Genomic DNA, 144,179 nt, shown 5'->3' with positions numbered 1-144,179 from the left:
ATTCATTTAAGTCTCATAGAATGCACTTCAAGCTCATAATTCAAGAGATATCTTAGCCCTGTACCTTATTAATGAACCAACTTAGCTAACAAATACTAGCACAACACTAGGACTTTATTCTGCACATTGGATTTCACTCTTGTCTTTCACAGCAAATTCTCATAAACTCTTTTATTGAGCTCAAGGACACAGCATACAATTCAAGCAGGATGACAATGAAGTAGGCACTTAGACTAGCAGCCCAAAATGACAATAAACAAAGACAACAAAATGTATAGGTTCATGAAAACAGGATACAATCATACTTCCAATTTAAGCACTACAAATATCAGACAGTTAAGTACAATACAACCTCTTGGTGTCTTCTTGTTTCTTCCTTGTCATCATCATCCCTAGCTTTTGTATCCTTCTTTGTCTCCTTGGATGATGGTGTATAGCCATTACAAGAGATTGATTGAATTCCTGTAAAATGATTGAAAGTTGCTTGTTCCCCAAGCACTTGAAAAACAATTAGCATGCATGTATGCTTGTGAATTTCTAAACTGAATTTGGTGTGTGAACACCAAACTTAGTTCCTTTCCTAATGCAGCAGATTGAATACATGTAGAAACCTCATGTGCTTTTATTAAGAAAACAACTATAAACTAGAAAAACAAACTATGAACTAGAAATTACACTATTGTTAAGTAGTTCCCCTGATTGGTTGGAGCTAGTGACTATTAATACCAAGGGTTGAAATGTGCTTTTAATGAAATTTTTGGTGGAACACTAAACTTAGAAGCTTACATTCACCCTTTGAATTGTTTTAGTGTGGAACACCAAACTTAGCTCCTTGCAATACAGATAATCTACTTAACTCTTTTATTGAATTAACTAGGAAAAGAAAACTACCTTTGGTTGGGTTGCCTCCCAACAAGCGCTCTTTTAATGTCATTAGCTTGACATTTTGGTCATGAATTTCTTCCTCTTCTTCCAGTTTGTTAAGAGGAATGACCTCCAGTGGAAAAAGGAGCCAGTTAATGCCCCTTGCTTTGAGTGACTCTTCCCAGCAAGCTTTCTTTTGTGCTTGGCTTGAGTGAACTTGCTTGTTGGGTCAGTAGTTGGATTGTTCTTTGACCTTCTCCTCTTCATGGATATAGTTCTTTGTTTCTCGGTCACAATCCTCCTTTTTGTGCTTGTTTCTACTGCCTTCACTCCTTTGATCTCAAGACTTGGGTACTCTTGGATAGTTGGAGCTTCCTCTTCATCAAGAGCTTCTTGAATTGGTGGTTCACTGAACTCACCCTCTATGCAACTCTCTGTTTCATTGGAGTGTGAACTCCCTTGATTGACTTCCTCCCTTTCTTCTTCATGATGTTGCATTGAGTCTTTTGGGAGTGAGTTTGCATGTTCTTTTGTCACCCCTAGTAGCCTCTGTGGGTATGGAGCCTTAGGCTTATATACTCTCATAACCTCCTCCTTCTTCATAGGAATCTCACTTGGTATGAATCCCTCTTTTTCTTGTTCTTCTGATTCCTCCCTTGTACTCACCCTTTGGTCCTCATCCTCCTTGCTAGGCATCTCTTCAAAGTATTTTGCTCTATGATTTAAATTTACTTCTATGTTTCTGAAGGCAATGTCTTGTTCTTGCCTCCTTGCTCTGGACCATTGAATGAACTCCTCATTTGCTATTTTCTCCTCTTCAATCATCTTTGTCAGTTTTTCAAGGAGGAGTTCTATCCTAGTAAGTTGATCGTCTTCTCTCTTTCTTCTGAGTTCTTCAAGGATGAGTTCTGCCTCTGCAAGTCTATCTACAGGAGATTGTGATGGTTGGTTGTGGTGGGATTGTGAATGAAATTGGTTGTTTTGTGGTTGTGTATTCTGAAAGTGGTATGACTCTTGTGGGTAATCGAATGAGTTTTGTGGATTGTGAAATGAATTGTATGAATCTGGGGAGGAATTTTGTATTGAAGCATACTCAAATGATGAAGGATTTGGACATGTAAAACTAGGAGGTAAGGTTGGATAATTAAAAGGTGATGGCTCTTGATGAATGGGGTATGAATGAGTGAAATTCCTTTGATTTTGATCTTCTCATCCACAACTTGAGTAGTGATCAATTTCACCAAAATATGGACCATTTTGTGGCTGTGGGAAGTATCCCATTTCAGCTTCTTGATGTTCCCATCCACCATGAGCATAATAACATGAATCATTCTGTGGTGGTGGGAGGCTTCCCAGGAAATTTGATTGACCAGAATATGATGGATGCTTCCTTCTTTCTTGCAAGATGCTCTGTCTCAAACAATAATCACCAAAAGACATTGGAATTTCCATAGTGAGGCAATATCACAAACAGCTAGTGGTTATAGTGGTTAGTGTGCTGGAAAGTAAATGAACAAAGAAAAACAACTTTAAAGTGCAGAAGTTAGCAATAACAAACTGGAACAAAGACTAATTAACAAAAGAAAAGAAAAATTGCTCAATCTAGTTATCGTCCAATTTAATAATTGTCAATACAAAACCAATCCCTGGCAACGGCACCATAAACTTGATGCGCGAAAATTTGCCTCTCAACAAATTTCCTTCCGGCAAGTGCACCGGATTGTCGTCAAGTAAAAACTCACTGTAGAGTGAGGTCGAATCCCACAGGGATTGGTAGATTGAGCAATGTCAATTGGAGAATTATATTAGTTGAGCGAAATCAGATTTGGTTGAGAATTGCAGAAAGTAAATTGGCAGGAAACTTAAATTGCAAGAAACTAAATAAACAGAAATTAAATTGCTGGAAATTAAATGACAGAAGCTTAAATTGCATAAAATTAAATGGGAATGGGGAATTAGCATGAAATTAAAGAGCATAATGTAAATAGAATGGGTAGATCAGAGATGGGGGTTTCATTGGGTTTCAGGAGATATTGAATTCTCCGGATCAAATTATTTTCATCTCTTCCTCAATCAATGCATTCATTGACATTGCTTGGCAATCTTAGATGATTGGATCCCAATATCTTGGCTCACCAATTTCTCTAAGCATGAACAATTGCCCAATGTCTTGATTTAATTGCTCATGGGAAGAGTTGAAGTTCGGTCACTAACTATACCACACAAATTCATAGATCAAAGTATTGGTAAGATTACATGTTACTATATCCATCCAACCCCCAATCTAATCCAATGTGAGAAAGCAACTCTAGCATGAATTCTTCATCCCTCTCTCAAGGATCCGAAGAATTTCAATTATGGATAGCTTCTCTCTCAAGACAACTATCTAATTGAATTAAGACCGAAAGCTTTCTAACAAAAATCAAGAGAAAATAAAGAAGAAGAAGAATGAAACTAATATTGATCCATTGAATTACAATAGAGCTCCCTAACCCAATGAAATAGAGTTAGTTGTTCATAGCTCAATTCAACTTTACAAAAAAAGAAAAATGCAACAAACAGAAACTAAAGAAATGCAAAAAAAATGAAATTTGGAGTCTGAACTCCCAGAGCCCCTTCAGGGCCTCCCAAGAGCTCCTTCAATCTTCAACAATTCTTCTATTTATAACCCTCTTCTCATCTTCAATTGGATCAAGTATTTTGATGTGGGCCTTGGTTGAAGCAGTTAGGAGCAATTCTTCAGTGATGGACATTGGCAACTCACTTTCATATTGGGCATAGGTGCAATTTGGAATTGAATTGGCCTTAACGTTGGTGATCACGTTTGAGGGCAAACGTTGAATCAAACGCCGCTTTGAAAATTCAGTTCTACTTGCTGTCATTGGCGTTTGACTCAACGTTGGAGGGCCAACGTTCTGTTTTTCATGCGTTTAAGGCAACGTTGGCCTCCAACGTTCGCACATCCACGCGTGCGCGTCACCTACGCGTTCTGCTTGCTGTCATTGGCGTTTGACTCAACGTTGGAAGGCTAACGTTCTACTTTTCATGCGTACGCTTGAATGGTCAAATTTGCCATTTCACGCGTGCGCGTGGTTGGGCTGAAAAAGTATGTTGACGCGTACGCGTCATTGACGCGTACGCGTCAATGCAAAATTCCCAACTCCCATTTCTGAAATCTTATCGCGGACGTTGGAGGCTAGCGTTTGAGGCAGCGTTGGCCTCCAACGTTCGCACATCCACGCGTGCGCGTCACCTACGCATGCGTGTGGATGCTAAATTCTCAAAGTTCTATGGGATATCAAATATATGGGTTGCCATTTTAGAAAGTTGTTGATCTCATAGTCTAACCTTTCGATGTCAAGACATATTGTGAACCTGCTCATCCCATACCCAAATATAACATGCCATTTGAAAAAGTTGTGGATCTCCATTTAGACCTCCTTCATAGATAGCGAAGCCTCTTCCACACCTCCTTATGGTCTTATCCATCCTGTCACAACTCCTTCCTCACCCTCTAAGACCATGGCTCTCGATCATCGTCCTTTACTCTCTGTTGTTAAAGCTTCAACTTCGAAACTTGAGCCTCTCATGTCCTCATTTGCACTTGTCCTTCTTCTATCTGCCTCATTGCCACCTTAGAACATACCATCTTCCTTACCGTTCAAAGAGCAATCCTTTCTTGAAGTTGTCTCCACAGCAGACCACTAATGAGATGCCCCAGGAATTACCTTCTTAAAACCTTTGAAATATATGGAACCAAAACCTGAACCTCAGAGTCGAACTCCTAAGTTGCACCTTCTAATGAATAATCAACACAACTTAGCTGCAGAGTTTGACGGTTTCAGAAGCAACAATCTTGGTGAGACGAATTAGGAAAAATATCCTTCAACTATTTTCCATTTCGATCACGTGTTCCCATGCATTTATCGATCCCGCAGAAAAGGCGAATACCAAACACATAAAATTCTTCATGTATTGTTGTCAATTACACTTTTATGGTTGTATGACTCAAATCTCGTATTAACAAAACTAATAATAACTATAATTTTGGCTTTTTTTTTTATAAAGAAAATCAAGGGTTATATTATAATTTTTTATGTCATGAAGAGTTAATGGAGAACTTCTTTCCTGCTCTCTCGTTTATTCGTGGGACAGGTCCCCATCTTCATTCCCGTTTCAACAATTTTTTGTCATCCCTAATTAAAATCATATTTCAGCTTTAACTAAAATAGAAAAAATCATTCTTTTTGAAAATCAGAAATCAACAATGTATGAATTAGCTCAATAATGCCATTTAGTGATTAGTCGTGAAAGAATTTCTTTACCCGTATATTAGTTGAACCGTAGCCCAGATTATCTGGTTAAACATTGATTGCCAAAATTTTCTAAACTCGTTTAACTACAATAATGTGTTAGAAGGCATTGTAAACATCTTTGTTTTTTGGTGCCTAACGTAAACATATTCCTATTCAAAGATCTTTATTTATATTTTGTACAACAAACTTTCATGGTGAAAAACATGATGTTAGGTCCAATTTTTTTTTTTTTTGTCAAGTGGATTGGAATCCTAGGTATCACAACAATTGAATTAGTTTTAGACTAACTTGCTAAGCCTCTGAAAATTGGATTAGTTTGATATTTCGTTGGCTCGTAATACACAATAACCTTAGATCCACTGATAAATTTTAGGAAGACTTCATTTTCTTCAACTGTTCTTTTTATTGGAATCGTATTTTTGGTTCGATGTTAGGAATCCATATAAGCTTATCTACATAACGTGGCCCTATACCTTTTGGGTTTTTCTGGTTGCATTGAATCATATGACGCGAACAACTTGCGCGTATATAAAATTTATAAGAGTTATCAGCAACAATTCTGAACCCGAAAAAAGCTGGATATTGCCAAAAACTAATAAAAAAATTAAGAACATTAAAAATCTTCAGAAAAAAAAATAAAAAGATTGACAAAAAATAAATCACTTTTAACAATATGATTAGTCAGTTTATTTTACAATAAAGTAAGCTGAATGACTAATTAATTAAATCATAAATGCACTTTGTTGTTATAAACCTTGCTGTTGTTAATTAATTGATGGAATAAGACAATTTTTTCGATTAAACTATAGTCGAACCGATTGAACCAATAAATTATTGAATCAATGATTAGAACAGTTTGATGATTTGTTCGATTTTCAAAACCTTGGCTAAATATAATCTACTAATCTTAGGTCAGATTTTGTTTGGGACTTTCTTTGGCCCAAGATATAATGGGTAAATTTCAATTGGAAGAAATATTGACAATTATCTGCCAAAAGAAAATAAAAAATTAACACTTCTATAATATTTGGTTTAGTTTTTGGGACAAATAGTATTTAGTCAAATTCTTACAAAAAAAAAACATAAAATATTCAGCCAAATTTTTTTTGAAAAATAGTACTTAGATTAAATAGAAAAAGATTAACTTAAAAAAGTTTAGTCTATTAAAATTATTTTTAATCTATTTTTTTGGCAAATAAAAATCTTTAGTTTGTTACGACTTTAGTCCTTTTTCTATCTTGGTCTATATAAAAATAAGAAATTAGTTATAATTAACTGAGGTACATTCAAGGCCCAATTCGATGACAAAAATGTATTTGTAATGCACGAAAATTTGAAATCTTCTAACCCCAAAAAAATAGCTTTGGAATCTCAATGCTATTACTGATTCCTCTCCAAGTGGTTATAAACTTAAAAGCTGTACATACCTAACTACCTAAGCATGCTGCATGTTAAGTGCAAGTTTTGCAATAAAAGATACATACACCTCACAATCCGTCTAGTAGATTGAACTCTAATAAATAGTGAAAATATGGGTTAGTACAAGATTGGAGCAAATAGAGTTTATGGCATGCAGAAGCTAATGAAAGAATCTCTTGCGACATCTAACAGAACCAAGCTCCTCATACTCAGACTTAGTTACACACATTGCTTCAAAATCTGGACTTGACGCCAACAGAGATCCTCCACGCCAACCACCTAGTATGGGACTACAACACAAAAACGAGTTAGTTTATGGAAACTTCACTTCTCCCAACATCAATGAAACAGAACATTTAGGGAACGGGTTTTACTCTTCTTGAGTAGTTATCTTCACATGATAGTCATCAGGAACTAGTGGTCGGAGCTCCTTCTCTCTACATCGTCGATTGTCGATAATTGAAACACGGGGAAGCAAAGTGCACAAAAATTATGTTATCATGGAACAAGGTATAGTGGCTAAGACAAAGAACTTACAATCTCTCAGAAAACTGAGGAAACAGAGTGCTTCCGCCGGTTAAAATTATGCTGCCAAAAGGAAAATCGCATAGATAAATTGCAAGATGAAACAGAGAATCAAGATGTAAATAACCATAAACAGAACCATCAGAGTAAATGGTTTGAATTAGAAACCTTTCATAGAGTACATGGTGGAGATGTGGATGGCACGAATTGACAGCTCGAACAATACATTCTGCTAGCCCAGCTTCATTCATACCTGCAAAACTGTTTTTATTAGTATTTTCAGAGAACACAGAATGATAATAAGAAGCAAAGAGCCAAGTAGACTAATATCATTCTTTGTTTTTGTCATTGGTATCTAAACTATATTTCTAGGAACCGGACTATCCCCATTTAGATTAACTTGATAAACTCAATACTCAAACAAGGAGTGTTGTGTATGAATACAAACCCAAATTGGCAGGCTGGAAGATCATCTCAGGGACAAGAAACCGTTCTTTTGTCAAGTCGAATTCCTACAAATAATAAAATGAAAGCAGGAAAATCAAACAACTGGTATAAGCGTCTCATACTAAAAAAAACGCTCCTACAAATACATTTTTCGATAGATCAATTCCGTTTCGGTCTTGAGGCATCTCAGCAATTTCCGAGCGGTTCATATTCCCCTTTGTTTCCTCTGGAAGAGGAGGAAAGGCACAAGTGCCATCCTTCAAGGCAAGATAGTTGTGCATTCGCTCTGGATGCTTAACAAAACCCTTGGTGTATGTGATACCATCAGGAAGCACATATGTGCACCTGAAGAGATTTTCTTTTCCACTTTCCCTATTTAGAAAAAAAAAGTGAAGACAGAAAAAAGAAAAATGCACCACATAAAAGCATCTAGGCAAAAGGATTGTTATGAATACTAAACCTTACCACCTATTTGGTAAGTGGTAACTAAATTGAATGCATCCTAAAACTGATTTACCTTTTTACTTGAAACTAAATAATATCATAGAGAAACACCACACGGATTCAATTCCTTCAAACAACCCAATATCAAACCAGACTCATCTGGGTATGATTTGCAAATCAAGTATTCAAGGATTTCAATTCTTGATGGATTCAACGCAACACAGTGATTCAATCTATTTTCATACTCATTACAAACCACATATTGAATTCAAATATCTAAATTTTTTCCACCATACTATTAGTATCCAGACCCCATTACCAGCAATTGACTAGTCAAGCACATGAAATTGTGGCTACCTCTACCAGCAGTTCAGTTAGAAAAATATTAATACAATGTCATGAAGATTCAACAAGTTGATTCCAAACACACACCCCTTTGCACTAATGCATGCTAAATGCTAAAGAAAAAAAAGCATTTCGGGTACCTGGCAAGGCGGAGATCGCGTGGCACATCAAGGGAGACGAAACAGAGCTTCTCTTTGACATCGTCAATGAGGAAGGTCTCCTCCATCACATTAACAGACCGAAATGAAACAAGCTCCTTCAGGTAATTAGTAAGCGCCTTCCCACCCAAATCAATTCTCTTAACACCATAATTCAGCGTGAAATTCTGAAACACAGGCGAAGCATGAGTGAAAGAGAACCCGCAATCAACAACGAGGCTGCACTGGGCCCAAGACACAAGCCCGTTGGCCCTGCAGCTTGCTTCGTACAGGTGCACCAGCGAGGGGGAATCGGCACGTACAGTGCCCTAAAATTGAAATCTTCGAAAACGAGCTCGTCCAGTGAGCGCTGAATGGAGGGAAGAGTGAACAAGGGTTCGGTGACGAGAAGGGAGGACTGCGTTGGGTTTATGCGCAGGATTGACGAGAAGAGGTGCGACCAGATTTCTCGTTGCAGATCGGAGTTTATTAGGTATCCGCGGTCCAAGGGGCACCGGACGGCGGCGGAGGTGAGGTCCGGTTCGGCGGCGGCGGAATCGGTGGAAGTAGTTGTGGTGGGAAGAGGGTGTGGGTGAAGCCATTTTTTGGAGGAAGGGGAGCGGTAGAGGCAGTTAGGGAGAATGACGGCGGGGTCACATTCGCCGCCGAAGCCGGCTTTGATGAGGCCGCCGCCGTTGTCTAGAACAACGACGGTGGAGGACATGGTGGTGGTTATGGTGAAGTCACGTGCAGTGCCAGCTTGTGTGTCCTTTTCTCATGATTGTGCTTCGGTACGGCGTCGTTTCAAGGTTCACATGTTCAGTTCATACTTCATAAGTAGTTCTGTGGCGGAGCTTCTTGCCGAGGAGATGCCAGCGGAGAGACCTATTCCGCTATTCGGACCAGCTTAACCGCATCATGTCTGATTCCAGAAGGTACTACCGAGGTCAGGTAGTGGCAGCCATGGAAGCAAGCTTCTTGGTGCGATGTCTCCAAGGTTCTGAAAACCGGACCGGTCATCAAACCGTTTTAATCATTGGTTCATTGGTTTACTGGTCCAACCGGTCTAACCGTGGTTCAACCGGAAAAATCGTTCCATAATAAAATAATAAATAAATAAATTATGAATAAACATCCTAAATATCTTTCAAATTTAAAACCCTACGTAAAATATCACCAACTAAATGTAATTAATCATCAAAATATGCAATAACTTGCTGCAAATTTGTTGACAATTAACATAATTATACTTCCATTAAAAATAGCTGGATTGAATTACAATGCACAAGTTAAAGATAGAGAATATTGTCTTAATGTAGCTAAGTCAAAAAGTAAAACAAAAAATGATAGTGTTGCACAATAAACACACAACAGAGCCCGAAACAAACACACAACACAACAGAGAGTGAAACAAAAACACAACAAAGCCTGAAACAAAAAGAATCCAACACGGAGGAGGGGTAGCAAGTCGGCGGAGATCAAGAACAGGGACAGTGCAACCAAACAATGAAAACAGAATTTTGTTTATATAACAAAACAATCAAAACATGAATCATACAATCACTAATTGCAAATTTTTTCTTCATAAGAACAGAACAATGAAAACATGAAGCATATAATAAATCAAAAGATCACCAATTGCAAATCTTTTAATAAGAACAGAACTTAGAACAGTGAAAAATGAAGAAAGATTAGTAGTTTTCAACCCAATTTTAAAAAAGCTCATCACAATGATTAACAACAAAAAAAAAGCAATGAAGGAACAGTGAATCAATAACATAGGCAATGCAAATTCAAGAAACTAATAAAATTTAACTACAGAAACAGACAGTAAAGCAGTAATAGAGTTATCAATTTAAAATTTATCATCAAATACATTCAGTGACCAAAACCAATCAACCAAGTACTGACTGGGCATTCTGAAAAAAAAAAGAGTCAAAAGAACATTTAAATCACAGCAAAAACACAACAACAATAGGAACATTTAAAACAAAGCAACCCAAAAAAAAAATCTAAAAATCACCATTGCTGAAAACAATGATTTGATCCGTGTATGCTCATAATTAAAAGCTAAGCTTACAGGAAAGTGAAGAATACCAAAACCAAAGAACCTTCAATCACAGCTTAAATCAAGAACAGAAAATCACAACAAAAACAAAAAAAAATTAAAAATAACAGAAGAACAACAGAACAACAACACAAGAACAATTAGCAAATTAACAAATTCACAATAACAGTTAAAATTTACCAGAAGAACACTAATGCAAGTGGAATCATCATGCTAATATGTTTTCTGCAAAGATGCTATTTGTGCAGCTAAAATTTCCTAATTACTAAGATCCAATTATTCTAGTTTCACATGCAATCAACTTACTAAGTTTCTAAAAGCTAGAAATTATAAAACCAACCAGAATATGGTTAAACATTTCATCAAACATATGTTCGGTGCCGTAAAATTAAAACAAAATAAGAGAATTCAAAGCTTAATATCAATGTGATAGAGAAGAGAACATAACTATTATAACTTTAATTCAGTCTATGAAGTAATCCAAACCACTACCAAATCAAATAGTTACTTATTGTAATAGAAATCAGAAGTTGCAGAGTTTGAAGCAGAGTATTGGTGTTGTGTGAGTGTATTGTCTGGTGGCGGATTTAGGGAACTCACGTCGGCGACAAAAGAAAGCAGTTCGACGGCTAGGTGGAGCGCGCGGGTTGGTCGCAGTGTTTGAAGAAGAGCAACGTGGCTTCCAGACGAACACGAATGCGAACTCGAACGGTGAGCGGCGAGTGAACGCAAACAGTGAACGCCGAGCGAACGTGAACGGCAAACAAACGGCAACGGAAGCGCGGGTGAGCAGACAAAGACCACGGACGCCGAGCTCGAGGAAGCAGCCGCGATCGGTGACAGCGAACAGGGGTTGAAGACTTGGATCACGAGGGAAGCTAGATAGACGAACGGATGGCGAACTTTGAGTGCGACAGAGGCGGCAGTATGCCACTCATTGCGGCGGTGGTGTAGGCTTACAGTGCTAGGGTTTTTTGGCTGGGGTTGTGTGATCTGATTTCTTTCTGAATGAAAGAAAGAAAGGGGGAAAGGGAGAAAGAAACTATGGAACTTCCGTTTTCGTGTAAACCGGGCGGGTTCCGGTTCAACGGTTTTTTATCGGTTTTTAAAACGACGGTTTTACATGCCTGATTGGATTGTTAATGTTTTTGGTTTGCGGTTGAATCGATCCGACCGATCAATCCGGTCCAATTTTCAGAATTGCTAATTATATTACTAACTTTTTTCAAATGTTATGAAACTTTTCCATCTATAATTTGTATATTGACTTATTTTATAATCAAGTAGATAAAAAAAAATAACTTCATTAAAAAATACACTCAAAAAAAGACTCAATTAATATTCAAAGCCTAATTCGGACTAAGACAAAGTCAATTTCACCTTATTCATGTACACCCCTAATTATTTCATTGGACTTTTAGTTAGCACAATATTTATTGACTGAATTGTTGACTAAATGGTGTTGGTTCCTAGCATTGTTAGAATTTCAAAAGCAAAATATAAAATAATAAAAACAATTTCAAGTTGTTTGTCTCCTTCAAAACTTACTTTTGTCTCTTGAATCTTTAACTCGAAATTCAAAAGGTTAAACAGTAACCAAATGTTAGGTAAATGTAACCAACACTTAATCCAATAATCTGTTGTAAATGACTAAATTTGAGTATTAAATCTAGAATCAGAATCATTAGCCAGCATTTCGTTTTCCACACTGGAGATGATAGTTAGCCAGCATTCCAAACGTTGTTCCCATCCCATGTCATATACATCTATGCATGTTGCAGGTTGTATATACAGAACTAGACTAACTTGTAATGTTAGTGGCAGAACCAGAGCAGGAATCACAATTTATGGAAGCCTGAATCAGATTTCACAATTACTATCAAGCACTACTTGCTGAAACACACATTCTTTAATTACCTTTCAACTGAATATACATATTATAAAAAAGTTGCATAAATAACAAGCTTTCTGCTTTTCAATGTGGCTAACTTGCAGAAAATGTATCTTATACTAAGCTCAATTCATCTTTTATATTTGCAAATTTTATCTCATCTTTAAACTGGGTAGCAAGCACCTTCCGCAGATCCACCAATTCTTCGCCGGTGTCACAGATATATGCTGAAGCTTGTCGACCTGACAAGGTTGCACCTTCCATGCTGTCTATGTAGTCCTGAAAATACAAAATTCATTCAAGTCCGCAATATCGTGAAACTTCGAAACCACAAATTCCATGAAGGTGGCAAAAAGATGCTGCAATGGTCCAGAGGGAAAGGTACAAAAATAAAAAACAAAAAAATCTTGATATTGTGCAATTTAGAAGCATTATATTCTCGAAGCACAATTATAACTCTCCAGTAAAGACAGTGCATGGATTTTGAACTTACCTGCTTGGTGTAAGAGCCAGCGAGAAAGAAATTCTTCACCGGTGTCTTCTGATCAGGTCTGAATGGATCTTTACCAGGTCCCTCGCGGTATAGAGATTGCCCAATTTTAACAACAGATGACCAGGTTACTTCTAAGCCTTGAGCTGATGGAAACAGTGCTAGAACCTGCGAAAAGTTTACAAGATCAAATGTAATAACGAGTTATTATCGGTGTTTACCACTGGATCTTCCAAATAGGTAAAAACTAAAGCTTGAGGTGTGATCTAAGATGGAAATAATTGAAAATGCTATGCTTGATCTTCCAATTGACCAATGAATTAGCAGTATGAATAAATATGCAGCAAATGAACAAGTAGCTTTCCAAGCAGTTACTGCATTTTCGTGTTTCGGAGATATCATATGACAGTACATAATAGTGAAAAGCAAAATAGACTTGACAATAATCCATGCACTTATGCTCCTTGCTATTAAATCAACAATCACAATATCATAACATCATAAGAAAAGGCATGATATTTTGAATCTACCTGTTTTGCTACCCTCGAAATAATTTCATCATTCGGTAAGGGCATGTACGGATCACCTGGTGTCAGAACACATCTGAAATATGAAATAACATTACATATTTAGAACACATTGTAAAACCAAAGAGTGTATTAAAGCTTAAGACAAAATTCACCGACGTCAGATACTTACACAAGGATATATGTATAAAAGCAACTTATAACGAAGTGAGAGCACAGACACACTTACTGTAATAATGATCCTTGTCCTTCAATGTAATAATCTTCAGGAGATGTTAGTGCAAGGTCTGCAAAGCACGAAAAATCTGCATCCGGAGTATAGAGAAGGTTATCTAGCCCAAGAGCTTGCTTCAGTTGCCTGCCATCAACAAAGCGAAAGAATTCATAAGGTCAATAGCAATCATAGAAGGGAATGAAACCATTCCTTACTCTTCAAGCAAAAAGTATCAATCTGTGGCAACAATAGGGAATCCTAAAATTATGATAATCACCTTGATTTTTCAAGATCCTGCAACTCTGTAACCCAGCCGTTGTATCTGAGTTGCACTGTGACGACAGGAACTCCAACAAGCTCGTATATGTTACTGAAAAACTTCTGTTCCCTCCACTCCGAAGGAATTAATCTTTTAATTCCGGGAACATCACAAGCTGACATAAAGTAGTATTAGATATCTTTGAAATAATAAGGCAATCAGTACAAAACTAATGAATCACTACACTACTAACCAGCAACGTAAGCATCAGCATGCACGATTTGCTTGGCAGTAGCCTGAGAAAATGAAATTTAAAAGAAAAACAGAAAAGTGTTAACTATGAATTATGATGATTTTCAGAATGTGTCAGATTCTAAGGAAGCATGTAAACACATGAGAAGCAAAGATAAATAGAAAGAAAGAAAAAAGTATCACCTTTGACATGGCAAGTCCTGTAACATAAGTACTACCATCAGAAGACCTATTATAAAGTATTTCTCTGCAACCCCATCTAAGATGGAACCTGTTCCAGCAACGAATAGAATCAAATACTGACAAATTAGAATAGTCATCATTCCAAAATTCCAATATGTGAGGCTATACCTGCCCCCTCTATCTGTAATGTACTTTTGGATAGGGCCACTCAAATAAACATCCGGTGAACCCTTCAGCATTCGCAAAAGGGAGGCCTCGGTCTTTGTAGCAAACAAGGCAAATATGGTGAGCATGCAACGTGCACTGATATTATCACAGTCAATAAATCCAAGAGCATAGGCCACTGGATCCCACATCCTTTGAATACTCATTCGTGTGCCACCTTTGGATATAAACCAGTCTGAAAAGCTAATCTGTAACGAGTGCATACAAAAGTTAAGAGAGTATATAAAGCTGAGGAATAAATAAATCAGGCAACACCATTTTGAAAGGGGAACAATGAATTGACATATCCTCTTACACTATCCAAATTCCTTATGTCCCTCAATGCAGCATCTGGATTAATAAGAGCTTTGACAACTGGACTCAGTGCGAGAGCCACAGCATTTCTAGCCTTATCATAAGTCTGTTCATAAATAAAAAACAAAAAGTTAAATGCAGTGAGTCCTACTAAGGAATATGAAGAATGTTTTTTCTTTTTACTTTGAGTACAAATACCATATTGTGAGGAGGTTTCTGAATAATACTATAGTCATGCAATCTTAACACCAAATAAAATAAAATAGAATAAAATTTAAAATGGGATTACCTTAAGCTGATTTGTGGACAAAAAAGCGTTTATCCCATGCAATGGTGCTCCCACTGGGAAGCGAAAATCTAGTTCTGCACTGGAAAACTAAGTTATGAATAATGTGTCATGTAACTATTATCTTTTCGTAAAGTGTAGTGCAATTGGGGTAAGAGGGAAAGCAAGAAGAGAATAATCAACAAGAACAAAAATCAGTATTACAGCCCAAAATATACCTCCTATTTGACCCCCTTTGTTTACAAAAGTGTGAGTGTGATCCTTTACAAGTAGATTGTTATCTGCACCCACCTATTCCAGGTAAAGAAAAAGAAAAAGCAAGTGGAATGAATGGATACACAACGAAAATGAACACATCAAGTGAAGTCAATAATAGAGGTTCTTGTCCTTGATAGAAGTGACACTTGTAATACTTTCATAACTGGGAAAAGAGTTGAGGAATAATACAGCTGCTAAAGATGGTGAAGAACTTGCATTATGGCTACAAGCAAAAACCAACCTTTTTCATCAATCGGAAGAGATTGTTGTAGCAACCAAAAAAGACATGCAGTCCCATTTCAATGTGGTTTCCTTTCTTATCAACAAAAGAACCAACTTTCCCACCAATAAAAGTCCTCGACTCATATATATCCACCTGAACGAGAGCAATTAGAAGTAAACATACTAGAGAAAATGCATTATCTAGAATATCCTAATAAATTTAACACCATAATTGTGTTAAGAAACTGACCAAATCACTCCACTTTGCTTCAAAAATCAAGTTTACCATGTACACCATAACATCCAATTTCAAAATAACATTTTCTCCGTTCCATACTGATAAGTCACTTTGACTTTTCACATATATTCATAAATCAAAGTATCAAAATGACTTATAACATATGAAATGGAGGAAGTGTGATATTAAAGATTAAAGGAGCTGAACCTCGTGTCCTTGATCCAAGAGTTCCACTGCAGTTGACATGCCAGCAAGCCCAGCCCCAATGATGGCAACTTTCAGCTTTGGTCCTCGATAATGCCCCGGCTCCGGCGGAAACAGCCCTTTCGGCGCTGGCAGGAAACCATTTCATTTGTCAAACTTACAGCTCAGCTCAATTACTATAATAACTAAACCTGGTAACATGGGCCAACCAGATTCATTCATAAGCTCACACCACTCCCCTATGATAGACCCTAACTACCATCCTTCACAATCCAGTATTCACCCACAGGCACAGAAATTCACCAACAATTAATGTCAAAATTACACACTGTACACTACAAAGTTACATGCCCCATTGCCATGATGACCCAATTTTTTTGTTCAGATAGCAACATCATTATACTAAGCTTTTTTTTAATTATGTTTTTTTTCAAAAAAAAAAAAAAAAGCGCGTTAACTATGCGCCCAAAATTCCTGCTGCTAAGATAGTAATTTCTTTCCCAAAAATGCTCCATGAACACAAAAACTACGGCACCAAATCAGCTATCACGTAGTATTTGTGTATATTTATATGTGTAAAGTAATGTTTTTCTGTCTTCGTATATCATAGTTGTTCCTTCCTTATGGATAATATGATAATAATTCAAATACCAAAAAAAGAAAAACATTAAATGAAAGTAACAAACTGCTACGGAAACTGTATATCCAAAAATTTATCCGAAATTGAATACCTCGTAGTTTGCTTTAGAAAAATAAAAGAAAGAAGAAGATACTAACCGTTGACGCTCATGTCGGAGACATTAGAATCTAACGAGCAACGAACACGAGACTTGAGTGGCTTGTTGAAACGAGTTCCGGAGAGAGAAGTGGCCGGACACTGAATCAAAGAAGCCATACCTTTGTCTGAAGAAACAAGAAACTACTATGAAGGATGCGGTTGCGGTTCGTAGTGTACTAAGTATATGTATTATTATTATTATTATTATTATTATTATTATTATTATATGGGTCTGAAAAAGAGGGCGTAATAAATTGGAGGAGCATGGAACGCATTAGAGAGAGAGGTATCTGAGTAAGTTGGGTTGGGAAGAGATGCTGAAATTGATGAATTTGTCCGGTAGTTGAAGGGATTAGAATTTGCGTTGTAACCACTCGGAATTGTTTGAGGAGGATAATAAAATAAAATTATTTATTAAGAAAGGGGAAATGGAGGTGGCACTGAGTGAGTCACAAGTGACAATGGCAATTCCATTTTAGTGGTGGGTGGATAATGAACCAACAAAGCCTCGTTAGTTGTTGGCTTGGATTAGGGGTACTAGTTGTGGTAGTGGGGGTTGCGCAATGGACAGTGGAGAGTGGAAAGAAACACAATTCCCCAACGTTGACCTCTTTCTTTATTTCTTCTTTTTTCCTTCAATGATATTTACCTTTGTTAGTTGTCAACTACCAGGATAAATATTTAAAGGAAATACCTCAGATGAGTGTCTGAAATTTTTTAGTTCTAAACAAATTTTAAGTCGCAAATAAATTTTAACATTTACTGTTGGTGGTCAGAATAATCGTTGGTTAAGTGCTAAAACAAAATCCATCATCACCTATATATGCTGCATGTCATAGCTTTGATGCAAACACCTGTCCTGGTTAAGTGTTAGTGTTTTTCAATCAGCTACAATTGGTGGTAGGAGGCTTAGTATCGAGAATGAATCCTTTTAATTTTATTTTTAATTAAAAAAATAAAGTGTAATTTTTTATTTTTTATTTTTTTTAAATAAAAAAATTAAGAAAATCTATTTTCATTTAATAAAAGGTCTTACAATTCAAAAAATGTGTGTCATCAATTGTTATTAAAGAATGGATTAAGAAATAGTAATGATTTTAGTTTAAGAAAATAATTTTAATATATATTTATTCAAAATATTAGATATGTGGTGGACCTTAGTTTTCTTTGTTTGACTTTTTGATCGGATCGGACATACTTAAACACTATAGATGGACTAAAAATTATGTTAAACAATTTAAAAAGTATTGGCACCATCTTTGTCTAAAGTAAAAGAAAAAATTAATTTGTTAATGACCAAGACACAAATGAATCCAGTCCAAAAAACAAATGAAATTTTTTTTTTTAAATATGTGATAATAAAAAAAAATTTAAAGGAATAAAGTTTTTTTTTTTTTTTTTTTTTTTTGCAAAAAGGTTAACATAGGAGTTTATAGTAAATAGAGATTCATGTTTGAGGCAAACTGAGAGTGCTGTTGGTCTGGTAGCTTTTCTATATTGTTGAGGGAAGAGCTTGATGGCTGAAGGAGAAGAAATTCGTTCAGCGGCACCTGAAACTTTAAATAAAGTAAACTTCAAATCGTTGGGACTATTTATGTGTGAACTACATGCTTGGATTTCGGAATTAGGGCAAGTTCCAAATCCAAATTCTGAACGTCATTGTCATTTGATGAGTGATATTCTATTTAGTTTGTTGATTGGGTCTGTGATTTCATTTTTTTTGCCGTTATAGAAGGTTAAAAGAAATTTATTATTTTTCGTCGTTTGTGTTTCTGTAACAACTCAACTTTCAGTACGTCATGATCGTACCAAAAGTAAGGTGTTACTAACCTAATTCCTTTATTATTTATTTAATATTGAATCTTTACACGTTAATCTGTCGATGATTTTACTGAAAAGTTACAACTTTTTCATCAAGAACAAATAACACATATTCACATACTTAATATTATACATTATAGTATTACATACAAAACCAATTACAAAATCTACCCCTCTGAATAAAACTTCAACTACAAGGCAAGGAAAAAAATAAATTCTAACAACAACTCAACTTGCAAACATATTCTTCTATACTCCTACAACTTCGCAATAAGCCTTCACACCTGTAGCTGAAAATGGTGGAAATAGGGAGTAAGAATTGGAGAGTTCTTAGTAGGTCCGAAGTGGATAGTTATGTCTATTTTATTATTTGTTACATAGCAATTCCACAAATTTGTAATCTTCAATAGATAACCAACAACAACAAACCTCAGAATACAAACAACTTTAACAAATCAAAGATACAGAGAAAATCACAAGTCAAGAAGCACATACACACAATCATAGAAACACATATCACATAGAAGTATGTGCAAACAAGTATGATGCATGTCTGTCCTATGCAAGCTATGAGCTCATGTGTTGGTTGTGTAACACCCTAGTATTTAAATCCTTATGCTCAAGTCATAAGTCAATAATAATAAGATGGTACGACTCAAGGTGGATTTATAATACATATATAATTGAAAGGAATTATTAAACGAGAAGCCTGAAAATTAGTAAAATAAAATCGCGATCAGAAACTCACACTATCGATGAAAAAAACAAAGCGCATTCAGAAAGCGAAGCAAAATAAAACATTAAGGAATAATAGGATAAAGACAAGATATATACATAAACATGCATACAATAACCACTGGTCGCGACCTACGAAGTTTAGGCCGGCTAGGGTTACAATAATAAAATTCAATTGACAACAGCATTTGTTATCTCCCCCAAAATATATATCAAGGCCTCTATAGGCGAGTTTTCAAATAAAAATGCTTACATATAAGTTTCTCAAAATAAGTAAGTAGAGATCTAAACAAAAGTAAAACACGAGTCTAGTATACTTCGCCATCTCTCAGATGAATCACAGTTTACTGTTGAGCACCGGGACTGTAGAGCCTAATTAAAAAAAACAACAAACAACAACGATGGCCCAAGCCCATAACCTTTCCTTCTTTTCTTTCTACTCCAATGGCACACACAAACATTTCAATGTAGCAATACACATATTATTACATCATAGAAACCCCCCACTACCAATGCTACTCTCTGATCTCCTCTATTCATGTCACTTCTTTAACAATAATTTCATACAATTTTATTTCAATTAATTTTACTATTCTTCTTCTATTCCAACTCTATTATGCTCTATCCATTGTGTTCTCTTATGTTAGCTTTTATTCCAAAACTCTATTGAAGTAGTCTAAGCTTGAAAAAAAAAGGAAAATTACCTTTAATTCAAGCATTACCAATTATTAGACATTAAGGTGATTCTTTAGCTTGATAATTACCTATATCTTTAATTTTTGTCCCGTTTATAGTTATGGGTATTAATAAATTCGAAAATTTAGGGTTAGGGTAAGATAGAATTTTGGATTTTTTGGTATATAGGTTTTATTATATTAATTGATGTTAAGATTAACTTATTAGAGTTATTATTGTTATGTTTGTGGTATTAGATACTCAAAGGAACCACTCTCCTTGCTCGTTAGAACCTGTGGATTAGAAATTCCTCTCTTGGATTTTAGTCTCTAAATAAACTTTGTATCTATGGTTAAATTTTAGCATTTACTTTATTTTTATAATTATTGAAAATAATTTTATAATTTATTATTTAGTTATTTACTAACTTATTTTCCAATATGATGTTTATGTTAAATATTTTACAAAGAAAATCTCACTTGAGACATAATATTTTGTGTTGAAATGAATGAAGTGGTTATTTGAGAAATTAAACTACAATGTAAATATTATCTTGCATATACACTTTGAATGTAAATTTAGTATTGAATTTAGATAAAGTTGTTACATGAATTATTACTATTGAATTGATGACGTATTTATTGATTTGTTTGATAACTTTTAACTTGATAATAATTTGTATGACAAAATATTTTGGAAAGTTCTATGACAGAAACTATAGCTAGCGACAGCGAGCGCTATACTTGGTGCACCTTGTCAGTCTATAATTGCATTTTCAGGACCATATGAGATGAAATAGTTCCTGTCTGTTTTATGTCCACAAAACTAGTGGAACATGTCTGTTTCAGAACTCACACGAAGAAAAACAACCTAAGTGTGATTTTTGTCTATTATTTTGATTTTTCTGGATTAGATAACCTTCCGCGTATATTGTTATAAATAAAGAAGTTTGAATGTTCGATATTTATAATTAATTATCATTGTGTTTGAGTATAATTTTGTCACTATTATTAAGGTGGATTTATTTTAACTAAGAGTTTACTAATTATACAACTGTCTTTTGTGGGGCTATAGATGCTCTGCCTACTCACTGAGTTGCAAAACTCACTCTATTGTTCTTTTATTTTTTTTCAAATATGGGCCTTGATCCTAATCCAACTTCATTAGTTTCGCTCTAGTTTTATTTATGTTGGTGAGCCCTTTACTGTTTAAGGGCTTGATATTTCGTGTAAATAGCTTTAAAGCTCTTTAGACTTGTTAAACTGCTCCATGTGATACAGGCAGGATCTGATGTTGGTGACTTGAGTATGTTGCTTGTAAATATCCTAGTTGATGAAACTAATAGACTATGCTTTGCTGTAAATATTTAAGTCAAATTTTATATAGATATGCTGAGTACGTTTTAAATGTGAGGCTGAGAATGTGTTGATTTTTCATAAAATTGAAAATTCAATTTGTTCTGTTATCTGTAATATCGATTTCTGAGGCTTGCTTAGGAAGATTTTCCTAAGCGCCAGTCACGGCCAGATTAGGTCGTGACAAATTGGTACCAAAGCTCAGGATTCCCTGTGCAATATGAAGCAGTTGTCCTATAGTAAGATCATGATTGTGTAAATGGAAGCCGACCCATTTTTCACAAGTTGTGATGTTACAAATGACTTATAGGAGTGTTCGTAAAATAAGGTCTTTAAAGTGTGTTTTCATTGTTTTGTGTGTTTGAGCCTATCTGTATTTGATATAATCATTCATTCTTAGGTTGAAGATGCCACCTAAACATCGTATTCCTACTCCACGGGCAGAAGCGCGTAATGCTCCTAATGTTGAAGTTAATAGAACACCTTTTTCCCTATTCAGTCAATGAGGTGGTGGTCGTAGAAGATCGATAGGACAACGTGTAAAACCCAAAAAATTAGTAAATAATTAGCCAATTTAATTATTAATCCAAGAGAATTAGAACGTGAAATTTTATAGTTTAATAAGGTAGAATTAATTAAAACATGAATTTTGACGCTAATTTTAAAGAATTTGGCCCATGATGGGGCCAAACAGGCCGAACTGGGCGAACCGAGCCCATATTAGGCCCAAGGCCCAACCCAATTCCTTAATATAAATGAGCTTCAGCTCATCTCCTTCTTTCTTCATTTGAAGAACGCAGAAAATACTCAAGGAAGAAGAGAGAAATAGAAACAAACCCTAACCTCCATTCAAATCCATACATCTTTCAATTTTGAGCTTTCGATTGCCGCATCGTTTTCGGCCCGCGACCGCAGCGTCGAGCTCTACAAAGCCCATAACTTAATTAGGTAAGAAAGCCATGTTTTCCTTTTCAATTTTCTCTTCTCCAATTTCAAAACTCAATGTGAAATTATGTTGAATTTTGTTTGATTTCGGTGTTTAGGTTCAAATTAGCTTGTGAGTTTTATCGGGTTTAGCTCCCTTGGGGTGTGAGCAAGGTAAGCTTCTTCAATATCTGGGTGTAATGTTGAGTAAGTGAATTCAATGTTAATTATAGTGGTAATTATGTTGTTAGATTGGAAATTGGTTGAGAAGTGGAATGAATTTGAGGATTTCGAAGCTTGAGATCGATTTTGGAAGCTAGGTTCATTGGTGAGGGGCTGTGTTGATAAGCTTGTGGTGCGGGAACGCTTGAGGTGTTCCGGGTTTTATGAGGAATCGGCCAAGGTATGGTTTTAGTTTCTAGTATTTGATATATAATTTCTTGTGAAAACTTAGGCTAGATGACCATTGGATAGGTTGGAATGCATGATTGTGTTAAATGTTTAGTATCCTTGATGATGATTGTTGATTTGGGTTGAGTATGAATTTCGGCAATTGATGTTGTGGTGAGAATGTATTGACGCATGATGATTTTAATGATGAATGATGAGGATGATGTGAATGAATATATATGTAATGAGTTATTGATGATCCTGTTGGTTTAATTAAGAAGTTCATGTATGAGATTATTTAAAATTGAGGTATAATTGGTTATGGTAGGATGTGAGGCTGTGTTTCTATGATATGGTATGTTTTGGATGTTGATTATGAGCATAGAAAGTTGGTTTTGAATGGTTGATTGATGAAAATTGAAGTTAGAGCATTTTTGTGAAAATATGATTTTTGGCTGAAGTTTGACGAGTCATAACTCGACTTCCGGACCTCCAAATTCTTTCAAAATTATTTCATATGAAAATTTAGTCCGTGAAGTTTATGTCGTTTGAAGAACGGATGAAAAATATTTTAAAATGGGAAAGTTATGCGGGTCGGAAGTTCGGTATGCAAAATTGAAAATGTGCAACACTTAGCATTTTTACCTATTCTGCGGAACTTGCGTACGCGACCACCTACACGCGACACAACCAACCCTTTCGGATTGGGCATCTTGCATACGCGAGCAAGGTGGTTGTGTATGCGAGCAGGGCAAAACGAGCCACTGCGTACATGAGCAAGTTGCTTGTGTACACGACGCCCCTGTTTTTTGCAAAGTGAATTTTGTGTTTTAAAACCTAATTTTGAATCTCTAAACATCTACTTTTACTCTTTTAGCCCCTAGACCTTAGTGGTATGCTTAGTACTGAGATGAAGATAGGAAGAAAAAGTAACTTAAAAATGAAGAAAGATTTTTAAAAGATAATATGTGGTTGGAGAAGATGGTACTTGATTTGATAAAGATGATGAAAGTGGTATATGTGGCAATTAAGAGAGTAATATAATATTGAGAATGATGTAAGAGGCAATTGATGATGATGTATAATTAAGGATAGAGTTGAGAATGATAAGATTTGATTCGCGATATGACTGTATTGAGAGGTAAATGTTGAGTTTGGCAATGACCGAGTATGGCCGGAATGGCTGAGATATCAAGGTCTGGGTGTGATCCCGCTTGTGTGTTAACTTGAAAATCTTATCGGATGGCAAGTTGAGAACGGAGGATCCCCTCTCTTGTCATAATGTGGATGTGGGAAAGGTGGAAAGGTACTCTTCTTCGTATTATTTCCCCCACATTCTTCTCTGGTTGCAAGGTGGAAAGGCACACTCCTTCGATGTGGAAGGGCACTCTCATTCGTTTGTGTTCCTCCTGGGGATGCACAACCTAGAAATCATATCCGGGTTAGCTACCGGATGTGTCGAGTTCTGGCGATTTAACCGACACGTGGGCTCACTGCCAGTAGGAAAGGCATGCATCATATGCATTTGTATGTTTTGTTTGATTGTGCATTGTCTTGGCTCACTTAATTGTTTATTCATGTTAATTGCTAATTGCCTACTTGTTATATATGCTTTCTGTATGTGCTTGTCTTGTCTGTTTTGCTTGTCTGTGCATCGGAGTTCGAGGATTGGAGGAAAGGCGGAGGATTTGAGGGTTTTTGTACGGTTTTGGTAAGTTTAGAACCTTAAAGAACCACCCCGTTTATGGTTTTCTGTTTTAAATCATTAAGTTTTATAATCTAAGGCTGTGTTTGTTTCTGAGAATAGGACAGGACAAGACACGATAGACAGAGACACAAAATTTTGTGTTCTTGTATTCTATCTGATGATAAACTAGAACAAACTATGAAAATCTAATTTATTCTCATTTTTTTTCATTCAAAAAATTTTAGATAAAAAATATAATAATAAAAAATATAATTATGAAAAATTAACAAAAATAATGATAAAAAGAATGAAAAATAAGGTGTGTCCCTTGTTAGTGTCCCCGTGTCCTTCCTGTCAAGATGGACACAAAATACACTAACTCAGTGTCTCTAGACACACTGTCTCTGTCCATGTCTCCTCTGTCAAACATGATTTTGTGTCTCAATGTCCATGTCTCAATGTCCTGTCTCTGTAAACAAACGCAGCCTAAGTGTCGGAGTTCTAGGATTGTCTCTGGCTTTCCCAAGACCTTGTATCTTATGTATGCGGCACCACTACCATTCTGAGAACCTTCGGTTCTCATTCCATACGTGTTATTGTTTTTCTGATGCAGGTTGAGAAGCACCACACTGTGTATTCTGGAGACTCTAAGGAAGCGAAGAACTCTTAGGATTCAGAGTTGTATTTTATTTATATTTATATATGTATATAGATTCTCCACCTTGTATTTTATGTTTGTCACTCTTAGAGGTTGACTTGGAGAAACAGGTTGTCAATTTTTTGTTTCGGGTTACTTTGGGGTGTATATATATGTATATGTATACTCTGGTTGGTCTTTGCTTCGCCGGCCAAGCTTAGAGCTTGTTAATTTCATTTTTGGAACTCTGATCTTATGTATTTAAATTATCTTTTCCGTTCAATCTTATCCACCTTTCTACTTTTATCCGATCGTGAGTGTTGCGTTGTTTTGCTTGTATTTCGTTCAATAACTTTTCTTCAAAGGCTCCTAGATAAAACCTTTTCCATCTATATTATATATATAATTTTACTTTTAGAGGTAGTAATACCTCGCCACCCCAGTTTTATGACTTAAGCATAAGACTCTGTGAGGTAGGCTGTTACATTATGGTATCAGAGCAGTTTGTTCCCGTAAAGCCTGGGGAATGGACTGACTATGCTTCTGAGCATGCTCTGACTGTATGTACATGCTATTTAGGATAACTGCTTGACATATATAGCATAAATGTTCATGAGCATTACCTTTGGAAATTTGAAGCACTAGACTTTAGATATTAAGATTGATCACCTTAATATCAATTTTTTGGTGTGGACAAGACCCAAATGGCGTCTCATGGACGCGATTGAGGTAATTTGGTTGATTTTCTTACTTCTTATGTGCAAGCTTATGCGGAAGGGATGGATCGAACAAATTAGAAATGTTGATGGAGGCGGTAATGGACCTAGTGATGAATGAAACCAAGGGTTTAGAACTCATGCAGCTTGAGTAAAGGTCAATAGTGCTAGTTAGGGAGATAAAGAGACTCAAAGAATGTTCTAGCAGAGTAGACAAGTGATTTGATGAGGGAAAAACGATTCCACACAAACTCACCGGCTAGTGTACCGGGCCGCATCAAGTAGTAATAACTCACAAGAATGAGGTCGATCCCACAGGGATTGATGGATCAAACAACTTTAGTGAGTGATCAGTCTAGTCAAGCAGACAGTAGTGAATTGGGTGAAAAATGAACTAGCAGAAAGTAAATTGCAATGAATTTAAAGTGCAGAATCTAAATCAGCAGAAACTTAAAGAGCAAGAAATGTAAATTGCAGCAAATGTAAACGGAATTGGGTGCTGGAAAATTAAATGAAAGCAGTAAATCAGAACTCAAAATAATCGCAGAAGAATTAAATTGCATGAAAAGTAAATTCAGATCACAGCAAACTCAAATGTAAAGTTGTAGAAAGTAAAATTGCAGACGAGAATTGCAGAAATTGAGAATTTCATTGAAATAAAACTGAATTCTACTCCTACTCCTACTCCTACTGCTGCCTACTACTATTGCAGCCTACTGTCTGTGCTTACCTTTATGAAATGAAACTGATGCCTTTATATAGGCTTTAGAAAATGAAAATGAAATTGCAAACAAATTACAAATCAAATGAAATTCCTATTCTAACTATCTCTTGTGCCTTTGAGTGATGTCAATGGGCTCTGCTTGCTTTGAATTTTTAATTGGGCTTGGAATCAGATTAATTGAGCCAGAGTTGCAGCTTCCAGGAGAACGGAGCATTTTCAAATTGAGCGCAACGTTTATTCACCCACGCGTACGCGTCCCCTGCGCGTGCGTGTCCTTTGTGTTTTGGGCCTTCCACGCGTACGCGTGACCTTCAGGTTTTGGGCTTGTGGCGCGTACGCGTGCTATACGTGCGCGCGTCCATATCAGCGTTCATTTTGTGAGCGTAGCGCTTGCTTTGACAACGGTGTCCCACGTGTACGCATCATGCATGCGTACGCGTGGCCTTCCAAAGTTGCAATTTCGACACGTGAGCGTCATGTACGCCTGCGCGTCGATATCAATTCTTCAATCCCAAATTCAGATTTGCCCAAAAACGCTCCTTTAGTTAACTTAGCGTTCTCTTTGCAAATGAACGCTCTCTTTGTTTAAATCATGGGCCACGCTTTTGAAAGCGTGGCCTAAGGCTCCAAAGTGTGCCCAAACTCCAAAATGTTCCCCAGAATTTCTCTTTTCTATTTTTTAGCTTATTTTGTACTTTTTTATTTCTTTTTCCACTTATTTCCTACAAAGTTTATAAAATCAAAAGATCAAAGAAATATACCATTTAAGCACAAAAGCATTCAACATTTAAGCACTAATCATCAATTTCTTGTATGAAAAAGCATAGAAAATATGCACAAGATGACATGTCATCACAACACCAAACTTAAACCTTGCTTATCCCCAAGCAAGAAAAGAATCATGCAGTAAGTTTTGACAAACTAAGGTGAGAAGAGTAGTAAGTTGATGTTCATGGTTAGCTAGTTTTCTATGTATACTACAATCACAAAAGAAATGTAAATGATTGATGCTTTTATCTAGTTCATTTTATGAAATCTTTTCCTTATATTTTTTCCTTGAAACAAGCTTTTTCATTTTCTTATTAGCTTCTCCTTTTGGGTGCTTTGCCCCATGAGTTGATAACAAAGCTACGACTCTAAATGCTTTGTTTTCAAGTATTACCACTTGATACATAAGTACCACAAGCATTTAATTAGAGGGTTTCTTTAAGCATCATTTGTTTCTTTTCTTTGCTCTCTAATCATTGATGCTCAGAGCCTTGAGCTTTGAGGGAGTGCTTTTGCACTTGAGCCTAGCCTTGACTCTAAGTGTTTTATTTTCAAACTTTTTGTTTGATACATAAACACCACAAGTACTTAACAATTAAATTGTCATTGGTATTCAGAGCCTTCAGCTTTCTCATTCTTTTCCTTTTTCTTTTCTTGCCTTAATTTGCAATTGCTTCTTCAAGGTTTTCATGATTTCAAAAATTTCATAAAATGTCCTAGATGAAAACTTCAATTAAATAAACTCTAATGCAATTGAGTAACAATTAATCATACTAGCCTTCCAATACTTGTATGCACATGCCAAGTTCTTCTTTAATCCCTTGTTTGTTTATGATCATGATACTTTATTGCTTTTGAACTCACACAATTCAAGAGGGTAGTCATAATGTCACAGCAACATGTTACAATTTAGCAATCAAGCTATGCTTATTCACAACACACATGCATACAGAGAAGATAGAAGACAATCATGCACTTTAAAATGCTGGAAACAAATGAGAGGAAAAAAAACTTTACCACTTTGTAATTCATCTTCATTGTTGTTGTCCTTTTCCTCCTATTCTTCCCCTTCCCATACCAACTTAGAGTGTTTGCTCATCCTCAAGCAACAATTGGATCAGTAGTGATGGGGCTAAGATGGATCATGAGTGTCTTACATAATGAAATATCAGTAGCACATGTATTTAAGCAAGCAAGATGAAAAATAACAATGAAGGCACAGGAAACAGAGACATTGTGATTGCACAAATAAGAGGGTGTGCATGATTCATTGCATAACAGATAAGTGGCACACCAAACTTAGTGTGACACTTTCACTTGGAATTAATGCAAGTATCTAGTAAAGATTGGAAATCAATTGTGTTGTATAGCAACACCAATCTTAGAATGCAATCACATATCAATTTATTTAAAATAAAACTAAGCAAATGAAACTGTTATGTGTTAAATACAATCACCAAGCAAAGATTCTGTCACGAATAAGGATTTTTTAGTGAGGTATTAACAAAAATAGTTAAAGAGCAAAATAAAAGAAAGCATTAAAGACAAAGAAATGACTAAAATATAGATAATAATAAAAATGTCAAACCAAAAGAAAGCTAACACTGCTAAGGCATTATGATTATGCAGACAAGTGGTGTTGCTGGATTCATTGCATAGAAAATTAAGTGGCACACCAAACTTAGAAACTTAGTGTGACACTTCCATTTAGAATTAATGCAATCATCCAGATGGATTGAAAACAGATTGTTGTAGGGCAACACCAAACTTAGAATGTAACCATATGCCAATTATTAAAATTAAACAAAGAAGAGAAAGAAAATAAACAAAGCAGAGAAATGAAATGTTACCTATGGTTGGGTTGCCTCCCAACAAGCGCTCTTTTAGTGTCATTAGCTTGACATGTTGTTCTTCACTTTCTTTCTCTTCTTCTAGTTTGTTAAGAGGAATGACCTCAAGGGGAAAGATGAACCAGCTAGTGTCCCCTGTCTTGGCCTTTCCTCAGCAAGCTTCCTTTTGTTATTTGCTGAATTGAACTTGCTTGCTGGATCAGGGGTAGGATTGTTTGCAGTTGACCTTTTCTTGAATGTTGTCCTTGGTATCTTGGTCACAATCCTCTTCTCAGTGCTCTTGTTAGTTGACTTCACTACTTGGATATCAATACTTAGTGGTTGTGTGATGGTTGGAGCATTATCTTCATCAAAATCCTGTTGAATTGATGGTTCAATGAGCCCTTCTTCTATGCAAATTTCTGTCTCACTTGAGTATGGACTTCCTTGTTTGTCTTTCTCACTTTTTTGTTCCTCCACCTCCTCCTTTACACTCAATATTTGATTTAATAGCTCTTTCATGGAGGAGGTTTGTTGTTTTTCCCAAGATTTCTTCATATCCTCTTCATATCTTTCAATCACGGATTCAAGTGTTGAGAGTCTTTGGTTCAGGAAAGTTTGTGGGGGTTGTGAGTTTTCATGTTCCTTTGTCATCTCAAGTGGCTTCTGTGGATATGTAGTTTCAGGTTCAAATACCTCCACCACCTCATTCTTCATTGAAATTTTGCTTGGCACAGGGACCTCTTCATCTTGCTTCTCCACTTCATCCACCAATTAGTCTTCATCTTCTTTGATTAGCAATTCTTTATTTTTCCTTGCTTACTCTAAACATCCATCCATCTTATTGCAGAGGGTTTCTTGTTCTTTCCAAGATTCTATGTATGTTTGTAGGTATTGTTCAAATGCTAGCTCAAGGGATGAAGGCTGAGAATGAATTTCTGGATATGTGGGCATTGTGGTGAAGTTATTTTGAGAAGTATGAAAATAGTCTTGTGCTGAGTTATACTCAAGTGGTGAGGAGTTTTCAAATGAACAACTGGGAGGTGAGGTTGGACAATTTTGCATGAATGAATTGAAAGTATGCTCAAGTGATGATGGCTCTTGATAAGTGAAGTAGGAACTGTCAAATGCTTTCTGGTTTTGATCCTCCCATTCACAATGTGAATCATTGTTGAATTCATCAGAGTGTGGATCATGTTGTGGCATTGGGGAGCAATCTTGCATAAATTCGTTGAAAGCATATTCAAGAAATGATGTCTCTTGCTGAATAAAGTATGAATCATTAAGATCTCTTTGATTTTGACCTTCCCAGCCACAATATGAGTAGTTGTTAGACTCATCAAAATCTGGGTCATATTGTGTCTTTGGAAAGTGTCCCATTTCAACTGACTGTTCACACTCTTGCTGATATGCCCAGACACCATGAGGGTAATGACATAGATCATTTTGTGGCTCTAGATCATACCCCATGTGATTTGTTTGATCATTTTGTGGCTCTGGAAGGTGTTCATAGTCTATCATTTCTTATTGATATTCCCATCCACAATGAGGATAATGATATAAATCATTTTGTGGTGGTGGACAATATCTCATGAAATTGTCTTGCTCATCTTGTGGCTCTGAAGCATATCTCCATTGATTGAATTGCTCAGAATCTGTTAATTCTTGGTGATACTCCCAGCTACCATTAGGATAATGAATTGAATCATATTGTGATGGTGGACAGTATCCCATGAAATTTGTTTGATCAAAAGATGAGTTGAACTCCATTTGAATTTTGTAAAACACATCACCAATGAAAATTGAAATTCATGTCATAGGTGAGGATTTCTTAGTGATGCAATAACTCAAACACCTTGATATCAGCTTAAATCAGAAAATTAAAAGAACAAAAACAAAGAAAATGCTTAATCTATACTTCTCACCCACTTAATCATTGTTGATCTAAATCAATCCCCGGCAACGGCGCCAAAAACTTGATGAGGGAAAAACGATTCCACACAAACTCACCGGCAAGTGTACCGGGTCGCATCAAGTAGTAATAACTCACAAGAGTGAGGTCGATCCCATAGGGATTGATGGATCAAGTAGCTTTAGTGAGTGATCAGTCTAGTCAAGCAGACAGTAGTGAATTGGGTGAAATTGAACTAGCAGAAAGTAAATTGCAATGAATTTAAAGTGCAGAATCTAAATCAGCAGAAACTTAAAGAGTAAGAAATGTAAATTGCAGCAAATGTAAAGGGAATTGGGTGCTGGGAAATTAAATGAAAGCAGTAAATCAGAACTCAGAACAATCGCAGAAGAATTAAATTGCATGAAAAGTAAATTCAGATCACAGCAAACTCAAATGTAAAGTTGCAGAAAGTAAAATTGCAGACGAGAATTACAGAAATTGAGAATTTTATTAAAATAAATCTGAATTCTACTCCTACTCCTACTCCTACTGCTGCCTACTACTTTTGCAGCCTACTGTCCGTGCTTACCTTTATGAAATGAAACTGATACCTTTATATAGGCTTTACAAAATAAAAATGAACTTTTAAACAAATTACAAATCAAATGAAATTCCTAATCTAACTATCTCTTGTGCCTTTGAGTGATGTCTATGGGCTCTGCTTGCTTTGAATTTTTAATTGGGCTTAAAATCAGATTAATTGAGCCAGAGTTGCAGCTTCCAGGAGAACAGAGCGTTTTCAAATTGAGCGCAGCGCTCATTCACCCACGCATACGCGTCCCCTGCACGTGCGCGTCTTTTGTGTTTTGGGCCTTCCACGTGTACGCGTCACCTACGCGTACGCGTGACCTTCAGATTTTGGGCTTGTGGCGCGTACACGTGCTATACGCGCACGTGTCCATATCAGCGTTCATTTTGTGAGCGTAGTGCTCACTTTGACAACGCTGTCCCACGCATACACGTACGCATGGTCTTCTGAAATGCCACTTCCACGCGTACGCGTCATGCATGCGTACGCGTGGCCTTCCAAAGTTACAATTTTGACGCGTGCGCGTCATGTACGTGTGCGCGTCGATATCAATTCTTCAATCCCAAATTCAGATTTGCCCAAAAACGCTCCTTTAGTTAACTTAGCGTTCTCCTTGCAAATGAACGCTCTCCTTGTTTAAATCATGGGCCACACTTTTGAAAGTGTGCCCAAACTCCAAATTGTGCCCCAGAATTTCTCTTTTCTCCTTTTTAGCTTACTTTGTACTTTTTTGCTTCTTTTTCCACTTATTTCCTAAAGTTTATAAAATCAAAAGATCAAAAAAATATACCATTTAAGCACAAAAGCATTCAATATTTAAGCACTAATCATCAATTTCTTGTATGAAAAAGCATAGAAAACATACACAAGATGACATGTCATCATGATTACGTCCTTAATGGTTTAGAATCAGAGTGGCGCTACAGAAGCACAATAAATTTTGGTGACTCTAAAGTTGTAATGATGGGAGGAAGAAGTCTTGGGGTATGAGAATGATTCAAGGATTAACATAAGATCGAGGAATGGAGAGCGAGAATGTGTGGCTTAGGTTATAACAAATTGACTCAAAATAAGAGATTGAGGAATTGTTTAGTGAGTGAGATAGTTGAGAAAGAATTGAGATTGATTTCATTTAGGGAGAACCCTTGAAGCGTAAGGAAGTTTGTACTCGTTAAGAGGGTTAGACGAAGCAAAGAGTGAGACAAACAGGTTTAACTTAGGCTTGAATTGAGAATAGGATATTACATTAATGTCAGAGAATGGAAAAATGAATAGAGGTCGGTTGAATATGAGAGAACGTATATGAGGATTTGAAAGAGAATTTTCGAGGGCAAAAATTTCTGTTAGGGGGTAGGATGTAAAACCCGCAAAATTAGTAAATAATTAGCCAATAAATTAATTATTAATCCAAGAACTTAGAACATGAAATTTTATAGTTTAATGAGGTAGAATTAATTAAAACATGAATTTTGACACTAATTTTAAAGAATTTGGCCCAAGATTGGCCGAACAGGCCGAACCGGGCCCGTATTGGGCCAAAGGCCTAACCCAATTCCTTAATATAGATGAGCTTTAGCTCATCTTCTTCTTTCTTCATTTGAAGAACGCAGAAAACACTCAAGGAAGAGGAGAGAAATAGAAACAAACCCTAACCTCCATTCAAATCCATATATCCTTCAATCTGGAGCTCCAATTGCCGCACCGTTTGCGGCCACGCGACCGCATTGTCGAGCTCTACAAACCCCAGAAATTAATTAGGTAAGGAAGCCATGTTCTCCATTCCAATTTTCTCTTCCCCAATTTTAAAACTCAATGTGAAATTATGTTGAATTTTGTTTGATTTTGGTGTTTAGGTTCGAATTAGCTTGTGAGTTTTATCGGGTTTAGCTCCCTTGCGGTGTGAGCAAGGTAAGCTTCTTCAATATCTGGGTGTAATATTCAGTAAGTGAATTCAATGTTAATTATAGTGATAATTATATTGTTAGATTGGAAATTGGTTGAGAAGTGGAATGGATTTGAGGATTTCGAAGCTTGAGCTCGATTTTGGAAGCTAGGTTCGTTGGTGAGGGGCTGTGTTAATAAGCTTGTGGCGCGGGAACGCTTGAGGTGTTCCAGGTTTTACGAGGAATCGGTAAGGTATGGTTTTGGTTTCTCGTATTTAATATATAATGTCTTGTGAAAACTTTGGCTAGATGACCGTAGGATAGGTTGGAATGCATGATTGAGTTAAATGTTTAGTATCCTTGATGATGATTGTTGATTTGGGTTGAGTATAAATTTTGGCAATTGATGTTGTGGTGAGAATGTATTAATTCATGATGATTTTAATGATGAATGGTGAGGATGATGGGAATGAATATATATGTGATGAATTATTGATGATCTTGTTGGTTTAATTGAGAAATTTTGTGATATGGTATGTTTTGGGTGTTGATTATGAGCATAGAAAGTTAGTTTTGAATTGTGGATTGATGAAAATAGAGGTTATAGCATTTTTGTGAAAATCTGAACTTTGGCAATCTATAACTTGGATTCCGGACCCCCAAACTCTTTCAATCTTATTTATAAGAAAATTGGGTTCGTGAAGTTTATGTCATTCGAAGAACGGATGAAAAATATTTTAAAATGAGAAAGTTATGCGTGTCAGAAGTTTGGTATACAAAATTGAAATTCTACAGCAGTTAGAATTTTTACTTATTCTATAGAACTTGCGTACGCGACCACCGCAATGTGACCAACCCTTTCGGGTTGGGCATCTTGCATACGTGACGCCTCTGTTTTCAGCAAAGTGAATTTTGTTCGAAGACTTGCAAACCCTTACTGCACTACTCTTTCACCCATGGTTGGGGCATGACCTATTCAAAAATTGTAAATGCTGCTTACGGTATTGAAGCTGGATTGGAGGAAAGGAGAGTGAACAAAGAAATTGGTAAAAAAAGGATACAAGGAGCATTTTCTGAAGGATCAAGCTTCGGGGGCATATCAGGTCATCAGAATCACCCACAAACACAATCAGGTGGGGTTAACCATTCTGAAGTTGCCTCGAAGGGTACCTCAGCCTTGGGGAGTCCAGCAGAGATCTAAGCCTTCAGAAATTCTTAGGTCACCATGTTAGCATTATGGGAAATATCATTCTTGAGCATGCTTCAAGACTACTGGAGCATGTTATGGTTGTAGACAGACTGGTCACCTTCATAGAGATTTTCCTCATTCTCAGGGAAGTTCCATTCAAAGTTCAGCACTACCTGCCATATCCACACCATCTTTTTCATCTATGTCGCCTGTAAATTCTTCAGCTCCATTAGTTAAGGGCGCAGGTTGAGAATCTGGTGGTCAAGGGTCTAACAACAAAGGTGCAGCACAAGGTGGAAAAGGTCAGTCATAAATTCATGCTTTAACCCATCAGGATGCTCAGGCTTCAAATGCATTGATAGCAGGTACCTTACAAGTTTGCTCCTTAGATGCTTAAGTATTGTTTGATCCGGATTCTCATCACTCTTATATATCCCCACATTTTGCATCTCGTTTAGATAAGCAAGTTCAAGTATTAGACTATCCATTTTATGTTGGTACTCCACTTGGAGTTTCTGCAATGGTTCAATATATTTTTCGATCTTGTATTTTTAGAGTGAACACTGTTGATACCTAGTTGATTTGATCCTTCTTGAAATGATGGATGAACTTGATGTCATCTTGGGTATGGATTGGTTATCCTCTTATCATGTCGATGTAAGTTGCTACTACAAAATAGTGAAATTTGATATTCCACGCATTCCATCATTTGTTTTCTTTGGTGAAGGTTGTTCTACCCTGGCTAATCTTATCTCTTCTACTAGTGCTTTACACTTGATGGATAAAGGAAATCAAGGATTTCTTGTAGTAGTTAGGGACGTTGAAGCCAAAGTACCTAGTATAGATAAAGTTCCTGTTGTTAGAGAATTTTTAGATGTGTTTTCAGAGGAATTACCAGGCATACCACCGGATTGGGAGGTAGAGTTTTCCATAGACTTAGCCCCAGGGGTTTCTCCTGTGTCAACCCCTCCTTATCGCATAGCTCCCGTGGAATTACGGAAGTTGAAAATTCAGTTGCAAGAGCTATTAGACAAGGGATTTATCCATCCTAGTACTTCTCATTGGGAAGCTTCGGTCCTCTTTGTAAAGAAAAAGGATGCTTCAATACAATTGTGTGTCGATTATCGGCAACTTAACAAAGTAACTTTTCATTACAAGTATTCCTTGCCAAGGATTGATTATTTGTTTGACCAATTGATGTAGGATAAATGTCGGTTAGGAATTTTCACAAAATAATTCCATTGATAGTATAGTTCCAAACTAAGAAATAACCCTCAATCAAAGTTTAATTTGTTTGTCACAAGTAGAAACCCCAATAAAGATAACTGAAGTATTTAAACCTCGGGTCGTCTCTCAAGGAATTGCAGGGAAGTGTATTTGTTATTGGTTATGATGTACTTCTTTTTGGGGTTTTGGGTTTGTGAACAAGAAAATATAAATGACAAGAAAGTAAAACTAACAACTAAAATGGGTCTTGGCAAGGATCAAGAGTCAAGGTATCCTATTTTGGATCATTGACCACAATATGGTGATTACAAATGATTAATTCCACTTAGTTATCCTCTAACAATTGAAGGAAAGTCAAGTGGACATAATTGGTCCTAGAACCAATTAACAATCCTAAATCACCAATGGAATTGGACATCAATAATCTCAAGGGACCTAAGTCCTTAATCACAAGCCAAGAGTACCAAAATCTACTCTAAAAATCAACAAAGCATTTTATCAAATATTTGGAAGGCATAAAAGAAAAGCATGACAAAATAACAAGAAATATTAAATCTACAACTACCCAAGGCAAGAAAAGTAAGAATAACAACTCAATTAAACAATAAGAATCATGAAAACATAAATTGCATTAATTGAAATTAAAAGTAACAAAGTGTCATAAACATAAAGGCAACAAATAAAGAAAATGACAAATAAAACTAAAGAACAAAGATGTAAGAACAATAAACTACAAAGAAAAGTAGATGAAAATAAGAATTAAAAGCTAAACTTAGGAGAGATCTACCCTAATCTACCATAATTCCAGAGAGAAGAGAGAGCTTCTCTCTCTAGAATATGACATAAGACATGTTACTAATCTATCCTAATTTTTGTCCCCTTGTTTCCTCTTGAATTCTGCATCAAATAGCTTCAGAAATGAGTTGGATTTGGGCCTGAATGGCTCAGAAATCACCCCCAGCGTATTGCCTTTAAGTTGGTCACGTGCCGCTTGTCACGCATACGTGTGGGTGACATGTGCGCGTCGCTTGGAAAAATTTCCTCTCACGTGAACGCGTAGATGATGCATGCGCGTGGCCATGAATTTAACAAATCTTATTTCTTCATGAATTCTCCACTTTGCATGCTTTTCTCTTGACTTCTTCCATCCAATCCTTGCCTTATAAGCCCGAAATCACTCAACAAACATATCAAGGCACTGAATGAAATTAAAGTGAATTAAATTTAGCTATATTAAGGCCTAAACAGCATGTTTTCACTATGAAGCACAAATTAGGAGAAATTCATAAAATCATGCTATTTCATTGAATAAATGTAGGAAAAGTTAGTAAAATCTACCAAATTAGACACAAGATGAACCATAAAATTGTGGTTTATCACCAACTCCAGGGAGCTTCTTGTTTTTCCAAGATAGATCTTTGTTTTGGATACCATTAGTTAAAGATTAAGGGAGAAGACATTCAAAAAACGGCTTTTCGAACTCGATATGGGCATTATGAATTTTCGGTGATGCCCTTTGGTTTAACCAATGTCCCAGCTGCTTTTATAGACTTGATGAACCGTGTATTCAAGCCTTTTTTAGATCACTTTGTGATTGTCTTTATTGATGACATTCGAAGAGTGAGAAAAACATGAGTATCATTTAAGAGTTGTTTTGCAAACTCTAAGAAATCACAAACTGTATGTAAAATTTTCTAAGTGAGTTTTGGTTGGACTAAGTAGCATTCTTAGGTCATGTTGCATCAAAAGATGGAATCAAAGTGGATCAAAAGAAAGGGGAAGCCATCAAATAGTGGCCAAGACCTACATCAGTAGAAGAGATCCATAGCTTTTTAGGATTGGCAGGCTACTACAGATGTTTTGTCAAAGATTTCTCAAAGATATCAGCTCCTTTGACCAAGCTGACTTAGAAGAATGTAAAACTTCAATGGACTGATGAATGTGAACAAAGCTTTCAAAAGCTTAAGAAGTATTTGACTACTGCTGCAGTTCTAGTTTTACCTTCAGGATCCGGAGGATATTCAGTATATTGCAATGCATCTCGGGTAGGACTATGATGTGTTCTTATGCAACATGGTAGAGTCATCACCTATGCATCTAAACAACTTAAGAAGCACTAGCAGAATTACCCAACTCATGATTTAGAAATGGCAGTAGTGATTTTTGCCTTAAAGATTTGAAGACACTATCTTTATGGTGAAACATGTGAAGTTTATACAGATCACAAGAGCTTAAAGTATATCTTTCAACAAAAAGATCTTAACCTCAGATAAACGTAGATGGATGGAGTTGCTTAAGGATTACAATTGTACCATCTTATACCATCAAGGTAAGGCTAATGTAGTTACTGATGTATTGAGTAGAAAATCTATGTGTAGTTTGAATCACATTGCTTTATCAAGGAGACCTTTAGTGTAATAGATTCAACAAGTTGGAATCTGAGGGTGTATATTTTAAGCTCGAAGGGTCGGGACCACTCTTAGCTTATGTACGATCTCAGTCCTCTCTAATAGAACAAATCAAGTCTGTGCAAGGTGATAATCCAAAGTTAAGAAAGCTAATGGAAGATGTTCACAATGAGAAGAACTCAGATTTTTCTCTTGATCAAGGTATTTTACGTTGTGGTAATCGTTTATGTGTGCTAAATAATAATGACTTAAAGAAAGCTATTATGGAGGAGGCTCACAATTCTAAATATGTGATGAGCGGATATTCTATACACTTTTTAGTATTGTTTTCTTAGTGTTTTTGGTTATTTTTTTGTTAAGTTTTATCAAGTTTTCATATGTTTTTGTGCAAAAATCACTTTTTGGATACTACTTTGAGTTTTTGTGTTTTTTCTATGTTTTTAGGTATTTTTTGGGTGATTCTGGCAAGTTTTGAAAAAAGCCTGATTCAAGAGACAGAAAAAGGACTGCAGATGCTGTCAGATTCTGACCTCCGTGCATTCAAACAAAGATATCTAGAGCTACAGAGGTCCAAATGATGTGTTCTCAAGGACATTGGAAAGCTAACATCCAAGGCTTTTTAGAAATGTATAATAGTTCATACGTATCTTTGGAAATGATGGCCCAAAATGGGCATTGAACACCTATTTGACCCCATGCCTGGCGTTTCAACGCCTCGAAGGGACCAAGCTGGCATTTGGACGCCCCAAAGGGAGCAAGCCTGGCGTCCAACACCCCAAGAGGAGTTCCAGCACGTGGAGTCACCCCTAGCTCAGCCCAAACACTCACCAAGTGGGTCCAAGAAGTGGATTTTCGCACCAAGAGTCCAGTCTATCTCATTTCTATAATCTCTAGTTGTTAGATTAGTATTTAAATGAGAAGATCAACCCTGTTAGGATCTTCTACCACCCTATTTTTGAATTACATACCATTTTTCGGTAAGCTATGAGCAACTAAACCTCCTAAGTTAAGTTTAAGAGCTCTGCTGATTCTCATGGATTAATAATATTAGTGTTTCTATTTCAATATGTCTGATTCTATTCTCTTATGTGTTCTCATTCTTCAATCTCAATGAATTGAGGGTGAACCGTGATATTCATCCTTGTTCTACATGGGTTTCGTGCAAGTCGAGACCCGGATAGCATTAAACTAAAGCGAGAGAATGCATTGCGGATTCCAAGAGCGTGCTTGGGCAACTTTGGATATGTGACATGAAATCCTGTTGACCGTGGGTTACTGAGGTCTCTGTGGCGCTAAGGCTAGAGTTAGAGAAGCAGCACTCTCTGATTCGGAAGATCCGACCTTGTCTGTGGCGTTTTGAGTAGGATCGTGAAGGGGAGTGGATTACTTAGAGCTTCATCTTCGGCTACAGTGAGAAGCCATGAGTCAACTTGATGAGAGGACATGAGTTACTCGAATAAGGTGGACTGTTGTGGTTTAGAAGAGATTAACTTGATGAGAGGACATGAGTTAATCACTTACGGCTGCCATTGAATGAATCATTTGTTATTGAAGTAGACAGTAAGAAAAGTTAATCCGGAAAGAAAAAGCATCTCCGAAGTCTTAACTGAATCTTTATCACTCTTTTCATATCAATCTGGTATTTTGTTCTTTACTATTTTGTTTATGCTTTCAAACAAACAAATGTCTTTTCTAATCACCTGACTAAGATTTACAAGATAGCGATTGCTTGCTCAATCCGACAATCTTCGTGGGATTCGACCCTCACTCACCTTAGGTATTACTTGGATGACCCGGTGCACTTGCGGGTTCAGTTGTGCGGAGTTCAATTTCGCACATTAAGTTTTTGGCGCCATTGCCGGGGATTGTTTGAGTTTGAAAAATTACTGGACTATCTTGTTGTTTAGATTAGGTATTCTTTAAGCTTTATTTGCTCTTTTGTTTCTGTCTTTTGTTTTCTTTTTCAAAATTTTTTCAAAATCTTTTCTTTTCTTTAGTAATCTTTATTCTTTGTTTGAGTCTTTTGTCAGTTTTTAAGTTTGGTGTCCTATCCGTTTTCATATTTTTCTTTAGATTTTCGAAAGTGTTCTTATTTTTCCTTCTTGATATTCGAATTGTTCTTGGTAATTTTTCTTGTTTGATTTTAAAAATTTTAAGTTTGGTGTCTTATAGTTGTTTTTCCTTTAATTTTTGAAAATTACTGTCATTTGATCTTAAATTTCTAAGTTTGGTGTCTCTTAGTTGTTTTAACTTTTAATTTCTTTGTTATTTTCAAAAATTAATTAATTAAATAAAATAAAACAAAAAATAATTTTAATTTTAATTTTCTTTTTCTTCTAAAAATTCGAATTCTCCTACTCCCCTCACATTCGAATTCCATCTCTTCCTCTACCTTCATTCTTCTTATCTTCACCTCACTGAAAGTGCTCTATACTTTGACAAAGAGACACCTACCTTCCTGATGAGCGGATATTTTATACACCTTTTGGCATTATTTTCATATGGTTTTCATTATGTTTTGTTTAAGTTTTATTAAGTTTTTATAGATTTTAGTGCAAAATTCACATTTTTGGATTCTACTTTGAGTTTGTGTATTTTATGGTGATTTCAGGTATTTTCTGGCTGAAATTGAGGAGCTTGAGCAAAAGTCTGATTCAGAAGCAGAGAAAGGACTGCAGATGTGGTGCACGAAACTGGATCTGCAGAATTTACACAGATGGACCGGCAAGTATACCGGGTCATCCAAGTAATACCTAAGGTTAGCCAAGGTCGATCCCACGAGGATTGTTGGTTTGAGCAAGTAGTGGATACCTTGCAGATCTTAGTTAGGCAGATAGAAATTATAGTTTGTCACGAAAAGCATATAAAACAGATAAATAGAACGTTACTAGGTAGATAGGAATTCAATGGTGATAGAATGGTTGAGGCTTCGGAGATGCTTTGTCTTTCCGGATTAACTTTTTTTACTGTCTTCTTCAATAACCTTCTGATTCCTTCAATGGCAGCCGTAAGTGATTAACTCATGTCCTCTCATCAAGTTAACCTCCTCTACTGCAGCAATCCACCACGTTGAGATGACTCATGTCCTCTTATCAAGCCACCTCTAGGTTTGTCACTGTAGCAGAAGATGAAGCTCTAAGTAATCTACTTCCCTTCACGATCCTACTCAAGGTGCCACAGACAAGGGAGATCTTTCGGATCAGAAAGTGCTGCTTCTCTGACTCTATCTTTAACGCCACAGAAACTTCATGCACCCATAGTCAACGAGATTATATGTCACATATCCAAAGTTGCTCAAATGCTCTATTGGAATCTGCAATGCAATCTCTAGCTTTAGTTCAATGCTATTGGGGTCAGGATTTGCACAGAACCCATGTAGAACAAGGGTAATTGTCATGGGTCACCCTTAATTCATAAGATGAAGAACGAGGTTGCATAAGAGAATAGAATCAGACATATTGAATGAAAACTGTAAGATTATTCATCCATGAAACTCAACAGAGCTCCTAACCTTAATCTTAGGAGGTTAGTGACTCATGCTATTCGAAAATACAATGGAAAAAGTAAAAGTGGGCAAGAGTTTCTAACAAGGGTGAACTCTTGTATATATATACTAATCTGCTAACTCAGAATTACAGAAATTAGATAAACTAGTCTTGTAGTGCAAAAATCCACTTCTGAGGCCCACTTAGTGAGTGTTTGGACTGAGCTTGAGTATTTCCCACGAGCTAGTACCCCTTAGGGGCGTTGAACGCTAGCTTGGGACTTCCTTTTGGGCGTTGGATGCCAGCTGCTCCCCCATGGGTGTTAGACGCCAGGAATGGGGCTGGTGGCTGGCGTTGAATGCCAGTTTTGGGCCTTTATTTCCAAAGCAAAGTATAGACGATTATATATTTTTGGAAAGCCCTAGATGTTAGCTTTCTATAGCCGTTAAGAGTGCACTATTTGGACTTCTATAGCTCCAAAAAAGCTCCTTCGAGTGCATGGAGGTCAGATCTTGATAGCATCTGCAGTCCTTTCTTTGTCTCTGAATCAGACTTCTGCTCAAGCTCCTCAATTTCAGACAGAAAATACTTGAAATCACCATAAAATACACAAACTCAAAGTAGAATCCAAAAATTTTAATTTTTCACTAAAACCTATGAAAACTTAATACAACTTAAACAAAACATAATGAAAACTATATGAAAATGATGCCAAAAAGCGTATAAAATATCCGCTCATCAAGATGCTGTCAAGATCTGACCTCCGCGCACTCGAGGGAGCTTTTCTGGAGCTACAGAATTCTAAATGGCGTGCTCTCAATGGCTATAGAAAGCTAACATCCAGAGCTTTATTTTCGTACTACAAGACAAGTTTATCTTATTTTCCGTAAGTTCTATATATACTAGTTACTAGACTAGTATATATAGAACAAAGATCACCTTTATTAGAGATCTTTGCCCATTCTAACCTTTCCATTGTATTTTCATACAGTATGAGTCACTAACCTCCTAAGGTTAAGGTTAGGAGCTCTGCTAAGTTTCATGGATCAATAATATTACTGTTCTAATTCAATATATCTGATTCTATTCTTTTATGCAACCTCGTTCTTCATCTTATGAATTGAGGGTGACCCGTGACAATCACCCTTGTTCTACATGGGTTCCGTGCAGTTCCTGACCCGGATAGCGTTGAACTAAAGCTAGAGAATGCATTGCGGATTCCAATAGAGCATCTGAGCAATTTTGGATATGTGACATGAAATCCTGTTGACTATGGGTGTGTGAGGTCTCTGTGGCGCTAAGGCTAGAGTCAAAGAAGCAGCACTTTCTGATCCGGAAGATCTGCCTTGTCTGTGGTACCTTAACTAGGATTGTGAAGGGGAGTGGATTGTTTAGAGCTTCATCTTCTACTACAGTGAGAAACCTAGAGGTGGCTTGATGAGAGGACATGAGTCACTTCAACATGGTGGATTGCTGTAGTAGAGGAGGTTAACTTGATGATGAGAGGACAGAGTTAATCACTTACGGCTGCCATTGAAGGAATCAGAAAGTTATTGAAGAAGACAGTAAAAAAAGTTAATCCGGAAAGACAAAGCATCTCCGAAGCCTCAACCGTTCTCATACCATTGAATTCTCGTCTATCTAGTAACGTTCTATTTACTATTTTGTATGTTTTTCGTGACAAACTATAATTTTTATCTGCCTAACTAATATCTGCAAGGTATCCACTGCTTTCTCAGATCAACAATCTCCGTGGGATCGACCCTCACTCACCTGAGGTATTACTGACGACCCAGTATACTTGTCGGTGTATCTGTGCGAAACGTGCGGTGCCAGTTTCGTGCACTAAGTTTTTGGCGTCCTTGCCGGGGATTGTTCGGATTTGACAAACAATTAGATTATCTTGTTGCTTATATTAGGTACTTTTTGCTTTTGTTTTGAGTCTTTTGTCTTCTTTTCAAAAATTTTTCAAAACCTTTTCTTTTCTTTATTGATCTTTAACTTTTGTTTGAGTTTTTTGTTCTTATTCTTGTTAAGGTTTAGAACTTTCTTACTTTCTTTTCAAAAAAAAAAATTCAAAAATAGTATCTTTTGTTTGAATCTAGTGTCAATTTTATGTTTGGTGTCCTTTGTGTGTTCTTTGTTTCCTTTGAATTTTAGAAAATTGTCTTAGTGTTCTTTCTTGGTATTCAAGTTGTTCTTGTTTCTTTTCTTGTTTTGATCTTAAAATTTTTAAGTTCGGTGTCTTTTGGTGTTTGTTTTTCTTAATTTTCGAAATTTTGTGTCTTTTGATCTAAAAAATTTTAAGTTTGGTGTCTATTGGTTGTTTTTCTCTTTCTTCATTAATTCAAAAAAATCAAAAAAATATCTTTTCCATCTTTAATTAAAATTTTCGAAAATTTCAAAAAGATTTCAAATTTTAATTTTAAATCATCTTATCTTAATTTCAAATTTCGAATTTCAAATTTTATCTTTTTAAGATCTTTTCAAATTTTTTATTTTAATTTGATTCTTTCTTATCTTATTTTTCTTTTAAAATTTTAAAATTCAAAACTTTTTTAAATCTTTATCTTTTCTTATCTTGTCTTTTGATTAAATTTTAAATCATTATCTTATCTTATCTTAATTTTAAATTTCAAAATCAAATCTTTTCAAAAATTAAATCTTTTCAAATCTTATCTTTCCCTAATCCAAATTCAATTTTCAAAATTCAAATTTTAAAATTAAAAATTAAAAATTAAAAATTTAAAATTTCAAAATCAAATCTTTTTCAAATCTTCTATCTTATCTTATTTTCAAATATTTATTAATTAGTTACTTGTTTTCTTTTTCTTCTTTTTCAAACTTCTTAACTAATTCTTCTCTCTTCTTATTTTGAAAACTTTTCATCTCTTTCTCCCTCTTCTTTTTCGAAAATCATCATTTAATTTTCAAATATTTTTAGTTAATTAGCTTTTATTTTTGAATTTAATTAATAAATAAAATAAAAACAAAAAATATTTTAATTCTAGTTTCTCTTTTTTTTTCTTAATTTTTGAATTCCTTTACCCCTTTTATTGGAATTCTTCATCTCCTTCCTCTGTCTTCATTCTTCTTTCTTCTTCACATCTCACAGGGAGTTCTCTATCCGTTGACATAGAGCTCCCCCATTCTTCTTCTTTCTTGCTTTCTTTTTCTTGTTTACGAGCAGGAACAGAGATAAAGAACCTCTATTTGATCCTGATCCCGAACCTGAGAGGATTCTAAGGAGGCGTTTACAACAAGTTAAAGCACAAACCTCCAGAGAAAACCTCACAAAGCTATTCGAACAAGAAGCTGAAAACATAGATATGGCAGCTAAACAGAATAATAAAGGAGATGCAAGGAAGGTTCTTGGTGACTTCACTGCACCCACTTCTGACTTCTATGGAAGAAGTATCTCCATACTTGCCATTAGAGAAAATAACTTTGAGCTAAAGCCTCAGTTAGTTTCTCTTATCTGAATTCTTGCAAATATGTGATACTATTAAGACCAATGGAGTGGATCTTGAGGTCTACAGACTTATGCTTTTCCCTTTTGCTGTTAGAGATAAAGCTAGGATGTGGTTAGATTCTCAACCCAAAGAAAGCCTAGACTCTTGGGAAAAGCTGGTCAATGCTTTCTTGGCCATGTTTTTTCCACCTCAAAAACTGAGCAAGCTCAGCGTGGAAGTTGAAACCTTCAGACAAAGAGAGGGTGAATCGCTCTATGAAACTTGGAAAAAATACAAGCAACTGATCAGGAGGTGTGATAAACCACTATTTCATGGTTTATATTGTGTTTTATTTGTGTGGTTTTATCATGATCTTTGCCCACTTATTCATTAAATAAGCATGCATTTATATTTCCTTCCTAAAAATATTTTATGGTTGAAAACTTGCTTCCTAGAGACTTTTAATTATGTATTTTATTTCTCCCTTATTCCATTCGATGCCGTGATCTGTGTGTTAAGTGTTTCAGGCTTTATAGGGCATGAATGAGTTGGAGATTGGAAGGGAAGCCTGCAAAAATGGAAGGAACACAAGAAATTGAGAAGATGACCAGCGAGAAGCGACGCGGCCGCATGGATGACGCGACCGCGCGGAAGAGAGCAATTTGCAGCGACGCAGCCGCATGAACGACGCGTCCGCGTGGCAAAGCAGAAACGCGAATGATGCGTCTGCATGAGCGACGCGATCGCGTGACGTGCGCGATCTGCATAATCTGCAGAATTCGCTGGGGGCGATTTTGGGCCCTATTTTGACCCAGTTTTGGGTCCAGAACAGCAGACTAGAGCCAGAGAACATGCAGAAACCAGGGACGACATTCATTCCGCATAGTTTTAGTTTTTAGATCTAGTTTTACTCCTCCTCTAGGTTTTCTTTCTACACATTCATAGTTTTTAGGATAGGTTATTTTCATTGCTTTTGCATTGGGATATTGAGAAAAGTTATTTGCCTCATCAAGACTTCGACATTCTAGTTCGTTCTCTTCACTTGTCTCTTACTCTTCCATATTCCTTAATTTTATTTGATTTTATGATTGGATTATTTTAGCTTTTATTAATATAAGAATTACTTTTGCTTTTAATTAATATTTTCATCATTACTTGTCATGTCTTTCTTTAATTCCTACGTTAATGTTATGAATTTTACATTTACAATGAGTGAGTAGTTCCCTAACTTGATGGGGAGTTGATTGAAAGGAACCCTTGAGCGGAATGTTCAAGAGAAAGGTTGTAATTGAGTTTATTGTTGGCTTGCTCTCTAGTTCCTAACACCAATCCTCCCAAGAGTGGATTGGAAATTGTGGATAGAACAGCATTCCAACTTGTTTGACCTCCCCTTACTTAGTAAAGGATAACTAAACGTAACAACTCTCAATTGTCAATTAATCTTGAGAGTATTCCATCAAGAATAGGGCTTCCATGTAATCAACTCCCAGTCAAGGTTTTTATTTAAATTTATATAAATTCTCCAATTTAATTTTTTGCCATTCAATCAAACATTTTTGAAAACATTCTGATTAATAAAATAGCACCCTTTCCTGCAACTCGTTGGGAGACGACCTGGGACTCATATTCCCAGTATTTTAATTTTATTTTCTGTGACACCCTTCTAAATTGATAAGGCGGATTTTTGGCGAGTTAAGAACTATACTTGCAACGTATATATTTTAACAATTTTTAATTCGCTAATTTCTGCCCGCATCAAGGTGTCCTCCTGACATACTCTCAGAATGGTCTATCCTAGGAATATTCTATGATGGCCTATCTGAGATATCCAAGATGTCCTTGGATCATTCTGCCAGTAGATCACTCCACCTGAAGAAAACGCCTGAAGAGGTACAGAAACTCATTGAAATTGTTGCAAACAACCAATTCATGTACACTTCTGAGAAGAACCCTGTGAACAATGGGGTAGTTAAGAAGAAAGGAGTCCTGAAAGTTGATACTCTGAATGCCATATTAACTCAGAATAAGATATTGACTCAACAAGTCAATATGATCTCTCAGTACTTGACAGGAGTGTAAGCTGCAACTAGCAGCACTCAAGACACCTCCTATGATGGAGATGCCTATGATCCAGATCAAACTTCAATGGAGGAGGTAAATTACATGGGAGAACCTTATGAAAATACCTACAACCCTTCATGGAGGAATCATTCTAACCTCTCATGGAAGGATCAACAGAAGCCTCAGCAAGGCTTCAACAATAATCAAGGTGAAAGAACCTAGAATAGGTTCAACAATAGACTACCATTCCCATCTTCTTAGTAGTAGATGGAGACTTCTAAGCAGAGCCTTTCTGACTTAGCAACCATAGTCTCTGAGCTCTCTAAGACCAGTTACAGTTTCATAACAGAAATTAGGTCCTCCATCAGAAATCTGGAAGTACAAGTTGGTCAACTGAGCGAGAGAATCTCTGAGACCCCTCCTAACACTCTTCCTAGAACCACTAAAGTGAACCCAAGAGAAGAGTGCAAGGCCATCACTGTAGAAGTTGAGGCCGAACCCGAAGGGAGTAATCTAGCATTGAACAATAGTAAGGAAGTCCTTACTGGGCATTCAACGCCCATAGAAGCACGATTACTGGCGCTGAATGCCAATAAGGAAGACCTTACTGGGTGTTCAACCCCCAGGGAGGTACCATCACTGGCTTGAACGCCAGTAAGGAAGACCTTACTGAGCATTCAATGCCCAATAAGCCACCATCACTGGCGTTAAACGCGAGTAAGGAGCACCAAAGAAACACAAGTCCCTATTAAAGAATTGCTGGAACCAAAGGTTTATGAGGAGCCCATTTAAGTTTTCTTGAATGCTTGGTTGAAGATCATAGAATCTGCAGAGTACTCCTCCTCTGATGAGGAAGAGGAAACTAGGGAAGAGCAAGTTGTTTGGTACCTAAGAATTCTGATGAAGCTGAATGCCAAGTTGTTTGGCACAGAGACCTTGGAGGAAGAACCTTCAGTGCTTACCAAGGAACTTAATGCCTTGGTTCAGCATAAGTTACCCTAGAAGAAGCCGGATCCCGGACGCTTCCTGATTCCCTGCACCATAGGCACCATTACCTTTGATAAGGCTTTGTGTGACCTAGGGTCAAGCATAAACCTTATGCCACTCTCTGTAATGGAAAAGTTGGGAATCTTTGAGGTACAAGCTGTAAGAATCTCACTAGAGATGGCAAACAGGTCAATGAAAAAGGCTTATGGTCGTGTAGAGGATGTCTTAGTAAAGGTTGAGAACCTTTACATCCCTGCAGATTTCATAATCTTAGATACTAGGGAGGAAGAGGATGAATCCATCATCCTTGGAAGGCCCTTCCAAGCCACTGCCAATGGCATCATCGATGTAGCAAAGGGAGAGCTGATTCTACAGTTATGGGAGGACCACATCTTATTCACGATGCCTAGCCCTACTCTCCCTCTAACAAAAGAGAGATAGTTGTGAAACACCTAGTGTTCCAACCCTCTCTCTCAGTACAGAGTTATACAAAGCCCCCAGACACTAACTCTAAGTTTGGTGTGGGGCAACCATCATCAAGCTCTGAGTGGAATGGCAGTAAGAAAGTGCCCAAAGGCTGGAGAGATAAGAAAATCCCCACTGAAGGCCTCTCATCTGGCATGAGAGTCATCTTCACTGACAATTCAGCCATTCCACACACTGTGAATAGGATCCTGTCTCTAGAACATGTGGAACTTATCCATGAGAGCACAGGCAAGAAGTTCACTATAAGGGGCAAGATTCTGAGCCCCTATCCATCTTCGTAAGGAGCTAACCGTTAAGATAGTGACGTTAAAGAAGCACTTGTTGGGAGGTAACCCATCAATAATTAATGTTTTCTTGTTTTTCTTTGAGTTTATTTAAGTTATTTCAGTTTAATTTCCATATTTGTTTAAGTTTGTGATAATGTGCAGTAGTTAGAATAGAAACAAAAATAGTCAGAGATGGAAACAGAATACCCTGGAGCAGAATCCTTGCTGGCATTGAAAGCCAATCAGGGGGCAGAACCTGGGCATTCAACACCCCAACAGAGGAACAGACCTGGCGTTGAATTCTAGGAAGGAGGTTTGGTGAACAAAAATTAACTTCGCACAACTGAACCAGCAATTGCGTTGGATTGTCCAAGTAATACCTGAAGTGAGTTAGGGTCGATCCCACAGAGATTATTATTTTGAATCAAGCTATGGACCCCTTGTAGATCTTAGTCAGGTGATTAAAAAAGATAATTTGTTGAGATAAATGCATAAAACTGAAATAAGGATAAAATTACTTAATTTGAGTAAAACCAGTGATAAGAGAACGGTTGAGGCTTCAGAGATGCTTCATTCTTCTGGATCAACCTTTCCTACTGTCTTTCTCCAACTGTGAGTGATTCCTTCCATGGCAGGCTATAAGTGATCAACGCCGGTTTAATGGCCGCCAATATTCCTCCCGCAAGCTGAACGCCAGGTTAAGTGTGCACCCAACTTGAATGAGGGTGAAGCTCCTGCAATTCATCCCCTTGATGATCCTACTCAAAACGCCACAGACAAGGTCAAATCTTCCAGATCAGAGAATGCTGCACCGTTGGTTCTAGCCTCTATCATAAAGACCCTAATCTCCCCATACCTCGGCTGAACTGGTGTCTCGAGAAGTCCCCAACGAAGTCGTGGATTAGCCGTCTAAGAGATGTATAATCAAGCTGGTGGTTCAGTGATCTACTATTACAGACTCACACTGAATCCATGTAGAATGGAGATGAGTGTCACGGATCATCCTATTCATAAGGTTGAAGAGCGAAGATACATCTTAGAATATAGTCACACACGAATTGAATAGGACAGTTGTACTTTTATTAATCCATGAAAATCAGCAGAGCTCCTAACCTTAACCTTAAGAGGTTAGTGACTCATACTGTACATAATAGTGTTCGAAAATAATGGGGGAGGAAGAAGATCCTAAACATGGTTGATCTTCTCCTATATATACTAAGCTGCTAACTAAGGATTGCAGAAATAAGATAAACTAAGTTAACAATGCGAAAATCCTCTTCTGAGGCTCACTTGGTGAGTGTTTGGGATGAGCTTGAGTGTTTCCCATATGCTAATGTCCCTTAGGGGCGTTGAACGCTGGCTAGGGACCCCCTTTTGGGCGTTGAACTCTAGTTGCACCCTTGTGGGCGCTGGACGCCGGGACTGGGGCTGGTGGCTAGTGTTGAATGCCAGTTTTGGGCCTTCATTTTCGAAACAAAGTATATACTATTATATATTTCTGGAAAGCCCTGGATATTAGCTTTTCATAGCCGTTGAGAGCGCACCATTAAAATCTCTGTAGCGCCAGAAAATCTCCTTCGAGTGCAAAGAGGTCAGATCCTGACAACATCCGCAGTCCTTTCTCTTCTTCTGAATTAGACTTCTGCTCAAGCTCCTTAATTTCAGCCAGAAAATACCTGAAATCACCAAAAAATACACAAACTCAAAGTAGAATCCAAAAATATGAATTTTTCTCTAAAACCTATGAAAATATAATAAAACATAATAAAAACTATATGAAAGCAATGCCAAAAAGCGTATAAAAATTCGCTCATCAAAACACCAAACTTAAACTGTTGGTTGTCCCCAAGCAACTAAAAACGAAGTATGATAAAAAAATATAAGGATGCAATAAATTTCAGAGTTCTCAATGAAACTCAGTTTCAAATAGATTAGCGGGACTAGTAGCTTTTTGCCTCTGAATAGTTTTGGCATCTCAATTTCTATTGAGGCTTAGAATTATTGGCTTCTTTAAGAAATCAGAATCCAGATGATATTATTGATTTTCCTAGTTACGTTATTTTTAATTCTTGAACACAACTTCTTTAGAGTCTTTGCCATGCCCCTAAGCACTTTGTTTTCCAGTATTACCACTGGATACATAAATTCCACAGACACTTTAACTGGGTAAACCCCTTTGGATTGTGACTCAGATTTGCTAGAATCCCCAGTCAGTGGTGTCCAAAGTTCTTAAGCATACTTTTTTCTTTGGACCATGACTTTAACTGCTCAGTCTCAAGTTTTTAACTTGATACCTTCACACCACAAGCATATAGTTAGGGAACCAGCTCAATTGAACTATTTAGGCTAAGATATTTCTTCTTTTTGGCCCTCGTAACCATTGATGCTCAAAGCCTTGGATCCTTTTGCCCTTGCCTTTTGGTTTAAAGGGTTATTGGACTTTTTGCTCTTACCTTTTGGTATTAAGAGCTATTGGCTTTTTCTGCTTTTTATTTCTTTTTTGCTTGCTTTTTTTTTCGTGTAAGCATATATATAATTTTTTATTGATTTTTGTTGCTTTTTCTTGCTTCAAGAATAAATTTTTGGATTTTTCAGATCATCAATAATATTTCACTTTTGTCATCATTCTTTCAAGAGCCAACATTCTTTACTCCAATATAAAAAATACACTATTTATTCATACATTCAGAAAACAAAAGCAATGCCACCGCATCATATAATTGAACTAATCTTAATATATAACTTGAAATTCATGCATCTTACTTTTCTTTTTCAATTAAAAATTTTCTTTTAAGCAACGTGAGAGATTCATGGAATATTTCATAACTTTAAGACATAAAGACAGATGATCATACACTAGAAACAGACAATGGAACAAAATACATGAAAAACAGAAAAATAAAATAAACAACAGGGGAGTAAAGGAAACGAATCCACTTTAGTGATGGCGGCTACTACTCCTTCTGGAAGATCCAATGGAGTGCTTGATTTTCTCTATGTCACGTCCCTGCCTCTGTTGTTCTTCCCTCATAACTATTTGTTCTTCCCTTATATCATGGAGGATGGTGGAGTGTTCTTGATGTTCCATCCTTAGTTGACCCATGCTAGTGCTTAGTTCTCCAAAAGAAGTGTGCAAATGATCCCAATAGCCTTGGGGAGGAAAATGCATCCCTTAAGGCATCTTAGGAATTTCTTGTTGAGGCAGCTCCACATGCTCTTACTGTGGTCCATGTGCTGCCTCTCTAGTTTGCTCCATCCTCTTCTTGGTGATGGGCTTGTCTTCCTCAATAGGAATGTCTCCTTCTATGACAATTCCAGCGGAACTGCATAGATGACAGATAAGGTGAGGGAATGCCAACCTTGCTAAGGTGGAAGGCTTCTCAGCTATCTTGTACAACTCTTGAGGTATTACCTCATGTACCTCCACCTCACTTCCAATCATGATGTAGTGGATCATGATGGCTCTGTCAATGGTCACTTCTGACCGATTGCTAGTAGAGATGATAGAACGTTAGATAAATTCCAACCATCCTCTAGCTATAGGCTTGAGGTCAAGCCTCTCAGTTGGATAGGCTTGCCTTGAGCATCCCTCTTCCATTGGGCTCTTTCCACACAAATGTCTGTGAGGACTTGGTCCAACCTTTGGTCAAAGTTGACCTTCCTAGTATAAAAACGTGGGTCTCCTTGCATCATTGGCAGATTGAGCGCCAATCTTACACTCTCTGGGCCGAAATCCAAGAGACGCCCTCGGACTACAGTGTGCCAATTTTTGGGACTTGGGTTCACACTTATATCATGGTGTTTAGTGACCCATGCATTGGCATATAACTCTTGCACCATCAAGATCCCAACTTATGGGATTGAATTAGTTAGGACTTCCCAACCTCTCCTTTGGATTTCTCTTCGGATATCTGGGTACTCATTCTTTTTTAGCTTAAAGGGGACTTCAGGAATCACCTTTTTCTTTGCCACTACCTCATAGAAGTGGTCTTGATGGGTTTTGGTGATGAATCTCTCCATCTCCTAAGATTCAGAGAAGGAAGCAACTGCTTTCCCTTTCCTCTTCCTAGAGGATTCTCCAACCTTGGGTGCCATAAGTGTGAATGAAAAGCAAAAAGAAGGGCTTTTCCAACACTAAACTTAAAAGCTTTGCTCGTCCTCGAGCAAAATAAGAAGAAAATAGTAGAAGAAGAAGGGAATAGAGGAGATGGAGGGAGATAGTGGGTTCGGCCAAATGAGGCTAGTAGTGTATGAATGGTGTGTGTTGGAGAGGTGGTATCAGTGATAAATCCCATTTTTAGGATTTATCTTGTATTGAATTTAGAGCATTTTATTAACCTTTTCTCACATTCACTCAATGAAATAGCATGGTTTTGTGATTCTCCCTTAATTTGTGCTTAAGTGTGAAAACATGCTTTTAGACCTTTAATTTGATGATTTTAATTCACCTTTGATTCCACTAGATGACTTGATTTGTTTGTTGAGTGCTTTCAGGTTGAAAAGGCTAGGAATGGATCAAAGGAGTGAAGAGGAAAGCATGCAAAGTGGAGAACACATGGAAAAGCCAAAGATTTGAGGTGCAACCATCCACGCGCATGCGCAATGTACGCGCATGCGTGGATCGCGAAAACTTCAGGGATGCACACGCGTGCTGTACGCATACGCGTCGGTGGCCGCACGTGATTTTTAAGAGGAAAACGTGCCCAGCAAATTCTAAGAAGCTGTGGGGCCCAGTTTGTAACCAACTTTGGCTTTAAAATGCCTAAAAGACCAAGGATTAAAGAGCAAAAAGGGGGATTCCATCATTCTACACACATAGTTTAGTTTAGGAGGAGTTTTGGTTAGTTTTAGAGAGAGAAGCTCTCATTTCTCTTTAGGATTAAGATTAGGTTTAGTTCAATAATCTTAGATCTAGGTTTTAATTCATGCTCTCTTCTACTTTTACTCCTCAATTCTTTGTTGTTACATTCATCATTCTTCTATTCTTTTGTTGTAATTTCTTCTACTTCGTTTCCATACTTGTTATTGATCTACTCTTGTTCCTTTTATTTTCTTTCAATTTAATTTGAGGTAATTCATGTCAATAATGTTATTTTTTATTGTTGTTGTTAATTCTTTACAATAGTTATTGTTAGATTTCATTCTTGTTGCCAACTTACTATGCTTTTCTTTTATACCTTTCAAGTGTTTGTCAAAATACTTGAGAAGATATTAGAGTATAATTTTATGCTCTTGGCTTGGGAAGGTAACTTAGGAATTCTTGAGTTACTAATGTCCAAGTGATTGATAGTTGATAGCCATTGACTCTAGTTCTCATTGATTCAATTAGTGAATAGCTAGGACTTATGGACTTGGTTTGATATAGCTCATTTGACTTTCCTTTACTTGTTAGAGGATGACTTAGAGGGATTGATCCTTGCGATTATCATATTGTGGTTAGTGATAAGGGTAGAGATCCTTGACCATCAAACCTTGCCAAGACCTTTTTTCATTTGATTTCCTTTATCATTTACTTTTCTTGTTTGCTAATCAAAACTCCAAAATATACATGTCCATGACGAATAACAAGAATACTACCCTGCAATTCCTTTGAGAGATGACCCGATGTTTAAATACTTCGGTTTATAATTTTAGAGGTTTGTACTTGTGACAAACAAATGTTTGTATGAAAGGATTATTGTTGGTTTAGAAACTATACTTCGACGAGATTTCAATTGTGAAATTCTATACCATCAAAAATCCAATCATCAATGAGGGGTTATTTATAGGGGATGGGATGGGGTAGTGTTCGATTATGGGAAGGGTAATTTGAGAGGAAAAGTTTAAATTTGAAGTGGGTGGGGTTAGTAGGAGTTATGATGGTTTTAGAAGTGATATGGATGTGATTGGGTTATGGTTTATAGGGAAGAGTGTGTGGGGAAGAGAGAAAGTAAGAGAGAGAAGAAGTGGGGTAGGTGAGGAATCTGTGGGACTCACTGATCCTGAGAGGTTAGGGAATTCGAGTTCCCTGCCCTTTGTGGGCGTTGAACGCTCAGCTATATGCTCCTGCCTGGCATTTAACGCCAGCTATGTACCTCTAAGTGGGCGTTGAACGTCCTTGAGGATGCTCCTGCTTGGCGTTCAACGCCAGGTCTATGCCTCTGTTTGGGCGTTGAATGCCTAAGGTCTGCCCCTTGACTGGCGTTCAACGCCAGATTTCTGCCCTAATTAAGATAGGGTATTCTGGGCATTCAACACCCTAATCAAGATAGGGAGGTTTGACTTTTCTAAATCTTATCTTTTCAATCATCTCTCATCTTATTTCAAATTATCTTTTCTAAAGTCAACTACTCTTGATTCAATTCTTTTTAAACATCATCTTTTAAATTCAAATTCTTTTCAATTCTTTTCAATTCTAAAATCTTTTCAAATCTTTCTCAATTTTTTTTCAAATATTTTTCAAAATTTCAAATCTTTTTCAATTCTTTTTCAAATCTTTTATTAAACTTTTCAATCTTTTTCATATCTTTAATACTTTACATCTTATCTTTTTTTTTCTTTCTCATATCTTTAATAATTTTAAATCTTATCTTTCTTATCTTTTTAAAAGATTTTGCATCATATCTTTATTATCTTTTTTATTTTGATTTTCGAAATCCCTCCCCACCCTCCCTATATATAACCATTCGTACCACACACCCTCCCTCATCCCCCTCCATTCGCATTCTTCTCCTCTTCTCCCTCTTCTTCTCTTTGATCGGAATGAGAAAAACTTTTAAGTTTGGTGTTGAAAAAGTGTTGCTTTTCACTTGTTCACACCCATGGCTCCAAAAGGTGGAAGACCCACTTCAAGAAACAAGAAAGAAGCTGCCCTACCAATAGTTGTTTTCAAACCTTTTAGATTTTGTTCTAAGCAGCATGAGGAACATTACTATGAGGTGATGTGCAAGCGGACAGTAAGTCTGGAGGTCAAGTTTGACTTAAAAGAAGATGAATACCCGAAAATCTAAGAATAGATAAGAATGAAAGGTTGGAAAATTCTAGCCAACCTCAAAACCAACGTTGGTATAAGGATGATCCAGGAATTCTATACAAATTTGTGGATGATAGAAAAGCAAAGGCTAGATGGACAGGGATTCCATACTTAGCGCACTATGATCCGAGGAAAAGTGCTGCACTTTGATCTGGATAGGGTGAGGGTGATCTTCAAATTACCCCATAAAAAGATGATCCTAACTCCTTTAATAGGAGAGTGGTAGCCAATCCAAAGCTGGATCAAGTCCTTGAAGACATATGTCTGTCCGAATCTAAATGGATCCTGGATAAGAAGAACAAACCAAACCAGCTGAGAAGAATAAATCTCAAACCAGTTGCTAGGGGTTGGCTAGACTTCGTGGGACACTCCATACTTCCCACTAGCAACCATTCTGAAGTTACCATTAGGAAAGAGTAGTAATGATCCATTGCATTATGATGGGTAATGAGGTAGAGGTCTATCAAATAATTCCTTGTAAATTCTACAAATTCGCAAACAAGATCTCCATTCAGGCCAAGCTGGCCTTCCCAAATCTCATCTTTGTCCTTATTGACAGAGACACATGCATCCCCACAAAAAACCCAATTACTAAGGAGAGTATGGAGAATGCTAAGGGACCATCTCCAGACAAGATCCAACAGTCAGATGATCAGCCTAAGAGAAAGACACCTAACCCCCCAAGATCAGAGTATCCCTCCAATTGAGTACTGGAATCAGTTGGTGACATCTATTGCAGAGTTGCAATCCACTCTAGATCAATTGAGAGAAGAACAAAAAGACCAGTCTTACATGCTGTGTAAACTGGTTAAGGAACAAGAAAGGTAAGAGTAAGAACTAGAAGATCTGAAGTGTCAGAAGACATCCTCTGAAGAGAGCAGTGACCACCATGAGCAAGGTGGTTGAGTTTCACACCCTATCAAGTTCTTGATTTCAGTACTTTATTTTCTGTTTTTTCTAGTTCTAGGTTGCATGATTACTAGTAGATTTCCCATTTTTTTCAGTTTGAGTAAGTAATGTTTATTTTTAAATAAGTATAAATTATCCCACTTGTCAATTCATTAAATTTAAATAAAGTTTTATTCTCTTTAGAAGCAGTGAGTTCATAATTTTTGACTATATCATGACTTGTCTCTAATTATTTTGATGTGGTGGCCTTGCATTGAATTTTTGAATGCATGAGTTAACAGTGCATATTTGATGTTGGAGTAAAGTATGTTGGCTCTTGAAAGAATGATGAAAAAGGAGAAGTATTATTAGTGATCTAAAAAATCTAAAAAAATTAATTCTTGAAGCAAAAAAAAAAAAAAAAGCAGCAAAGAAAGAAAAAGAAAAAGAAAGCACCGAAAAAAAAGAGAGAAAGAAAAGAAAAGAAAAAGCCAAAAGCTCTTAAAACTAAAAGGCAAGAGCAAGGATCCAAGGCTTTGAGCATCAATGGTTAGAAGGGTCTAAAGAAACAAAATCTTGGCCTAAGAAGTTCAAATGGGCTGCTTCCCCTAACTCAATGCTTGTGGTGTGAAGGTGTCAAGTGAAAAGCTTGAGACCGAGCAGTTAAAGTCATGATCCCAAAAGTAAAGAGTGTGCCTAATAACTCTGGGTACCACTGTCTGGGGATTCTAGCAAAGCTGAATCACAATCCAATTGGGTTCACCCAGTTAAGTGCCTGTGGTGTTTATATATCCGGTGGTAATACGGGAAAACAAAATGCTTAGGATCACGACCAGGCTCAAAAGAAAGCTGTGTTCAAGAATCAAGAAAAGCTAAACTAAGAAACTCAATAATGTCATCCAGATTCTAATTCCAAGAGATGCCAATGCCTCTTAACTTCAAGGAAAAGTGAGGTGCCAAACCTATTCAGAAATCAATAAGCTAATTACCCCATTCAAATATTTGGATGTTAAGTTTCATTGAGAGCTCTAAAACTTATTGTATTCTTCTCTTCTTTATCCTATCTTATTTTTGGTTGCTTGGGGACAAGCAATAGTTTAAGTTTGGTGTTTTGATGAGTGGATATTTTATACACTTTTTAGTATTGTTTTTTTAGTATTTTTTGTTATGTTTTGTTAAGTTTTATCAAGTTTTCATAGGTTTTTGTGCAAAAATCACTTTTTGGATGCTACTTTGAGTTCTTGTGTTTTTCCTATGTTTTTAGGTAATTTGTGGGTGATTTTGGCAAGTTTTGAAAAAAGCCTGATTCAAGAGACAAAGAAAGGACTGCAGATGCTGTCATATTCTGACATCCGTTCATTCAAACTAGGATATCTAGATCTACAGAGGTTCAAATGATGTGATGTCAACGGCATTGGAAAGCTAACATCTAGGGCTTTTGAGAAATGTATAATAGTTTATACGTATCTCTGTAAAAGATGGCCCAAAATGGGCATTGAACGCCCATTTGACCCCCTGCCTGGCGTTTCACGCCCCAAAGAGAGCAAGCTATCATTTGGACACCCCAAAGGGAGCAAGCCTGGCATCCAACGTCCCAAGAGGAGTTCCAGCACGTGGAGTCACCCCTAGCTTAGCCCAAACACTCACCAAGTGGGCCCAAGAAGTGGATTTTTGCACCAAGAGTCCAATCTATCTCATTTCTGTAATCTCTAGTTGTTAGATTAGTATTTAAAGGAGAAGATTAACCCTGTTAGGATCTTCTACCACCCTATTTTCGAATTACATACCATTTTTCTGTAAGATGTGAACAACTAAACCTCCTAAGTTAGGATTAGGAGCTCTGCTGATTCTCATGGATTAATAATATTACTGTTTCTATTTCAATATATCTGATTATATTCTCTTATACATTCTCGTTCTTCCATTGTGACATTCATCCTTGTTCTACAAGGGTTCCGTGCGAGTCCAGACCCGGATAGTATTGAACTAAAGTGAGAGAATACATTGCGGAGTCCAAGAGCGTGCATGGGCAACTTTGGATATGTAACATGAAATTTTGTTGACCATGGGTTACTGAGGTCTCTGTGGCGCTAAGGCTAGAGTCAGAGAAGCAGCACTCTCTGATGCGGAAGATCCGACCTTATCTGTGGCGTTTTGAGTAGGATCGCGAAGGGGAGTGGATTGCTTAGAGCTTCATCTTTGCCTACAGTGAGAAGCCATGAGTCAACTTGATGAGAGGACATGAGATACTTGCATATGGTGGACTGTTGTGGTTTAGAAGAGATTAACTTGATGAGAGGACATGAGTTAGTCACTTACGGCTACCATTGAATGAATCATTCGTTATTAAAGTAGATAGTAAGAAAAGTTAATCCGGAAAGAAAAAGCATCTCTGAAGCCTTAACTTAATTTTTATCACTGTTTTCATATCAATCTGGTGGTTTGTTCTTTATTATTTCGTTTATGCTTTCAAACAAACAACCATATTTTATAATTGCCTAACTAAGATTTACAAGATAGCCATTGCTTGCTCAGTCTGATAATCTCCATGGGATTCGACCCTCACTCACCTGAAGTATTACTTGGATGACCCAGTGTACTTGCTAGTTCAGTTGTGCGGAGTTCAATTTCACACACCAATATGTCATTCATCTGGGCACTAATAAGATGTACAAATATTTGAAGCAATTTTTTTGGTGGGAAGGCATGAAGAAAGATGTAAGTACTTTTGTTTCTCATTGTTTGACTTGTTAACAAGTTAAAGCTGAACATCAAAGGCCTGCAGGGTTGCTACAACATATTGAGATACTTGAATGAAAATGGGAGAGAATTACCATAGACTTTGTAACAGGTTTACCTCGTAGTTTTAAGGGCTTCGATTTATTTTGGGTGATAGTAGATAGAATGACGAAGTCAGCTCACTTTCTTCCTATGAAAACTACTTATACTGCAGCCCGATATGCTAAGCTTTATGTTGATAAGATATTCAAGCTTCGTGGAGCCCCAGTGTCCATTATCTCAGACCATGGGCCACAATTTAACTCTCATTTTTTAAAATCCTTTTAGAATGCACTTGGAACAAGAGTAGATCTTAGTACATCCTTTCATCCACAGTCAGACAGACAATCTGAGAGAACAATTCAAATTTTAGAAGACATGTTGAGATGTTGTGTTTTGGATTTTGGTGGAAATTGGGATAGCTATCTACCTTTGATTGAGTTTTCTTATAATAATAGTTACCAAGCCAGTATCCAAATGGCACCATTTGAAGCTCTTCATGGAAGGCGATGTAGATTACCAGTCGGATGGTTTGAAGTTGGTAAAACCAAACTGTTGGGACCCGATTTGGTACAACATGCGATAGAAAAAGTTCGCTTGATCAAGGAACATTTATTAGCAGCTCAAAGTAGACAGAAGGCTGGTGCACGAATTGCGAATCACACTTCTCACAACTCGTACCACTAACCAGCAAGTGCACTGGGTCGTCCAAGTAATACCTTACGTGAGTAAGGGTCGAATCCCACGGAGATTGTTGGTTTGAAGCAATCTATGGTTACTTTGTAAATCTTAGTTAGGAAGTCAATTATATTTATCAGATGAATTGCAAATGAACAAAAGAGCATGAATTAAAGGTTACTTGTTATGCAGTAATGGAGAATATGTTGGAGTTTTGGAGATGCTTTGTCTTCTGAATCTCTGCTTTCCTCTGTCTTCTGATTCACGCATGCACGTCCTCCTATGGCAAGCTGTATGTAGGGGATCACTGTCGTCAATGGCTACATCCAATCCTCTCAGTGAAGAATATGCTCACATGCTCTGTCACAGCACGACTAATCATCTGTCGGTTCTCGATCATACTGGAATAGGATTCTTCGTCCTTTTGCGTCTGTCACTAACACTCAGCACTCGCGAGTTTGAAGCTCTTCACAGTCATTCGATCATCGAATCCTACTCGGAATACCTCAAACAAGGTTTAGACTTTCCGGATTCTCATGAATGCCGCCATCAGTTCTAGCTTATACCACGAAGATTCTAGTGAAGAGATCTAAGAGATACTCATTCAATCGGATATAGAACGGAGGTGGTTGTCAGGCACACGTTCATGGTTTGAGGAAGGTGATGAGTGTCACGGATCATCACCTTCATCACAGTTAAGCGCGAATGAACATCTTAGATAGGAATATGCGTGTTTGAATGGAAAACAGAAATACTTGCATTAATTCATTGAGACACAGCAGAGCTCCTCACCCCCAACAATGGAGTTTAGAGACTCATACCGTCAAAGAGTACAAAGTTTAGATCTAAAATGTCATGAGATACAAAATAAGTCTCTAAAAGTTGTTTAAATACTAAACTAGTAGCCTAGGTTTACAGCAAATGAGTAAACTATAGTAGATGGTATAGAGATCCACTTCTGGGGCCCACTTGGTATGTGCTGGGGCTGAGATTTAAGTAATTCACGTGCGTAAGGCCATTTTGGGCATTCAACGCCAGGTTTGGATCCATTTCTGGCGTTGAACTCCAGCTTTTAATCCTTTTCTGGCGCTGGACGCCAGAATTGGGCAGAGAACTGGCGTTGAACGCCAGTTTACGTCATCTATCCTTAAGTAAAGTATAAACTATTATATATTTCTGGAAAGCCTTGGATGTCTACTTTCCAACGCAATTAGAAGTACACCATTTCGAGTTCTGTAGCTCCAGAAAATCCATATTGAATGCAGGGAGGTCAGAATCCAACAGCATCAGCAGTCCTTTTTCAGCCTGAATAAGATTTTTGCTCAGCTCCTTCAATTTCAGCCAGAAAAATACCTGAAATTACAGAAAAACACACAACTCATAGTAAAGTCTAGAAATATGAATTTTTCCTAAAAACTAATGAAAATAAACTAAAAACTAACTAAAACATACTAAAAACTATATGAAATTAACTCTAAAAAGCGTATAAAATGTCCGCTCATCACAACACCAAACTTAAACTGTTGCTTGTCCTCAAGCAACTAAACAAATAAAATATAAGACTAATAGGTTGAGAAGTAATAATATCTCAGAGTTTTTGAGTGAAGCTCAGATTCTAATTAGATGAGCGGGACTAGCAGCCTTTTGCTTCCGAACAGTTTTGGCATCTCACTTTATCCATTGAAGCTCAGAGTGATTGGCATCTATAAGAACTTAGAATTCAGATAGTGTTATTGATTCTCCTATTTCAGTATGATGATTCTTGAACACAGCTATTTCATGAGTCTTGGCCGTGGCCCTAAGCACTTTGTTTTCCAGTATTACCCCTGGATACATAAATGCCACAGACACATAATTGGGTGAACCCTTTGGATTGTGACTCAGCTTTGCTAAAGTCCCCAATTAGAGGTGTCCAGAGTTCTTAAGCACACTCTTCTTTCTGCTTTGGACCTTGACTTTAACCGCTCAGTCTCATGTTTTCACTTGACACCTTCACGCCACAAGCACATGGTTAGGGACAGCTTGGTTTAGCCGCTTAGGCCAGGATTTTATTCCCTTAGGCCCTCCTATCCACTGATGCTCAAAGCCTTGGGATCCTTTTTATTACCCTTGCCTTTTGGTTTTAAGGGCTATTGGCTTTTTCTGCTTTTTTTTTTTTGCTGCTTTTTCTTGCTTTAAGAATCATTTTTATGATTTTTCAGATTATCAATAACATGTCTCATGTTCATCATTTTTTCAAGAGCCAACATATTTAACAGTCTTAAGCAACAAATTCAAAAGACATATGCACTATTCAAGCATTCATTCAGAAGACAGAAAGTATTACCACCACATGTAACTAATTAGAATTTCTCTTATTAAAACTCGAAATTTTATTGCCTCTTATTCAAAAGATCTACTATTTTATTCATGTTTGCTGAGGATAAGAAAAATAAACTATAGCTTAATTGGAGATAAGATCAAAATAGATACTAATTACTACTATATGACTCCTAAGGTGAACTTTTCTAATGACACTATCACAGATTTAAAGCAGAAATTGGAATTTAACAACCTTTATTCTGGGGGAACAGGGGTTCCTCTGATCCTTGGGGTGTTCAGTCCTGCAAGAGATAACTTCTAGCGCTTCAAGTCCCTTAAGTCACGCCCTTGCTCCTCTTGTTCTTTAAACATATAGGTAAGAATTTGACTGTGTTCCTTCTGTTCTTTTATTATTTGCTCCATAGCTTCCCGTATCATGGTGATAGACATCTCAAGATACTCCCAATATTCAGATTGAGGGATTTCTGGGAGGAATTCTTGCGTTTTCTTCTTGGTGGGATCCTCCTGCGCTTGTTGTTTTTCCATTGATGCCTTGGTGATTGGTTTCTCAACTGAGATGTACTCAGTTATTCCCATCCTTACTCCAGCATCCTTGCAGAGCAGCGATATCACGCTTGGATAAGCCAACCTGGCCTCCTTAGAATTTTTGTTAGCAATTTTGTAGAGTTCAGCTGAGATCAGCTGGTGAACTTCCACTTCCTTTCCCATCATGATGCAATGGATCATCACTGCTCTTTTAACTGTGACTTCAGAACGGTTGCTAGTAGGCAACAGAGAATGCCCAATGAAGTCTAGCCATCCTCTGGCGACTGGTTTGAGATCTTCTCTCTTGAGTTGATTTGGGATACCCTTTGTGTTGGTGGTCCACCTGGCTCCAGGGATACATATGTCCTCTAGAATCTTATTCAGACCCTTGTCTGTTCTCATCATTCTCCTGTTGAAGGAATCTGGATCATCTTTCAGCTGAGGTAACTTTAAGATCTCTCTGATCTTGTCAGGGGTGGTATGAACAATCTTTCCTCTGACCATGGTCCGATATTCATAGAAGGCAGTTCCAGATAGTTTTTGCTTGTCAGTCTGCCACATATTAGCATAGAACTCCTAGATCATATTCCTTCCCACCTTCGTTTCAGGATTAGCTAGGACTTCCCAGTTTCTGATTCGAATTTGCTCCTGGATCTCCGGATATTCATCTTCTTTCAGATCAAATCTAACTTCCGGGATCACTGATCTCAGACCCATTATTTTGTTATAATGGTCTGAATGTTCTTTAGATAAGAACTTCCCTTGATTCCAAAGTGGTTTTGGAACGCTCTCTTTCTTTGCTCCTCTTGGAGCGGGTTGTTTTCCTTTGGGGGCCATGATCTTAGTGATCGCGGATAAACACACCAAACTTAGAGGTTTGCTTGTCTTCAAGCAAAAGAAAAGAAAGGAGAGGGATAGAAGGAGAGCTAGGTGTAATTGTTGATGGGAGAGGAGGGAGGCCGAACTCAAATTTATAGGGGGGGAGGGTGGGTTTTTGAAAAAGAAGAGATAAGGATATGATAAAAAGATTTATTTGGAAAAGATAAGATAGAAGATATGATAAGAGAAGATATAGTTTAAAATTGAGAGGATATGAAAGATTTTTGAAAAAGATAGATTTAGATTTTGAAACAGATAAAGTGGAGGTTTTGAAAAAGATATTGATGAGTTGAAAAGATAGATTTGTAAAGAAAAAAAAATTTTGAAAAGAGTTGGATTGAATTTGCAAAGAGGCCTGGTGCTTATGGATTAAAATACATTTGATATTTTTAGGGTAGGGTTTTAAGAAATTATGGAATTTAGAAATCAAGGTTCTTAACATGTTTATGTAAGAAATCATGTATTGAAGTATGAAAATCAAAATTTAGAATGAAAAAATTGAATAAAAATGAGTTTTGTCTCCTCCCTGCCATCCTGGCGTTTGAACGCCCAAACACTGCCTGTTTTGGGCGTTCAGTGCCCAGTTGCTACCATTAATGGCGTTCAACGCCCAGTGGATGCCCATTTTGGGCGTTGAACGCCCAAAATACACTTTTACTGGCGTTTTCTTGCCAGTGAGCTCTTTTTCTCTGTTTTGTGTGCCGAGTCCTTCTGTAACTCTGTGGACTTATACAATTGATTCCTCACCTTAGTGTCAGTGGACTTTATATACACAAATAAAAATAAAAATAGGGCAAAATGCTTAGAGGATTGTTGCCCCATGGATGGGTTGCCTCCCAGCAAGCGCTTCTTTATTGTCTTTAGCTAGACCTTGCTGAGCTTTTAATCTAGCTTCAGCCTTGAGCATTCTTGCTCAATGTTGCCTTCAAGATAGTGCTTGATTCTCTGTCCATTGACAATGAACTTCTTATCAGAATCAATATCTTGAAGCTCCACAAAACCATATGGTGATACGCTTGTAATCACGTATGGTCCCCTCTACCGGAATTTCAGTTTTCCGGGGAATAGCCTGAGTCTAGAGTTAAACAATAGAACCTTCTGTCCTGGTTCAAAGATTCTAGATGACAGCTTTCTGTCATGCCACTTTTTTTATTTCTCTTTATAAAGCTTGGCATTTTCGAAAGCTGTGAATCTGAATTCCTCTAGCTCATTTAGCTGGAGCAATTGTTTTTCTCCTGCTAATTTGGCATCAAAGTTTAGGAATCTGGTTGCCCAGTAGGCCTTATGTTCCAGTTCCACAGGCAGGTGACATGCCTTACCATACACGAGTTGGTATGGAGAGGTCCCTATAGGGGTCTTGAATGCTGTTCTGTAAGCCCACAGAGCATCATCCAAGCTCCGTGCCCAATCTTTTCTACGGGTATTTACTGTCCGTTCCAGGATTCTCTTTAATTCTCTGTTAGAGACTTCAGCTTGCCCATTAGTTTGTGGATGATATGGAGTAGCCACCTTGTGGCGAATCCCATACCGAAACATGGCAGAGTAAAGCTGTTTATTGCAGAAGTGAGTGCCCCCATCACTGATTAGTACTCTAGGGACACTGAACCTGCTAAAGATATGTTTCTGGTGGAACTTCAGCACCGTTTTAGTATCATTGGTGGGTGTGGCAATGGCCTCAACCCATTTTGATACATAATCAACTGCCACCAGAATATAAGTGTTTGAGTATGATGGTGGGAAAGGTCCCATGAAGTCAATTCCCCATACGTCAAACAACTCAATTTCCAAGATTCCTTGTTGAGGCATGGCGTAACCATGAGGCAGATTACCAGCTCTTTGGCAACTGTCACAGTTACGTACAAACTCTCGGGAATCTTTATAGAGTGTGGGCCAATAGAAGCCACATTGGAGGACCTTGGTGGCTGTTCGCTCACCTCCGAAATAGCCTCCATATTGTGATCCATGGCAATGCCATAGGATCCTCTGTGCTTCTTCTCTAGGCACACACCTACGGATTATTCCGTCTGCACATCTCTTAAAGAGATAGGGTTCATCCCACAAGTAGTACTTTGCATCAGTAATTAATTTCTTCTTTTGTATCCTGTTGTACTCCTTGGGTATGAACCTTGCAGCTTTATAGTTTGCAATATCGGCAAACCATGGTGTTTCCTGAATGGCAAATAAATGCTCATCCGGAAAAGTCTCAGAGATCTCAAGAGAGGGGAGGGGCGTCCCTTCTACTGGCTCTATCCGGGACAGATGATCAGCCGCTTGGTTCTCTGTCCCTTTTCTGTCTCTTATTTCTATATCAAACTCTTGCAGAAGCAACACCCATCTGATGAGCCTGGGTTTTGAATCCTGCTTTGTGAATAGATATTTAAGAGCAGCATGATCAGTATACACAATCACTTTTGATCCTACTAAGTATGATCTGAACTTGTCAATGGCGTAAACCACTGCAAGTAATTCTTTTTCTGTGGTTGTGTAATTTTTTTGGGCATCATTTAAAATGCGACTAGCATAATAAATGACATGCAGAAGCTTGTCATGCCTCTGTCCCAATACTGCACCAATGGCGTGATCACTGGCATCACACATTAGCTCAAATGGTAACGTCTAGTCTGGTGCAGAAATGACTGGTGCTGTGACCAGCTTAGCTTTCAGTGTTTTAAATGCCTGCAGGCACTCTGTGTCAAACACAAATGGCGTGTCAGCAGCTAGCAGATTGCTTAGAGGTTTTGCGATTTTTGAAAAATCCTTTATAAACCTCCTATAGAATCCTGCATGCCCCAGAAAGCTTCTGATTGCCTTAACATTGGCAGGTGGTGGTAATTTTTCAATTACCTCTATTTTTGCTTGATCTACCTCTATTCCCTTGTTTGAGATTTTATGCCCAAGGACAATCCCCTCAGTCACCATGAAGTGACATTTTTCCCAGTTTAAAACTAGGTTGGTCTCTTGGTATCTTTTCAGAACAAGTTTCAGGTGATCAAGACAGGAGCTGAATGAGTCTCCATATACTGAGAAGTCATCCATGAAGACTTCCAGAAATTTTTCCACCATATCAGAGAAAATAGAGAGCATGCATCTCTGGAAGGTTGCAGGCGCATTACATAGCCCAAATGGCATCCTTCTATAAGCAAACACTCCAGATGGACATGTGAATGCTGTTTTCTCTTGATCCTGGGGATCTACTGCAATCTGGTTATAGTCTGAGTAGCCATCCAAAAAGCAGTAATAATCATGACCTGCTAGTCTTTCTAGCATCTGGTCTATGAATGGTAAAGGAAAATGATCCTTTCTGGTGGCTGTATTGAGCCTTCTGTAGTCAATACACATGCGCCACCCTGTAACTGTTCTTGTAGGAACCAGTTCATTTTTTTCATTATGAATCACTGTCATGCCTCCCTTTTTTGGGACGACTTGGACAGGGCTCACCCAGGGGCTATCAGAAATAGGATAAATAATCCCAGCCTCTAGTAATTTGGTGACCTCTTTCTGCACCACTTCTTTCATGGCTGGATTTAGCCGCCTCTGTGGTTGAACCACTGGTTTGGCATTATCCTCCAATAAGATTTTGTGCATGCATCTAGCTGGGATTATGCCCTTAAGGTCACCTATGGACCACCCAAGAACTGTCTTGTGTGTCCTTAGCACTTGAATAAGTGCCTCCTCTTCCTGTGAATTTAAAGCAGAGCTTATAATCACTGGAAAAGTGTCACCTTCTCCCAGAAACGCATATTTCAAGGATGGTGGTAATGGCTTGAGCTCGGGTTTAGGAGGTTTTTCCTCTTCCAGAAGAAATTTCAGAGGCTCTTTCATGTCCTCTGAATCCTCTAAATCAGGCTGAACATCTTTAAAGATGTTTTCCAACTTTGATTCAAGACTCTCAGCCATGTTGATCTCTTCTACCAAAGAGTCAATAAGATCAACTTTTATGCAGTCTTTTGATGTGTCTGGATGCTGCATGGATTTGACAGCGTTCAACTTGAATTCATCATCATTGACTCTCAGGGTTATTTCTCCCTGTTGGACGTCAATGAGGGATCGTCCAGTTGCTAGGAAGGGTCTTCCTAGAATGAGAGTAGCACTTTTGTGCTCCTCCATTTCCAGCACAACAAAGTCAGTGGTAAATGTGAATGGCCCAACTCTGACAATCATGTCTTCAATCACGCCTGATGGGTATTTAGTGGAACCATCAGCAAGTTGGAGACATATCCGGGTTGGTTTAACTTCTTCAGTTAAGCCAAGCTTTCTGATAGTGGATGCAGGCATTAGGTTGATGCTTGCCCCAAGATCGCATAAAGCTGTCTTGGTGCAATTATCTTCTAATACGCATGGTATCAGAAAACTCCCAGGGTCTTTAAGCTTTTCAGGAAAGCTCTTCAGAATGACTGCACTGCATTCTTCAGTGAGGAGAACTCTTTCTGTTTCTCTCCAATCCTTTTTATGGCTCAAGATCTCTTTCATGAACTTGGCATAAGAAGGTATTTGCTCAAGTGCTTCTGCAAATGGAATCTTTATTTCAAGAGTCCTGAGATAATCTGCAAAGCGAGCAAATTGCTTATCCTGCTCCTCTTTCCGGAGTTTTTGAGGATAAGGTATCTTGGCTTTATATTCTTCAACCTTAGTTACTGTAGATTTACTGCCTACAGAAGTGGTTGAAGAAGCCTTTTTAGAGGGGTTGTTATCAGCATTTGTGTGTGTCTGATCCCTCACTGGCAATTGAGTGCCAAAGTTAGAAACTGGAGTGACGTTAGATGCCAACTCCTTGTCTGTTCCTGGCGTCTGAACGCCAGAATTGTGCCCATTTTGGGTGTTCAGCGCCAGATCCTGCCCATTTTGGGTGTTCAACGCCAGATCCTTGCCCATTTCTGGCATTGAACGCCAGTCCTGCCTTGTTTCTGGCGTTGAACGCCAGTCTTGAGCATGGTCTGGGCGTTCAGCGCCAGCCTTCCACCAATTTTCTGGCGTTTTAGTTCCAGAATTACTTTTTCTTGGGCTCTTACTGTCCTCAGGTGAATTTTGGGTGGTTTGCTCATTTCTTAGCTTTTTGCTGTCTTGAGGTGGGGTATTTAATATTTTCCCACTTCTTAGTTGAACTGCTTGGCATTCTTCTGCTATTTGCCTTGACAGCTGCTGCTTTGTTTGCTTAAACTGTTCGTCCATATGTATATTAGCCATCCTTGTCTCTTGTAGTCTATCTTTGAATTCGGCTAACTGCTTTGTTAGAAAGTCCAATTGCTGATTGAATTCAGCAGCTTGTTTTACAGGACTGAGTTCAGCAGTTGCTGTTTTGACCTCTTCTTTCATGGAAGGGTCACTACTTAGGTACAGATGCTGATTCCTGGCAACTGTATCAATGAGCTCTTGGACTTCTTCAATTGTCTTTCTCATGTGGATAGATCCACCAGCTGAGTAATCCAGAGACATCTGAGCTCCTTCAGCAAGCCCATAATAGAAGATGTCTAACTGAACCCACTCTGAAAACATTTCAGAGGGGCATTTTCGTAGCATCTCTCTGTATCTCTCCCAGGCATCATAAAGAGATTCATTATCTCCTTGTTTAAAGCCTTGGATGTCCAGCCTTAGCTGTGTCATCCGTTTTGGGGGAAAGTATTGATTCAAGAATTTGTCTGTCAGTTGTTTCCAAGTCCTTATGCTGGCCTTAGGTTGGTTATTCAACCACCTCTTAGCTTGATCTTTTACAGCAAATGGAAACAGTAATAGTCTGTAGACATCCTGATCTATTTCTTTATCATGTACTGTATCAGCAATCTGTAGAAACTATGCCAGAAACTCTGTAGGTTCTTCCTGTGGAAGACCGGAATACTGGCAACTTTGCTGCACCATGATAATGAGCTGAGGATTCAACTCAAAGCTACTGACTCCAATGGAGGGTATACAGATACTACTCCCATATGAAGCAGTAGAGGGGTTAGAATATGACCCCAGAGTCCTCTTGGACTGTTCATTTCCGCTTAGGTCCATGATGGAGAAAGGGAGATGATATAAAAATTATTTTTATTTATTTATTTATTTCAAAATAAAAATAAATCAAAATAAAATAAATCAAAATGAGTGAAAGATTTTCGAAAAAGTGAGGAGAGAGAAAGTGGTTAGGAGATTTTGAAAAGGATATGATGATTTTTGAAAAAGTTTTAAATTTTGAAATAAAAGTCTAAATTTTAGAAATAGATTTCGAAAAAGATGCTTTAAAATAGAGAGAAAAGATATTTTTGAATTTTAAGAAGAGAGAGAAAAACAATAAGATAGCCTAAGATTTAAAATTTTTAAATCTAATGCTCCTTGTTTTCAAAAATTTTTGGAGGAAAAACACCAAGGAACACCAAACTTAAAAATTTTAAGATCAAGACACAAGGAAAACTCACGAACACTTTGAAGACTCACAAGAACACAAGAACATGAAGGAAGAACACCAAACTTAAAATTTTTAGAAAACCAAACTAAAATTTTTGAAAAACACAGAAAATTCAACAAGAAAACACCAAACTTAAAGTTTGGCACAGGATTCAATAGAGAAATTATTTTTGAAAAATATTTTAAAAAGAAAATAAGGATTCTAAAATTTTAACACGACAATAATAGGAGACTGTAAACAAAAAAAGAAATTTTTTTCCTAATCTAAGCAACAAAATAAACCGTTAGTTGTCCAAACACGAACAATCCCCGGCAACGGCGCCAAAAACTTGGTGCACGAATTGCGAATCACACTTCTCACAACTCGTACCACTAACCAGCAAGTGCACTGGGTCGTCCAAGTAATACCTTACGTGAGTAAGGGTCGAATCCCACAGAGATTGTTGGTTTGAAGCAATCTATGGTTACTTTGTAAATCTTAGTTAGGAAGTCAATTATATTTATCAGTTGAATTGCGAATGAACAAAAGAGCATGAATTAAAGGTTATTTGTTATGCAGTAATGGAGAATATGTTGGAGTTTTGGAGATGCTTTGTCTTCTAAATCTCTGCTTTCCTCTGTCTTCTGATTCACGCACGCACGTCCTCCTATGGCAAGCTATATGTAGGGGATCACCATCGTCAATGGCTACATCCCATCCTCTCAGTGAAGAATATGCTCACATGCTCTGTCACAGCACGGCTAATCATCTGTCGGTTCTCGATCATACCGGAATAGGATTCTTCGTCCTTTTGCGTCTGTCACTAACGCTCAGCACTCGCGAGTTTGAAGCTCTTCACAGTCATTCGATCATCGAATCCTACAAGGAATACCACAAATAAGGTTTAGACTTTCCGGATTCTCATGAATGCCGCCATCAGTTCTAGCTTATACCACGAAGATTCTAGTGAAGAGATCTAAGAGATACTCATTCAATCGGATATAGAACGGAGGTGGTTGTCAGGCACACGTTCATGGTTTGAGGAAGGTGATGAGTGTCACAGATCATCACCTTCATCACAGTTAAGCGCGAATGAACATCTTAGATAGGAACAAGCGTGTTTGAATGGAAAACAGAAATACTTGCATTAATTCATCGAGACACAGCAGAGCTCCTCACCCCCAACAATGGAGTTTAGAGACTCATACCATCAAAGAGTACAAAGTTTAGATCTAAAATGTCATAAGATACAAAATAAGTCTCTAAAAGTTGATTAAATACTAAACTAGTAGCCTAGGTTTACAGCAAATGAGTAAACTATAGCAGATGGTATAGAGATCCACTTCTGGGGCCCACTTGGTGTGTGCTGGGGCTGAGATTTAAGTAATTCACGTGAGTAAGGCCATTTTGGGCGTTCAACGCCAGGTTTGGATCCATTTCTGGCGTTGAACTCCAGCTTTTAATCATTTTCTGGCGCTGGACGCCAGAATTGGGCAGAGAACTGGCGTTGAACGCCAGTTTACGTCATCTATCCTTGAGCAAAGTATGGACTATTATATATTGCTGGAAAGCCCTGGATGTCTAATTTCCAACGCAATTGGAAGTATGCCATTTCGAGTTCTGTAGCTCCAGAAAATTCACTTTGAGTGCAGGGAGGTCAGAATCCAACAGCATCAGCAGTCCTTTTTCAGCCTGAATCAGATTTTTGCTCAGCTCCTTCAATTTCAGCCAGAAAAATACCTGAAATTACAAAAAAATACACAACTCATAGTAAAGTCCAGAAATATGAATTTTTCCTAAAAGCTAATGAAAATAAACTAAAAACTAACTAAAACATACTAAAAACTATATGAAATTAACTCCAAAAAGTGTATAAAATGTCCGCTAATCAAAGGCCTACGCTGATTATAAGAGACGTAACTTAGAATTTTCTGTGGGTGATCAAGTTTTTCTCCGAGTGTCACCTATGAAAGGTGTGATGAGGTTTGGCAAAAAGGGTAAGCTTAGTCCTCGCTGTATTGGTCCTTTTGAGATCTTGGAACGAATAGGCATAGTGGCGTATCACTTGGCACTACCACCTGATTTGTCTATGATTCATCCAGTATTTCACGTGTCTATGTTACGTAAATATCTTCATGATCCAGCTCATGTACTTAGTCCCCAATCAGTGGAGTTGAAAGAAGATTTATCATTTGAAGAAAAACCTATTGCTATAATTGATCAACAAATAAGGAAGTTACGTTCAAAAGAAGTAGCCTCTATAAAAGTAGTCTTGAAGAACCATTTGGGGAAAGAAGCAACCTGGGAACCTGAGAATGTAATGCGCGACAAATATCCGTATTTGTTCGAAACTTAAGGTATTTTCGCGTTTGAAATTCGGGGATCGAATTTTTTACGGTGGGGAGATTGTAGGGTCTAATTAAAAAAAAAAACAAACAACAATGATGGGCCAAGCCCATAACCTTTCCTTCATTTCTTTCTACTCCAACGGCACACACAAACATTTCAATGTACACATATTATTACATCACAGAACCACCCACCGCCAATGCTACTCTCTGATCTCGCCTCCTCATGTCACTTCTTCAATAATAATTTCATATACTTTTATTTCAATTAATTTCACTACTCTTCTATTCCAACTCTATTATGCTCTATCTATTGTGTTCTCTTATGTTGGCTTTTATTCCAAAACTCAATTGAAGTAGTCTAAGCTTGAAGAAAAGAAAAATCACCTTTAATTCAAGAATTACTAATTATTAAGACGTTAAGGTGATTCTTTAGATTGATAATTACCTATATTTTTAATTTTTGTCATGTTTATAATTATGGATATTAATAAATCCAAAAATTTTGGGTTAGGGTAAGATAGAATTTGGGATTTTTTGGTATACAGGTTTTATTATATCAATTGATATTAAGATTAACTTATTAGAGTTATTATTGTTATGTTTGTGGTATTAGATACTCAAAAGAACCACTCTCCTTGCTTGTTGGAACCTATGGAATAGAAATCCCTCTCTTGAATTTTAGTCTGTGAGTAAACTTTGTATCTATGATTAAATTTTAGCATTTGCATCATTTTTATAATTTTTGAAAATAATTTTATAATTTATTATTTAGTTATTTACTAACTTATTTGTCAACATGATGTTTATGTTAAATATTTTACAAAGAAAATCCCACTTGAGACATAATATTTTACGTTGAAATGAATGAAGTGGTTATTTGAGAAATTAAACTTCAATGTAAATATTATCTTACATATACACTTTGAATGTAAATTTCGTATTGAATTTGGATAAAGTTATTATATGAATTATTACTATTGAATTGATGATGTATTTATTAATTTGTTTGATAACTTTTAGTTTGATAATAATTTATATGTCAAAATATTTTGAAAGGTTTTATGACAGAAACGGTAGCTAGCGGCAGCAAGCGCTAGACTTGTTGCACCTTGTCAGTATATAATTGCATTTTCAGGACCATATGAGATGAAATAATTCCTGTCTGTTTCATGTCCACAAAACTAGTGGAACATATCTGTTTTAGAACTCACACGAAGAAAAATACCTAAGTGTGATTTCTGTCCATTATTTTGATTTTTCTGGATTAGATAACCTTCCGCGTATATTATTATAAATAAAGAAGTTTGAATGTTTGATATTCATAATTAATTATCATTGTGTTTGAGTATAATTTTATCATTATTACTAAGGTGGATTTATTTGAACTAAGAGTTTACTAATTATACAACTGTCTCTTGTGGGCCTATTGATGCTCTGCTTACTCACTGAATTGCAAAACTTACTCTGTTGCTCTTTCAATTTTTTTTCAGATATGGGCCTTGATTCTAATCCAACTTCATCAGTTTCGCTCTAGTTTTGTTTGTGTTAGGGAGCTCTTTACTGTTTAAGGGCCTAATATTTTGTGTAAATAGCTTTAAAGCTCTTTAGACTTGTTAAATTGCTCCATGTGACACAGGCAGGATCCGACATTGGTGACTTGAGTATATTGCTTGTAAATATCCTAGTAGATGAAACTAATAGACTATGCTTTGCTGTAAAATAGATTTGCTAAGTATGTTTTAAATATGAGGCTGAGTGTTTCGAGGGTTACCTGAAACTGAAGGTCGATCTCGGATGAGATCTACCGTGGTGGCCGGAGTTGTCGTGTCCGATTTGTTAGATCTGGTGGCCGGAGCTGTCGTGTCCGACCTGGTAGAACTGGTAGAGCTAGAGATGTTGCTGATCCTTCGTCACCAGAGGGTGGTGGTACCTGCAAGAGACTCCGATGATTAAGTTAGCATGGGCTTTAAGCAGGTTTTTAGTAGAATCAGAGTATGAGTTATACCTGGGTGCTCTAGTGTATTTATAGTAGTGTGGAATGATCTTTCTGGAGATAAGATAGTTATCTTATCTTATCTTTGAGTGAAGTCACCTTATCTTTTAGGGAAACCGCCTTATCTTTCTAGGCTTTTGCCGCCTTTAGTTTGGGCTGCGTCTTTTTGTGTGGGCCTACTTTGGGCCTCTATGGAGATTTGGCCGAGCTCTTTGTGAAGAGGTCTGTAATAGACCAACCTTCTAAGAGGTCGGCCAACCCGGTTCTTTATAGCTCAAACCGATGTATGAACAGTGCCCCTGCTTAAGCTTCGATCTTCCTTGTGAGGTCATGCTTCTTAGCTTCGATCCCTTTGAGGGAGTCGTGCTCAAGCATCTGTCTGGCTTGTTTCTTCATTGCTTTGCAATCCTTGAAAATTAGAGGTTTCGTACTTCCCAATCCGACCTCTTTTGAGTGGTAGTGTGGGTTTTCTACCTTGCCCTCTGGATCACGCCTTGCTTTAAGTTTGTGTTGACAACCCTCTGCTTTGGCGAAGTTATCCTTGCGGCTTGATATCCGGGCCCTTAGTGACTTGTCCGATGACTTTTTAGTGTTCTTTATATAGAACCTTTTTTAGTCTCGGATGACGTTCGTAGCCCCATTTGAGATTGTGCTTTCTTTGAGTGGAGTTGTATCCCTTTTAGCTAAGCACATTTGAGCCTTAAGTTGTTTCCCAACCTTTTGGCTTGTTCTTTTTTGAGATCATTTTTGCACCTCTTCTTAGCTGACGTCAACCTGTACAACTTTGCTCCCCGAGATTTTTAGTCACATTCCAACAAGCTTTTTAGGTAGTGTTCCGATAAGGAACCTTTTCTTTATAGTTTGTTTGGATGACTTTTTAGCTCTGTCTTCGAGGCTATGCTTTTCGCTTTTTAAGTAGTGTCTTTTTTCAAGACTTCGTACTTTTCAGCGAAGCACTTCTGGCTTTGGCCTTTTGACCTTTCCTTGGCCTTTGTGAGATGTTAATAGAATGTTGGTACTTTACTGTTTGACCTCTTTTTGATTAGATCTTGTTTAGTCCGTCTTCTGTTTAGGCGGAATGACCTTTAGGGCTAACTTGTCCGACAACTTTTTAGTGTTCTTGGTAGAACCTTTTTAGTTAGTCTGAACAATTTTGATAGCCTTGTCATAGAGCCGTGGCTTTTTGGGCAGAGCTATGTCCCTTTTAGCACAGGCTTTTCGTTGGTCCGACTTCTCGTGTCGATCCGAGCTGTAGCTTTCGTTAGTCCAACTTCTTTGTCGGAGCAATCTGTAGCTTTCGTTGGTCCGACTTCTCTTGTCGGTCCAATCTGTAGCTTTTGTTGGTCGACTTCGCTTGTCGGTCCAATCTGTAGCTTTCGTTGGTCCAACTTCTCTGGTCAGTCCAGGCTAAGTTATTTAGTATTCCTTTTTTAGTTAGACCTCGTCAGGCCACTTTTTATGGATTACTTTTTATAACTTCTTGCATTAATCTGTTTTTATCGCTTTCACCTTGCCGATCTTTGTTGAAATCGGACGATGAATTTGGTTTTCATCTTTGCCGATCTTGTCAAAATCAGGCGATGAATTTGGTTTTCATCTTTGCTGACCTTGTCGAAATCAGGCGGTGAATTTGGTTTCTACCTTGCCGACCTTGTCGTGATCGGGCGATGAATTTTTGCTCTCAGATTAATGCGTCTTGGTAGGAAACTTTTTAGGGAATCTGCAAACTTTTAAACAATAAAATAAAGATATGAATAAGAGTGTGTACATGTTAGTGCTTACCCTTCTAGGTCGGGCAATCTCTTAGATCTCAGCCTGGAGCCCTTCTTAGATTGCAGGCATGCCATGACCTTGGTAGCTCTCGCCCTTCGAGGTCGGACACTTTGTGGTGACCTTTCCCTAATACTTCTGAACAACTTGGTATGGTCCTTTTCAGTTGGCTGCTAGTTTCCCTTCTCCTGACCGACCTTAGGTCCATTCGACGCTTTAGTGCTTCCTCTCTAATTCGAGCTCTTCCTCGGACTTCTGGAAGTAGGTCGAGCTCTTCCCTTTGAGTTTAGGAGTTGGTATCTTCGTTGTTCTTGATTTGAGCCGTTTCTCATCTTCTTTTCTGTAGGTTAGTCATTCTTTTCTCTCTGTTTTTTTTTTTTTACTTTCGACAACTGTGCATGCTTTTGATGTAAAGCTTTGACTTTGTATTGGGTTTTTGCTCTAAATAAATTTGGTTCTTTCTGCAAAAATTTTGTGTCTTTGATCATTTGTTGTGACTTTTCTTTTGTCGTTTGCCTTTGAGAAGAATGTGTGCCTTGCTTAGGGTTTTGTTATTGTTCCTGTTTCTTTTCATCGTTGCCTGACTCCTTTTGTACAAAAGTTATAGCTTTTGTTTTGACCTTTTGTTTGTTTGGGTATAGATTGTCGACTTCTCTTTTCTGTGTTCTTGCCCTGTTGTTGCCTCCAAAGGGTTCCCCTAGACTTTCGTGTAAGTCCTGGGGTTTCCCTTTTACTGCTATATCTGACACTTGATGTTTTACTGTTATTGTCTGAGTTGTTTCCTTATTTGCCCGAGTTGTTTAGTAGTAACCCCATTTTTATTTTTCTTATGTAGGAATATTTGACCTATGTCTTCCCGCAAAAATAATGCTGAGATGTCTACTAAGATCCCGGACGGCATGTCTGACTGGCTGGATTCCATAGTTTTAATGTGTGTTCCTGAGTACTGTGTGCGACTTAAGAGGTTCCATAGAATTTGTAGGGATAGGGATGAGGAGAAGAATCATGAGTTAGTGTCGCCAGACCCTGAGGAGAAGGTTTGTTTTCCTTCCTTGACTCTGGGGGAACGACCCTGACCTGATATGGTTAGGACCTTTTCTTCCTCTGACATTGATGGATTTTGCAGTGTTTCTTGGATGAGGCTTCTATTATTGCCCCCTGGTTTGGTGCTGGCTAGTTTTGAAAGTGCATCAGCTCGGGCATTCTGTTCCCGAGGTATATGTTGGACCTCATATCCCCCGAATTGTCCGAGCTGTTGGTGCTGGCTAGTTTTGAAAGTGCATCAGCTCGGGCATTCTGTTCCCGAGGTATATGTTGGACTTCATATCCCCCGAATTGTCCGAGCTGTTCTCTGGTTTTGTCCAGGTATTTTTTCATGGTGGGATCCTTAGCTCGGTAGCTCCCTTTTATTTATGAGGTGACTACTTGTGAATTACTGAACACGGTAAGCTTTTGAACTCCTACCTCCTTAGCCAGCCTTAAACCAGCCAGTAGTGCCTCGTATTCAGGTTGGTTATTTAGCTCGATTTGGGTTCCCTGATCGCTTTCTATAATTACATCTGCGCCATTCCCGGTTTTGTTTGAAGAGTCGTCCACGTAGAGATTCCATTTTGTGGGAGTTCCTGGGGGTGTCAGTGTACTCTGCAATGAAGTCGGCCAGATACTGTGATTTGATGGCTGTCTGAGCTTCATATTGAAGATTGAATTTGGTTAACTCGACTTCCTACTGTAGAATTCTTCCAGCTAAGTCTGTTTTCTGTAGGATGCCTTTTATAGGCTGGTTGGTCCGAACTCTGATAGTGTGAACTTAAAAGTATGGGTGGAGTCATTGAGAAGTGAGTATGATTGCGTAGGCGACCTTTTCTATCTTTTGATAGTTTAGTTCGGCCCTTTGTAGAGCCTTAATGATGAATTAGACGGGTTGTTTCCCACTTTCATCTTTTCTGACTAGTGCTGAGGCTATTGCCCGACTTCCCACTGCGAGGCATAATATGACTTTCCCGTGGTCGGGTAAGAATGGGTGGTTGCCCCAAGAATTTTTGAAATCTCGGAAGGCTTGTTCGTACTCTGTTGTCCTATTCAAACCTCTCTCCCTTCCTTAATATACCTCTTTGAGGTTTCTTTTGTGAGATGATTTAGAGATCCCTCCTCCTGCGAATCCTCCATTTATCATATGAACATGTCTCGCAGGGATGTGAGGTGGATGTTCAACTCGTCTGACCTCTTCGGTGTGAGGTGGACGTTCAACTCGTCCGACCTCTTCAGTGTGAGGTGGACGTTCAACTCGTCCGACCTCTTCGTCCCTTCTTCTTTTTCTTGGTTCATCCGCTTTATTGGCTAAGTACCGATCTAATCGCCTTTCTCTTGCCAATTTCTCTATGACATTCTTTAAGTCGAAACACTCTTTAGTAGGATGTCTGTAGATTTAGTGGTACTCGCAGTATTCTGTCCGACTTCCCCCTCTTTTGATTGGGCGAGGTGGTGGGATCTTCTCAGTGTTGCATATTTCTCGGTAAACATCCACAAGAGACACCCGAAGAGGGGTGTAATTGTGGTATTTTCTAGGCTTCTCATCGGGTTGATCTTCTTTTTTCTTGGTCTCTTTATCCTTGTCCCGTGGTGGGTTAGGAGAATCCGGTTTTTGAGCTGTCTCCCAATCGGGAGTTCTCCTCCATATTGATATATTTTTCCGCCCTTTCCTGAACCTCATTTAGAGATGTTAGGTACTTCTTGGATATTGAGTGGCTAAAAGGTCCTTCTCTTAGGCCATTGATGAGTCCCATGATGGCCGCTTCTGTTGGAAGACTTTGTATGTCAAGGCATGCTTTGTTGAATCTTTTCATGTAGCTGCGAAGGCTTTCCCGATCTCCTTGTTTAATTTCCAGTAAGCTTGGAGCGTGTTTGGCCTTATCTTTCTGGATGGAGAACCTGGCAAGGAACTTTTTAGCAAGGTCATCAAAACTTGTGATGGATCTTGGAGGCAAACTATTGAACCACTTTATTGCTGTCTGGTGCACGGAATTGTGATCACACTTTTCACAACTCCGGTACAACTAACCAGCAAGTGCACTGGGTCGTCCAAGTAATAAAACCTTACGCGAGTAAGGGTTGATCCCACGGAGATTGCCGGCTTGAAGCAAGCTATGGTCATCCTGTAAATCTTAGTTAGGCGGATTCAATTGGTTATGAGTTTTGATAATTGAAAGATAAATAAAACGTAAATTAAAATAAAGATACTTATGTAATTCATTGGTGGAAATTTCAGCTAAGCGTTTGGAGATGCTTTGTTGCTTCTGAACCTCTGCTTTCTGATTGTCTTCATCCAATCATGCGTGCTCCCTTCCATGGCAAGCTGTATGTTGGTGGATCACAGTTTTCAATGGCTACCATCCGTCCTCTCAGTGAAAATGGTCCATGAACAGTTTCTATACGGCTAATCAACTGTCGGATCTTTCGTCTCAGATGAAAAATACCAGGCACAGCTACCGCACGGCTAATCATCTGTTGGTTCTCACTTGTGTCAGAATAGGATCTCTCTATCCTTTTGCACACTGTCACTATGCCCAACATTCGTGATTTTGAAGCTCGTCACAGTCATCCCATCCCAGATCCTACTCGGAATACCACAGACAAGGTTTAGACTTTCCGGATCTCAGGAATGCTGCCAATTGGTTCTAGCCTCTACCACGAAGGTTCTAATCTCACAGATTTGAATGCTCTGTTGTCAGGAGAGGCAAGTCAAATGCGTGGATCAGAGACCCAATAGACTATACTCCGGCTGTCGTCCAATGACTACGTTGAATATCATGTAGACCGCTTGTGGTTGTCAGGCACGCGGATCTTGGCTAAGCGAGTAACGAAGATAGCGGGTGATTGTCACGGGTCACCCCCTTCATCCTGACTTAATTGAATTAGGTACGAGAGTATATCTTGGAGAAGAAGTAAGCATGAATTGAAAGAGAAATAATAGTACTTGCATTAATTCATGAAGAATAGCAGAGCTGCGCACCTTAATTTATGAGGTGTAGAAACTCCACCGTAGAAAATACATAAGAGAAAATAACCTAGGCATGGCCGTGAGGCCAGCCAAGTATGAAGTTTATAAAAGATGAAAAAAGATGATAAGATTCTGAATACAATAGGAAAGACTAGTATTTATACTAAACTAGTTACTAAGGATTACAGAAATTGAGTAACTAAGTGTAGATAGTGCAGAAATCCACTTCCGGGGTCCACTTGGTGTGTGCTTGGGCTGAGCATTGAGCTTTACACGTGCATAGGCCTTTTCTAGAGTTAAACACCAGCTTGGATGCCAGTTTGGGCGTTTAACTCCAGTTCTGGTGCCAGTTCCGGCGTTTTACACCAGAAAAGGGTCTCTGGCTGGCGTTTAAGCGCCGGTTTGGGCCATCAAATCTTGGAAAAGTAAAAAATATTATACGTTGCTGGAAAGCCCAAGATGTCTACTTTCCAACGCAATTGAGAGCGCGCCAATTGGGCTTTTGTAGCTCCAGAAAATCCACTTCGAGTGTAGGAGGGTCAGAATCCAACAGCATCTGCAGTCCATTCTCAGCCTTTGAATAAGACTTTTACTCAGGTCCCTCAATTTCAGCCAGAAAATACCTGAAATTATAGAAAAACACACAAAGTCATAGTAAAGTCCAGAAATGTGATTTTTGCATAAAAACTAATAAAAATATAATAAAAAGTAACTAAAACATATTAAAAACTACCTAAAAATAATGCCAAAAAGCGTATAAATTATCCGCTCATCACAACCCCAAACTTAAATTGTTGCTTGTCCCCAAGCAACTAAAAACAGAATAGGATAAAAAGAAGAGAAAATACAATAAATTTTAAAATATCAATGAGGATTAGTTTTAATTAGATGAGCAGGACTAGTAGTTTTTTGCCTCTGAATAGTTTTGGCATCTCTCTATCCATTGGAGTTCAGAATTGTTGGCCTCTTTAGGAACTCAGAAATACAGATAATGTTATTGATTTTCCTAGTTAAGTTCTTTTTGATTCTTGAAAACAACTATTTTATGCGTCTTGGCCGTGACCCTAAGCATTTTGTTTTCCAGTATTACCACCGGGTACATAAATGCCACGGACACATAACTGGGTGAACCTTTTCAGATTGTGACTCAGCTTTGCTACCTGCTAAAGTCCCCAGTTAGAGGTGCCCAGAGTTCTTAAGCACACTCTTTTTGCTTTGGATCACGACTTTAACCACTCAGCCTCAAGCTTTTCACTTGGACCTTCATGACACACGCACATGGTTAGGGACAGCTTGATTTAGCTGCTTAGGCCAGGATTTTATTCCTTTGGGCCCTCCTATCCATTAATACTCAAAGCCTTGGATCCTTTTTACCCTTGTCTTTTAGTTTAAAGGGTTATTGGCTTTTTGCTCTTGACTTTTGGTTTAAAGAGCTATTGGCTTTTTCTGCTTGCTTTTTCTTTATTTTTCGCCTTTTTTTTCGCAAGCTTTTGCTTTTCACTGCTTTTTCTTGCTTCAAGAATCAGTTTTATGATTTTTCAGATCACCAATAACATGTATCCTTTTTCATTATTCTTTCAAGAGTTAACTATTCTTAATTCCAATTTCAAACATGCACTGTTTAAGCATACATTCAGAAAGCAAGAAGTATTGCCACCACATCAAAATAGTTAAACTAATTTCAAGATAAATTTCGAAATTATGCACTTCTTGTTCTTTTGTAAATAAAAATATTTTTCATTTAAGAAAGGTGAGAGATTCATAGAATCATTCATAGCTTTAAGACATAGACTCCTAACACTAATGATCATGTAATAAAGACAAAAACATAGACAAAACATAAATCATAAAAACCAAAAACAGAAAAGAAAATAAACAAGGAGATTAAAGAACAGGTCCACCTTATTGATTGTGGCTTCTTCTTCCTCTTGAAGAACTAATGAAGTTCTTGAGCTCCTCTATGTCTCTTCCTTGCCTTTGTTGCTCCTCTCTCATGGCCTTTTGGTCCTCTCTGATTTCATGGAGGATGATGGAATGCTCTTGGTGCTCCATCCTTAGTTACTCCATGTTGGAACTCAAATCTCCTAAAGAGGTGTTGAGTTGCTCCCAATAGCTTTGTGGAGGCAAGTGTATCCCTTGAGGCATCTCACAGATTTCTTGATGAGGAATTTTCTCATTCTCTTGTTGAGGTCCATGAACGGGCTCTCTTGTTTGCTCCATCCTCTTTTTAGTGATGGGCTTGTCCTCTTCAATGAGGATGTCTTCCTCTATGATAATTCTGGCTGAATTGCATAGGTGACAGATGAGATGAGGAAAGGCTAACCTTGCCAAAGTGGAGGGCTTGTCAGCCACCTTGTATAGTTCTAGAGGTATGATCTCATGAACTTCCACTTCCTCTCCAATCATGATACTATGGATCATGATAGCCCGATCCACAGTAACTTCAGAACGGTTTCTAGTAGGAATGATAGAGCGTTGGATGAACTCTAACCATCCTCTAGCCACGGGCTTGAGGTCAAGCCTTCTCAGTTGAACCGGCTTGCCTTTGGAGTCTCTCTTCCACTGAGCTCCTTCTACACAAATGTCCATGAGGACTTGGTCCAACCTTTGATCAAAGTTGACTCTTCTAGTGAAAGGATGAGAATTTTCTCTCATTATTGGTAAGTTGAATGCCAACCTCACAGTTTCCGGACTGAAATCCAAGTATTTCCCCCGAACCATTGTGAGCTAATTCTTTGGGTTCGGGTTCACACTTTGATCATGGTTCTTAGTGATCCATGCATTAGCATAGAACTCTTGAACCATTAAGATTCTGACTTGTTGGATGGGGTTGGTGAGAGCTTCCCAACCTCTTTTTCGAACCTCACGTCGGATCTCTGGATATTCACTCTTTTTGAGCATGAAGGGGACCTCGGAGATCACCCTTTTCTTGGCCACAACTTTATAGAAGTGGTCTTGATGGAGCTTTGAGATGAATCTCTCCATCTCCCATGACTCAGAGGTGGAAGCAACTGCCTTCCCTTTCCTCTTTCTAGAGGTTTCTCCGGCCTTAGGTGCCATTAATAGTTATGGAAAAACAAAAAGCAAAGCTTTTTTCCACACCAAACTTAAAAGGTTTGCTCGTCCTCGAGCAAAAGAAGAAGGAAAGGAGGAGAAGAAGAAGAAATGGAGGAGATAGAGGAGTGTTTTGAATTTGGCCAAGGGGGGTTTAAGTGTTTATGATGTGTGAAATTGAAGGTGGTAAGTAAGGGTATTTATAGGGTAAGAGAGAGAGGGAATTCGTGTAAGAAGGGGTTGGGTTTGGGAGGGAAATGTTTTAAATTTGAATGGTGAGGTAGGTGGGGTTTTATGATAGGTTTTTGGGGAATAGTGGATGGATGTGAGTGGTGAAGAGATTATGAGGAAAAGGGTAGGACTTGATAGGTGAATGGTGTTTGAGGAATAGGTATTGATGTGATTGGTTAAGGGTATTTCGGGAAGAGTATTATGGAAAGGTGTGAAGAGGAGAGAAAAAGATTTGGGTAGGTGGAGATCCTGTGGGGTCCACAAATCCTGAGGTGTCAATGAATTCTGGTTCCTGCACCTTTCTGGCGTTTAAACGCCCTTGGTGTGCCATTTCTGGTGTTTAACGCAAACTCTGCTGCCTTTTCTGGCGTTAAACGCCAGGCTGATGCTTCTTTCTGGCGTTTAACGCCAGCCAGACACCCTTTTCTGGTGTTAAACGCCAGTCTGTCTACCAATTCTGGCGTTTAACGCCCAGAATGCTGCCAGACTAGGCGTTAAACGCCCATTCTGTTATCCTTACTGGCGTTTAAATGCCAGTAAGCCTGTTCTCCAGGGTGTGCTATTTTTTATGCTATTTTTTTATTCTGCATTAATTCTGCAGCTGTTTTTGTGATTCCACATGATCATCAACCTAAAGAAAACATAAACTAACAATGGAAAATGAAATGAAAAAGTAATTAACATAGATAAATAAGATTGGGTTGCCTCCCAATAGGCGATTCTTTAATGTCAATAGCTTAACAGTGAGCTCTTATAGAGCTTCATAGACACTCAGAGCATGATGGTGGCCTCCCAACACCAAACTTAGAGTTTGAATATAGGGGCTCTGTTTGACTCTGTATGGAGAGAATTGGATGAAGCTTTTCATGCTTCTTCTCCATGTTTACAGAAGAAGATCCTTGAGCCTTAAACACAAGGTAGTCCTCATTCAATTGAAGGACTAACTCTCCTCTGTCCACATCAATCACAGCCCTTGCTGTGGCTAGGAAGGGTCTTTCAAGGATGATGAATTCATCCTTATCCTTCCTAGTGTCTAGGATTATGAAGTCAGCAGGGATGTAAAGGCCTTCAACCTTCACTAAGACATCCTTTACAAGTTTATAAGCCTGTTTCATTGATTTGTCTGCCATCTCTAGTGAGATTCTTGCAGCTTGTACCTCAAATATCCCTAGTTTCTCCATTACAGAGAGTGGCATGAGGTTTATACCTGACCTCAGGTCACACAGAGCCTTCTCAAAGTTCATGGTGCCTATGGTACAAGGTATTAAGAACCTTCCGGGATCCGGTTTCTTCTGAGGTAATTTCTGTTGAACCAAGGTATTTAGTTCATTGATGAGCAATGGAGGTTCATCCTCCCAAGTCTCATTACCAAATAACTTGGCATTCAGCTTCATGATTGCTCCTAGATACCGAGCAACTTGCTCTTCAACAATATTTTCATCCTCTTCAGAGGAAGAATACTCATCAGAGCTCATGAATGGCAACATTAAAGTTCAGTGGAATCTCTATGGTCTCTGTATGAGCCTCAGATTCCTTTGGTTCCTCATTAGGGAACTCCTTAGTGGTCAATGGACGTCCATTGAGGTCTTCCTCACTGAAAATCACTGCCTCTTCCTCCTCTATAGGTTCGACCACTTTGGATATATTGATGGCCTTGCACTCTTTCTTTGGATTCTCTTCTATTACTTGAGAGAGTACTAGGAGAGATTTTATTAACTCTTTTACTCAGCTGACCCACTCGTGCCTCCAAATTTCTGATGGAGGACCTTGTTTCAGTAATGAAACTGAGAGAGATCTTAGATAGATCAGAGACTATGGTTGCTAAGTCAGAGAGGCTCTGCTTAGAATTCTCTGTTTGTTGCTGAGAAGATGATGGAAAAGGCTTGCTATTGCCAAACCTATTTCTCCCACCATTATTATTATTGAAGCCTTATTGAGGCTTCTGTTGATCCTTCCATGAGAAATTTGGATGATTTCTCCATGAAGGATTATAGGTGTTTCCATAGGATTCTCCCATGTAATTCACCTCTTCCATTGCAGGATTCTCAGGGTCATAAGTTTCTCCTTCAGAGGAGGCTTCTTTAGTACTGCCGGATGCAGCTTGCATTCCAGTCAGATTCTGAGAAATCATATTGACTTGCTGAGTTAATATTTTATTCTGAGCCAATATGGCATTCAGAGTGTCAATCTCAAGAACTCCTTTCTTCTGAGTCATCCTATTATTCATAGGATTTCTTTTAGAAGTGTACATGAACTGGTTATTTGCAACCATCTCAATGAGTTCCTGGGCTTCTGCAGGGATTTTTTTCAGATGAAGAGATCCACCAGCAGAGTGGTCCAATGACATCTTGGACAATTCAGACAGACCATCATAGAATATACCTAAGATGCTCCATTCTGAAAGCATGTCAGAAGGACACCTTCTGATCAATTGCTTGTATCTTTTCCAAGCTTCATAGAGGGATTCACCTTCCTTCTGTCTGAAGGTTTGGACTTCCACTCTAAGCTTGCTCATCCTTTGAGGTGGAAAGAATTTGGCCAAGAAAGCATTGACCAACTTTTCCCAAGAGTTCAGGCTTTCTTTAGGTTGTAAGTCTAACCATATCCTAGCTCTGTCTCTTACAGCAAAGGGGAAAAGTAGAAGTCTGTAGACCTCGAGATTAACCCCATTGGTCTTAACAGTGTCACAGATTTACAAGAATTCAGCTAAGAACTGATGAGGATCTTCCAATGGAAGTCCATAAAACTTGCAATTCTGCTGCATTAGAGAAACTAATTGAGGCTTAAGCTCAAAGTTGTTTGCTTCAATTGCAGGAATTGAGATGCTTCTTCCATAGAAGTTGGAAGTTGGTGCAGTAAAGTCACCAAGCATCTTCCTTGCATCTCCACCATTGTTATTGGGTTCGGCTGCCATGTCTGCTTCTTTTTTGAAATTTTCTGTAAGGTCCTCTCCAGAGTGTTGTGCTTTAGATTCTCTTAGCTTCCTTTTCAGAGTCCTTTCAGGTTCAGGATCAGCTTCAACAAGAATGTCCTTATCCTTGTTCTTGCTCATATGAAAAAGAAGAGAACAAAGAGAGAATGGGAATCCTCTATGTCACAGTATAGAGATTCTTTTATGTGAGTATTAGAATAGAAGAATAGAAGAATGAGAAGAGAGAAAAGATGAGTAATTTGAACAGAGAGAAGAGAGAGGGGTTCGAATTATGAGTAGAAGAGAAGTGTTAGTAATTAAATAAATAATTAGAAAGAGATGAGAGAGAGAGTATTCAAATTTTAAGAAAAGGGAAAAAAAAAATATTTTTATTTTTATTTAATTAATTTAGTTTAAAAAATATTAAAAGAAATAAAATAAAATTAGAATTTAAAACAATTAGTTAATTAAAAAGAATTTTGAAAAAGTGGTTAGTTGTTTTCAAAAATGAGAAGTGAAAAAGTACTTAGGTGGTTTTGAAAAAGAAAAGAAATAGTAAATTTTTAAAATTAAAACAAACAAGTTAAGTAGTTAGTTGAAAAAGATTTGAAAAGATAAGAATTTAGAAAAAAAATTTGAAATTAAAATTTTAAAAAGATATGATTGAAATTTATTTTGACAAAGAATTGAAAAAAAATTAAAAAGATTTGATTTTTAAAATTAAAGTTGATGACTTGACTAACAAGAAACTAAAATATATGATTCTAGAATTTAAAGATTGAACCTTTCTTAACAAGAAAGTAACAAACTTGAAATTTTTGAATCAAAACATTAATTGTTAGCAAGAATTTTCAAAAAAAATGAAATAAAATTAAGAAAAAGGATTTTGAAAAATTAGTTTTAAAATTTTCGAAAACATTAAAAGAAAAATGAAAAAGATTTTCAAAAATTTTAAGAATGAAATTTGAAAATCATAAAAAAAATGAAAAAGAATTGATTTTGAAAAAGATTTGAAAAGATAAAGTTTTTAAATTGAAATTTTGACTTGACTAACAAGAAACAACTAAATTTTAAAAATTTTTGACCAAGTCAACTCCAAATTTCGAAAATTATGAGAAGAATAAGGAAAAGATATTTTTTTTTGACTTTTGAATTTTGAATGAGGAGAGAAAAAAATAACAAAATGAAACAAAACATAAAAATTTAAGATCAAAACAAATAATGCATGCAAGAACACTTTGACTGTCAAGATGAACACCAAGAACACTTTGAAGATCAGGATGAACATCAAGAACATATTTTTGAAAACTTTTAAGAAAAGAAAGACATGCAAGACACCAAACTTAAGAACTTTTGTACTAGGGACACTAACAATTTGAAAATGCATATGAAAAATAAGAAAAGACACAAAATAAGAAAATGTAAAGATCAAACAAAGAAAATCATCAAGAACAACTTGAAGATCATGAAGAACATATTGCATTAATTTTCGAAAATTTTAAGAAAGTTAAATAAAAAAATGCAGTTGACACCAAACTTAAAATTTGACACAAGACTCAAACAAGAAACACAAATTTTTTTTTGGTTTTTATGATTTTATTAAATTTTTTTTGTATTTTTTTTTGAAATATTTTTAGAAAGTTTTTAAAAAGAAAATAAAGGTTGAAACAAGATAGAAGGTTACCTAATCTAAGCAACAAGATGAACTGTCAGTTGTCCAAACTCGAACAATCTCCGGCAACGGTGCCAAAAACTTAGTGCACGGAATTATGATCACACTTTTCACAACTCCGGTACAACTAACCAGCAAGTGCACTGGGTCGTTCAAGTAATAAAACCTTACGCGAGTAAGGGTCGATCCCACGGAGATTGTCGGCTTGAAGCAAGCTATGGTCATCCTGTAAATCTTAGTCAGGCGGATTCAATTGGTTATGAGTTTTGATAATTGAAAGATAAATAAAACGTAAATTAAAATAAAGATACTTATGTAATTCATTGGTGGAAATTTCAGATAAGCGTTTGGAGATGCTTTGTTGCTTCTGAACCTCTGCTTTCCTATTGTCTTCATCCAATCGTGCGTGCTCCCTTCCATGGCAAGCTGTATGTTGGTGGATCACCATTGTCAATGGCTACCATCCGTCCTCTTAGTGAAAATGGTCCAGGTACGGTTTCTGTATTGCTAATCAACTGTCGAATCTCTCGTCTCGGATGAAAAATACCAGGCACAGCTACCGCACGGCTAATCATCTGTCGGTTCTCACTTGTGTCGGAATAGGATCTCTCTATCCTTTTGCACACTGTCACTGCGCCCAACATTCGTGAGTTTGAAGCTCGTCACAGTCATTCCGTCCCAGATCCTACTCGAAATACCACAGACAAGGTTTAGACTTTCCGGATCTCAGGAATGCTGCCAATTGGTTCTAGCCTCTACCACGAAGGTTCTAGTCTCACGGATTTGAATGCTCTGTTGTCAGGAGAGACAAGTCAAATCCATGGATTAGAGACCCAAGAGACTATACCCTGGCTGTTGTCCAATGACTACATTGAACATCATGTAGACCGCTTGTGGTTGTCAGGCACGCAGATCTTGGCTAAGCGAGTAACGAAGATAGTGGGTGATTGTCACGGGTCACCCCTTCATCCTGACTTAATTGAATTAGGTACGAGAGTATATCTTGGAGATGAAGTAAGCGTGAATTGAAAGAGAAACAATAGTACTTGCATTAATTCATGAAGAACAGCAGAGCTTCGCACCATAATCTGTGAGGTGTAGAAACTCCACCGTAAAAAATACATAAGAGAAAATAGCCTAGGCATGGCCGTGAGGCCAGCCAAGCATGAAGTTTATAAAAGATGAAAAAAGATTATAAGATTTTGAATACAATAGGAAAGACTAGTATTTATACTAAACTAGTTACTAAGGATTACAGAAATTGAGCAACTAAGTGCAGATAGTGCAGAAATACACTTCCGGGGCCCACTTGGTGTGTGCTTGGGCTGAGCATTGAGCTTTACACGTGTATAGGTATTTTCTAAAGTTAAATGCCAGCTTGGATGCCAGTTTGGGCGTTTAACTCCAGTTCTGGTGCCAGTTCCAGCATTTTACGCCAGAAAAGGGTCTTTGGATGGCGTTTAAACGCCAGTTTGGGCCATCAAATCTCGGACAAAGTATGGACTATTATCAATTGCTGGAAAGCCCAAGATGTCTACTTTCTAACGCAATTGAGAGCGTGCCTATTGGGCTTCTGTAACTCCAGAAAATCCACTTCGAGTGCAGGAGGGTCAGAATCCAACAGCATCTGCAGTCCTTTCTCAGCCTTTGAATCAGACTTTTGCTCAGGTCCCTCAATTTTAGCCAGAAAATACCTGAAATTGCAGAAAAATACACAAACTCATAGTAAAGTATAGAAATGTGATTTTTGCATAAAAACTAATAAAAATATAATAAAAAGTAACTAAAACATATTGAAAACTACCTAAAAACAATGCCAAAAAGCGTATAAATTATCCGCTCATCACTGTCTTTGTTAGGGTAGTCGGGAAGGCTTTGCATTGAATTTCATCTGAGGCGTCAGTGAGATACATTCTGCTTCTGAAATTGCTGATGAGATGGCTTGGATCCGATGTGCCGTCGTATGGGGTCATGTCGGGAGCTTTGAAGTTCTTTGGGACTTTAGCTTTCATGATCTCTTTGGTGAATGTGTCTTGATCTTTGTGGGGGCTATCTTCATGACTGGATCGAGCGGTCTTGGTTTTGAGATCGGCTTCGAGCTTTAAGAGCTTGTCCTCTAGCTTTCGATGTCGTCTTGTTTCTCTCCGAAGGTCTCTTTCGGCTTCCCGTTGATGTTCAGTTTCTTGTTCCAGCTGTTTAAGGCAATTCTGTTGCTCACGGATAGCTTCTAAAATATCTGTGTTTGGGGGTTGCTTATCTCCCCCATTTTGAGATGTGTGACGTGGCGGAAATTGGCGAGTTAAGAATTGTTATAAGATATGCGTTGCAAGTATAGTTCTTAACCAACGAGAAATCCGGTTATCAATTTAGATGGGTTGTCACAAAAACTAAGATTAAAATACTGGGAGTATGAATCCCAGGTCGTCTCCCAATGAGTTGCAGAAAGGTGTGCTATTTTATTAATCAGATGTTTTCGAAAAGAGTTTGAGTTGAATAAATAGGAAATTAAATTGGGGAAATTAAGTAATTTAAATAAAGGCCTTGACTGGGAGTGGATTAGTTGGAAGTCTTATTCTTGTTGCAGTACTCTCAAGATTAATTGATAATTGACGGTTGTTCTGTTTAGTTATCCCTTACTAGGTAAGAGAAAGTCAAACAAGTTGGAATGCTGTTTCTATACACAAGTCCCAATCCACTTACTTGGAAGGACTGGCGTTAGTGACTAGAGAGCAATCCAACAATAAACCCAATTACAATTTCTCTTTTGAGCATTCCAACTCAAGGGTTCCTTTCAATCAACTCCCCATCAAGTTAGGGAACTACTCGCTCATTGTGAATGTAGAACTCATAACATAGGAAAGGGAATTAAAGAAAGACATGATAAATAAAACTCAAAGGAATCAATTAAAAATAAAAGTAACTCTTGTATTAAGAAATTCTAAAATAATCCAATAGTAAAATTGAGTAAATTAAAGGACATAGAAGAGTAAAGCCAAGTAAAGAAAACGAACTAGAATGACGAAGTCTTGATAAGGTAATAACTCTTCTCAATATCCTAATGCAAAGAGCAATAGAAATAAAAATTCTAAGAACTATGAATGTGTAGAGAGAAAACCTAGAAGAGGAGTAAAACTAGATCTAAAACTAAAAACTGTGTAGAATGAATGTTGTCTTTGGTTTCTGCATGTTCTCTGGCTCTAGTCTGCTTTTCCGGGCTAAGAACTGGGTCAAAGTAGGGCCCAAAATCGCCCCCAGCGAATTCTGCAGATTATGTAGATCGCGCACGTCACGCGATCGCGTCATTCAAGCGGACGCGTCATTCGGCGTTTTGCTTTGCCACGCGGGCGCGTCATCCACGCCTCCGCGTCACTTGTGCTATTCCAATCTGCGCGGTCGCGTGAGCCATGCGGCCGCGTCACTGCAATTTCCTCTCTTTCGCGCAGTCGCGTGAGCCATGCGGCCGCGTCACTTCTCGCTGGTCATCTCCTCAACTTCTTATGTTCCTTCCATTTTTGCAAGCTTCCTTTCCAATCTCCAACTCATTCATGCCATATAAAGCATGAAACACTTAACACACAGATCACGGCATCGAATGGAATAAAGGAGAATTAAAATACATAATTAAAAGTCTCTAGGAAGCAAGTTTTCAATCATGTAATAATTTTAGGAAGGAAATATAAATGCATGCTAATCATATGAATAAGTGGGTAAAGATCATGATAAAACTACACAATTAAACACATTATAAACCATAAAATAGTGGTTTATCAACCTCTCCACACTTAAACATTAGCATGTCCTCATGCTTAGTTGAAGGAGATAAAATAAATGAGTAGGAACATGTAAAACTCATGCAATGCAATGCAACCTATATATATGAATGCAACTATATGATTCTTTTCCACTTGATCAATAGCAAATAATCTCTTCAAAATATAAATCAAATTCTACTAATTCAATTCTTATACAGTGATAACAGATAAAAGTGCAAGAAGATAACTCATGAAAGCAGGGAACATAAAATTTCAAGCATTGAACCCTCACTGATGATGTATGTATACTCTAGTCTCTCTAGTGTATAGGGTAATCACTCTATCCTTCTCTAATCATGCTTTCTAATTTTTTTTTGTTCTTCTCCTAATCAATCAACAACATTTAATATACCAATGCAAACATCATGAGGTCTTTTCAAGGTTGTAATGTGGCCAAGGTAATGGTAAGGATACACATATGGCTAAGTAAGCTTATAAACTGAATCTATAATTAACCTAAGCTTTAACATAACCTATATATATATTCTATATAACTTTAGAATTCATACCTAGCTACCCAGAATTTTTCTTTCACATTCCATACTTATGTATCAACTTTTTATTTTAATTTTATCATACGTCCATTGATCTTTGAATTCTTAACTTAACATTGGGGTAATTTTGTCCCCTTATTTATTTATTGAATATTTTTGGTTTTTTTTTTCAATATAAGCATAAAAATAAACATAGCTTATCAATGCACATAGATTTTTAATTCTTATAGTTTCACATGAGTAGGTATCCAAATTTCCATTATATTATCCTGACACATTCCCTTATTATCTTTTGTTCCCACAATTTCCCATACTTAATTAGCACACACAATTCTATCTTAAGCTAACCAAAGATTCAATTTGGGATATATAATTATTTTTCCGCTTAAGGCTAGTAATGTGGTAAAATATAGAACAAATGGGATTTAAAGGCTAAAAGTGGCTAACAAAGGTAATTGAAACGGTAGGCTTAATTTGGATAAGTGAGCTAAGCAAATAAAGGCCTCAATCATATGCAAACATATAAATATAATAAACATTGGACATATAGGATGAAACAAAATATAGATTGCAATCATAGAGAAGTAAACACACAAGAATAAAATAATTATGGTTAAATAATGTAACCATGCATAAAGGCTCAAATCTCACAGGTTGTGTGTTCTTTAGCTTAAAAATCATGTTCCAAATACAACTTCAAGCAAATTTAACATAAAAATTTTAATTATAATTAGTGAAAATTTGTTCCAAAAATAGAGTCTTAGAAGAAACTTATTGTCTTTTCAATCAAGTAGAACATGCATGCAACTAATCTATTACTATGCAATTTATCCTATTCTACAAAAGAAAAACTAACTAAATATCCTAATTTATTGGTGTTTAGGGAAGATAAATTACCTCCGGAAGTCAGGTACTGACCGACCTCCCCACACTTAAGGCTTTGTACCGTCCTCGGTGCCATCTGTCAGGAACAGGGGTGGGCTGGTAGCAGTATCTCCACAGTCGGGACCATCATGGCTCCCTGTGCTGGTAAAGGAAGTGGAGTCCGGAGTGTCTGAGTCCTTGAATTTTCCCATGATCAGCTCCTTGAGGTATGTGAATCGGCGCTTGTTACGGTGCTCTCTCATCTTAGCTTTGTGTTCCTGCCGATCCAACCTTTCGAGTATCTGATGGAGCAGTTGGTCTGTGGTAGGTGCTTGTGGTGTTGAAGGAGGAATGTCTGTAGCCGGTGCAATAGGCTGGCTTGTAGTGGCTGCTGAGGGTCTGATATATTTCCTATTAGGGACATATTGATCATCCCGTGGAAGCATGGCTTTGGTGTCCCCAGCTCTGAAGGAGTCTCCGGCTATTGAGATAAGATTTGAGACCAAGGCGGAGAAAGGTAAGTTGCCCGCAATTTGTACGTGTCCCATGGCATTTCGGATGTGTCTTGCTAGGTTTAGAGGTTAGTCTGTAAGGATGCACCATAGTAGAACAGCCATGTCCACAGTGGAGGAGGACTCGTGAGTGCTTGGAAAGACGTAATGGGACATGATCTGTGTCCATTCGCGAGCCTCCAAGGTAAGTGCTGAAGCCAAAATTCCCTTAGGGCGGGTATGATGGTATCCGTAGATCCAACGGTTGCCAGGTAGTGTGATAACTCTGAGAACAGCGTCCTAGTTAAATTGGTACATCTGGTGCTTGAGTGCGACTTTTTGAAAGGCGTCCAAACGTTCTGGAATAGGGGGAAGACCTAGAGCTTTTTGAATGGCCTCTTCTGTAATGGGGACTTGCTTTTGACGGACAAAGACAGACTGCAGGGTTGGCAGGTGGAAGTTGGAGTAGAACTTGACTACCCAAGAAAGATTGACCTGCCTCGGCTATCTCTGTAGGAAACCCCATTGTCATTGTGCAATTTGCGGCTCAACAAATGTAGCAATATGGTTTGGGAGGAGAAGAAGGTATTCATTGTTGTAACTCCTTTCTGTCAGGATGGGGAACATCTGCTCACAGTAGCGATTGGGAAATCGCGCAGTGTCCTTTGCTGGGAAGGCTTTTTCTTTATCATCAACCTTTATAATCCTCTTAAGTCTCTTTGTTGAGGGCTTTACCGTAGTTGAAGAAGGCTCTGCCACTAGTGTTCTCTTTGTTCCTCTCCTTGCTGTTGATTTGGGAGTAGCTTTCTCTTTGCCCTTCTTGGTGGCCATTCTGAAAAAGGAAAGAGAAAGTAAATTAAATTCAAAGAGATAGAGCAAGGGAGAGAACGGAAAAGGGAGGTGATGAATGCACAGTAAAAGGTAAATAATGTTAACACATGGTCATGACTACATGTGAAAAGTCATCAATGGAAAATAGTTAGTGCATATGATGACAAGTGAATGCAAGGTATTTATTGGCATGCTGGCAAAGGCATGAGTAGCATAGATCAAGCATCACTCGTAACAAACCATCACGTTTGTATTGACAATTAATTTCAATTAATACAATAGTAAAGGGAATTTGTGAAAAGCAAGCATTGAATAGTAGATTAATGTAGAAAAATGCATAATGCCATATGCGCTTTTTCACAAGCACATAGCATGCATGATAATTAAGGTATAGAAAGTATTAAATTGAATATGCAAGCAACCCTTTAAAAAGTAATATATAATTGCCAAACAAATTTACAACAATCCACAAGCATATAATGAGAAATAATGACTTAAATAAATTTCTAACACCAAGTAAAAAGGAAAAAGAAAGGAAAAGAAAATATGGATAATGAAAGTAAAAAGAAAAGAAAAGAAGATAACATATAAAAATAAGAAGAAAAATAGAAAAGTAAGGAGGGAAGAAGAAAAGAAAACCTTGTTGATGGGGGTGGGAGAGAGAGAGAGTAGAAAGTGAGAAAGAAGGAAGAAGAGAGAAAGAAGAATTAAGGAGGGAAAAAGGAAAAATAGGATTTGGGGAAGAGAGATAAGATAAGTGGCAAATCAGGGAAGCTGTGCAGCGCAATTGACGCGGTCGCGTGGGGCACGCGGTCGCGCGACTTGTGCTGATACTGATTGACGCGGTCGCGTCAGTCACGCGGTCGCGTAACCCATTTTATGCCACTGGCGCGAGGGCAGCCTCGCACTCGCACAACTCGCTGTTCAAAATCATTAATTGCCAAATATTGGGTGACACGATCGCGTGGGGCATGCGATCGCGTGAGTGGTCATGAGAAGGATATGACGCGGTCGCGTCGGTCACGCGGCCGCATGGGAAGGATTGTGCGTTCAACATCAATCCAGCACCACTCTAGCACAACTTTCGGTCGTGCACCCTTTTGACGTCGAATTCCAGGGCATGCGGCCGCGTGAGTGACGCGGTTGCTGGGAGGCCAATATTCCCCTGTGACACGGATGCGTCGGTGACGCGGTCGCGTGGGGCGATTTGTGCCACTGGCACGCCTCCAGCCACACTCCTGCGTGACTCTCTGTTTGTTTTATTATTTCCTCCCATCTCCTGCGACGCGGACACGTCAATGAGGCAGTCGCGTCGCGTGAAAAATTCTTTTTTTTTTAAATAAAAGTATGGAAATGCAGATGCACGAAATGCACTAATAAGGAGAAGAGTTATTGAATAGGAAAACTAAAAATAAAGAAAAGAACGATCATACCATGGTGAGTTGTCTCCCACCTAGCACTTTGCTTTAACGTCTGTAAGTTGGACGCTCCACTAGCTCAGGCTTTGGCTATGTGGGGATCTTCCAAGAGGAAGATCTCGAGCTCCTTGTTTTTCTTCATCTGCTCGCCATGGTACAGCTTTAAACGATGTCCATTGACTTTGATAAGTTCAGAGCTTGAAGGATGACTTAGGTGATAAACTCTGTACGGTTCGGCCTTCTCTACTCTGTATGGACCTTCCCATCTTGATCTCAACTTGCCTGGCATGAGCCTCAGTTGAGATTTGTAAAGGAGGACTAAGTCCCCAGGTTGGAACTCTTTTCTCTTAATGTGCTGATCATGTACAGCCTTCATCTTCTCCTTGTACAGTCTTGAGTTCTCATAAGCTTCTAGGCGAAGGCTTTCCAGTTCTTGCAGTTGCAACTTCTTTTCAGCTCCGGCTTTCGCAATTCCCATGTTGCACTCCTTTACTGCCCAAAAGGCTTTGTGCTCTACTTCAACAGGGAGATGACAAGCTTTTCCATAAACTAAGCGGAAAGGACTCATCCCAATAGGTGTTTTGTATGCTGTTCTGTATGCCTAGAGTGCATCTTGTAGCCTGGTGCTCTAATCTCTTCTATGAGGTTTGACTATCTTCTACAAGATACGCTTTATCTCTCTGTTTGACACCTCGACTTGCCCATTAGTCTGAGGATGGTAGGTTGTTACAACCTTATGAATTATTCCATGTTTCTTCTTTAATCCTGTTAGTCTCCTGTTACAAAAATGGGTGCCTTGATCGCTCACGATTTCTCGTGGTGATCCAAAGCGACAAATAATGTGGTTTCTCATAAAGGAAACAAGAGTGTTAGCATCATCAGTGCGGGTAGGAATTGCTTCCACCCATTTGTAAACGTAATCCACAACCAACAATATATAAAAATAACCATTAGAATTTGGAAATTGACCCATGAAGTCAATGCCCCAAACATAAAAAATTTCACAGAAAAGCATAATTTGTTGAGGCATCTCATCCCTCTTGGATATATTACCAAATTTTTGGCATGGGAAACAAGATTTACAAAACTCCGTAGCGTCTCTAAAAAGAGTAGGCCACCAGAATCCACAGTCTAAAATTTTTCTAACTGTTCTTTGAGGGCCAAAATGTCCTCCATTCTCAGATGAGTGACATGCCTCTAAGATGGACTGGAATTCTGATTGAGGCACACACCGTCTAATTACCTGGTCAGCGCCACATCTCCATAAATATGGGTCATCCCATATATAATATTTAGACTCGCTTTTCAGCTTGTCTCTTTGATGCTTAGAAAAGTTTGGAGGAAAGGTGCGGCTAACTAGATAATTAGCTACAGGTGCATATCAAGGGACTACCTCAGATACTGCTTGTAGGTTATCAAATGGGAAATTATCAGCTATAGGAGTGGGGTCATCTGTAATGTGCTCAAGGCGACTCAAGTGGTCTGCCACTAAATTCTGGTTACCACTCCTATCCTTAATTTCTAAATCAAATTCTTGTAATAGCAGTATCCAACGTATAAGCCTCGGTTTGGACTCCTTTTTAGCTAATAGATACTTTAGAGCTGCGTGGTCCGAGTACACTACTACCTTCGTACCAAGTAAATAGGCTCGAAATTTATCCAGAGCAAAAACAATAGCAAGAAGCTCTTTCTCAGTTGTAGTGTAATTGGACTGTGCGGCATCTAGAGTTTTAGACGCATAAGCAATAACAAAAGGATCCTTACCTTCACGCTGAGCCAATGCTGCTCCTACTACATGGTTGGAAGCGTCGCACATTATTTCGAATGGCTGGCTCCAGTCTGGTCCTCTCACAATTGGAGCTTGAGTCAGGGCGGCCTTCAGCTTATCAAACGCTTGTTTGCAATCCTCACTGAACTCGAACTCAATATCCTTCTGCAGTAGTCTGGATAAGGGAAGTGCTACCTTACTGAAGTCCTTAATGAATCACCTGTAAAAATCTGCATGGCCAAGGAACGAACGGACTTCCCTCATAGAAGAGGGGTAAGGTAAACTAGAAATAACATCCACCTTTGCTGGATCTACAGAAATGCTAGTATTAGACACAACATGTCCTAGCACAATACCTTGTTTAACCATAAAATGACATTTTTCAAAATTTAATACAAGGTTTGTACTAACACATCTATCTAATACTCTAGATAATCCATCTAAGCAAAGGCTAAAGGAATCTCCATAAACACTAAAATCATCCGTAAAAACTTCCATACGGTCCTCAATAAGGTCAGAGAAAAGACTCATCATGCACCTTTGGAAGGTAGCTGGTGCATTGCACAAGCCAAAGGGCATTCTCTTGTAAGCATAAGTCCCAAAAGGACATGTAAAAGTAGTCTTTTCCTGATCCTCAGGAGCTATATGAATCTGGAAATATCCTGTATAACCATCTAAAAAGCAATAATATGATTTATCTGACAGGCGATCCAGCATTTGATCAATGAATGGAAGAGGATAGTGATCCTTACGAGTGGCCTGGTTGAGGCGTCTGTAGTCAATACAGACCCTCCAGGCATTCTGAACTCTGGTTGCAATGAGATCTCCGTGCTCATTCTTCACTGTAGTGACTCCAGACTTCTTGGGCACCACTTGTACTGGGCTTACCCATTCACTGTCTGAGATGGGATAGATGATATCTGCCTCCAGTAGTCTGGTCACTTCCTTCTTGACAACCTCTAAGATAGTGGGGTTCAGTCTTCTCTGGGGTTGACGGATAGGTTTTGCGCCCTCTTCTAAAAATATTCTATGCTCACAGACATGAGGGTTGATGCCTACTATGTCTGCCAAACTCCAACCAATTGCCTTCTTGTGCCTCCTCAGCACACCAAGTAACTGCTCTTCCTGTTGAGAAGTGAGTTCCCTTGCAATGATAACTGAAAACTTCTGCTCGTCCTCAAGGTAAGCATATTTGAGGTGTGGAGGAAGGGGTTTTAATTCTAACTTCTGGTTGTGGTCAGGCTCTGGGTTGTCTGAAGCTGGTGATAATGGTAAAGCACTGTCATTGTCCTCTGAGAATGTCCCCACACTTGGACCTTGTCCTATGTACTTTTCTTCAAATTTCTCCTGGTGAACTTTAGCTACGGTTTCATCTATAATGTCACACTGGAGGATAGAATGATCCCCCAGAGGATGCTTCATAACTCCATTTAGATTGAAGATTACTACTTGGCCATCTATTTCAAAAGAGTATGTTCCTGAAAAAGCATCTAATTTGAACTTCGAGGTCTTCAGGAATGGTCTTCCGAGTAGGATTGATGATGGCTTCTCTGAGTCATTTTGGGGCATCTCCAGGATATAAAAATTAATGGGAAATGTGAGCCCTTTAATACCCACTGATACATCTTCAGCAACTCCAGCCACTGTAATATTGCTTTTATCTGCTAACACAAAACGAGCTGCCGACCTTTTTAAGGGAGGGAGACTCAAAATATCATATATAGACAAAGGCATTATACTCACACATGCTCCTAAATCACACATGCAGTCAGAAAATACTACACCACTAATAGTACAATTAACCATACATGGACCTGGGTCACTACACTTTTTAGGTAAACCTCCCATTAAAGCAGATATGGAACTACCTAAAGGAATAGTTTCTAATTCATTAATTTTGTCTTTATGTATACATAAATCTTTTAGAAACTTTGCATATTTAGGTACCTGTTGAATAACATCAAAAAGAGGAACAGTTACCTCAACCTTTTTGAATATCTCTACCATTTTGGGATCAGGTTCCAGCTGCTTCCTGGGCTTCCTTGCAAGTTGTGGAAATGGAATGGGAGTGGTGTCTTCTGCAGTATCTGCACCCTGTGGTGCTTCCTCCTGTGGTTGAACTTCTTCTTTTTCAGCTATGTCCTGTATGTCCTCTTCCTCTTCAACATCTTCTACTTCCACTACCTCTTCAGCTGAGGCGTGTTCTGGTGAGCTTGGATCCTCCTGATTCCTCTCCTGCAGTGTGGTTCCGGACCTTAGGGTGATGGCATTAATGCCACCCTTTGGATTGGGTAATGGTTGAGAGGGGATTCCACTGGAGCTCAAAGGCTGGTTATTGGAGTTATTCATTGAGCCAATCTGTGAGACAAGAGCTTGCAGGGTAGAGTTCAAACCATTTAGTGTAGCATAAAGGTTATTTTCCATGGTCTGTTGTCTCCGATCAATGGATTGTAGTAAATCATCATTAGAAGATGAGGAAGGATAAGTAATTTGAGAGGTCTGCTATTGGGTATTCTGTGGTCCTTGGGATTGCCTCAGGTGAGGTGCTCTGTAAGGCTGGTTCTGGTTTTGCTGTCTGTTGTTATTATTATTCCACCTCTGATTTCCCTGATTGTCTCTGCCTCCTCTGTTGTTGTTGTCCCTCCAATTCTGGTTAGAATTATCCTGTCATCCATGGCTGTAATTGCCACCTTGATTGTACCCTTGGTTGGGGCGGTCATAGAAGTTATGAGTGGCTGCCACGGTGTTATCTTTCTGCTGGAGCTGCGGACATTCGTCAGTATAATGGCTATAATCAGCACAGATTCTACAAACTCTCTGTGGGACTAACTATTGGCTTTGCTGTGGTGGAGAAGGTTAGGCTTGCTGAACTTGTTGTTGATTCAATTGCATCTGCTTCAGCAAGTTGGTCATTTCACAGATACTCTGAGTTAGAGCAGCAGTCTCTCTGCTAGAGGATACTTCTGCAATGGCTTTTGAATGGCCTTATTTCTGCCTGTGATTTTGAGTAGATTCAGCTAAGTCGCTGATCAATTGCCATGCCTCATCAGTGGCCTTGTACTTTTTCATAGACCCATTGCTAGCACTTTCCAATGTGGTCTTATCTTGGGGCCTCATGCCCTGTGTGACGTAACCGAGTAACACTATCTTGTCAATCATATGGTGGGGGTAAGCTTCCAGAAGATTATTGAAGCGCTCCCAGTATTCACAGAGAGTCTTGGATTCATCCTGAACAATCATGGAAATGTCTTTCCTCAGTTTATCAGTAACTTCAGCTGGAAAGAATTTTTCCAAAAATTCTCTTCTAAGTGTATCCCAGTTGGATACAGTTGTTGCAGGTTAAGTGTAGTACCACTATCTCACCTTTCCCTCAAGAGAGAACGGGAAGGCTTTTAGCAAAATAGAAGTTTCATTCGCACTATCACGCCTGACAGTAGAACAGGCTGCTTGAAAATCTCTCAGGTGCTTGATAGGCTCTTGAGCAGGTAAGCCATGAAACTAGGCATCAAATTGAGCAGTGCAGTCTTTATTTCAAAGTCTGTAGCCACTGCTGGGTGATGCGCTTGAAACGGTTGCATTGTAAAATCAGGGGCTCCAACCTCCTGGATAGTAACTCTCGTAGGTACTGCCATGTCACCTATACATAAATAAACCGAATCAGTAGAACGGGGGCTGGTTTCTTCCTCAAATGACCTTTCAAATCCGCCCTTAGAGAGGACTAACCGACGCTGAGCTTGCCTTATTCGTGAAATAGTTCTTTCAATCTCAGGATCGAATACTGGCAAGCTTGGATCAAGAAGTGAACGCGTCATCTAACGAAAGAAACAAGCAGCACATAGTAGCAAAATAAAATAAAATGCAAATAAATAAAATCCAATCAATAACTTTAGCACTCTATTGCAACTCTCCGGCAACGGCGCCAAAAATTGACGTGGCGAAAATTGGCGAGTTAAGAATTGTTATAAGATATGCGTTGCAAGTATAGTTCTTAACCAACCAGAAATCCGCTTATCAATTTAGAAGGGTTGTCACAAAAATTAAGATTAAAATACTGGGAGTATGAATCCCAGGTCGTCTCCCAACGAGTTGCAGAAAGGTGTGCTATTTTATTAATCAGATGTTTTCAAAAAGAGTTTGAGTTGAATAAACAGGAAATTAAATTGGGGAAATTAAGTAATTTAAATAAAGGCCTTGACTGGGAGTAGATTAGTTGGAAGCCCTATTCTTGTTGCTGTACTCTCAAGATTAATTGATAATTGAAGGTTGTTCTGTTTAGTTATCCCTTACTAGGTAAGGGAAAGTCAAACAGGTTGGAATGCTGTTTCTATTCACAAGTCCCAATCCGCTTACTTGGAAGGACTGGCGTTAGTGACTAGAGAGCAATCCAACAATAAATCCAATTACAATTTCTCTTTTGAGCATTCCAACTCAAGGGTTCCTTTCAATCAACTCCCCATCAAGTTAGGGAACTACTCGCTCATTGTGAATGTAGAACTCATAACATAGGAAAGGGAATTAAAGAAAGACATGATAAATAAAACTCAAAGGAATCAATTAAAAATAAAAGTAACTCTTGTATTAATAAATTCTAAAATAATCCAATAGTAAAATTGAGTAAATTAAAGGACATGGAAGAGTAAAGCCAAGTAAAGAAAACGAACTAGAGTGACGAAGTCTTGATGAGGTAATAACTCTTCTCAATATCCCAATGCAAAGAGCAATAGAAATAAAAATCCTAAGAACTATTAATGTGTAGAGTGAAAACCTAGAAGAGGAGTAAAACTAGATCTAAAACTAAAAACTGTGTAGAATGAATGTCTTTGGTTTCTGCATGTTCTCTGGCTCTAGTCTGCTTTTCTGGGCTGAGAACTGGGTCAAAGTAGGGCCCAAAATCGCCCCCAGCGAATTCTGCAGATTATACAGATCGCGCATGTCACGCGATCGCGTCATTCATACGGACGCGACATTCGGCGTTTTGCTTTGCCATGCGGGCGCGTCATCCACGCCTCCGCGTCACTTGTGCTATTCCAATCCGCACGGTCGCGTGAGCCATGCGGCCGCGTCACTGCGATTTCCTCTCTTTCGCGCGGTCGCGTGAGCCATGCGGCCGCGTCACTTCTCGCTGGTCATCTCCTCAACTTCTTGTGTTCCTTCCATTTTTGCAAGCTTCCTTTCCAATATCCAACTCATTCATGCCCTATAAAGCCTGAAACACTTAACACACAGATCACGGCATCGAATGGAATAAAGGAGAATTAAAATACATAATTAAAAGTCTCTAGGAAGCAAGTTTTCAATCATGTAATAATTTTAGGAAGGAAATGTAAATGCATGCTAATCATATGAATAAGTGGGTAAAGATCATGATAAAACCACAAAATTAAACACATTATAAACCATAAAATAGTGGTTTATCAATGTGTCTTTGGAGGTGGCGTCCGTGTTTTTGTTTGGCGTTCTATCCACCAAACCAGAGTTGTGGTCATTTCATGGTCGTCCGCCATGGTGATGGGATGACTTCCAGGTTCCCCGGCAACAGCGCCAATGTTCCGAGGGTTACCTGAAACTAAAGGTCAATCTCGGATGAGATCTGCCGTGGTGGCCGGAGCTGTCGTGTCCGGTTTGTTGGATCTGGTGGCCGGAGCTGTCGTGTCCGACCTGGTGGAACTGGTAGAGCTGGAGATGCTGCTGATCCTTCGTCACCGGTGGGTGGTGGTACCTGCAAGAGACTCTGATGCTTAAGTTCGCCTTGGCTTTAAGCAGGTTTTTAGTAGAATCAGAGTATGAGTTATACCTGGGTGCTCTAGTGTATTTATAGTAGTCTGGAGTGATCTTTCTGGAGATAAGATAGTTATCTTATCTTATTTTTGAGTGAACTCACCTTATCTTTTAAGGGAACCGCCTTATCTTTCTAGGCTCTTGCCACCTTTATTTTGGGCTGCGTCCTTTTGTGTGGGCCTACTTTGGGCCTCTATGGAGATTTGGCCGAGCTCTTTGTGAAGAGGTCGATAATGGACTAACCTTCCAAGAGGTCGGTCATGGGCCAACCTTCTAAGAGGTCGGTCATGGGCCAACCTTCTAAGAGGTCGGCCAACCCGGTCCTTTATAGCTCGAACCGATGTATGAACACTGAGAATGTGTTGCCTTTTTGTAAAATTGAAAATTCTATTTGTTCTATTTTCTGTAATATCAATTTTTGACACTTGCTTGGGAAGATTTTCCTAAGCGCCAGTCATGGCTAGATTGGGTCGTGACAAGGACCTGTATCTGAAAAATAAGAGATATATACGGAATGAGAACCCGATCGCATGAGTTCCTAGTATTGTAACAGTGCCAAATAGATATTGTATAAGGCAACAGAAACTTATTAAGCAATCCTATACTCCATAAATCATCATATCCATCCAAATTTAATCTCACTAATCCTTAATTAAACAACTATCATAAGGGAGTCTAAATCTAACTCAACATTTCTTAACTTTTCACAACTCTCCAAATAGAATAGAACCAACCCTCAACATCAACTGACACCAGCATGAGGGACCTCTCAAGTGTGCAATCACAAGCAATGCAAAAAAAGTAATATACAGATAGATTCAAGTAAAGAAATTATCATATAATCATGTACCATGTACAATTAGGCAAACCATTACAATTAAGCAAACCCAAACAAATAAAACATATGGAAAAGATGTATGCCTGTTCTATGGTTGATGAGTCTCATCTATTGATTATATAGCCAACTCGACATGTTTGGTAGCGAACACTGGACGGTCCCTAAGAGCGCATCCCCAAGACTACTCTATGCATATATTCACAATTTTCATCTCATTGGGGGAATCCGGGGAGTTAAAGTGCCTAGTCACAACTTGCGACGAAGGATCAACAGAATCTCAAATCTCAACTTGGAGCAAGTGGAGCCGACCCACTGCATCTACCCAGGAAAATTCATGAATCAGATAAAGTTTTAAATCATATATCATTTTCAACCAGGAGCAAGTGGGGGCAAACCATTGCATCTACCTTGGGAGATTCAAACCATAACCCAGAGCAAGTGGAATAGTGCCACTGCATCTACCCAGGTAGGTATATCTCAATCAGAATCATTTTCAATCTCAATTTCATTTTCAATCTTATAACACTCTAATATTCAAATCTTTATGCTCGAGTTATAAGTCAATGATAATAAGGTGGTACGACTCAAGGTGGATTTATAATATGTATATAATTAAAAGAAATTATTAAACGAGAAGACTGAAAAGGAGTAACATAAAATTGTGATAAAAAACACTCACTGATGAGCGGATAATTTATACGCTTTTTGGCATTGTTTTTACATAGTTTTTAGTATGATTTAGTTAGTTTTTAGTATATTTTTATTAGTTTTTAAATAAAATTCACATTTCTGGACTTTACTATGAGTTTGTGTATTTTTCTGTGATTTCAGGTATTTTCTGGCTGAAATTGAGGGACTTGAGCAAAAATCAGATTCAGAGGTTGAAGAAGGACTGTAGATGCTGTTGGATTCTGACCTCCCTACACTCAAAGTGGATTTTCTGGAGCTACAGAACTCCAAATGACGCACTCTTAATTGCATTGGAAAGTAGACATCCAGGGCTTTCCAGAAATATTTAATAGTCCATACTTTGACCGAGTTTAGACAACACAAACTGGCGTTCAACGCCAGCTTCTTGCTCTATTCTGGAGTCAAACGCCAGAAACATGTTGCAAAGTGGAGTTAAACGCCAGAAACAGGTTCTAAACTGGTGTTTAACTTCAAGAAATACCTCTCCACGTGAAATCTTCAATGCTCAGTCCAAGCACACACCAAGTGGGCCCCGAAAGTGGATTTCGGCATCATTTACCTATTTCTGTAACCCTAGTAACTAGTTTAGCATAAATAGAACTCTTTACTATTGTACTGGGGGTCCTTTTCCCTTAATTTGGAATTCAACGGCCATGCCTGGACCTTGTTCTTATGTATTTTCAATGGTAGAGTTTCTACACACCATAGATTAAGGTGTGGAGCTCTGCTGTTCCTCATGAATTAATGCAAAGTACTATTGTTTTTCTATTCAACTCAAGCTTATTTCTTATCTAAGATATACACTTGTTCTTCAACCTGAGGAAGGTGATGATCTGTGACACTCATCACCATTCTCACCCATGAACGCGTGCCTGACAACCACCTCCGTTCTACTTGCAATCGCTTAAGTGCATATCTCTTAGCCTTCTGGTTCATGACGCATGGTTGCCTCGCCTGACAACCGAGCCTTCCATTCCATGAGATCAGAGTCTTCGTGGTATAGGCTAGAATTATTGGCGGCCATTCTTGAGATTCGGAAAGTCTAAACCTTGTCTGTGGTATTCTGAGTAGGATCTGGGAAGGGATGGCTGTGACGAGCTTCAAACTCGCAAGTGCTGGGCGTAGTGACAGATGCAAAAGGATGACTAAATCCTATTCCAGTATGATCGAGAACCGACAGATGAATAGCCGTGCGGTGATAGCGTATTTTGGACCAATTTCACTGAGAGGACGGGATGTAGCCATTGACAACGGTGATGCCCTGCATAAGCTTGCCATGGAAGGGAGTAGGAACGATGGGATGAAGATAGCAGGAAAGCAGAGGTTCAGGAAGAACAAAAGCATCTCTATACGCTTATCTGAAATTCTCACCAATGAATTACATAAGTATCTCTATCCTAGTTTATATTTTAATTATGTTTTAATTATCAATTCTCTATAACCATCTGAATCCGCCTGACTGAGATTTACAAGGTGACCATAGCTTGCTTCAAGCCGACAATCTCCGTGGGATCGACCCTTACTCACGTAAGGTTTATTACTTGGACGACCCAGTGCACTTGCTGGTTAGTTGTGTGAAGTTGTGACAAAGTGTGTGAATTACGTTCCGAGCACCAAGTTTTTGGCGCCATTGTTAAGGATCACAATTTCGTGCACCAAGTTTTTGGCGCCGTTGCCGGGGATTGTTCGAGTTTGGACAACTGACGGTTCATCTTGTTGCTCAGATTAGGTAATTTTATTTTAATTTTAAGTTTTTATTTTTATTCTTTTTATTTTCGAAAAAACAATTTTCAAAAAAAAAAAATATTCTATGTTCTTCAAAATTTTTAAGAATGAATTCTAAAGTTTCATGAGATATGTTGAAGCCTGGCTGGCTGTAAAGCCATGTCTAAATTCTTTTGGACCGAGGCTTCCACTCATCAGCACAAAAGCAAGTTGAATGAAGTATCAACTGTTATATGTCTGATATGTATGCTGAAGCTTGGCTGGCCATTGGCCATGTCTAGTGTTTTGGACCGGAGCTTTCACTGAAAGCTTGGCTGGCTAGTAAGCCATGTCTAATTCCTGGACTGGAGCTTTAGATTAACATTGCAAGATTCCTGGAATTCCTATTAAAAATTTTGAAATCCTTATTTTCCTTTTCAAAATAATTTTCGAAAAATATACAAAAAAAATTTATAAAATCATAAAAACAAAAAATTTGATGTTTCTTATTTGAGTCTAGAGTCAATTTTTAAGTTTGGTGTCAATTGCATGTTTATCTCTTTCTTGCATTTTTCGAAAATTCATGCATTGCATTCTTCATGATCTTCAAGTTGTTCTTGATGAATCCTGTTGTTTGATCTTCATATTTTCTTGTTGTGTGTTGCATCTTGTTTTTCATATGCATTTTTGCATTCATAGTATCTAAAAACTAAAAATTTCTAAGTTTGGTGTCTAGCATGTTCTTCTTTTCTTCAAAATTTTCAAAAATAAGTTCTTGGTGTTCATCTTGACATTCATAGTGTTCTTGCATGCATCATTTGTTTTGATCCAAAACTTTCATGCATTGAGTCTTTTTATTGTTTTTCTCTCTCATCATTAAAAATTCAAAAAATAAAAAAAATATATCTTTTCCTTATTTCACTCATAAATTTCGAAAATTTGAGTTGACTTTTTCAGAACTTTTTAAAATTTAGTTGTTTCTTATAAGTCAAGTCAAATTTTCAATTTAAAAATTATATCTTTTTCAAATCTTTTTCAAAAATCAAATCTTTTTTATTTTTCTTTCATAATTTTCGAAAATTTCAAATTGATTTTCAAAAATCTTTTTTTTATTTTGTTTCATAATTTCAAAATCTTTACTAACAATTAATGTGATTGATTCAAAAATTTTAAGTTCGTTACTTGCCTAATAAGATAGGTTCAATATTTAAATTTTAAAATCATATCTTTCTGTTTCTTGTTAGTCAAGTAATCAACTTTAATTTTCAAAATCAAATCTTTTTAAATTTCTTTTTCAAATCTTTTTCAAAATAAATTTCAATCACATCTTTTTTAAAATTAATTTCAAAATCTTTTCTAACTTCTTGTCTTTTCAAAATTTGATTTTCAAATCTTTTTCAATTAACCACTTAACTTTTTGTTTGATTCTTATCTTTTTCAAAACTACCTAACTAACTCTCTCTCTCTAATTTTCGAAAATCCCTTCCCTCTTTTTCAAAATTCAATTTTAATTAACTAATTGTTTTAAATTTCAATTTAAATTAGTTTCATTTTTCTTTCTAATTTTTGAATTCTAACTTTGATTTTAAATTAAAAACAAAAATATTTTTATTTTATTTTATTTAATTTTCGAATTCTCTTATCTCTCATCCTCTTCTATTTATTTATTTATCTATTAACACCCCTCTTTCACTCAAAAATTCGAACCCACTCCTCTCCCCTGTGTTTGGATTCTTATCTTTTTCTTTCGTTACTCTTCTCTTCTTATACTTACATAAGGAATCTCTATACTGTGACATAGAGGATTCCATATTTTCTTTTGTGTTCTCTTCTTTTTCATATGAGCAGGAACAAGGATAAGAACATTCTTGTTGAAGCTGATCCTGAACCTGAAAGGACTCTGAAGAGGAAGCTAAGGGAAGCTAAAGCACAACTCTCTAGAGAAAATCTGACAGAAAATTTCGAAAAAGAAGGAGACATGGCCGAAAATAATAACAATGCAAGGAAGATGCTTGGTGACTTTACTGCACCAAATTCCAACTTACATGGAAGAAGCATCGCAATCCCTGCCATTGGAGCAAACAATTTTGAGCTAAAGCCTCAATTAGTTTCTCTGATTCAACAGAACTGCAAGTTTCATGGACTTCCATTAGAAGATCCTTTTCAGTTCTTAACTGAATTCTTGCAGATCTGTGATACTGTTAAGACCAATGGGTTGACTCCGAGGTCTATAGGCTTATGCTTTTCCCGTTTGCTGTAAGAGACAGAGCTAGAATATGGTTGGACTCTCAACCTAAAGATAGCCTGAACTCTTGGGATAAGCTGGTCACGGCTTTCTTAGCCAAGTTCTTTCCTCCTCAAAAGCTTAGCAAGCTTAGAGTGGATGTTCAAACATTCAAACAGAAAGAAGGTGAATCCCTCTATGAAGCTTGGGAGAGATACAAGAAACTGACCAAAAAGTGTCTTTCTGATATGCTTTCAGAATGGACCATCCTGGATATATTCTATGATGGTCTGTCTGAATTATCAAAGATATCATTGGACCATTCTGCAGGTGGATCCATTCACCTAAAGAAAATTCCTGCAGAAGCTCAGGACTCATTGACATGGTTGCAAATAACCAGTTCATGTACACTTCTGAAAGGAATCCTGTGAGTAATGGGACGCCGCAGAGGAAGGGAGTTCTTGAAATTGATGCTCTGAATGCCATATTGGCTCAGAACAAAATATTGACTTAGCAAGTCAATATGATTTCTCAGAGTCTAAATGGAATGCAAGCTGCATCCAACAGTACTCAAGAGGCATCTTCTGAAGAAGAAGCTTATGATCCTGAGAACCCTGCAATAGCAGAGGTGAATTACATAGGGGAACCCTATGGAAACACCTATAATCCCTCATGGAGAAATCATCCAAATTTCTCATGGAAGGATCAACAAAAGCCTCAATAAGGCTTTAATAATGGTGGAAGAAACAGGTTTAGCAATAGCAAGCCTTTTCCATCATCCACTCAACAACAGACAGAGAATTCTGAGCATAATCTATCTAGCTTAGCAAATATAGTCTCTGATCTATCTAAGGCCACTTTAAGTTTTATGAATGAAACAAGGTCCTCCATTAGAAATTTGGAGGCACAAGTGGGTCAGCTGAGTAAAAGGGTCACTGAAACTCCTCCTAGTACTCTCCCAAGCAATACAGAAGAGAATCCACAAAGAGAATGCAAGACTATTACCTTGCTTGGTGTGGCCGAACCCAAAGAGGAGGAGGAAGACGTGAATCCTAGTGAGGCAGCCCTCCTAGGACACTCATTGACCAATAAAGAGTTTCCCTTTGAGGAACCAAAGGAATCTGAGGCTCATCTAGAGACCATAGAGATTCCATTGAACCTCCTTCTGCCCTTCATGAGCTCTGATGAGTATTCATCCTCTGAAGAGAATGAAGACATTGCTGAAGAGCAAGTTGCTAAGTACCTTGGTGCAATCATGAAGCTGAATGCCAAATTATTTGGTAATGAGACTTGGGAAGATGAACCTCCCTTGCTCACCAATGAACTGAATGCATTGGATAAGCAGAAATTACCTCAAAAGAAACAGGATCCTAGTAAATTCCTAATTCCCTGTAACATAGGCATCATGACCTTTGAGAAGGCTCTGTGTGACCTGGGGTCAGGAATAAACTTAATGCCACTCTCTGTAATGGAGAAACTTGGGATCTTTGAGGTGCAAGCTGCCAGAATCTCATTAGAGATGGCAGACAACTCAAGAAAACAGGCTTATGGAGTAGTAGAGGATGTGCTAGTAAAGGTTGAAGGCCTTTACATCCCTGCTGATTTCATAGTCCTAGACACTGGGAAGGATGAGGATGACTCCATCATCCTTGGAAGACCCTTCCTAGCCACAGCAAAAGCTGTGATTGATGTGGACAGAGGAGAGTTGGTCCTTCAACTAAATGAGGACAACCTTGTGTTTAAAACTCAAGGATCTCCTTCTGTAACCATGGAGAGTAAGCATGAAAAGCTTCTCTCACTGCAGAGTCAACCAAAGCCCCCACAGTCAAACTCTAAGTTTGGTGTTGGAAGGCTACAACCAAACTCTAAGTTTGGTGTTGAACCCCCACATTCAAACTCTAAGTTTGGTATTGGGAGCTCCCAACAATGCTCTGAATATCTGTGAAGCTCCATGAGAGCTCACTGTCAAGCTACTGACATTAAAAAAGCGCTTGTTGGGAGGCAACCCAATGTTATTTAATTATATCTATTTTATATTTTTTTTATTATTTCGTGTTTTATTAGGTTGATGATCATGTGGAGTCACAAAAACTACTGAAAAATAAAAAACAGAATGAAAAACAGCATTAAAAATAGCACACCCTAGAGGAGGAGCATTCTGGCGTTTAAACGCCAGAAACAAGCATCTGTTTGGACAAGCCCCAAGCTGGCGTTTAACGCTAGAAACAAGCATCTACCTGGTGTTAAACGCCAGAAACGGGCTACATTTGGGCGTTTAACGCCAGAAACAAGTAGCAGTCTGGCGTTAAACGCCAGGATTGCACAGCAAGGGCGTTTTACACGCCTAATTAGAGCAGGGATGTTAAGTCCTTGGCCCCACTGGATTTGTGGACCCCACAGGATCCCCACAAGATCTGTGGATCCCACAGGATCCCTACCACTTCTTCTCTCCTCTTCACACCTTTTCATAACTCTCTTCCCCAAATACCCTTCACCAATCACCTCACTCACTCTTCCCCATCATCTCTTCACCACTCACATCCATCCACTCTTCCCCATAAACCCCACCTACCTCCAAAATTCAAACTCTTTTCCCTGCCAAACCCAACCCTAATGGCCGAACCCTAAACCTTCCCCACTCCTATATAAACCCCTCATTCCTTCTTCATTTTCACACAACACAACCCTTTCTTCTTAACCTTGGCCGAATACACACCTCTATCCCTCTCCTCCATTCTTCTTCTTCTCCTCCTTCTTTCCCTCTTCTTTTGCTCGGGACGAGCAAACATTTTAAGTTTGGTGTGGTAAAAGCATAGTTTTTTATTTTTCATAACCATTAATGGCACCTAAGGCTAGAGAAACCTCAAGAAAGAGGAAAGGGAAGGCAAAAGCTTCCACCTCTGAGTCATGGGAGATGGAGAGATTCATCTCAAAGGTCCATCAAGACCACTTCTATGAAGTTGTGGCCAAGAAAAAGTGATCGCTGAGGTTCCTTTCAAGCTCAAAAAGAATGAGAATCCGGAGATCCGACTTAAGATCCAAAGAAGAGGTTGGGAAGTTCTCACCAACCCCTTTCAATAAGTCGGGATCCTAATGGTTCAAGAGTTCTATGGAAATGCATGGATCACTAGGAACCATGATCAAAGTGTGAACGCGAATCCAAAGCATTGGCTTACCATGGTTCGGGGGAAATACTTAGATTTCAGTCTGGAAAATGTAAGGCTGGCGTTCAACTTGCCAATGATGGAAGAAAACGCACTCCCTTACACTAGAAGGGTCAACTTTGATCAAAGGTTGGACCAAGTCCTCATGGACATATGTGTAGAAGGAGCTCAATGGAAGGTTGACTCAAGAGGCAAGCCGGTTCAATTGAGAAGACTGGACCTTAAGCCTGTAGCTAGAGGATGGTTGGAGTTCATTCAACGCTTAATCATTCCTACTAGCAACCAGTCTGAAGTTACTGTAGACCGGGCCATCATGATCCATAGTATCATGATTGGGGAGGAAGTGGAGGTTCATGAGATTATACCTCAAGAACTCTACAAGGTGGCGACAAGTCCTCCACTTTGGCAAGGTTAGCCTTTCCTCACCTTATTTGCCATCTATGCAATTTTGCTGGGATTGACATAGAGGGAGACATTCTCATTGATGAGGATAAGCCCATCACTAAGAAAAGGATGGAGCAAACAAGAGAGCATGGATCTCAACAAGAGCATGAGAAAATTCCTCATCATGAAATCCCTGAGATGCCTCAGGGGATGCACTTCCCTCCACAAAACTATTGGGAGCAAATCAACACCTCCCTAGGAGAATTAAGTTCCAACATGGGACAACTAAGGATGGAGCACCAAGAGCACTCCATCATCCTCCATGAGATTAGAGAAGATTAAAGAGCTATGAAAGAGGAACAACAAAGACAAGGAAGAGACATAGAGGAGCTCAAGAGCACCATTGGTTCTTCAAGAAGAGGAAGACGCCACCCTCACTAAGGTGGACCCGTTCCTTAATCTCCTTGTTCTTATTTTCCTGTTTTTCGATTTTTGAGCCTTATGTTTTATTTATGTTCGTGTCTTTACTATATGATCATTGGTGTCTAAGTGTCTATGTTTTAAAGCTATGAATGTCCTATGGATCCATCACCTCTCTTAAATGAAAAATGTTCTAAAAACAAAAGAACAAGAAGTACAGGGTTTTGAATTCATCCTTGAAACTAGTTTAATTATTTTGATGTGGTGACAATACTTTTTATTTTCTGAATGAATGCTGGAACAGTGCATATGTCTTTTGATATTGTTGTTTATGAATGTTAAATATGTTGGCTCTTGTAAGAATGATGAAAAGGAAAAATGTTATTTGATGATCTGAAAAATCATAAAATTGATTCTTGAAGCAAGAAAAAGCAGTGAATACAAAGCTTGCATAAAAAAAAGAAAGAAAAATGGCAAAAAAAAAAAGAGAGAAAGAAAAAGAAAAAGCAAGCAGAAAAAGCCAATAGCCCTTAAAACCAAAAGGCAAGGGTAATAAAAAGGATCCAAGGCTTTGAGCATCAGTGGATAGGAGGGCCTAAAGGAATAAAATCCTGGCCTAAGCGGCTAAACCAAGCTGTCCCTAACCATGTGCTTGTGGCGTGAAGGTGTCAAGTGAAAACTTGAGACTGAGCGGCTAAAGTTGAGGTCCAAAGCAAAACAAAAGAGTGTGCTTAAAAACCCTGGACACCTCTAATTGGGGACTTTAGCAAAGCTGATTCACAATCTGAAAAGGTTCACCCAGTTATGTGTCTGTGGCATTTATGTATCCGGTAGTAATACTGGAAAACAAAGTGCTTAGGGCCACGGCCAAGACTCATAAAGTAGCTGTGTTCAAGAATCAACATACTGAACTAGGAAAGTTAATAACACTATCTGAATTCTAGGTTCCTATAGATGCCAATCATTCTGAACTTCAAAGGATAAAGTGAGATGCCAAAACTATTCAAGAGGCAAAAAGCTACAAGTCCCGCTCATATGATTGGAGCTAAGTTTCATTGATGTTTGGAATTTATAGTATATTCTCTTCTTTTTATCCTATTTGATTTTCAGTTGCTTGGGGATAAGAAATAATTTAAGTTTGGTGTTGTGATGAGCAGATAATTTATACGCTTTTTGGCATTGTTTTTACATAGTTTTTAGTATGATTTAGTTAGTTTTTAGTATATTTTTATTAGTTTTTAAATAAAATTCACATTTCTAAACTTTATTATGAGTTTGTGTGTTTTTCTATGATTTCAGGTATTTTCTGGTTGAAATTGAGGGACTTGAGCAAAAATCAGATTCAGAAGTTGAAGAAGAACTGCAGATGCTGTTGGATTCTGACCTCCCTGCACTCAAAGTAGATTTTCTGGAGCTACAGGAGTCCAGATGGAGTTAAACGCTAGAAACAGGTTATAAACTGGCGTTTAACTCCAAGAAAGACCTCTCCACATGAAAGCTTCAATGCTCAGCCCAAGCACACACCAAGTGGGCTCCGGAAGTGGATTTCTGCATCATTTACCTATTTCTGTAACCCTAGTAACTAGTTTAGCATAAATAGAACTCTTTACTATTGTACTGGGGGTCCTTTTCCCTTAATTTCGAATTCATATGCCATTTGGGGAGGCTGGCCATTTGGCCATGCCTGGACCTTGTTCTTATGTATTTTCAACGATAGAGTTTCTACACACCATAGATTAAGGTGTGGAGCTCTGCTGTTCCTCATGAATTAATCCAAAGTACTATTGTTTTTCTATTCAACTCAAGACTATTTCTTATCTAAGATATACATTTGTTCTTCAACCTGAGGAAGGTGATGATCCGTGACACTCATCACCATTCTTTCCATGAACGCGTACCTGACAACCACCTCCGTTCTACTTGCAATCGCTTAAGTGCATATCTCCTAGCCTTCTAGTTCATGACGCATGGTTGCCTCGCCTGACAACCGAGCCTCCCATTCCATGAGATCAGAGTCTTCGTGGTATAGGCTAGAATTATTGGCAGCCATTCTTGAGATCCGAAAAGTCTAAACCTTGTCTGTGGTATTTCGAGTAGGATCTGGGAAGGGATGGCTGTGACGAGCTTCAAACTCGCGAGTGCTGGGCGTAGTGACAGACGCAAAAGGATGACTGAATCCTATTCCAGTATGATCGAGAACCGACAGATGAATAGCCGTGCGGTGACAGCGCATTTTGGACCATTTTCATTGAGAGGACGGGATGTAGCCATTGACAACGGTGATGCCCTGCATAAGCTTGCCATGGAAGGGAGTAGGAATGATAGGATGAAGACAGCAGAAAAGCAGAGGTTTAGGAAGAACGAAAGCATGTCTATACGCTTATCTGAAATTCTCACCAATGAATTACATAAGTATCTCTATCCTAGTTTATATTTTAATTATGTTTTAATTATCAATTCTTTATAACCATCTGAATCTGCCTGACTGAGATTTAAAAGGTGACCATAGCTTGCTTCAAGCCGACAATCTCTGTGGGATCGACCCTTACTCACGTAAGGTTTATTACTTGGACGACCCAGTACACTTGCTGGTTAGTTATGCGAAGTTGTGACAAAGTGTATGAATTACGTTCCGAGCACCAAATTTTTGGTGCCATTGTTAAGGATCACAATTTCGTGCACCACTCACGTATCAATGAAAAAAATAAAGCGCGATCGGAAAGTAGAGGTATAAATAGAACATTAAAGAAGAATAAGACAAGGACAAGATATATATAAACCTACATATAATAGCAACTAGTCATGATCTGGAAAGTTTAGGTTGGCTAGGGTTACAGTAATAAAAATCAGTTGACAATAGCATTTTCTATCTCTCCCAAAATATACATTAAGGCCTCTATAGGCAAGTTTCCAAAAGAAAAGTATATATACACACATATAAGCTTTTCAAAATAAGTAAGGAGAGATTCTAAATAAAAGTAAAATAGGAGTCCAATAAACTTCGCCATCTCTCATATGAATCACAGCTCAATGCTGAGCACCAGGACCTGCTGATGAGCGGATAATTTATACGCTTTTTGGCATTGTTTTTAGTATGTTTTTAGTAGGATCTAGTTACTTTTACGGATGTTTTTATTAGTTTTTATGTTAAATTCACATTTCTGGACTTTACTATGAGTTTGTGTATTTTTCTATGATTTCAGGTATTTTCTGGCTGAAATTGAGGGACTTGAGCAAAAATCAGATTCAGAGGTAGAAGAAGGACTGTTGATGCTGTTGGATTCTGACCTCCCTGCACTCAAAGTGGATTTTCTGGAGCTACAGAACTCAAAATGGCGCGTTTCTAATTGCGTTGGAAAGTAGACATCCAGGGCTTTCCAGAAATATATAATAGTCCGTACTTTGGCCGAGTTTTGACGACGCAAAAGGGCGTTGAATGCCTGTTCTACGCTGCAGTCTGGAGTTAAACACCAGAAACACGTCACGAACCAGAGTTGAACGCCAAAAACACGTTACAACTTGGCGTTCAACTCCAAAAGAAGCCTCTGCACGTGTAACATTCAAGCTCAGCCCAAGCACACACCAAGTGGACCCCGGAAGTAGATTTATGCATCAATTACTTACTTCTGTAAACCCTAGTAACTAGTTTAGCATAAATAGGACCTTTTACTATTGTATTAGGCATCTTGGGACGTTTAGTTCTTAGATCACGGGGGCTGGCCATTCGGCCATGCCTGAACCTTTTACTTATGTATTTTTCAACGGTAGAGTTTCTGCACTCTATAGATTAAGGTGTGGAGCTCTGCTGTTCCTCATGATTTAATGCAAAGTACTACTATTTTTCCATTCAATTCAACTTATTCCACTTCTAAGATATCCATTCGTTCCGAAGAACATGATGAATGTGATGATTATGTGACGCTCATTATCATTCTCACTCATGAACGCGTGCCTGACAAACACTTTCGTTCTACATGCAAACAAGCTAGAATGAATATCTCTTAGATATCTAATACAGGGGACCGAGTCCGAGTTATTAGTATCTTTGTGGTATAAGTTAGAACCCATGGATGGCCATTCCTGAGATCCGAAAAGTCTAAACCTTGTCTGTGGTATTCCGAGTAGGATCTGGGAAGGGATGGCTGTGACGAACTTCAAACTCGTGAGTGCTGGGCGTAGTGACAGACGCAAAAGGATAGTAAAACCTATTCCAGTATGATCGAGAACCTCCAGATGATTAGCCATACCGTGACAGAGCATTTGGACCATTTTCACAGAGAGGATGGGATGTAGCCATTGACAACGGTGATGCCCTTACAGAAAGCTTGCCATGGAAAGGAGTAAGACTGATTGGATGAAGACAGCGGGAAAGCAGAGATTCAGAGGAACGAAAGCATCTCTATACGCTTATCTGAAATTCTCACCAATGAATTACATAAGTATTTCTATCTTTACTTTCTGTTTATTTATTATTATTATTCGAAAACTCCATAACCATTTGATATCCGCCTGACTGAGATTTACAAGGTGACCATTGCTTGCTTCATACCAACAATCTCCGTGGGATCGACCCTTACTCACGTAAGGTTTTATTACTTGGACGACCCAGTGCACTTGCTGGTTAGTTGTGCGAAGTTGTGAAGTTATGTTTGGACCATGGTATTGTGCACCAGTTATTGGCGCCATTGCCAGGGAGAGAACGAACAACAAATTTTACAACCTCAAAGTAACAATTTCGCATACCACCTGCATTTGACAAACAAGAGATATATACGGAATGAGAATCTCCGACCCATGGGTTCTCAGTACGGTAAAAATGCCAAATTTATACTGCATAAGCCAACAGGAACTCACTAAGCAATCTTAAACTCCATACCTCATCATATCCATCCTAAATTCTTACTAATCCACAATTAGGCAACTATCATAAGGGATTGGATTCCAAATCTAAGTCAACATTTTCCGTCTTTTCACAACTCTCCAAACAGAATAGAACCAGCCTTCAGTGTCAACCAATGCCAACATGAGGGACTTCTTAGGTGTTCAATCACAAACAAAGCAGAAAAATAATATACAAGTAGAATTCAAGTAAAGCATTTAGCAAGTAGACATTTAATATGAACAAGTAATCAAGCCAAGACAAGAAATGACAAGTCCAAACAATTCAAACAATTCAAATAATGCAAATGATGTATGCCTGTCCTATGGCCGATGATATCATCTGTTGGTTATACAGCTAAACCCGACATGTTCGGAACAAGTGAAATCACTCCACTGCATCTACCTAGACAAGTATAACTGGAAAGCGGAATTACTCCACTGCGGCAAGTGGAATCACTCTACTGCAATTAAATTATTTTCCTAGGCAAGTAGAATCACTCTAATGAGACAAGTAGAATCACTCCACTGCACTTCCCATGCAGGTATATTTCAAATTAGAATTTATTTCATTTTCAATCTCATTAACAACTTCATTGTAAATCTCATTATCAATCTCCCCTTCAATCACATTTTCAATTCATATTCAATAGTAATTAAACTCATTTGTCATCATCCTTCATCATCATAATTAATTACAACACATCATCAGAATCATCCTCATCATATATCGCTTCACATTTTATTCATTTCTTCTCAATTCACCAACTCATCTCTTTAATTCTCATTTCTAACTCCTCTATCCTTAATTACATCGGCTCTAGACTCTTATTGGGGTTTATAAAGGTTTAGAAGGCTCGAGGAATAGTTGAGAAATTAAAAATTCACTTTTTAGAAAAACAGGGGTGGTCAGGTATGCATGCACACTTTTGCATACGCAGGAAGTTTAGGCAGTGAAGCTCGCTCGCATATGCATGACTTACGTCGCGACGCAAGAGCATATTTGTGACAAAGTCACATACACCACCCATGTTCATGTATGCATAGGTGTTAGCAATGACCAATTCCCGCGTACGCATGATAAGTTCCGCGTACGTATGGCATATCAGAATGTGAAAAACCTGATATGCTGTAAAAACTAGTTCTTCAGCCCAAATTTTAAACCTTCATATCTTTTTTCACAAAATTTATTTTTCAAGAATTCTTGAATCGTTGGAAAGATCGATAAATAAATTTTTATAAAAATCTAATTTCATAAAATTTCCAACTCCAAAGACTGAGTTACAACCCGTCGAAGTTGGTCAAAAAATTAGTTTTAACTAAAAATAGAATTTACCAACTTTTTCAAAATTTCACAAGCCAAAACAGTTTTAACTTAACAAAATAACCCCAAACCACTTCACTTTACACATTCACAATCAACCAAACTCAAACCTACTCCATTCACACATTTCAACTCTAATTTCATTAACTTCACACCTCAAATCCTTAATTCCACTAGTTCTAACAATCATGTTCAAATTTCACATACTTAATACTAAATTTTTCATTCAAACTCGTGCATCATCATACCATTCATTCACCAACTTACCATTCTTACCTTTTTTTGGCCTCCGGCCCAAATTCACGGCCTCTGGCCCAACATCCATCAATTCAATGCATCATTCATATATACATATGCATATACAGTTACCATCCAACATCTATTTCCACAACACATCAACTACTCATATTAATTTCAACCAAATACACAATTCAAACTTATTTCTAGGGGTATCTAGCCTAGGATTTCATACTATATTATACGGTATTTAAATAAAACTTAAACCGTACTTCTTGAAAGCCAAAACCAAGATTTTCCCATGTGAATTCCCACCAAGCCTTAACTCCAAGCTTCACCAAGGATCAATTTAATGTCTCTAACACCACTCTACACTATTTTCATATAATTTACACAATACTCAATATACTAGGATTTCATAGAACATCATAAACACAAGAGAAATCCTTCTTACCTTTTGTCCACTAAAATATATGATGAAATCTAGCTAGAGCTCGTTCTAGAGTAACACCTAAACCATGAAAACCACAAGATTTCTCAATACCCAAAGCTCAAATTTGAATTTAACATGTACTACAAAAATGGGATAAAAGAATTCAAAAATTTTACCAATCTATTTAGATAGAATTGTAGAGGATCAGATGGGCTTCGTGTAGCCACAAATGGTGCGGTAATCGGAACACTGGAGAGAAAGTTATGATGGTTTGAATGTTTATGAGCTAAGGTTTCACTCTTCTTCTTCCCTTTCAGCATGGAGCACAAGTGAATGGGATTTGGTTGCTGAATTGGCCTTAGTAACGGCCTATATATGTTAGGTTTGGGCCCAACTTGGGCTCGGTTCACTTATATGGCCCGTTTGACCCAAATTTAGACAAAAACCTTTAAAATTAGCGTTTTAATTTACATTTTAAATATTTTCAACTTCTCAAATTATAAATTCTAATTTCTTAACTTTTCTCACTCATAATTATCTTTCTTAGCTGCAGTATTGGACAGATCTAAATATGATCAAAATATCATCTTTAAATGATCAAAATATGAGTGATAAATTTTTCAACCCTTCTTGCTCATACTTAATTAAATACTTATTTAATTATGATTTGACCAAATTTTACAAATCTCATTATCAATCTCATTAACAATCTCCCCTTTAATCTTATTTAAATTCAAATTCAATAGTAATTAAAGTCATTCATCATCATCATAATTAATTTACCACTCTTTATCACATTCATCCTCATCATGCAACACTTCACACTTTATTTATTTTTCTTCAATTCTTTAACTCAACTCTTTATGTCTCATTTCTAACTCTTCTATCCTTAATTACATCGACTCTAGACCTTATCGGGATTTATAGATGTTTAAAAGGCTTAAGAAATGATTGAGAACTTAAAAATTTACTTTTCAGAAAAATAGGGGTGGTCATGTATGCATGCACATTTTCGCGTATGCATGAGTGTAAATGTTCAAAACTCACGTACACGAGAAATTTGGCCAGAGAGCTCGCTCGCGTACACATGACATGTGTTGCGTACGCAAGAGCGTGAACGTGACAAAGTTTACTCTGACCAACTCTCTGTCCAAAAACACCCAACCGTGCTGCTCAATCCGACACTCAGTAAACTGCGTCATGTCGGCTGATAAAGTTCCCTCTCCTCGTGGAGGTTCTGCTTCAGGAATTGCGAAAACCTCAATTCACAGTAGAGGTTGGCAAACTTTACTGGGTGAGAGGAAGGCATAGATTGATCAGCCTTTTCCTTTGCAGTAAGCTGCCTCTCAGATAGTGCTGTATCTGCTGAGTCAGCAGATGGCTGTGATATCTTCCTCTTACTAGAGGTGGCCTTAGCCTTACCTTTTCCTTTTCCATCAGACATCCTAAAAAAGAAAATTCACAGGATATAGAAAACGGACAAAAAATAGAGAAATTCAAAGCTTATGCATGAAGTGAGTGGATAAGAATGCAATTACTTGGATTAGGAAGAAAGCAAAAGTCAAAATAAAACAAAATTTATATTCCAAGTAATTGAGTATAATGAAAACCAAATTGCTTGTCCGTTAAGAAACAAAATTGGTATTCATTAAAAGAGTAATAGAAGAGTTACTTCAAAAAGGAAAATGAAATAGAAAAGATTAAAGAGTTAGTTAAAAACAAAAGTTAGAAAAAGAAAGTAAAAAAGCTAATAGCATAGCAAATATTGTTCTTAACCAAGATAATATCTAAAAATTTTAAAGGACAAGCAAACTCAAACTCATGTAATAAAATGCAAGTCATTGATGATGAAATGAATAAAACAAAGAAAACACCAAAAGGAAGATACAATTCATCATCAATGTATTTGACCATAAAATCGTAAAATTGGTGTGAAAATATTAAGAATTGGCACTTAATATAACCTAAAATGTATAGAAACAAAAACTTCATTCAAAAGGTTACAAAAGTGAAATTGAACCAATTCTAACAATTGTAATGAACCTCAATGAACAATAACCAAGATTAGGTCAAATAGAGAAGTTAGGAACATAAACTTCAATGGTTGAGGAAAAGAGATTTGAAATTGCACCATGAAGAAGAGAAATTTTGACCTAAACTTGAAAATTCAAAACATAAAAGAGGTTCAAAGGTAATTGGTCAACAAGGGCCTATTTGACACAGAAATCCGTCAAATAGCTCCTTGTTGCCATTAATCAAGCAATGTACGTAAGGGAACCAAAAAAGAAAATGGAAATGCTAATCAAACAATTCATGACTTGAGTTTGGTAACCAAAACAGAACAAAAGTAACAATTTACCAAATTCAGTTCACAAATTGAAATCCAATTAACACACAAATTTTTTTTGAAATTTTGGTAGCATTCCAGCAATAAATTGGACGTTCCCGAATCAAAACAAACAGAACAAGCAATTCATATGAACTCAATAAACTCAAACAAGCATACAGCATAATAAACTCATGAATTTGGCAAGTAACAAGCACAATTAACAACCAGCAATATATAGATTAATCACAAAAACAACATCATTATCATTATCAACTAATCAAAACAGGTAAGAAGATAACCATCCAAACAACATAAGCATCAAGAATTTAAACCTACATCCACTACAAAATCAATTAACTACCTAACCACCTAGAATCAACTAACATGGATTTTCAACTAATCTAACTAACATAAATTAAATAAACTAATCTAACTATTTAAGCTAAACAGAACTAACTAAACAAGATTAATTAACTAACTCTAATAGACTAAACAGAAGAACAGAAGAGAAATAATGGAAACCTAGGAAGTAGGAGTAGGAACAGAAATAGAGTTGGACAGGGAAAGAAAATAGAGCAGTTCCAACCCAAAGACAGCGGCAATGATGAAAACAAGGGTTGAGAGAGGGCTGTGCTCTTGGGGGTTGCGACAATGATGAATGGAGAAGAAGGAAAGTGGGTATAGGAAGAAAGAAGGCAGTGGCTGGACTGAGGGGTCGCCGGTGGCGAAGGCGTGGCCGCGGCGGTGTGTTGGTTGTGGACAGGGCAGGGGTGACGAAAGGAAAAAGAGAGAAGAGGTGAGAATTGGAGAGGAAAGAAAGAAAGAAAGAGAAGATAAGGGCAGGGATGGTGGTCGGCGGTGGTTTGGGCTCGCCCTAGGTGACTGGGTGGTCGTGGTTGATTGAAGGTCAGCAAAGGAGGAAATGGAAGGGAGAAAGACGATGGAGGGAGAAGAAGAGGGATGGAGACGCAATAAGCTAGGGCTCTTCACGTGAGGGCTAATGAATTCAAATCCATGCGTACACGTGGGCGACGCGTGAGCGTGGCAAGGGAAAAATGGCATCGACGCATACGCGTCTAACACGCGTAAGCGTGGCAAGAGAAAAGAGGGAGGGGACGCGTGCGCGTGTGTCACGTGTACGCATCATATGGAGAAATAGAATGCGTACGCGCGCAGCTGAGACGCGGAAGGTGCTCTCTGCCAAGGGCCAATACGTACGCATCATTACGAGCACATACGCGGGAGTGTTTGGAATTGCGGGGTCACGCGACAGGGTGCTCTGTTTTTTTTTTCAAGTTCTTGTACTAAACCAAGCATTCCAAACATCCAAACAGTCACATAAACACTACCAAATCTTTTTTAACATACTAGACTATCAAGTAAACTCATCCAACTAAACTAAACATGAAATTAAACTTATTTACCAATATATACAAAAGAGAAAAATGAAAAGAGTTTACCATGGTGGGGTGTCTCCCACCTAGCACTTTTATTATAAGTCCTTAAGTTGGACATTTGGGAATCTCCTTGTCATGGTGGCTTGTGCTTGTACTCATCCTTGAACTTCCAATAATACTTGGATTTGTAAAGTGCTCCAAGATTTTAATTCAATTGCACCAAGCTTTGATGGAGTTCTTCACAAGCCATGAGCTCCCAAAGTTGATATTCATGTTGTAATCCAGAATTCCATATCTTATTTTCACACCCGTCTTCAAGTTGATCATGAAAATTTCAATTGGATGGCAAGTGATCCAAATTCTCAAGTAAACACCAAAGCATCTTCCTAGATCCTACCAATTGAGTTCTATACCGCCCCTTGCACTTAGACATTGAGGCTTCAACATTAATGAGTCTAACATTATTTTGCCAACCACCATATAACTCTCTCTTATTCTTCAATCCACAAATATTCCTAAGTTGACCATCCATCTCAAGCAAATCATATTCAAGTGGAATGAGAAAGCTAAAGGATATGAATTTTATCCATTTGGATGGTGTAAAGGATGATGGTGACTTAGAAAGAGAAGCTCCCAATGTCCTTATGGTTTCCACTTCCTTGTGCTCTTCTTGGATTACTTCCACCTCTTGATAAGCCTTTCCACTTTCCTCCCCTTTCTTGACAACTTCTTCCACTTCTTCATTGCTCAAAATGTGTCTTGGAGGTTATGCACATTCCTCCTCAACTTTGCTTTCATGCCCAACGAAAGAAGATTCAACAAGATCATCGAGGTGATTAGTTAGTGTGGACAAGAACTCATCGATGATCGAATCCATTTCTTGATCACCCTTTCCTAATTCTTCAACCGCTCCTTCCGCCTCAGTTATCTCAATTTTCTTTTCTTGTTGCAATTCTTGCTTCAAATTCTCTTCTTCACCTTGAAGCTCTAAGTTCACTTCCTCACTACGCTCTTGGGTTGATCCTCCACATTCGTCAATGGGAGTCATTTGATCGCAAGAGCGTAGGTGGGAGGCTATGCGGTTAACGGCTTCCATCATGGTACCATGGTTTCCAACCTCTTTAGCTCCTTTTGATCCTTTTCTTCTTGCTTTTGAAGACAAAAATAGAGATCTTTTTGTTCTTGCATTAGGGGTTTGAGCAATTCGTCCAATGAGGGTGGTGGTGGAAAAGAGGATTCATTGTTTGGAGCAAAGGTGTCATAGTTGGAAGGTGGTTCATTTTGGTGAGAGTGTAGCTGGTGTATATGGGATTAGTGGTTCTTGTGAGTAGTGGTGTTGATGTTGGATTGGTGGTGGCTCTAAATATGGTTCATATGGTTGTTGGTATGGTGGGTATAGGTTAAAATCATATGGAGGTAAATGGTGGTATGGGACTTGTGAGTAAGGTTGTTGGGGGCTATATTGAGGAGGGGGGTTATAGGTATATGGTGGTTGTAGTTGACAACCACAATGAGGGTCATCACATCTATTAGGTTGGTATGCATTAGGAGTTGGATTGTACCCATAAGAAGTCGGAGGAGGTTGTTGCCAAGAGGAGTGGCTATATGATTGAGGCTCTTCCCAACTTTGATTTCCAAATTTTTATGCAAACCCCACTACAAGAAAAACACCCATTCAAGTACACTTGAAAAGTGTAGCCAAAAGTGAAAAAAAATGATGCCTTAAGCTATGGCTACGCTTTTTGGGCTACGGCTACGCTTTTTGGGGTGATTCCTATTCGGCCGTTGCCTATTCTCAAAGGCTACGCTTTTCTGCACCAAGGGCTACGCTTTTGACGTTTGGGAATAGGCTACGCTTTTCAAGTGATGTTGTCCAGGACCAAAGGCTACGCTTTTCAGCTTTCATTTTTCCAGAATAGGCTACGCTTTTCAACGCTACTGCATCACTTGTAAAGCGTAGCCACATTGTATACCATAGCTACTTTTTATAAGCGTAGCCTTAGGTCCCTCTTTTTTTTTTATACTATAGCTACTGTATATAAGTGTAGCCTTAGGTCTTATATATATATATATATATATATATATATATATATATATATATATATATATATAATAATTATTAATACAACATAATAGTTAATATGATTACATGTATAATAATTCTGCATTTTTATTTAAATGAGTTGAATATTACAAAATAAAAATAAATACATAATTATACTAAATAATTTCTTTATATAATAAAAATTATGTCTAACCAAAATATATCTATAATATTGATCCAAAAGTACTAGAATGAAGTTAACTGTAAAAATTCATACATCTCAAATATACTCTTCACTATTATTTAAGCAACAGAAAATTCATACATCTCAAATATACTCTTCACTACTTTAGGACAGCGGTGCTAGAGTTAAGCAACAGAAAATTTAAGAACATTAAAGAATTAATGAACAACCTATAACCAGAGCCACAGCATGGCATGCACAACCTGGTAGAGTGTATAGACACCAACAAAGTTAAGAGACAATGAAACTTACATCATCAGAGAGCTTCATGTTTTTAGTGTGTATATGAAGAACTTCAAGTCGGCCAACTTCATCAAGAACACCAATATCAATTTCCCTATCAAATCTACCGAACCTTCTCAATGTTGGGTCAATGCTGTTTGGGCGATTGGTAGCTCCAATAACGATAACATGAGCATGAGATTTCAATCCATCCATAAGAGTCAAAAGTTGTGAAACAATCCTCCTTTCAACTTCACCATGTGTCTTCTCCCTCTTGGGTGCAATAGAATCAATTTCATCAATGAAGATGATGGATGGTGCATTCTTTTCAGCCTCTTCAAATGCTTTCCTCAGATTGCTTTCACTCTCTCCTGCCAGTTTGGACATAATCTCCGGTCCATTTATACAAAAGAAGAAAGCTCCCGTTTCATTAGCAACAGCTCTTGCTATCAGTGTCTTCCCAGAACCAGGGGGTCCATAAAGTAGAATACCTTTGGGTGGTTTCACACCAATCGACTTAAAGAGTTGTGGATGCCTCAAGGGAAGCTCTACCAACTCACGAATTTGTGCCATTTGTTTCCTGACTCCACCCACATCATCATATCCAACTTTATCCAGCCTCTCTTCATCCTCTCTTTTCAAAGGCTCCCCCTCACAGAAGATTTCAGTATCTGGAGCAACCACACAGTACTCCCCAGGATCAGTTTCAATGACCTTAAACTCCACACTTCTCATCCCTCCACGGACAAGAAATAGATCTCCTTTTCTGACAGGACGATAAGCTTCCAAGAAGTAAGCTGCAAAATTTACATTAAAAAGTCATAATATTTTACAAGCACCAAAATAATCATATTCCACATGTAATATCAATGTCGTCCAAGAAACTGAAGATTGTAGATTCTATATATACTACTAAGTCAGTTTGGCATGCATTCAAATCGATTCAATTCAATCAAATATCAAGAAAGGTGACAATCAATCATACGAAGCTTGACAAGCCAAGACTACTGTCTCTCCAAATAATAATAATAATAATAATAATAATAATAATAATAATAATAATAATAATAATAATAATAATAATAATAGCTTGCTATAATTATAACACAAGCAATGTGAATGTGAAAAACACACGTCATGTATAGCCTATTCAACATAAGAAGTTGTAACTTGTAAGGACTTTGAAGAGAGGTAAGAAATTTTGCAAAACACCCTGACAATCAGTAACGAAGTCTTATAACATTAATAGAAATACTCAAATTAAAGTACTCATCACTAAGAGCAAGCTCATAAAGCAAGTCAAATTAAGTAGCTATCCCTAAACCCGCAACTTAAGAGAAGCTCAAGGTAGAAACTCACGTTTCAAGAAAGCATCAAACAGATTGCCAGTGACACCTTCAATGGTATCATCAATAGGCAGAATGTGCACACGTTTCCCATACTTCACATCAGGGCACTGGTGCACGGACACAACATCTCCAAGACGAACCCGCAAATTCCACCTCACAACTTTGTTCATCCTGATCTTGGGCTCTTCACAGGTGTCATCAACAAGAGCTATGCAAACAGTATCCCTCATTTTCTTGCCCTGCAAACATATACAAATCAAAAACCCCATCTGACTTAGAAGTTGCAATACAAAGAACAAATATAAGAGATAAATTAATTAAAACTTTAAGACATTTTGATAGTTGTACTCCAAACTCGAAATGCTTTCATTAGATACAAATAAATAACATTTTAAATTTAATCCAACTCTATTTGCAACCATGTCAATCAATCATGATCTTCTTCTTAGTATACATGGCCTAGTACTCCACAGTATAAAATTCAAAATCTCACGACACCATCCATTAAGAAAGAACAAAACAAAAACAACACCCCAGTAAGAGACTCTAAAAAAGAGTACTTTTTTGTGGGGAATCGAATAAATCAATTAAGAGCTAAGACACAGCAAGAGGAAGGTAAGTAAGAAGATAGAGGAGGGTAAGAAAGTGACCTTGATGAGGATAGTGTCACCACGGAAGAGCTGGAGCAGTGAGAAGTTATAAGCTAACTTCACAATAGACAACAAAGGTTAATTTTAAATATGGAGCAGATGCTGATGGTGCTGGGTGAGCAGTGAGAAGCAGTCAAAAGATGATGGCAATAGAAAAATCACGCAGTATAGAAATCATAGTAACAACCTAAATAAAAAATCATAGTTAAAAAAATATGGAAAAAGAAAAATAACAAGAACATGAATCAACTAATAGAATCAACCAACAGAATAGAATCACAGTAATAACAAGTTAACTACAATAATTAAAAAAGAAAACTCAAGTAATAACAACATAAATTAGAGATGGATAGCACTCAAGATATAAGCAGAAGACAGCAAATCAGAAATCTATGGGAATTTGCAGGCTGTGTTTATAGAAATGGATAGCACTCAAGATATAAGCATAAACCTTCTAACCTTGTCCCAATTGAAACTATTTGTGCTGACCTAACTTAGAATTTTAGGAACATGAAGCACAAATCAAAACACATGGAATTAGTTAACAGATAGAGTGAAGAGGAGGTACCTGTCACAAATTTGAACCTATTCCATCATGGATGCCATTCTTTGCTGATCAGCTTCTAGAAGTAATTCAAAACTAGCTAACATGCTCTTATCCATGATTCAACCAGGGATTTTGGAGAAGAAACTCAAACCTAAGGAACGAACTTGAAACCAGTTAACTAATAATAATATAGGATGAAACTAAAGACCAAAAAGAAATAGAAAGCAAACAAAACTTAACTAAAGATGAAGCAGAATTTTGTGCAGAAGATGAAGCTAAAAACCTACTAGTTCTTCTGAGAATTTGTGCAGCTTCCTCTGAATTCATGTTTCCTCTGATTAAATTAACAATGGAATCATCAATTTGGAATCAAAAGTGATCAGAAGCACTAATAAAAATTAAATAAGCAAGAGTGACCAGAAGCACTAATAATATGCCTTAAAATAAAAAATAATATGCATAATAAACTAAATTCACAAATGAAACCAGCAAGAGTGATCAGAAGCACTAATGAAGCAGAAATAATAGAGTTGTTGTACAACAACAAAAAATATTCACTAACCCTTCGGCAAGCTTTAACTATATCTGACTCTGGGAATTGAGCACCACCTCGAATGTCCTATCACCATAAATAAAAGCAAATAACTCAGCCTAACTAAATGGAAGTAGAAAGAGGGAATTTGGATGCACAAAGTATACCTTGCTATAGTACCACTTCAGCAACATTTCCTTTGCCACTCCGCACATGCCACAAAAATAGAGTAAATTTGACATGACCTGCATATGTTACCAAAATCATAAGAAAGAAGTAACATTTACTTTTACAAGACAACATAGTGTTTTAGGGATAGAAAAATAACCTTGTTGTACAACCACTCAGTCCAAGATGGTTCTTTGCATAGAGGTGAAACAAGTATCAAACCAAGTACACGTTGTCTATACTTCATCTATTGTAAACAGTAAACACATAAAAACATTAGAAAAATTGAACGATCCATCATTGAAACTCTAATGTAATTTAAAAAGGGGAGAGGCTGCATAGCACCAACATAATAACTTACAGCAAATAAGGTAAGAATGTAAGCCCCGGTAGCTAGTCCTATGCACATTACTGCACTAAGACTGCAGACAAAAAGAATGTTGGGGTCAGATTGCCTTCTCAAAACGAACAACTGCCAATATTCAAAGCCTAATGGAAATTAGTGTAAACTAATTTTCTTTATGTCATTAAATGTAAACTAATATTTTAAGCTTGAACTTACTCACCCAAAAAAGTTGAGAACCTCGGCTATTTGATCTGCTAGGTCGTCAACAGAAAGAATTGGATAATCTGGAACAATCTCAGGAGCTCCCAACTGCAACAACTCTTGAACAAAGTACAAGATGATAAGAAAGCAAGAACTTAAAATATTATCAATAAAGGAATTTATAACAGTGAGGAGATATATACATCAAGTAACAATAATCAAAACCCCTAATCAGAAGTTCCAATCATCAAAATCCCTAATCAAAACAATAATTATTTACCTGACCTTGAGCAGAGGTCAAAAATAGTGCAATTGTTATTATACCTTGCAAAGATAGTGCATCAGTGTCATCTTATTGTTAGAAGCACAAGTGTCAGTAAGCTTTAAAAGACTATCCAACTTGAATCCAATTGCGAATCCTGCATAAATTAAAAAATAAATAGTAATCCATAAACTGTTAGGACCAGTCTTCACTGTTTCAAATAAAGTCAACACACTACACACACACATTAATATAAAACTATAAGCTTCACACAGTAAGACAGCCAATATAAGTCCAAAGTATCTGGCACATGAGTTATAATATTTATCTATTCTATAGTATGGAAACCCTTAACCTAAAACAAAGAAACCAAATTACACATGTCAATCTCAGAATAGCACTAAAATTCGAAGCAACTGTGCTTCATTACAATATCATATGAATTAATATACAACAGATACCAAAACATCACCTTCCACTTTTACTTGACAACTAAATATTTTCTATTCTGGTAATATTTTTATAAATTTGATTATACAAAGTGAACACCAACCTGTCAATATCAGTATAACACTAAAGCTTCTTCTGCCTCACTTCAGCATCCTGCATATACATATACGTATGAAATCACAAATAAAATTTAAAATAAGCAATAAATAGGAAAAAAAGGGTATTCAAGTTGAAGAATTTAGAGGGGAGCAGGTGCGTACAGAAACCGGGTTACAAACAAAACTAAAAATTAGCATCCAAAACACCTTAAGTACTTTCAGGCCCCCACCTTTCTTAAAAAGCTTTCGAAGAAACAACTTGACAAGAAATATGTTGACAAGCAGGCTGTAATATACAATACTAATTGATTTTTCCTGTTAACACAAGTGATCTAATAAAAAAACAGACTTAGTTCCAAAAGTTTTAAAAATATCAAGTCATTGTAAAATGTCAAAAAGGATGTTGAAAGGCTTACCCCAAGAAGTATTCTCATATCTAATGTCATAGCCGAAACAGTCCCACCCTGCAAGTAGCAAAGTGCAATAGAACTCATTCGAATTTCAGGTGAAATTACATGAGAAAGCTACCAGGATATTTTCACCTTCCAAATAAGTTGCTAATCCACTAACAAGTAACAACCTTCTTTTTTGCATATTGCCCCAAACAAATTTGAAATTCTTTTCTATCACAAAAATAATTTCAGTAAATACCCTATTCAGTTGACCACTTTCTGTGATCTAATGACAGCCAGCCAGTCCAAACCTATGTGATCTAAAATAATAATGACATTGATATGCTAAACCTAGAAATCAAGGAGGCAGTGAGCGCCATGAAATTGCATTGCCTTTTAAAACAATTAATTCGAAAAGCTAAAAGAAGCTAGTAAAGTGATGCAAATATCAGTCGACAGATAAGATAGTAATATAACCAGAACAGGGTCTCAACTTCTATACTCTGCTAATTAAATAATAAAAATCGTTGGGCATAGCAAAAAAACAAGCCATGCCAAGGTATCTGGCACACTAATGCAGAAGCGAAGCTTACTCCCTATATCTATGTAGTTCATCTCCGAATTTACCTGTCAGCATTTGGCATCCTATGCCTCTATCGTCTTCTAGACCTCCCTAACAGTAGCATGTGGATTTCTCGTCCAGAGACAGCAGTAGAAGCTTGCGACTCTCCTTAAACATGCTGGGTTGCAGAAAAAAATTTGTTTCTTCCTTAACACAGCACCTAGTGATTAAAGCAATAAATTTAGCCATATACTCAACCATTCAAAAAAATGCTCATTATCAGATTGCACAAGCAGCAGCAGATTCAAAGGAGAAAGGAACCAGAATGCGCAGAGGTAAGAAGAACGAGTAGACGCGGATGAAAATAAATAAATAGTATGCATTTTCATCAACAATACATGGCTTGTTCATCAATTCACATTTCACAATTGCATACAAACCAGATTATTATACCAAACCCCCAAATTAAAAATCCTAAAATTGGAACTCTAAACCACCCAAATTTCAGAAACAAACGAAAATCTGTAGAATACCTTCTCGACGATGTGAGCGCAGAGAGGACGAGCTGAGCGTAGAGATGACGATGGTGAGGGCGTAGCTGATGATCAATGCAGGAGGGCGCAGGTGACGGTGAGTGGCGAAGTCATGAGTGGTGCGGAGATCAGTGTAGGAGGGTTCATGACGGTGGTATGGGCGGCGCGCGACGATCAGAGTAGGAGGGTTCACGATGGTGTAAGCTTCACGATCTTCACGACGGTGTGGCGCTGAGTGGTGAGTGGGGACTGGGGTGCGATGATCTTCGCGACAGTGAGGCTTCACGCTCTTCGCACGGTGCAGGAGGCAGGGTTTCCTTCTCGCGGTGCAGGAGTGCAGGAGGGTTTTCTTCTCTACTGGGAGGGTGACTTCAATTCTGAGCTTTGGAGGGAATGAAAATTTTCACCAAGTGTTAGCTTACAGTGTGTGCTTTACACCGGGAAAAAGTTAAGAGGAGGGGAAAAAATTTACTAAGTGTCTAATTTTTTGCTCTAAACACATTAGGCATCACTTTTAAAATGCACCCAAAACTTAATAAAAAGGCTACTCTCTAAAAGCGTCTCCTTTGATACGAAAAGTGAATCTATAGATATCAACCTACGGCTACGCTTTATAAGTGATTTCTAAAATACCTAAGGCTACACTTTTTAAATGATGCCATAATTGTGTATCCTTTTCTCATATAAAAAGGCAACACGGAGAAAAGCGTAGCCTATTCATAGAATAGGCTACGCTTTTCAAATGTAGCTTAAAAAAAGTGTGGCTGAATGGGTATTTTTCTTGTAGTGCCCTCATTAAAGTTTCTATTTCCTACAACATAGTTTGAACCAAACTCATAGCCAAAAGGGTGAGAATTCATAGTAACAAGAGAAGATAAAAATAAAAGCTAGTAAAAAACAAAGAAAAAATTCCTAAAAATAGCAAGAACTAACAAAGAAACAAAAAGCAAATATATTCACAATATTCACATATGAACAATAATCAATAACAAGCACACATTGCAACTCCCTGGCAACGACACCAAAAACTTGATGTGAGGTAATCGTCGATTCAGAATTTATCAATGAAAATCGCGTTGCAAGTATAGTTCCAAACCGACAAACAACCCCTCGATCAAAGTTTAATTTGTTTGTCACAAGTGCAAACAAATAAAAATACCGAGAGTATTAGATCTCGGGTCGTCTCTCAAATGAATTGCAATGAGGTATGTGTACTATTGGTTATGAGGTTCAAGGGGCAGTTTGCAAATAAGAAGACAATAATCTAAATTACAAGAAAGTAAACCAAGCAACTAAAGATAACAAATAATAAAGAAGCATTCATGTCAAGGATTGAGAAACAAGGTTTTCTATCCAAGTCATCAATTATAAGTCACTAGTTATCAAGATCTAATCCTATTTTGTTATCTCCAACATTGGGAGAAAGTCAAATAAGCCTAGTTAATCTCAATCCATAAGTCCTAATCAACTCAATAATTGAATTAGCAAAAGATTAGTGTCAATGAAAACAATATTAACTAACAACTCTAGATCACCAACATAAGTTGGGTATTAATGACTCAAGAGCACCTAATTTCTCTTTCCAAGCCAATAATGCACAAAATCTACTCTAAACCTAAGTCAAGCATTTTATCAAATACTTGGTGTGCAATAAAAGAAAAAACATATTAAATTGCAAGAATATAAATTCTAAGGATATCAAATGCAAGAGAATAATAACAGTCACTCAAATAAACATCAATAACATCAAAACATCAAATTGTATTAAATAAAATTAAAAGTAACAAGAGTTCAAGAACATGAAAAATGGCAAAATAAAGAGAATAACAAGAGAAACTAAGAGAATCAAAGTGCTAGAACAATAAAGAGCAAGGAAAACTAGATCAAAATAAGAATCAAAATCTAAACCTAAGAGGAAATTAAACTAAGAACCCTAATTTTTAGAGAAAAGAGCGAGCTTCTCACTCTAGAACTAATCTAAGGCATGTTCCTATACTATACTAATTGCTACCCCCTTGTTTCCTCTTGAATTCTACGTAAAATAGCTTCATAAATGAGTTGGATTGGGTTTTGGAGGCCCAGAATTCACCCCCAACGTGCTCTTTTAATGAGGTCACGTGACAAGTGTCACGCGTACACGTCGCTTGACAAACTCTGGTCACGCGTATACGTGGGTCACGCGTACGCTTCGCATGGCAAATTTCCAAAACTTCATTTCTTCATGAATTCTACACTTTGCATGCTTTTTCTTCACTTCTTCAATCCAATATTTGCCTTGTAAACCTTGAATCACTCAACAAATATATTAAGGCATCGAATGGAATTAAAGTGAATTAAATTTAGCAATTTTAAGGCCTAAAAAGCATGTTTTTAATCATTAAGCATAATTTAGGGAGAATTACAAAACCATACTATTTTATTGAATAAATCTGAGAAAAGTTAATAAAATCCATTAAATTCATCACAAGATAAACCATAAAATTAGGGTTTATCACTCTTCACCACCAACTCCTCTCACCTCCCTTCTTAAATTTAAAGAGCCACAAGATTTTCATCCTTTCTTATATCATACACAAACCAGTGAGGGAAAAGAGAGAGAGAGAAAACCAGCGACGGACAAAGGAGGAGAAGGAGAGAGCAAGAATAGATTTCTTCATCATCTCCATCGCACCATCACTGAGGAAAAGAGGAGGAAGACCATGGAAGGTGTTGACCGAAGCTAGGGAGGGAGCTCCATCCTCTTCCCTATCTGATTTCTTTATAGCTTCACTATTGGGTAAGATCCAGTAACCTCTGTTCTTTCTTTTTTTTTCCAATCCAAAAATTCAACTTTATTGTGCTCTATTTCTTGTTAGAGTGACCAAATTCCCCAAAAATAGCCACCTACAAAAGCAAGAACTCTTCTCTTACTCATGTATGGTTTGGCCAAATGGCCTTGGAGATGTGAGAAATTTTGATTTTTGTTATGTTAGGGTTTCTAATTCAACGAAGAAGCAGAAATATAATTTTGAACTTCAAAAGAGGTAAGGGATAGGATATTATGTTTGCTGCTGTATGTACTTGTGATGAGTGATGGTTTATTATGTGTTTGATTGATGACGAGTGCATATTGAATTTCTGTTATGATAAAATGCAGAAAAGTGAATGTTTAATTATGTAAGTGCATTTGTAAAAAGGTGAATTAATGAGTCTGAACTCTTGGAGCTGTGCTAATCATTCTAGCAACTTTGGTTAGCCAAAAAAAATATAGAATTATGCTTTTAGAGTAATTTTAGGCTTAAATATAAGATTTGGTATGTGAGGTTGTTGGAATTACATTGTGCAAAATTTCTGCAATTTTTGCATAATTGGCAGTAGAATGAACGAATTTTTGGGAGTAGTCCAGACCAAAATTTTGTATGAAATTATTTTTTTATGAAACTTTAATGTGTTTTAAATGTATCATAAAAATTTCAAAATTAATTGATGAGTTGATTGGGAGAAATGAATTTTTGAAGATTGATGGTTTTTGTAGAAAATTTTATCCTCTTACTGCAGAAGCACCAACTTCCAACCCACTTAACTTTTAATTCTGATAAAGGATTAAGTTGAAACTAGAGGCAATTTTAAATTTTGTATGTCTATAATCTCCAGTTTAAATTTCAAATCAATACCACATTTAGGAAATTAAATATGCTGCATGGAAGGTGGCTAACTCCTTGAATTCTGAAAACCGTTTTCAAAAAAATAGGGCAACGTTCCTGATTGAATAACTTTTTCATACGGTATGATATTGATCCAAAATTTATTTTATTTGAAAGATAAACAAGTATTATTTGATCACCAATTTTGAAAGGCAATGGGTAAAAATTGAATTTTTAATGAATTTATCAAGTTTACTTCTCCCTGCTGTTTTTCTGCAATGATAGCAGAATTTTGAAAGATTTGTACAAGTTTTAATTATTGTCAGATTGCTCCAGAACCAAGTTTTATTTTCTAAACTAGTGATTCTACAATAACTAAGGGAATTAAAGAGAGTCTAATGACCAATTAAGGATGTCTACATGATAAATTGTTAAGGAAGGTTTGAAAGTGTTAAGATTAAAGAAACCCGTAAGGGTGACACTAGTACCATTTTAAGGAAGGTTATGCCCAATTTTCTTTTTGTAAGAATACATGAACTTAGTTAAATGAAAGAGTGTAGACTATGTCCAAAATAATTAAAGTTAAAAGGTGATGCGGAGGTATGCTTAGTAACATGGTGATGCGGAGGTATACTTAGTAATATGGTGATGCGAATATTTATAAGGTGATGCGGAGGTATGATGAAAAGAAAAAAAAATGAGAAACCATGAATGGATAATGACTCATGAGAACTGTTTGTTTGAATGGGCCTTTATGCCGAATTGTTAATGTGGAAGTGCCTGCCTAACGGATAGCCTAAGGTTGCTAATGCGGGAATGTTCGCCTAATTGATAGCACTGTTTCTTATCGTGATGCCAAGATATCTTAACTGACATGGGTTCGCCCAAGATGATAATTATGCCTGACTGACACGGTAAAAAGACCATATTCAGAGTTCGCCCCAAGTAACGTCGGGTTGCAAGTAGACAACCGACATATGAGCTCATGGCCTGCACTAGGAACATGCATGCATCATAAATTCTTTGCGCATTTGATTGTGATTGTTTACTGTTCATTCTTTCTGCTACATGCTATCTGCTTCTTGTTAATTTTCTATTCTCTGATTCTTGTTTATGTTTTAAAGTTGTATAATTACAATTTCTTCAAAACTTGGATTAAGATAATAAAACTAGAAACAATAGCCATAGAGAATAGCATAAGGAGTGACACTAACCCCAACGGAAGATGCCAAGATAGAATTGTCAGAGCTCCAATACAAAAGTAGCCGAGAGACTTAGTAAGTGAGTTATTATGATAGAACCAGAATTCTAGGTTTCACGAGAGAGATGTATTTTGACGGTGTCGCCTTACTGGGAATCATATAGGTTCTCCCCCCTTCCTTTTCTTTTTCCCCCAAATGGAGGATCTTGACTTGTCTACCACCATTGGAGTTCTATTCAGAGAGGTACCAGAGGAGCTTGTATTTTCAGACCCTACAGGAGATTTTCGAGACTAGTCCTGGGACGATGTCTGCCGACTTGTGCCCCGATGGTGGAAAAGAATGTAGGAAAGATGGTATTTGTTCTGTAAACATTGCTTCCCCTCACCTTTGCAGCATTTTGTGAGGGATAGAACTTGGTATTTATTTCTTTTAGTCTGGGTACCAACTTAGGAGTTTTCTATATGAACTAGGTATCTGAGAAGTTGTCAGTTATATATATATATATATATATAAGTATGTCAAGTTTGTGTGAACTAACTTGAGATGTATATATGGATGAGAATTTTCTGTAATCTTGTTGCTAATTTAATTTTGCTATTAGTTTGGTATTTATTTGATATTATATTATATATCTCTGATGATATTTTTGGTTGTTGTTAACGGGCTAGTTAAGAAAAGCATATGATAAAAATAAGCTAACATATGCAATTCCATTAGTATGAAAGACTCATATATAGTAAATATTACCGAGTCTAGAGTTTTATAGGACTAATGGGAAGTAACACTTGACGACTAGCAGTGATTCGGACCTGCAGGAAATCGGGTCGTTACACAGTCCTTCTTGCTCATTTTTAATTAATTATTTATTTAATTATGCTTTGACTGGATTTTACATCCTACCCACCTAATTTAAAATTTTGTCCTCAAAATTTAGTTACCTATGAATAATTGTGGGTAGTCCTTCCTCATATCAGTTTCCAACTCCCAAGTATGCTCCTTAATTTTGACTCGACTCCAAGCCACCTTAACCAATTGAACTTTATTTTCACAGAGCTTCTTAACGCTCATATCATCAATACGAACTGGAGTAACTTGAAAAGTCAGATTCTCCTTCAACTGAACTGACTCGGGCTCCAATACATGAGTTGTGTTCAGAGTATATTTCCAAAATTGCAAAACGTGAAACACATCATGCAAGTTTGAAAGATTTGGTGGCAAAGCCACTTGATATGCCATGGAACCGATCTTTTTCAAGATATCAAATGGGCCTATGTATCAAGGATTCAATTTTTTTTGCCTTAATTGCTCGTCCGATGGCCGTTGTAGGAGTAACTCTTAGGAACACATATTCACCCTCTTTAAACTCTAACAGCTTTCTCCGTCGATCCGCGTAACTCTTTCGATGGCTTTGCGCAGTAAAGATCCTGGTTCTAATTCTCTTGATTTTCTCTATTGTCTCAACTATTAATTAGGGACCTAAGACACTTGATTCTCCAGTTTCGTACCAACACAGAGGTGATTGGAATTTCCGTCTATACAATGCTTCATAGGGATCCATCTTTATGCTCGCATGATAACTATTGTTATAGGCAAACTCCACTAATGGCATATACCTATCCCAACTTCCTGGTTGATCCAACACGCACGCTCTCAACATATCCTCTAAGGTTTGAATTGTTCTTTCTGATTGTCTATCTGTTTGTGGATGATAAGTCGTACTTAAATACAGTCGTGTACCGAATGTCTTCTAAGAGGCTCCCCAAAACCTTGAAGTGAAGTGGGGATCATGATCCGATACAATTGTAGTCATCACGCCATGTAATCTCACAATCTTCTTAATATACACTCTTTCTAACTCGCCTAAAAAATAAGTCATCTGAATAGGTAGAAAATGAGCAAATTTGGTCAGTCGATCCACAATCACCTAAATCGCATAGAATCTTGCTCGTGTCTTTGGTAAACCTATTACAAAGGCCAAAGTGATGCCTTCCTATTTCCATTGTGGAACCTCTAATGGTTGTAACATGCTAGACGACTTATGATGTTCAATTTTCACCTTCTGACACGTCAAACACTTAGCCATATACACTGCCACATCATTCTTCATTCCGGACCACCAAAACATCCTCTTCAAGTTGTGATACATCTTTGTATAACTCCAGGATAAATTGAGAATCTACTTTTATGAGCTTCAGATTGTATCTCATTCTGTAGGTTTCCCACACTTGGTATGCAAATTCTCTCCTTATACCTCCAAATTCCTTCTCGATCTTTATTAATATCTTCTTGTTTTCCTTGTCCTACAGTCTCCAACATTTTCTTAGCTCTTCACTCTCTTATTGTTCTTTCTGAATATCAGTCTTAAAATCACTTGTGATTTTCAACTGATTCAAACTCACACCTTTGGTCACATTCTCCACTCCTAACCTCAAGCTCGCAAACTTACTTAACAACTCACACCTTTTAGTCTTTGATCTCTTCTCTCCAATGGCAGAGCTCTGCTCTCATGTGGTAGATATTCCCCTTAATTAATATATTCTTTTCATACTTCTTTTCTTTTCTATTTATTATTTTTTTATTTTTCTTGTTTTAATAGCACAAATCATCTTCATACTCTTCTCTCATCTCCCCTAGATGTTTTATGAAGAATAAATCATAAGATTCTCAACCTAGGTTCGTCTTTTTACAACTTTTAAGTAAGTTACTATTTAACTCTTCTATTCTGTTATAATAAAAACTACTAATGTATAATATTTTAAAAAATACATAGATAATAATCTTAATATCGGAGTAAGAGTAGTATTTTTTTATTACTCAAAATTTATTAACTTAAAGTTTAAATAATCTTATTACTCAAAACTTATTAACTTAAGCTTTATTATTAAACTTTTATAAATTATTCTGTATCTCTGAATTTTTTAAAATATTTATATTTTTATCCCAACATAGTTTATAAATTACTAAAATATCCTTATATATAATATAATTACTAAAATAATCTTGCACCCTTTATAAAAAAATCTATTTTACCCCTGAATTTTTTAATTATTATTCAAAATACCCCAAAACTTATATAATTGTAAAACTAACTTCAATTTTTTATTAAATTACTATTTCAATCTCAAAAATAAATTTTTATTTCCATGATTATAACTTTACCAAAGGACCGAACCCTATTTCCAATATTTTTTTCAAGTTTTCTGCTTCATTTTTAAGTCCGTTTTCGACCTTTACGGCTACGTTTTTTCATAACTTTTAATTTAATCTCTCAGCTATCAAACCTCAACAATATTTTTCATCAATAAAGTTTCATTCACAAAAGCTCCAAAATCATCAAAACAACCCTAACCGGGCTGTTCCTCATAGACAAACTAACAAATCACAAGCAACAATAATAATTCAACAAAATTTTAACATAAACTTAATCAAACTCAACCAATAATCAATCAAACCAACAATCACTTATCACATTAACATTTAATCAGTACAAAATTACCAAACCCTATCTCTGTACGGCAATCACCAAATCAAAACACCAAAGAAGCTTTCTAAATGAGAAATCAAAGAAGAAAATGTCAAAATTGGCTATTCCACCTCTGGGACTCTCTCGGCCGTACCTTACATGGAGGGATAACAGGTCCACCATTGATTCCTTTTGAGCAAAAGTAATGTCACTGTGAAGAAGAGAAAAATAGAAACTTTAATCGGATTATATTTTCTATCAGAATTACGGAGCTCAAAAAATCGAACGCCAAAAGTTGGAGGTTTCATTGTTTCTCATTCTCTCTCTCACACTCACATTTTCCTCTTTTTTCTTTCTTGGTTATGTTATGCACGTGGGAATGATAATTAGTGATGCTAATTAAATTAAATGACATTGATGATGTGTCAAGGCGTGGGCTGGGTGTCACAGTTTGGAATGGCTAAATTAGTAATTCAAATTATAAATATCTTAATAGATAATTATAAGAATTGAATACATTAAAACACAAGTAATTATATATATATATATATATATATATATATATATATATATATATATATATAAATTACTAATATAAATAACATTAGTAACTTAATGATAAAGAATATACGATGAAGTATTAGTAAAACTAAGTTCATCGAAGAGTACCGATATTTACTCATATATACCAGCAGAATTTGAACTTAATAATAATATTATTAAACAAATATTTATTTTAATTATAGTGATTAAAAAATAAAATAACAATAATAATAATAATTCTTTTATTTTTCTCAAAATATTTTATTATAATAAAAATTATTTTAAAATTCTGTTAATTTAAATTCTAGTTATCAAAAAAATTAATTATATAAAATATCTTATTATAACAAAATAATATAATAATTTTAATTAATTCAAACTCAAATGATAATAATTATAAAAATTAATTTAATTTTTGTTTATTAAAATAGTTTTTAATAAATAGTTTAAACTAATAGAATAAATTATAATTAAATTAAATTTTAATAGTTATAAAATTTTATTCAATTATTTTTGGTAAAATAATTTTTTTTAAAAATAGAATCTTAATAAATATAATAACTCATTAATAATTTAACTATTTACTTTTTAAAAAACTCAGGAGATTACGGTTTCTATAGTTCTCGAAAAACATAATTGACTTTGAGCAAGATTTTCTAATAGGAGAAAGATATCTAAATAGTACAAAATAATTTGGAAAAAAAAATCAATATATTGGTACATTCGTGACATGAATATTTGATCAAATGAGTCGTGCTAACTATCTAAACCTATTACAAGTAGAATACTCCCCGAGTATAGTGCAATACAAGGAACACCGTTAAAATCGACGACCAAATCGATGGTTAGGTCATCGATAATATTAAAAATCGACGACAAAATTAACGGTGGATGAAGTCGCTGTTAAATTTGTCGATTTTTCAAAATTCTTATAAAATCAACGGCTTATCAGGCCGTCGATAATAATTCATTAAAATCGACAATCTTTTTATCTATATAATGAGTGTGAATTTTCCTTGCTTAATAAATCAACAGTTTTGCCGTTGATATTATTATATAAAATCGACACTGTTTCCGTCGATATTTGATTCAATAAAATCGACAAAAGAGTCGTCGATCTTATTATACAAAATCGACACCATTGCCGTCGTTATTTGATTCAATAAAATCGACAAAAGAGTCGTCGATTTAATTATTAAAATACCGACAAGTTCGTTGTCTATATTTTGTTTTCTTTTGTCTATTTTAAATTTAAAAAGCAACAACTTTACCATCAATCTTAATACCCACATTTTTTTAATTATTTTTTCTATTTGAAAAATAGTAGACAATTAATAACATTCTAAATATAAAAAAAATTATACAAAATATTAGATAACAAGTCAAATAGACTCTTAAATATAATTTATATTAAATATTAGATAATGAGTTTATAAACTTATCAAAATAATAAATAATCCTCTAACATAAAGACTCAAGATAAGATAAATAACTAAACTCGGACTTATATTTATTTAAATTGCAAGTCACTAATAATACAAAATATTCAAACCAAAGTAAATAACCCGACTCATACTCGTCTAAATAATCATCTGAGTCATCAAGATCATCAGAATCATCCTCCCTTATAGAATAATCACTATTTATGACATATAATTTCATAAACATTCACATACAAAGATCACCTTTGTCTACTTTTGAGTATCCGCCTCTCCCGACCAAATTATCTATACACGAATGAGAAAAAGGAATGAGGACTGTGATTATATATGATTACAACTTCACATAATGTTTCTAAGGCTATGTAGTATGTACCTTGGTGGAATTCATTAGTAGCATTGGCTATCTGCTCATAACTGAAGCACTTCAACAAGGGCTGAGCCTTTTCATTCTTGGACATGCTATGTTTCTTTGGAATGGTGATCTGAGAAAGGAGGCTATGCGCTTCAAGGGAGATTGAGGCTTTGATCTTCTCTTAGGCACAGGTGCTTGAGACCATAGTGCTATATTTCTGATGTGTAGAATAAAGGATCAAATTGGTAAAGCAAACAGAGGTTATCATAGTGTCATACTCTTGATTTATTTTAAAAAATAAAAAAAATTCTTTCATAAACAAAAATGGTGTGATAAAAAGAATAGGCCTGCAAATTTATGATGTAAAAGTTTGAAGTTGAATACAAACAGTGAGGGATCCTACCACTAGCATTTTTCTCAACCACAAAATTAACAAAATGCCAACCTCAAAATATAAAAACATAACGAAATTCATCTTTGCAATTCTCCTAATAACAGCTACAACTCCCAGAGGATAAGATAGTATAAAACTAATACCTTTTCGCGCCTCATAACTAAGTCATCAAATAAATACACACATGAGCTAAATAAGCAACATAATGTTGCTAAGAAACTAGACAAGTTACCAGAAACAATGATCAATAGTAATACTTGTTCTTGAATAATGTTAAATAACAAAGAGAGTAAAAAAATTTAAAGGTAAAATGAGTATGTGTAACCTGAGAAATGAAGTCAGAGGCAGTGAAAATAAAAGAAGAGGTAATGCTCTTAGCGACAATGGGGTGTTCTTCAAGCTTACGAAGGTACCTGATAACGGCCAATTTGTATAGGTTAGGAATTCGATTATCAAAAATAGGAATTAGCGTTGTAAGTATAGTCCTAACCCAACAAATTGGCCATCGATCAAATATTAAATTCGAATCAAAACAAATAACCAAGAGAAATGAAACCTCGGGTCGTTCTCCCTAGGGGTTGCAATG

At 37.5% G+C, this 144,179-nt stretch overlaps 4 protein-coding genes, 1 non-coding gene and 1 pseudogene across 6 annotated transcripts; 1 reads left to right on the top strand and 5 right to left on the bottom strand.

Annotated features, from left to right (window-relative positions):
* Positions 1-6,538: 6,538 nt before the first annotated feature.
* On the bottom strand, positions 6,539-11,571 carry LOC107617600 (actin-related protein 6-like; annotated as a pseudogene). Its single transcript, XR_015899846.1, has 8 exons — positions 11,166-11,571; positions 8,501-9,563; positions 7,718-7,943; positions 7,573-7,636; positions 7,293-7,377; positions 7,137-7,187; positions 6,974-7,036; positions 6,539-6,889 (listed from the first exon to the last, which is right to left on the bottom strand). The product of XR_015899846.1 is annotated as an actin-related protein 6-like (transcript).
* An 884-nt stretch (positions 11,572-12,455) lies between these two features.
* On the bottom strand, positions 12,456-17,211 carry ZDS (zeta-carotene desaturase). The gene is made up of 14 exons (XM_088499746.1): positions 16,886-17,211; positions 16,112-16,236; positions 15,686-15,820; positions 15,405-15,477; positions 15,190-15,263; positions 14,902-15,006; positions 14,550-14,794; positions 14,382-14,469; positions 14,200-14,242; positions 13,965-14,121; positions 13,703-13,831; positions 13,477-13,549; positions 12,950-13,114; positions 12,456-12,735 (listed from the first exon to the last, which is right to left on the bottom strand). The coding sequence occupies exons 1-14, from the start codon at positions 17,001-17,003 to the stop codon at positions 12,571-12,573; spliced, it is 1,695 nt and encodes a 564-aa protein (XP_088355872.1). The 5' UTR covers positions 17,004-17,211; the 3' UTR covers positions 12,456-12,570.
* An 18,091-nt stretch (positions 17,212-35,302) lies between these two features.
* LOC110266848 (uncharacterized) lies at positions 35,303-72,873 on the top strand. The gene is made up of 2 exons (XM_021111887.2): positions 35,303-35,842; positions 72,412-72,873. Exons 1-2 carry the CDS (start codon positions 35,303-35,305, stop codon positions 72,871-72,873), a joined length of 1,002 nt encoding a protein of 333 aa, XP_020967546.2.
* Positions 72,874-109,554: 36,681 nt separating this feature from the next.
* On the bottom strand, positions 109,555-109,662 carry LOC148544756 (small nucleolar RNA R71). The gene has a single exon (XR_015900280.1). It is a non-coding gene; the product is annotated as a small nucleolar RNA R71 (small nucleolar RNA).
* An 11,784-nt stretch (positions 109,663-121,446) lies between these two features.
* On the bottom strand, positions 121,447-129,146 carry LOC107616584 (cell division cycle protein 48 homolog). Its single transcript, XM_088498981.1, has 6 exons — positions 129,087-129,146; positions 128,484-128,540; positions 127,844-128,072; positions 126,515-127,281; positions 126,440-126,465; positions 121,447-121,693 (listed from the first exon to the last, which is right to left on the bottom strand). Exons 1-6 carry the CDS (start codon positions 129,144-129,146, stop codon positions 121,447-121,449), a joined length of 1,386 nt encoding a protein of 461 aa, XP_088355107.1.
* Positions 129,147-129,316: 170 nt separating this feature from the next.
* LOC107620622 (protein NDL1-like) lies at positions 129,317-132,123 on the bottom strand. The gene is made up of 13 exons (XM_088498980.1): positions 132,107-132,123; positions 131,668-131,710; positions 131,504-131,551; positions 131,304-131,402; positions 131,134-131,142; positions 130,888-130,894; positions 130,602-130,696; positions 130,297-130,433; positions 130,092-130,152; positions 129,891-129,977; positions 129,730-129,807; positions 129,593-129,649; positions 129,317-129,364 (listed from the first exon to the last, which is right to left on the bottom strand). The coding sequence occupies exons 1-13, from the start codon at positions 132,121-132,123 to the stop codon at positions 129,317-129,319; spliced, it is 786 nt and encodes a 261-aa protein (XP_088355106.1).
* Positions 132,124-144,179: the final 12,056 nt, after the last annotated feature.

This window comes from Arachis ipaensis, chromosome B9 (assembly GCF_059453495.1).
Source record: "Arachis ipaensis isolate K30076 ecotype BB chromosome B9, ASM5945349v1, whole genome shotgun sequence".
Taxonomy (NCBI): domain Eukaryota; kingdom Viridiplantae; phylum Streptophyta; class Magnoliopsida; order Fabales; family Fabaceae; genus Arachis; species Arachis ipaensis.
Note: the sequence above shows the minus strand (reverse complement) of the source record. Positions and strands in the feature narration are given on the sequence as shown.

Coding starts and splice junctions, on each gene's coding strand:
- ZDS (XM_088499746.1), bottom strand. CDS start 17,003: ATGGCTTCTTTGATTCAGTGTCCGGCCACTTCTCTCTCCGGAACTCGT. Junction 14,795..14,901: donor ACATAAGGAATTTGGATAGT/GTAAGAGGATAT, acceptor CACTCGTTACAG/ATTAGCTTTTCAGACTGGTT. Junction 14,122..14,199: donor TGCTGATGCTTACGTTGCTG/GTTAGTAGTGTA, acceptor ACTTTATGTCAG/CTTGTGATGTTCCCGGAATT.
- LOC107616584 (XM_088498981.1), bottom strand. CDS start 129,146: ATGGATAAGAGCATGTTAGCTAGTTTTGAATTACTTCTAGAAGCTGAT. Junction 128,541..129,086: donor AAGCTGATCAGCAAAGAATG/GCATCCATGATG, acceptor TCTATTGTGAAG/TTAGCTTATAACTTCTCACT. Junction 127,282..127,843: donor GTTTGATGCTTTCTTGAAAC/GTGAGTTTCTAC, acceptor TAAATTTTGCAG/CTTACTTCTTGGAAGCTTAT.
- LOC107620622 (XM_088498980.1), bottom strand. Junction 129,650..129,729: donor TGAAGTGGTACTATAGCAAG/GTATACTTTGTG, acceptor TTATGGTGATAG/GACATTCGAGGTGGTGCTCA. Junction 129,365..129,592: donor TAGTTAAAGCTTGCCGAAGG/GTTAGTGAATAT, acceptor TAATTTAATCAG/AGGAAACATGAATTCAGAGG.
- LOC110266848 (XM_021111887.2), top strand. CDS start 35,303: ATGGATGAACTTGATGTCATCTTGGGTATGGATTGGTTATCCTCTTAT. Junction 35,843..72,411: donor ATTATCGGCAACTTAACAAA/GTAACTTTTCAT, acceptor CGCTAATCAAAG/GCCTACGCTGATTATAAGAG.